The sequence below is a fragment of the Lycorma delicatula genome, chromosome 2 (assembly GCF_047948215.1).
Source record: "Lycorma delicatula isolate Av1 chromosome 2, ASM4794821v1, whole genome shotgun sequence".
Classification (NCBI taxonomy): Eukaryota; Metazoa; Arthropoda; class Insecta; order Hemiptera; family Fulgoridae; genus Lycorma; species Lycorma delicatula.
In genome coordinates, this window is record NC_134456.1 from 27957734 (window position 1) to 28068974 (window position 111241).

The 111241-nt window shown below is 28.3% G+C and overlaps 1 protein-coding gene across 1 annotated transcript; it reads left to right on the forward strand.

Moving 5' to 3' along the window:
* The first annotated feature begins 22634 nt into the window (after positions 1–22634).
* Positions 22635–91383, forward strand: LOC142320145 (uncharacterized). The gene is made up of 6 exons (XM_075357826.1): positions 22635–22660; positions 43805–43968; positions 53829–53980; positions 85888–86164; positions 89575–89789; positions 91300–91383. Exons 1-6 carry the CDS (start codon positions 22635–22637, stop codon positions 91381–91383), a joined length of 918 nt encoding a protein of 305 aa, XP_075213941.1.
* Positions 91384–111241: the final 19858 nt, after the last annotated feature.

Genomic DNA, 111241 nt, shown 5'->3' on the forward strand with positions numbered 1-111241 from the left:
TGTTTATTATTTTAACCAAACAAAAGCCTATTCTTTTCAACCACTGACCAATCAGAAGCGGGTATTGTTTAATTTATTAGCTGTTTTTTTTTTTTACTTTGATTTTAATCTGATTTAGTAGTTAGCAAGCAGAGGTTAATTTAAGAGTACATCAATAAGTAACTAAATTTTTATATCGCATTAATAGCTATCATTATTGGTTCCTTGCATAATATACTATTGTTTAACATTCATTAAGCTTCATAAAAATTTTTATAACAATGGAAAAACTTTCTTATACACAAGAAGAGGGTGAAGCCTAATTTTTTAGGCACATCATTTAATAAGTGCTTAATGGAGTAACTCTATGAAGTAAACCAAATAATTAGTTACTGATCGCGGGATTATTTAACTCCGCAATGACTATGTAGATCTATAACATTAAATATTTTTAAAGTTAAAACAAATTACACAGAGAACAAAAGTAATAAATTTGATATCTTATCTATGCAAATTACAATTTTTTTTTTAAAATTTCTCTCAATATCATTTTCTAACTTTTTCTCTAAAGAATTTTCTGCGATTAAATTACACACTTTTAAATTACACTAAGATTATTTTTTTCATTTAAAACAATAGAATTATAAATTTATAATTACGAAATTTGAAAACGTAGTCATGAAGCATACAAGTCCACTACTTTTATTTCTTTACTCTGAAAATTACTAAAACTATTTTAAATAAATTATATTTATAATACAATTTATTATGTAAACATTAAACAATAATTAATATTATTTAGTATTATTTTATAATTAATATTATAATATTGACAACCATCATAGTGAAGTGGTAACGTCTCTGCTTTTAAGACTAAGTACCAGCTTCGAGCAAAGGTCAGTTCATAGCACGTTTCACAACCTATAAAATTCGTTATCAGTAACCGTTACAGGGCTTTAGCCTGTTTATACTGTATAAATAAATATTTATTGTTAATTTTATATAATAAATTAAATATTGTTTTTATTTTTTTAAATGATAATAACATTTATTTTTTTATGAATTATACTAGTTTTTATTATTATGATTCTTATATAGTTTAATTCATTTATTATTATACATACTTCAGTTACGTTAAAAATAAATAATTAAGTAACCAATACGGAAAAACAAATAAAATTTGCACATTCAATAATAATTATTCTATTTTTCATTAATTGAACAAAAATATTGTTTAAAAGGGTGTTATTTCTAAAAACGCATACACAATCACAAAAAAAAGATATCCTAAAGTAATAACAAGAATTCTATATAATTAAAAATATATGTCCATTAAATAACGTAAAGATTTAGCCCGTCTAATTTGGATTTTGATGGAGCCTTGATTGCTATATCTTGCTCGATCCTGTTATTTATATTTTTTATGTTAAGAATATTGAAATATGAAAACAAAAGGTATTTATTGATGATAAACCAAGGGAATTTGCATAAGGTTTTAATGGTTTTGAATTAAAATTGCTCAAAAATTGCTAAACAAGAATCATTCAACGTTCGCCTGAGATGGACACCATAAAACTAAATCGATTTCATTACGAATTATTAGTAGTAACGGATAAATAGGATAGAAAAAATCTGATCAACCAATACATCTAACTTTTTTAGTGACTAATTTCTTGCGTTAGGATTGAATATAATTTTCCACTAAAAGTTTATACGCAGCTAAATAACATTTTTCCTTGTGGAATTTCTTTTTAATACAGGCTACCTACTTAGGGAGTAAAAATAAATTTTGTATAATTTTATCTAAAATACTTAAAAATGTTATAAATACAGAAATCATTAAAGAAACACAAATCGAAAATAAATATTTAAATTAATATAGCTTCAAGTTATTTTTAAATTATGTAACGATTTATTTTTAAAGTTTGCAAGGAGGTATTAAATCAGTCCTTTTTTTCCCCGCCCCACCGGAGCCGGATCCGCAACTAAACATAAACTTGGCTCCGAGGGGTGCCATAACCTCTAAGTACCTCGTCGGGAATAAAGTTCCCGTCAGAATAACCAGATAAATCAGTTCCTTTAAAACAATTTAGTTAATTAAATGTTTGTAGCCAAACTTCTTAACTTCAAACAACTTACTTTGGATTGATGTGTATTCTTTCTTATTATTAACATTATTCTACTTCTTTATCATACTAAAAATGTAATATTACTTTGTATCACTTTCTTCATAAAAATTAAATGGAACGTGGAATAGTAAATTCCATTATTTATTAAATAATGGATTTTATTCATCTATAATCTCTTTTAAAATTAATTATATGGAAAATAAAACAAATATATACTAGATGGTAGAATCAACCAACGTTGATCTTTTCTTTGAGTAAGATATAAACTTGAAATTAATGATCTTTAACATTTTACAACCCTTTTTTTAACTACCACTAAAAAAATATATTTATATATCGTTGAAATACATTATTAATATGAAACCTAAGAAGATAATGAATAAAGGTTTTTGAAATGTACGGGTGATATGATAATTATATGAAATGAAACCTCTTCTAGTTGAACCGGAAAATAAAGAAGCATTTTTACACTCTTTTAGTAAAAAAAACAAAATTTTCTAATTAAACAAGAGCATTAAAACAACAAGAATTAGATAATCTTTTATACAAAAATAAGTTTAACTATTAAAAACAGGTAGAAGACAATAAAGAGTAGAATAAAAAACATAGATAACACAACCAGAGAATGTAAAAATGTTGAAGTTAAAAAATAGCTCAGAATAGAAATAGATAAAGTTCTACAAAGTCTTCAAATTTTGTATAATGGAAGATTATTTTTTTAAATTTAAAAGCTTAGTACAGAATGGAAAGGGTAAGAGTTGTGTACCAAATAAGTAAATAATCAATTAATGGCAAAATAAACCGAACATCTTAGATTTTTTAGTTGATACTGTGTTTTGTAATAAGTTTGAAAAATTTCATATTTTTCATTTATGAAGGAAATGAATGGAGAAAAAGATCTCTAGGCTTGTTATGAGTTCCCAAAGGAACTAACTTAATCTGATGAGCTCTGCATCTTTTGCCATTTGGACGTTTTCCATTTGGTTGATAATGAGCACAGAATTTTTTCTACTGTGAGGCTTTAAATTCAAAGAAGGATTTTGCAGTGTCTGATTTTACAAATTAAAAACAAACCCCCACATAGAATGTCACGCCGGAATAGATAAACGTTTACTTGACATGTATAGAAGCACCTGTATGTGTATTTCCGCAAGGTAAATTCCATTTCTTTATTTACGAAATATAAATTTATGATTTATACGTAAAGATTGCGAATTATAACTTAGCTTGTTCAGATCAGATCTGAAGGGTGAACAAAAGTTTTTCAACGGGACGTTGTACAGAACGTACCATTCAAGTAGGTACAAGTTCCATTACCATATTAAAAGGCTGGTAGTTATTTTAATTACTCGGGTTTTTCTATTTGCAAAATTCAGGATAGACTGGGGGCAAACAATGATCCGTCAAAACCGCCAAATAGATTCATCGAACTCTGTAGCACATTTTAAACAATTTAAGTAAAACTCTGAAAAGGGGCGTGATTAAAGATAAATTTTACCTATCCTACCCTCGCTGGTAAATACTTAATAGATTTTTTTGCTAGTTCATTGAACGCTAACAATTTTCGTTAAAAGCAAAACATATTGGCGACTAAAAATTGTATTACATCTAAATTTTATTTAATTTCGATATTACAAAACAATCTATATTTTATTTTAAAACAACTTCTTCTTAGGTATACACTATATTTTTTGTATTATAATAGAAAATGACGGCGTAAAAATTTACGGTTACGAGGTGGCAACTTGGAAGTGCCGAGCACTCATATGTAACGAGTATACTTCATCAGCTCCCTTGAATCTCGTTATAACCAAGTTTTACTGTATAAAGAATCCATCCTTTTATTTAAATAAAATAAACTTTTCTCAGAAGAAAATTTGTTTCTTAGTCAATAAATTTGTTTTACTCCTGAGGTTCATTACCTTAAAACAAATTGAATTTGCATAATGTAATTCCTTATTTCCCGTTTTTGTATGGATAAACACATTAAAGAACATTTTATAAAAAATCAATACAGAATATTTAAAAATATAAGAAGCTATAATGGCATCTAAACAATAAGCACAAATATGATAATTCACTCGGTTTTGGAACATTATTTATAAGCCAAATTGGAAAATGTTTAATTAGTAGTATCTTTGAGTAAAAGAATAAATAAATAAAGATATTGAAAGAATTATATAGAATAATTTTAAAACAAAGCGATTAAAATGTATTATAATGAAGATACACAATGGGAAATACCTAGTGAAACAAGTTATTTACACACGTGTGACTTCTCTAAATTAATTTATTGGAGCTCAAGGTATGCAAAATATTAATAACGCTAATAATAATATTCGTATTATAAATTTCAGTGAAACAGTAATCAATTTCAGAATTTCATTATACTACACACATTTTTGTTAATTTATTAGCAAAATTTTAAGCTTTTAGTAAAATACAAATTCGTTAACTGTAAATAATTTAACTGTTTGTATTTTTAAGACAAATTAATCAAATGCATTTTTAAAAAGTAATAATAATCTATAAATTATTAAAATCAAGAATCTCGTTAGCTTAGATATTAGGTACCGACTTAATATCTGTATTATTAAAATAACATAACAAATATATTTTATTTATTTATTTTAATCGAACATAACAGGCTCATTAGATCCAATAACGATGTACTATATTACATTTAAAATAATTTCACGTATTTCAATAACCTAAGTTAGTACATACATCATATATTTAAATAAATATATATATATGTGAAACTATATAAAACGCGTCTTTGCCCGACCTATATAGTTAATTTCATTTCCTGTTGCGGTCAGGGGATGTTTATCCTGTCATGGTTCGCTTCGCTCGCCCTTCCTTCTAGCAAGAGAGCTCTTAGTAATCATTAAACTCATATTTGTGAGAATAATAATAATAAATAAAAATTAAAGCCTGTTCAATTTAAAAAAAAAAAAACAAAAAACTAACACTTGTAATTTCTTCAGAGCAACAGTTTGGTCAATACGGATCGACTAATTAGGTTTTAGATTTGCCGATGCGGCTAAGCTTACAAAATACAAAATCATAATTACTAACATAAATTACCGTGACAATATTACCAAATCTTATAAAGATAGATTCAGTAGCGGTAGCAAAAAATGGCGAAATATAAAAAAAATTATGGTTTTTTATCCTTTAAAATATTAAAATTCAAAAACCCGAAAATTATTTTTAAATTTACCTGATGAGTATTTACAAGTCAAAATTAAGTGAATATTTCGTTTAGATATTAGGAAAATTTGCCATTGTTCGAAATTTTTTTACCTTTCTTCACCTTTTCAAAAGGTCGAATTTCAAGAAAAATTAAAAAATTCGTCTTAGATATTCATATGAAGATTACAAACCAAAAATAAAGTGCCGCTCCCAAACCGCGATCGCGAATCATGTTTTACCACAATTGTAGTTCCATATCTCCTTTCCTTTCAAGAACCAGCAGCCATCAGCCCAGCAGCCACCAACAGCAAAGAAGAACGAAGAAAGAAGAAACCTGCACTTTCCCCCGTTCAGCCCTTCAGGGCGACGGGAACATCAAAGTTATTGGTATGTAATTTCGATTACTGCCGAGTCTCGGAAAGTGCAGGCCAAAGAAGAACGAGGAGATCATCTGAAGAAGAAGAAAAAGAAGAAAGAAGACCCACGACGCGATCCGACATCACGGACAGGAGTCCGGAAAAAGACCCCAGCAGAGAAGCAACGTAAAGGGCAGCCATTGAAGAAGTGGATGAAGATCTTCTTCTCCTTATCCATTCCTAAAAAATATCTTAATACTTACAATTAATTAAATTAAATCAGCAATTACGACTCCCTCCGGAGAAGGAGTTTTGCTCCCTCCAAAACTAGGGCCCGTTTGTGGCGTATTCCTGCTAGCCTATGAAGCGCTAGCACCGAGCGGACGGTCTGAAGGGGAATTACGTCGGGGTCACAGGTTTTAAAAGCCTAGCCTCCCGCGATCGGACCCAGAAATGGGTTTGAGAAGGCTGGTCCAAACGGATATGGAATGCTAATCATTAATCCGTCCATAAAACATAATACATTTAAAACTTAGACCCGTAATTAAAATAAACGCTTAAACACGCCCGATTACAGAATCATACAGCAGCAAGGGGCACTGTCCAGGCTCTACGATTCGAAGGGAGAATTTGTGAAACTCCCGCCACTTTTGCATTCCATTCCAAAAATAAAGTTGATATCTTCATTTGTTACAGAGAAATTACAAAGAATGAAGATATGAACTTGATTTTTAGTGTATCAGAAATAAAATTGTTTTTCTTTTTTCTAATTCCTATTGAAATTGAGTTGAACAATGATAAAACGATTATTGTAATAAATGGTTTAATTTTTTCCTTTAATTTATCTTTCCTACAGTAACAGTTGTATTAAAATATCTCACTGCTATATAAAGAGATGTATTTTTTCTTTGTTCCGATAATCGCAAAAATACTAAACCAATTTTTAACCGTTTTATTTTTAATTAACTGTTTATTTTTAATTTTTAAAAATTTTAACTGTAACTTTCTTATGAACCCCGAAACTTATACCACAATAAAAACCTCACTACCTCACTGTTATATAATCATAAATAAGAACAATCTGATATGGACACCACATGACTTCCTTGTACGCCTATTATATTACATATACACATTTTTTTAAGTACATAAAATTTTATTTCATTAATAATTTCTGATATTTTTTCATATTTTTTTTTATTGTTATTATTGAATTATTATTGTAAAAAGAAAATTTACAATCAGAGGTAATGATATATTGATTAATATATCTGATATATTGATTAATAAATCAATATATTTAAATTAAAAAAAAAAAGTTAAAAAAGAGCTTCCTCTTTAAGATTTAAATATTTCATTAATTAAAATTTTATTTTGCTATAATTCGGTAACCAATGAAAATAAGTACCATTTACGATATATCGTTGAAAAGCTGTCAATGAGGGATTATTACTACTGTTAAAAAAAGGCACAAAATCCAAGTTTTTTTATTTTTGTTCTTTTTTGGACACTTTTGGTCCAGTTGATTGAAATCAAAAGGGGAGGCGCATAACTAGATTTTACAACAGTTCTAAATCCAAACTTTCACCATCCTAATACGGCTAATAATTTTTGAGTTATGCGAGATACATACGTACGTACCTACAGACGTCACGCTGAAACTAGCCAAAATGGATTAAGGGATGGTCAAAATGGGTATTTCCGTTGAAACCTGAAAACCGTAATTTTTCGCGATCATAATACTTCCTTTACTTCGTGCAAGGAAGTAAAAAGCAAACGTATAAATAAATACCTTAAAACTTATTTTACTAGATTTAAGATCACCGTCTATACTGATAGTTTTCTATATAAATATTGATTTTTCAGACAGTTATTATGAGTTACTCAATTTAATGTACAGTTTAATCTGGCAGTGACCCGCGTGAACGTCTCACGCAAGCAACTGCATTACATAATCAGGGTGTAAACACAGTCTACATAAACTTGTTACAATCGATATACGAAAAAACAAAAGCAACCATCTGTGTCAACGAATATAAAGTAGAGAAAAATTTACAAAAAGGTATCGACAAGGCCATACTGTATTACCCATCTTCTCAGCCTGTCTCAAGGAAGTATTTAGAAAGCTAGAACAGGAAGAAGAGGCATGCGAATATATGGTGCCTATCTAAATGAACTGAGATTTGCAGATGACATAGTTCTCTTCTCACAAGAACTTTAAGAACTATAAAGACAGTAACAGGAACTGCAGGTGGCTGGTTAACCCTATGATCTAAAGATGAACCTTAAAAAATGCCCGACATGTACAACAAGTTTGCCAAGGAAAGAAAGATTTTTATCTCTGGAGAACAATTTGAACAGGTAGATCATTTTATATATATATATATACCAACGGATGTTAACAAAATGAACGACGAATTAAACTAGAATGGCAAGCATTCGGGAGTCTTAACAGCGTTTTCAAGAACAAACTCCTTATTGTCATAAAGGAAAGTTTTTGATCAGTTCATTTTGCCAGTCCTTAACTATGAAAGCAAAACTTGTACATTAACCATTCAATCATTGCAGAATCTGCGGGTACCACAAAAAAATATGGAAAAGTATATGCTTGGAATTACGAGAGAGGATAGAAAGACTTGTGAATGCATCAAATAAAAGACGAAAGTACATGACATTATTATGAAAGTTAAAGAATTAATATGATGGTGAGGAGGCCATGTAGCAAGAAGAACTGATGGCAGATGGACTAAATTAGCAGTTGTATTAGTACTTACAGACGTTAAACACCCACTAAAAAGACGAAAGGCTTGTTGGATTGATAATATTTCAAATACATTGAACCGAATTGGCAGAAGATCGCTCAAGACCGTATTAGTTGGAAACGTGCTGAAGAGGCCTTCGTGCTGCAGTAGATCAATAACGGTTTACATGATGATGATATACGTATATTTCATTTCTATTTCTCCTTGGCAGTGTATCGTTATCCCGGTCAGACATGGCATTTTTTCACACGCTATAAATCATTCAACTCATCTTCTGAAACAACACCTTACGGTGGTAACGGAGGTTAAAAAAAAGAAAAAAGAAAAGTGTATCGTTATCAATTTTTGGAACCTAATACTTTGTTTTATTTGTCTCAAGGTCACCAATCTATGTATTGTATGACTTTAGAATTTTTCTTAGTTTAGTTTTAGGTTTTTTCTCCTTTATGAATAGACGCAATACAGATTAACTGTACACTTATGAAGATCTGAAAATATCTAAACTCAAAATTGAATTACATTAATTAGCTTATTATTAACATAACCTTTGAATTCAAACATAGAAATTTCAACTTAAATAAATTTAATTCAAGAACAACCACATTAGAATTTGTTTTGTGTTGGCACTTGGATATTAATTCTGGCTAGAGATTTTAGGATAAAGTGACTGGATATGCTTTTATTTGAGTGATGGCGTAAATGAGTTAAGAATATAAAAATGTACCAATAAAAACACAAGTACATTTAGTTTAAAATGACTAGTTTAGAGAAGTTACTCTAATTCTGCAAAAAAACCTTATTCCCGTCGTTTAGTTATTCCCGTCAACTAAAAACTAATTTGGAGACTAAAATATCAGATTTTAGTCCTTTAACCTTTTTTTTTTAAAAAATGCCTATTACACCAACTAAAAATAACATTATCGTATTACAATGCGTTATCATTATTAATACGCCGTGATTTAATGGATTTTTATAATAAACGCAAAAAGTACAATTTTATTTTTTAATTCAGATTTTTTTTTTTTTTTTTGTCTTCAGTCATTTGACTGGTTTGATGCAGCTCTCCAACATTCCCTATCTAGTGCTAGTCGTTTCATTTCAGTATACCCTCTACATCCTACATCCCCAACAATTTGTTTTACATACTCCAAACGTGGCCTGCCTACACAATTTTTCCCTTCTACCTGTCCTTCCAATATTAAAGCGACTATTCCAGGATGCCTTAGTATGTGGCCTATAAGTCTGTATCTTCTTTTAACTATATTTTTCCAAATGCTTCTTTCTTCATCTATTTGCCGCAATACCTCTTCATTTGTCACTTTATCCACCCATCTGATTTTTAACATTCTCCTATAGCACCACATTTCAAAAGCTTCTAATCTTTTCTTCTCAGATACTCCGATTGTCCAAGTTTCACTTCCATATAAAGCGACACTCCAAACATACACTTTCAAAAATCTTTTCCTGAGATTTAAATTAATTTTTGATGTAAACAAATTATATTTCTTACTGAAGGCTCGTTTAGCTTGTGCTATTCGGCATTTTATATCGCTCCTGCTTCGTCCATCTTTAGTAATTTTACTTCCCAAATAACAAAATTCTTCTACCTCCATAATCTTTTCTCCTCCTATTTTCACATTCAGTGGTCCATCTTTGTTATTTCTACTACATTTCATTACTTTTGTTTTGTTCTTGTTTATTTTCATGCGATAGTTCTTGCATAGGACTTCATCTATGCCGTTCATTGTTTCTTCTAAATCCTTTTTACTCTCGGCTAGAATTACTATATCATCAGCAAATCGTAGCATCTTTATCTTTTCACCTTGTACTGTTACTCCGAATCTAAATTGTTCTTTAACATCAAAGATATTCTTTATATTTTGAATTTTTCCATTAATCTTCTTTTTCTCTATTTTAAAATTGGAGAATAAACTTCGTTGTTTGATTAGTTAAATAATAACACTGAACTATACTCTAATATTTTCTTGATTGCTTTTAACAATTAAATTAACAATTATAAATAATTCTGTTACAATACTGTAATGTATATATTTGAAGTCTTTTTTTTCTATTTTTATTAAAAATAAAATAAAAATTACTTTAATATATCTCTTTTTGAAAAATAAATTTTAAATAGCCAATAATATTCTGATAAAATGGATATGCAAGAAGGTTATACGCTGTAAGGTTCGTATACGTACATGATATAGGCACGTAGCTACAAATTTAACTTATTTAAATTTATACGCAATAGAGCTGTCTGCGTAATTTACAGAATAAACTAAGTAAACCTGGTGTTTTAACAAAAAAAATTAGATAAAACCAATCTTAATTTATGGTAATTTGGAGGAAAAAATTTACTACATTTAAAAAAAATATGTAGATTACGTGCACAGACCTTGAAGCCCAGAATTTATTATACAAACTAAGAATAGCTTTGTTTGTGTATTCCAATATATGACAACAATAGTATGTGATAATTTATTTAACTTTAATAATGTAGTTTACTTTAATATTAATAATTGAAACTTTATTTCTTAATTTAAATCATAGTCAATTTTTTAATATTCTACTTTCAAGAATATAAATAAATATATTTATTCTACATTTTGACTTGAATGAAAAATTTACAGATCTCTATTAAAAAGAACATAAGTATCTTGTCTTTGATCTTTGGTGAGAAAGGTGTCTAAAATGTAATCATCATAGAAAAATAAAAAACGAAGTTATCACACAAAGAAAAACTGAAAATATAGAACAGCAATGTATAGAGGTATAAAATCCAACTAGTTTGTAGAACGACATTATTAAAAACAAAGCATTTAAATAAAAAATGTAAGCATGGCAACTAATATTTCTTTTTTTATACAGAATCTCACATTATATAATGTATCGTATATTACTAGGTATAGAAAAAAATTATAGTAACTATCCACTACAACAAATTTTATAGGTCATCGGAATCTTCTAGTACAGTAAGTTTAGTAACTTAGACATTTCCCAGTAATTAGGAGATTACGAAAAACTAGAAATCTAGAGAAATCTTCCATAAAACTTTCTTTCATTTAAAATTTCAATTAACATAATATTTTAATTCTAATATCAAAATCGATCATAAAAGTGGCTAATCAACAAATATTTTTCCTAAATTAAAAAAAAAATTAATAAAGCTTTTACGTCATATTCCATGTCTACAGAGAGTGGCTGAACTTTCATATCATAATACCCTACGTAGTGGTTGAATAATATTTTTTGTAGTTATGTATTTAAAATTAAAAAAAAGAATTAGAATTGCATCATTCATAATTCGGGAGAGCATATTTTTGCATTCTAAAACTACGACTTCTTTCTAACCTACAATTTTTTTCACTTCTTATTGCTGCTATACCCGACGATCAACTACGCTATTCTATCAACTAAGTAAAAAAGGTTTTCCATACAATCCAAAAGATCTAGAGTTTGGAATTTCTCTTAACTGCAGTAATAAGCCCTCACTGAGATATTTTCAACGATATATAATAAGTGGTACTTATTTTCATTGGTTCCAGATTTATAGCCAAATGAAATTTTAATTAATGAAGTATTTGGATCTTATAAGGGGAAGGCACATCCATCGATTTGAAGCAGACTTATCTCCCCTTTTTTTTTTAACTTGTTTTTGTTTTATTTTAATATATTGAATTATTAATAATTACTATCTCTGATTCTAAAAAACGTTACAATAAATGATAATTCAATAATAACAATTTTAAAAAAATATGAAAAAATATCAGAAGTTATTCATGAAAAAAAAAGTAAATTTTCAGATTTTGAAAAAGGGTGAGGGAGAATTACGATATTATTTATTACAGTTTTGATTGATTCAGTTAAATAGAATACAAAACGATTAATTTTAATGATTGTGCGAATACTAGTAAAGAAAATTGATCAAAGAAATTGAATCTGAAATTTAATTTTATTTTCGTCCTTGTAAGGAATGGATACATAGTTGAATATATTTTTTAATAGCAAATAGTACTTTTAAAAATGTGTATAGGGAATTTAATAGGCGTACAAGGAAGTCATGTCCACATCAGATTTTTTTTGGTACTAAACTGAGTATAATTAGTAACTTAATTTTGAATATTATAAAATATCTTTAAAAATGTTTTACATTTCAGATTATATTTATCTGAAATTATTTTGTTTTTATATTTATCTAAAATCAATGTAAACACAACTCATTGTTATTATTGTTTTCGAAAATTTATTTTGAAAGCACAACCATCTTTTAAGAGCATTAGAAAATCATTAAATTTTTTATTAGGGTTAAATGGGAGAAAAAGAAGAAATGTCTCAAACCTTTTATATTTGATTTACCCAAATTATTTATCATTAACTATTTTTTTTTTTGCTAGGAAAGTATCACAAAAATTCCCTTTTTTTATGTATGATGAAATAATTTTTTAAATCGGTTCTTTGTTGAATATATAGATTAGGAATAAAAACTATTATTTTAATAATTTAATATATTATTCAGATAAATGAATATTCCTTATTTTAAAATAATTAATATAAAACGAAATATTGATCGTCAAAATTTCTGTGATTCAAATAAATTAAGTTAATGAATTTCATAATTAAAAATTATTTTTAAGAAATATATAAAGTACTATTAGCACGTCTGTTAAGCGCACTGAGATACAAAGAGAGTTCGTTTTACTTTGTTATACAGTAAATTAATAATTAAATGAGAAAGAAGACCCGAGGCAGAGAGCTTTCCGTTTGCAGTAGAAAGGACTAAATGTTTTACCTCCGTTTGAACGAGAGGCAAGTTAAGCCACTCCACCAGCCATTTGGGTATAGCAAAGAGAGAAGGACGAGCGAAAGAGGGGGGGGGGGGGGTTTAGAATCGCCATCAAACAATAATTTTAGAATCAAAAATGGCGCGCCCTCTCTTATATAATACCTGGAGACAAGGGAGTTCTGAACAAAGGGAGTACCAGTACAAAATCACAGGGTGTATTTGCCGGGCACTTCACACACGATGCTCGTTTGCTGGCATTCTTCTCTTGAGTACTCCATCTCCACCCCTGACCATTATTTGAGCTCCTCAATCCCCCCCTCAGATTCCCTGCTGGTTTCTGTTACTTAAAAACTCTTTCACCCATCAAAATAAAAAATAAATACTTGTATTTATGTAGTTTCATAAAATTGAAACAGTATGGTATGGTAAAAAATAAAGTCGTGAAAAATGATTTCAAGAAAACTGTATTTTTCTCACCTAAATTTGAAAAGTAATTAAACTAATAACGAATGAGTTTATTTAGCAGTTAGTGGGAACAATTGTGTAGTTGGTATTGATGTGCCTGCTTTGTTTCCATCAGATTCAACTTAAAAATTAAAAATGTAAAGAAAAGGTATTTCATTCAAATATCAGAAAATTTTGGAATTAAAAAATAATATATGTTTGCTAAAAGTATAGAAATAATGATAATAATATTTAATACCAATCTTCAATAAAAATTAAAAGAACATTCCTGATATTATTGGCAAAAAAATTATCAAAAAAATTGTCTCGGTATACACTTTTTACATTAAAAAAACTTCTTTGTACGCCTATTAAACTACATATATTTTTTTAAATATTTATATTCTTTATTACATTTTTTTTTCATAACTTTATTTGTTATTTAATTATTATTTATTATAAACGTTTTTTACAATAACAGGTTAATAATTATTAATAAATCAATAAATTTAGATTAAAAAAAAAAATGAAAATAGAATTTTTTTTATTATAATAACACTTATTATAACAAAAAGGAAATGAAGTCGAATTCTCGCTGATGTGCCTTCCCCTTAAAAGATCCAAGTATTTCATTAATTAAAATTTTATTGGGCTATAACTCTGAAACCAATGAAAATAAGTACCACTTATGACATATCGTTGAAAAGCTCTCAATGAGGGCTTATTATTGCATTTATGAAAAAAAACCAAAATACAAATTTTTGAATTTTGGGCTTTTTGGAGACTTTTTGATCCCGTAATTGCAATCAAAACGTGAAGTGCACAACTAGATGTTATAATAGTCCTAAATCCGAAATTTCAACATTCTACGGCTAATCGTTTTTGAGTTATGCAAGATACGTACGTACAAACTTTACGCCGAAACTTGTCAAAATGGAATCAGGGATGGTCAAAATGGATATTTTCGTTGAAATATGAAAACCGAAATTTTTCGCGATTATATTACTTCCTTGTAGGTACAAGGAAGTAATAAAAAGAAATTGCCGCTGTTTCTTATTACCAAACTAGAAGAATAAATTAATAAATCAAGATTTAATTAAACTTCAATATGTAACCATTTATTTGAAGGAAACGTTAGACACACTGGTTAACGTTTGTATATATCTATACAAAAATATCCACGAAAATCATTAGATTATCTGTAAAGCTAACCGAAAAATAAACAAATGGGTTAACTACGACAAACATATATTTTAGACCATTAAACCTTTCTTTAGTTTCCGGGACCACCATTATGTATTGCTTCAGATGATGAAATGAAATGGCAATTTTGTAGCGTGTGAAAATACTGCGCCTGACCGGGATTCGAACACGGGACCTTCGGATGAAATGCTGAGACGCTACCACTTGCGCTACGGAAGCCGGCTCCGAGCAGTAAACCTAAAATTTATGAAAAACATACTAAGTCATATAAGTATTTCCCTTGGAAATATATTAATAGATTTTTATTAAAAACATATCTCACCTTGGCAGTGCGAAACCTGCCAATCCTTTCATCCTACAGCTACAGAATTTACATTTTTATTCGCACTTTTCCAGCTTATTTAGTGAATTAATCATAAAACATTTTAACTTCAAAGTTTATTTAATAATAGATAAAAATAGTGTTTATATAATTGATTTTATACTATCTTATTTATAATTATTTTTTTAATGTTAGTTTTTAAGAAACACAAAAAAATATTGAACTCTGTAGTATCCCTCTATTTGACTTTCAATGAACAAGGACAAAGGAAGGGAATTTTTTAGCGTAAGAAAAATTCCTACCATGACCGGTATTCGAACCCAGAACTTTTCGAATTGAAGGCAGAGACTCTGACACGAAGGTCGACATGTGTTTAATAAATATTTGTTACTTTCCAGGAATAATGTTCATATGATTTATTATGTTTTATAAATTATAAGTTCAGTGCTCTAAAATATATGATTTTACATGATTCTTATTCATTTTTTTTATTTTTAGTTAATTAATCTATAATTATAATCTATCTATAATTACATTATAGATAATGGAATTTTATCAAACGACAGTTTTTTTTAGCTTTAAACAAAAGTTTTCGAATATGCTTTTTTTAAATTATATTTTTATATTAAAATCTAATTAAACACTGATTCATTTTAAAAATGTTAAAAATTAAGTTTAAGAATTTACTCGTGACCGTAAAGATGCATCGAAATTATTATTTTCCATATTGCATAATATTAAATAAAAAATATAATAAATCAAAAGATAAATTCATAAATACTGTAATTGAAAATGAAATAAATAATTTACAAAAATTAGTAACGAAATTATGAAGACAGCATACAATATTAGAAATTAAAATTATTACTTCTGTCAAAGGTGTTGTAATTCCATATTATTGGTTACAGTTGGAGGTAATTTAACTTGGATCTGATTTTGAAAAAGGCTGAGGGACAATTATAATATTATTTATTACAGCTTTGATTGATTCAAAGATAGAATACAAAACGATTAATTTTAATGATTGTACGAATACCAGTAAAGAAAATTGATCAAAGAAATTAAATCTGAAATTTAATTTTTATTTTCGTCCTTGTAAGGTATGGATACATAGTTGAATATATTTTTTAATAGCGAAGAATTTAAAAGTATAATTATTTTAGTGATTAATTTTTATTATAAGAACATTTTCTTTCTTTATTTTTTTTTTTAGTTTTGTTTTTATTTTTTCCCCAGTATCACAACCTCACATGCTGATATCTAATTAATTTTCTTTTATAACGTACAGTAACTTTACAATCCTTTCAGTTAAAACTGAACAATAAGTGAAGAAGCAAAATCTGGATTGAATAAAAGGCTACAAACCCAGTGGTTTGTAACTTAAATGTTAACAAAGAAATGAAATTGAGGAGGACTTGGAAAAAGCTGGTTTATAAAACCAGTTAATTGAATCAATATATCAAATCAAAGATATTGTTTCTCATTAATCTTGAAAAATCGCTGATAGCGTTATCCAATAATTTTTTTTTTCTTTATTATAACTACACAGTAACTTTACAATCTGTTCATTGAACCACAAGTAAATAAGATATATTTGAATTAACATTAAGTTGCCGCAGACCCAGGGGCTTGTGATGGAATAGAAGAGCGCTCCGTACGGCCAGACCATAAAGTTGCCTAACTGAAGCGATAAGGCAAACCAAGAATATTGTTCCTCAGCAATCATGAAAAAAAAATGTTAACTAATAAATTGACCGCCAAATAATTCGGGTAACGATCAAAACGATTTTGATATCGTAGACTGACCAGAGAGAGATTTCTTGCCGAACGGTTCACAACTTAGGTCATTGTATTTTATGCAGTGTTTTTGTTTGGAAGCGTTCAACTTTGTCAGTACTGGAGATGCACGCTGTAACCCACAATTCAAGCCCGTAAGTCCACACAGGCTTCAAAACGGATTTATAAATCAATAATTTACTTTCTGTTGAAAGCCGAGATCAATGTCCTATCAGCCATTACATGTGATGTAACTTGAGATCCAACTGTTTCCGCTTAGAAGTGATATGTTTCGCCCAAGTAAGTCATCGACCAAGATGAAAACCCAAATATTTATAGTCTTGAGATCTCGAAATCGGAACATTGAAAATAGAGACAGGACAACAGTATTCCTTACGAAGGGTAAACGTGACGTGCTTTGATTTTGTTTCGTTTATTATTTTTTCCAACATGTAATCCAATAGATTGACTCATATAATTTGCATGCTGATCCAAACGATTTCTTCCCTAACGGTTCGTAATTTAAACTCATTATATGTGAGGTTATTGCTTATAAACCAAGGTATGTTTAACATTTTTCGCAGTGTTTTTGTCTGATAACGTTCAAGTATATCAATATTGGGATCGCTTGGTGTACCCCACAACCCAAGCCCGTAAGTCCAAATTCATTTCAAGATGAATTTATAAATCAATAATTTATTTTCTACTGAGAGCCGACATCTGTGTCCCATTACCCAGTACATGTTTTTAAACTTTAGATTTAACTGCATTTGCATAGATTTTATATGTTTTACAGAAGTAAGGCGTCAGTCACGATGAAAACCTAAATATTTAATTTCTTGACAACTTGGAATATTAAAGATAGAAACAGTTGGGTAGTTTTCCTTTCGAAGGATGAATCTGACGTACTTCAACTTTGATTCTTTTTTCTTTATTTTCCAACTTGTAAGCCATTATTCGAGAAGAGTGAGATAATATTGAATATAATGAGATTCAGTAATTGGATTTTCATGGACAGCAAGAATTGCAGTATCGTCACCAAACGTTGCAACGGTTATATCTACCGTAATTCGCAAGTCGGCAGTAAACAGAACATATAAGATGGGTCCGAGAACGCTTCCTTGAGGTACCCCTGATTTTATTAGGAACAAATCGGTTAAAACTTCTTTATGTTTAACTTGAAAATATCCATATTCTAGGTAAGAATTTAGCACTACATAGAAAACATTCGGTAATACATTTTATAATTTATAAAGCAACCCCACGTGCCAAACTTTGTCAAAAGCTAGACTGTCATTGAGAAAAACCGCTGAACAGTACTTTTTGTTGTCTAGAGCATGATTTATAACGTTAAAAATTCTGTTTGCTTACTCCACAATAGCAGGTTTGTCCCTAAATCCAGATGGTGATTTGGAATTTGATAATTTACGAATTGCTTCATTCTATTAAAAAAGAGTTTTTCAAACACTTCAGAGAGTACTGGAAGCAGGTTGATAGTCCTATAATATTTAACATCTTTTGGTCTTTACCTGATTTTATTTAACAATTATTTGTGAAATTTTCCACGTACCAGGAAAATTACCAATTTGAATAACAGCATTAAAAAAATTAGAGTGACTAAACGTATCGCTTATCGAGGTAATTTCTGAAGAACCTGACCGGTGATTAATCATATCCCGGCGCCTTTAAGAATGTACTTTTTTTAATCACTGAAGAAACCTCGTGGATTGTAAAGCGTTTAATTGGTAAGGGCATTTGAAAAAGAGAAATCAAATTAATGAAAAAAGAAATCTAATAATTAAAGAAGAAATCTAATTAATGAGTAAATATAAATTATTTATGTTCACGATATACATTAATTTTTGTTATAAAATCTCGTGAAAAAATATATTGATGGGATAGGTTGTCCTGTTTATGAACATGAAATCAGATATTAAGTTTATTTGAAACCTAGTTGCCAAAAATCAGATAACGTTTTAATGGAATTAAATTAGGGTAGTTTTGGATAATGAACTAATAAATAAAAATATTAGTGGATAAATTTTTATATGTACCTAAAAATCTTATTCAATTTTTAATCAACCTAATGCGATAGGTAGGGTTAGTTAATCCTTTAAACATTAAACTTAAAATTTATAAAACATAGTACATAAATAAACAAAGTTTTGCATTTTATTTACTCATTTACGTATGTAGCTTGTAGGTGCGTGTGTGTAATATGTGTGTTTATATGAGTGTGGGATAAAGAGAGAGCTAAAATATTAAAGAGAAATAATAGTGTTTAACAAGGCAGTATGTATTTCCGGAATGAGTACAGCTTACATATTAAAATAATAACACGTGTATTTTACCTGCTTTTTCTTTCATATATAAAAATATTTTAAATTTAACTTACACCAGAACCAAACTGAACTTCAATAGTTTCAATATAAGAAAGAAGAATAGATATCTCGTTATGCATCCGACTGTTTAAGATGGAGTTACAATTTTTTCATCAAATTTCATTGAAGAAGATGAGTTTCTTACTATACAAATAACCAAGCTAAGGAATTCACCGTTACTAAACAAATTATAATGGAAACTTTTGAAATATATTACTATTAAATATAATTTTTATATATCCTTTATTTTTCCTTTAATTTTAAGAATATGTTAAGGACATATGTTACACGAAAGTAAGGCTGAAAATCATGAAGTATTCAGGATAAAGACAGTTAAATCGAATCCTATTTACAGTCAGCATAGAGTAACGAGGTGATAAATCTAGATCAACGGCTGAAGATTATTTCACGCATTTAGAGGGTTGCAGCGATCGCTAAGGATAAAGGTTTTACTGGATCATACCTTAAATTAAACATTTTAATTTAACTCGGATTAAAACCTTTAACAGTTGTATTAAATATTTAACTGGAATAATTTAATAAACATGAACGAAATCTATTAATTTAAATTACAAACTATCATTTTTTCTCATTTAAATTCATTAAAATTTCTTCTTGTTTTATGTAATGGTAATAATTAAATTAATATTTAGACTACGTGCAAGTAGACGTATAAAAAATTGTAATAACTTAATAAATTTTTAAGTTTTTTTAAGTTTTTTAAAGGGGAGTAAATAATTACGGTTGCTTTGCCTATTCATCAAACTAAAATTTGAATTTTGTCGAGAGATGGACGTGACAGACTAATACGTTGTGGTATAGGGAGAAAAGAGAAGATACTTGTTTTTAATTTCATGCTAAAGTCCCGAAGGAAACCTTGCAACAGGCTAACATTTGGTCTCGGAAGCAAATCCTGAGGGATTACCGACCGATGAAAAGAAGCAGTGAAGCGAAAGGCGAGAGTACTCCTGCATAAGAGCGCACGGAACACATGAATACATATTCTCCTCCCTATACAAATCTACTCCCCCTTATTCGGTACACCCACTCTTGAATGACGGCCGGTCGTCCAAAACAAGAATATAATGTAGATTTAGTTCAATTTCTATACTTCAACTATTACATTCAAATTCCAGTTAATTATTCGTATGTTAAAATGCAATTTATTATAATAAGTTTTTATATTTATAGATGTTCTATGTTTTAGTATTTATTCAAAAAATTGATTATACCGTATAAATAATCTCAAATTCAGAAATAATGTGTAATATATGTTCTTTCAAAAATATTCAGGTTCTATTATTTAATAACTGACATAAAATATCAAACAAATTTTCTTTTTCAAATTTTTTTCAGTTGTTAACATAAAAACAAAAAACTAATAAAATATGGTTTTTACAGGACTTTTTACTAGACGTATATTACTTTGTAGACCTACATTACATTACAATATAATTCGGGTTTTGCAGTTTCTGTAAAAAGCCAATCTCTTGATTTTTTGAAATTCTGAGTTTAAAGGGTTAAGATGGATTTTTGAAATTTTTTAAACCTGAATATTTTTTTTTAATTTCTTGCTAGAAAGCAAGATCAGCTTGGTTTTTGTTGTGCCTAATCTTCGTATTATTATCTAAAAGCCGATTCATAGATTTTTGAAAAATTCGACCTTGTAAGGGGTGAATAAAGGTAAAACGGTTTTTGAACATTCATTACAAATTTTTCCATTTCCAACAATACAAAACAGATATTCACTAGATTTGAGATTGCAAATGAATATATATATTTTGTTTAACCTCCGGGACCACCGTTAGGTATTGCTTCAGAAGATGAGATAAATGATTTGTAGCGTGTGTGAAAATGCCATGCCTGAGCGGAATTCGAACCCGAGGCCTCTGGATAAAAAGCCAAGATGCTACCACTCGCGCCACGGAAGCCGGCGCAAAAGAATATCCAAAAACCATTTTCGGTTTAATTTCAATTTTTTAAGGGGTTTGTCGGATGTGCATTCGTATAAGTGGCGGCTCAAGCAATACAACTACTGCCACTGCTACTATATGCGTGGCGCAACTGCTTACACCTACGGTTATTTGATGAAAAAACATATTAAAAAAATAAAAAGATTAAAAAGGAGAGAAACGAAGTATGATCGTCTCCTAACGGTGTTCGTCGGGTAACGCTAAGAACGAGACAAAATAAAATTTTACCCGTTCTTCATACGCGTACTACAATTTTTAAGATGCAGGCCGATTATTCCGCATACTTTATATCACTCAAAGTTTCGGGTCCTGTACTGACCAAACTGTTACTCGGAAGAAAATAAAATATACTGACTTTTTTCTTTTTTTTTTTTTTTTTAACTAATTTAACCGGCTTTATGTTTTATATATATATATAAAATCACGAAATTTTATTAATGAATTTATGAAAAAATTCTATAAATTATGTCTGAAAGATCATTTATTTTTGTAAAGTTTTATATTATTGAAATATTTTCTACATCACAAAAATTAAAATTACTGTATTTGAGTTTAAACTATTTAGAACTAATTATTTACCACTACGATTAAAATATCAACTAGTTATACTCGTATTATACCCGTATACTTGTATTATTTATTAGTAAAATACATAAATCTTTAAAAAAATAAAACTTCATTCAAAGATTTTGAAAGTAATCAAATAATATCATAGAAAATCAAAATTAGAGTTAAAATTATAATGTATATTTTCAAATAAATAATTTTATATATATTTTATTAACTAAATGAAACAAATTCCAGTAAAGTTGTATGTATCTTGAGTTATATTTTAATAACCAATTTACCAGTTTGCTGTGAAGATTAGATTTCAATTTACGATACCGTATCAGTACTGCTCGGTCTGTTGCTACTTGAGACCAACTGTCAAAACTATAATTAATCTTGCAGTTTGTTAGTAGAAATACAGTCTAATGTTAAATTATAAATAAAAATTGTAGTAATCTTATAACAATAAGAAACTTTATAATGAATGAAATTTCTTACACATGTTCTTGTTTTAAATATACAAAGTCTATTTAGAAATAAAAACTAAATTTATATTCGCTTATTATTATTATTATTATTATTATTATTATTATTATTATTATTATTATTATTATTATTATTATTATTATTATTATTATTATTATTATTATTATTAATAATAATCATACATGTATGTTAAATGCATTTTTATAACCAACAAATTGTTGAAATATAATTTAAATTTAAACATAATGAGATGTTTAACACAATAACTATATTCTGTTCATAGGTGCCGGATGTGGCCAAACAGCCTGTCTGGAGGGTAAGTGATATTATGAAATATATATTACTTATATAATTAATTTAAGTATAATTTAAAAATTTTGTAGTAATAAAAAAATGAGAAATTATATCTGTTTTGTTACGATGTGTACTTAACAATTTCTGAAATATATAAATTTCGTATTAAATGAAATGGCAAGTTTATTGTTATTTTTCAGAATTATTAGTGTAAAAACTAAGATACGTTTACAGGATTATAACTTCAGTTTTGAGTAAAATTATTATTCCAGCCAAAGAATAAATTAGAGTATAATTATTCCTTATTACTTCTATTCTGATATTTCAATTAGGCGAAGTGTTATTTTTTAACATAAGACACTAGGCCTACGAGAAATAGTAGAAATAAAGTGATAAGAATTAATGATATTCGAAGCTGATCGATTCTTTGCTTGGAATAACATTAACTACTATCACAAAAGCAACTGTTATGCAATATTATAGGTTCAAATTCAGTTAAATTTTAATTTGTACATCTCAGCTATTTTATTGCTGAAAAAATTAATGAGATTATCTTAAAAATGGTTAACTCGAGTAAACAAGAAATGTCGCGCTGAATTATATGAGACCTATAATCTGATTTGAGTATACAATTCCAAATACAACAATTTTATATTTAAAAATAGAAAACAACTGAAAATAAAAGAAATTAAAGATTTTTGTAGATAATATTTTTTTTTTTTAATTAAAAGTTAAAAATACTAAAACCAAATCAGATAATTATACTAAAAAGAAATAAGTCTTAGATACAAAATTCCAGGACTGAGTTCGAATCCCGGTCAGGCATGGCATCTTTCATACGCTACCAATGGATAAAGCTGTTGATTCCCCTTTAATCATAATATAAAAAAAATAATAAAAAATACGGCAGCCATAATTTCTGCAATTATGCTCTATTATAATGAAGTTAAATACAAATACATTTATATTGTTAATATTGAACTAATTTTGTAAATGTTACACCGGTTTTTTAAATAGTATCTCTTTTTCAAAAGATTTTTATTTAACGTAACATATCATTCCAAGTATAGAAAATTTTAAACCGCAGAGTAAAAAAAAAAAAAAACGGTTTTCCGATTTGGTTTCAATTAGGAGTTAGATATAACTTCTTTTTAGTCAATAACAATGTAAAAAATTCCCTTTCGGCACGAAACACATTATTCTCAAGTCTCTGCAGGTGTTTGACACTGTAAGCCTACCGGGCTGGTCTAGTGGTTAAAACTCCTCATCACAAATCAGCTGATTTTGAAGTTGAAAGTTCTAAGGTTCAAATCTTAGTAAAGGCAGTTGCTTTTATACGGATTTGAATACTAGATTGTGGATACCGATGTTCTTTGGTGGTTGGGTTTCAATAATCACACATCCCAGGAACGGTCGACCTGAGACTATAGAAGACTACACTTCATTTACATTTTCATACATATCATCTTTGTTCATCCTTTGAAGTAATACCTTACGTTCGTTCCGAAGGCTAAACAAAAAAAGAAGAAAAAATATGGTGTAAAGATGTTTTTCAATGAAAAACTAATGACAATAAAGAACCTGTTTCATTTCAACATTTCGTTTAATAACTAACCTGTAGTAAGTCTCTAGTAATTTTACAAGAGACTCAGTTTAGTAAGCTCTTTCCTTAGAGACCTTTAATGATTGAAAAAATGAACCCTTTCATTCATATTATTCAAATGCCATAGTTTGTTCCTAATTACTTTTTAACATGGTCAATACATTTCAGTTTTTCAGACTGTACAGCACCTTCATAAAACTTCTTTTCAGTTACAATCTGGAATTCGTTGGAGTCACCATCAACAAGATATTTAATTTAAAAAAAAAATTCCACCTTACGCCATTTATTAATATAAAATCTTTTATTAAAGAAACCTCTGAAAAACGTTTTGCTTTATTTTTTTTCAGGAAGATAATGTATCATAAAAATAAAAAATTTAATATGGACACCATATGACTTCCTTGCACGTCTTTTAAATTGCATATACACATTTTTTAAAATGAAAGGTACATAAGATTTGATTTCATTAATAACTTCTGATATTTATATATATATATATATAATTTATGTTATTATTGAATTATTATTTATCTTAAATTTATTTTTAATATCTGAGGTTAATATATTAATAAATCAATATATTTAATTTAAAAAAAAAACTTAAAAAAAGAAGATGAAGTCGGATTTGAACCGATGTGCCTTCCCCTCGTAAGATCAAATATTTCATTGATCAAACTTTTATTTGACTATAACTCCGGAACCAATGAAAATAAGTACTACTTATGATATATCGTTGAAAAGCTCACAATGCGAGCTTATTACTGCAGTTTTGTAAACATCCAAAATCTAAAATTTTTGGATTTTGGGCTTTTTTGGATACTTTTGGTCTAGTCGATTGCAATCAAAAAGGTAAGGTGCACAACTAGATATTACAACAGTACTAAATTCAAAACTTCAACATCGTACGGCTAATCGTTTTTGAGTTATGTGAGATAAATACGTACAGATGTCATGCCGAAACTAGTCAAAATGGATTCAGGGATGGTCAAAATGTATATTTCCGTTGAAATCTGAAAACGGAAATTTTTCGCGATCACAATACTTCATTTACTGCGTACAAGGAAGTAATACGAACATGTCGTATTTTCTAAAACAGAAAAGAATGGAATTTTTTCTGGATAAGAGTAAAAAAATAATTTTATTTTCTTCTAAATTTTCGCGTAAGTGTATAATGTAGTCTGTATGTCCTAATGTAGTCTGTATGTGCTTAGTAAATAGATTGTTATCCTGTCTCATATATATATATATATATATATATATATATATATATATATAAATGAATACTTACATTATTATGGTGTAAAAATCAAATATAATACATTGTAGTTAAACATATAAATAAGGATATTTAAGATGAAAACAAACGCACACTCACACAATCCACATTTTACTGCTACGTTTATAATAATAATCTTTTTATTCTACCCACTATAATTTAACACTGATGGAAGTAGTAGTACAGATATAATGGTGAGACGATATGTTTTTAATTTATTGTTATGACAGTTCAAGTGAAATACAACGATTTTATTTATACTATGTTTTGTTTTATGTTGACATATAATTTAGTAATACAATAACCTTTTAAAAAATGTAGGATTTTTCAGTAAATTTACTTCACCTTACTTGTCTGGCTTTTAAAAGGATTATAATGTTGCACAAGACCACGTGTATTGAACAACAGTAAGTTTAAGCTATTACATAAGGGTTGTCGGTTATACGTTTGTTCTTTATCATTTTATCCTAGCACATCGATTTTTAACTCCTTAATTTTATCTCTGTTTTATTAAACAATATTTATTTTAACTTTTTAAAATGCTAATCGTTCGTGAGATTGCACAAAGCGCAATGTCAAATAACTCTCTCTTTTTCCTATTTAGCCTCCGATAACTACCGTTTAGATAATTCTTCAGAGGACGAATGAGGATGATATATATGTATGAGTGTAAATGAAGTGTAGTCTTGTACATTCTCAGTTCGACCGTTCCTGAGATGTGTGGTTAATTGAAACCCAACCACCAAAGAACACCGGTATTCAATCTAGTATTTTAATCTAGATCTAGTATTCAAATCCGTGTAAAAATAACTGGCTTTACTAGGACTTGAACGCTGTAACTCTCGACTTTCCAAATCAGCTGATTTGGGAAGACACGTTAACCACTAGACCAACCCGATGGGTTAATGTCAAATACCTGCAGAGGCTTGAGAATCATGTAAACCACTTTGCAATTAATCTACTCGATAACAGCAGAAACGTCCGACGGTTGAAACGAGCCCATGTACTCGACTTAGATTCTGTAACAGTTTGGAATCTTACACCGTCAAGTTTAGTGGTGTAGTATTTAATTTCTTGTTACTTCTCTTTCTTTTTCGTTTTTATTTGTTATTAATGTTTGTTTTTTGGACTATATGGTGCTGAAATTAATGGTTTTTGATTTATGACAGCTTGAAATTTCATATTTTTTACTTTAAGTTTGTTTGCAACTATTTATTGTGTATTATTTATTTTGGGGTTTCCTTAAGGACCTTCTTATCACGTGCTTTTGTCAGGAAACTTACTTATGGCTCCGCAGGAGAGCCGATTGTGATTATAATTGTTATTGAGAAAAACAAAAATTGCTAATCGTTTTGTAAACATGCAATTTATTTTTTTCTCTAACAGAATATTTTTCTTTTTGAAAGAAAATATATAATGAACAATAGTAATGTATACAATTTTTTTACTTACAAAATTAATTTTTCCATTTATTGCTTAGTTTTTTCTTTCATATTTAGTATTTTTATAGGGATTTTTTTCTACATCTGAACGTATTTTAGTGAAATTAAAAAATATATTATTTAAGAAAATAAAATTATAGAGAAATATGTTTACCGACTCAGTTAATGGTGCAAAATTCGAATATACTATTATCAAATATTTATAAATGAATTAAATACTTACGTTAATGATGTTTTTATATCAGTGACATAAACGGAATAATTTTTTTGTAACACTAATATTTTAACTATTTTTTAAAAATTTATTTCCACAATAAAAAGTTCAGATGAAGTAAAGATCTCTGCAAACGTAGAAAAATTCTGTGCAATATGTAAAAACTTAATTATATTGAGAATTCACCTTGATAACTGTTTATTGTTTTAATTTAAGTTTTTTTTCAAATAGATTTCTATAAAAGATTAAGAATTGTATTTTCTGTTTGGTTTTTTTGAACAGATATTATCTGTTTTTAGGTGTAACAATTTTAAAATAAATTTATAAAATGATGTGATTTATTTTTATTTTTTTTTATCTTGTATTCATTTCATTATATAATTATTATTTAAGCTTCATTTGGCAGTAAGAATGAAAAAAAAAACACATTTTTTTATAGAATATTCATATTTATATGCATATATACACACACGCACACAAGTATATCAGATATATTAAATAAAAATGTAGAAAAAGATAGAGATAGAAAATAGAAATAGTGTATGATTAAAAAAAAAATAATAATAATAATAGCTATAGTGAAACCACAAGTTACTTTAAGGCACAAATGAGTAGCTTTATAAGTGGAATACCGCTGTTAACATACAGAGGATAAGGGGTTTGATTGCAGGAGTTTAAAGAGCAATCTCTTTCAAGAACCACGTGGCAAGTATATTATTAAAGTCTTAGGGGGTGGAAATACGGGGTAGCGATATTAGATACGTGCAAACATTGCACTACAGGAGGTAGTGTGTTAATATACCCTAGATTAGGCTGTACTTCAAACCATATACCCTTATAAACAAAAAAAAAGTTGCTCTTAAAGTTATAAACTATATTCCTTTCACTTGTTCGATCATATTTTATAATAAATTCGTATCGAAGATTTATATTTACTCAAGAATTTTATTTACTCAGAATGTTTAATTAAAATAGAATCATTTTTTATGTTACTGTTTCCAGTAGGATGAAAGGAGGAAATACTGATTGTGGTAATGTTAATACGTTTATGAACTTATATCAAAGAAATAGTAAATACTTTTTTAAATTGTTTTAGTCGCCTAATTAAATTTTTAAATGAAATTTACCTAATTAAATTAGGTAAATATTTGAGTAACACTGATTATATAACAAAAATTATCTAAATGTATGCTGTAATAAATTTATTAAATTATATAATTTTATTTAATTTATATATTACAGAATAGCATTAGTCAGATTAGTTCTGCATAATACACATATAGTTCCTGTAATAAAGAAAGTATTATTCATAAGCGGAAATATCACCTGCATTTCGGTGGGCCTGGCTTATCTGTAAGCAAAAGTGTATTCGGTTTAAAGAAAAAGCGTGGAATTCGTTCCTTACTTTCCCCGGGAAAATGTTTCTTCTTTTTTATCATTATCCCTTACTCCCCTGAGCCGGACGTACAATCAAATAAAGCTCAGACCAGGAGATCGTCCTTCAACTCTAAGAGGGCCTCCCCACTTACCGGCAGTATGTCCATCATGGCAGTTCAGACCCCCCGGTGGATCTTTTTTATTTCCTGCCTCTAATCTCCGAGAAGAGGTGTACCTGATCCGACTATGTCGTTCCCGGCCCCCTCCCCGGAGACCGGATCTCGGTCTACACTCTTTAATGCCTCACGCCTCTAACCGTTGAACAGGAAGAACCGGGCTTAACCAAGTTACACCCGGCCCCCAACCCAGCAGCCGGGTCTGGGTCTTTTATTTTGCCCAATCTCAGCCTAAGGACCCCGGAATCCCCGGTCGATCATCGTAATTGACACACCTCGGCATGCCGACCCTCATGACCGGGGCTATCCGCCCTTCCCTAACTCTAAAATCCACGCCGGCGCCCCTCCTCGTCTTTGTTGCGTAGCACTTTAGTGGCAAACGAATTAAAAGCTCTCCAATTTTCATCTGATGTCAAAATAAAAGGTATTAAAGTCTCTAACTTAACCCTATCCAGGCCAGCCTGCCTACGTAAAACGTACCGTTCCTCACACTCGAAGATTGTATGTTCTGCATATCCACCTTACTACAATACGTCAGCCGAACCTATGCAAATAATACTCGAAAGTCCCATGACCTGTTAACATTTGTGTCATGAAGAAATTCATTTCGCCATGACCCCTATTTAGCCAAAGATCTATTTCTGTAATTCGCCTGATCCAATTAGAACCTCCACCTGTCATCATCCATTTCATTTTCCAGGAATTTCTTGTAGGCTCCATCGCATCACGTTTCCCCGTACCTTCATATCGCTTCATTCGTTCTTTCACTTGCAGCTTCCCAGAAAACCTGGCATTGAAGATTGTTACTCATTAACGTTATGTCACTTTAATATACGTCAATATATTATACATAAAGCTTATGAAAATATATTTTTTCCTCGTAATTTTTACGTTAATAAATGGTGAAGTAAACAATTAAATTTAAAGTTAATTAATAAAATATACTTCAAGTTACTACATTGTTGTGTTACGTAATTTTACATCAAATTCAACTGCAAGATGGGTCAGAGAATTTTTATTTTGCAGCAAGATGATGCGCCTACTCTCAGGGATAACTCTGTAATGAATTAACTGAATGACCAACCTCTGGAACGGTCTCCATGGATCCGATAACAGAGCTTTTTGGGGTGGCCTACAAAATCACCCGATCAGATTCCATGCGATTTTTTTCCTTTGAGTTTAATAAAAGATCTTGTATATGTTCCTCTTCAGCTACTGTTATTCCCGATTTGAGGTTCAAGATTGAAGCCTTAAAAAAGTTCCATTACTCTAGACATGCTGGTTAAAGTATAGAACAACATTGTCATATTGGTTGGATGCGTACCGCATGACGAAAGGTGCTAATATTGAACACTTGTAGGGAACAACTCTTTCTCTACAAGTAAGAGTAACTCTTTCATTTTATTTGTGATTCATTACTATGAATCAAAGTTAAAAGATATTAAATATCTTTAAAACGCTGATTTTTTTTTATACATTCTGTATTATATACATGATTAAACCTGTTTGCTTTTTAATAGGAACTTTACATTACTTATGGTACGCATAACTCATTTCATCTGTTTTAGTTATCTGAACTACCTAAATCACTTCTTAAATAGATTAATTTTAAATAAGATTGTAGTTTAAACCAATATATGATTATTTTCTTATTAAACTTAACCCACCGGTTAATTTAGTGGTTCAACTCGTCATCGCAAAATCATCTAATTTTCGAAGTCGAGAGCGCTAAGGTTCGAGTAATTGTAAAGATTTTTATTTGGATTTGATAATTATACTGTAGAAACCGGTGTTCTTTGGTGATTGGGTTTTAATTAATCATACGTCTCAGAAGGTGTTGAATTTCTGTTCCAGACATTTTTACCAGTACACTTACATTGCAGCTATGCCAGTCCTGGCAAGACGGTACCAGTAATTGTATTTGTCTATACACACATACCCAGACCCAGCAGTTGCTGGAAAACTGGCTGGAGAAAACAAACAGTTAAATTTAAACCAGGAAAATAATTTAAAATAACTAAATGGCAATTTTGGTTGTTAAAAAAATCCTCAGTAGTTGGTACTGAGAAAATGGTAAACAAAAAAAGTTAATATAAAAAAATAAAAGCAAATACAATAATAATTAAAGAAATAATGTTTGCAAAACATTTTATTAAGAGTAATGCAATCTATGTTAAGAAAATAAAAAGTGTTAAAAAAAATGCTATAAAAATTATCAAGTATTGTTTTAGACAAATCAAATCATTTCCAACTCAAATTGCCCCGTTCAGTAGTTTAGATTGTTTCAACTGTTTTTACGCTTTCTACTAAAGTTATAAAAAATAACTTTTCATAAATTTTCATCAACAATTTTTTTTAAATTAATGTTTTGATTTATTTTTCATGCTCAGATTTTAATACTATTGTTTTATTGTTTCGTATTTTTTAACGATTTTTCAAAGAAAGGTGTTTTAATACTTTTTGACGCACTGTTAGATTGGGGGATAAAATTGAATTTTCTTTATGTTTTAACTATGAGGAGTACAAGAATACCATTCATGTATAAAATATTGCGTCTTAAAAGTCTCCAAAATGACTACATCAATTTAAATGGAATTTAGGCATGCTGTATAAAGTATCTGAAATTGTGCTTGTAAAATTTTGATGAAGATTGATTCTTCAGTTACGCTCAAGTTAAGGTTCTTTTTCCCGCCTTCTGGAGCCGGATACGCAATTAAGCATAGCACAACTCCAGGAGATGCCTTCTCCTCAAGTAATGAGGAGAAAGCAGTGACGGGCCCGGCTATGCCGTTATGGCTGCCCCCTTCCGCAACCGGGACTCGGTCTTCATCGCCAGCCTCAAGCAGGGGAAACCCCGCCGGTACTCGATCTTGCCAGCGCAGGAGATCAGGAGTCCCTGGGCTTCTTCACCACCACCCACCCGTAAAAACTACAGACAGATAGCAGGTCTACGCGAGGCTGTTCCTACCTTCTTGCTTCCTTGTTCTTCCGACGCATAATCCCCGTTAGCCTGTGATAGCGTTATAGCTCGCCTCGCTGGTAAGCTATAACGCCATCTGCATCAGTTAACCCTGTGGCCGCCGCACAAGCACGCCGATCTGCCTCCCATCGTAAACAATGGAAGACGATGTGCTTCGGCGTGTCGTGTTCTCCACAGCATTGGCAACCTGTATCGCCGATCCGCCACCGCCGAAGTAAGAAAACGCGAAAAGCTCCGTGACCGGTCAGAAACTGCGTGAGCCAAAAGTTCAGCTCACCTTACCTCCTCCCGGAACACGGCCCAATCCGTGGGATAAGACTGTGCGTCCACCTGCCATTGGTGGATGCATTCCACCGCTCCTGCCAATCCTCTTATATTCCCGCATACGCAGTCACCTTTGGTATCCCTTGATGTATAAAGGAATGGACCCTCGCCAGTTGTTGGAAAGGAGACATATCCGTTACGACCACGTCTGCCTCGGTCAATTTAAGATTGACAATGGACAACATAACCTCAATTTGAGTTTATGTTGACGTTGGTTGGTTTTTTCATTCACGCTTATGCAGTGAATCACAGTGATGACTGTTTAAACTTGATTTCTTGTGTGTAGGATCGACTCGTTATTTTTAATTATTTCATCAAATAATCGTTATAATAATTTAATTTTCTTATAAACGGAAAATATATTTTATATTAAATAAAAAAAAAACAATTATACCTCTTTTAGTTTTCTCATTTAATTTCTGTTTGTTTTGAAAAATTACGTCAACCACTTAGTGATTAATCTGCTTGATAACAGTGGGGACGTCCGAAGGTTGAAACATCTCCATGTGCTTGACTTAAGAGCTACTGAATAACAATTTGCAGTTACTATCGCCAAATTTAGTGAAGTTATTTTTGTTTACTTCTTTATATGCTTTTTGTTTGAACAAGTTGTTTTGTTCTTTGTTCGACTAACTATCGCTTGATTATATTTGTTTTTGTGTTTTCTATTGACTATGTGTTTGTTTATGTTTAATATCAGTTAATTGTTTGTTTTTATGAATTACGAATGGTTGGTAGATAGGTTGATAGTAATTCTTTATTAATGAACTTTAAGATTATTGCTTACTGATATTATGGGAGTTCCTTAAGAACCCCTTATCATGAGCATTTTATCAAACGATTTACTTATGGTTTCACTTAAGGGCCCGCTGTAAATATATTAGTTGTGTAACACAAAAAAACCAATTATATTTTGTATATTTCTGAGCAAAAATTTATAAAATAATATCACACAAAATAAAGAAACAAAAAGTCGATCTTTTTGAGCAGAACTGCTCAAGAATTCTTTTCTATTTACCTATTTATAAGAGTTACCTTAACATACCGTTTTTTCTTTTCAGTTAAGTATTATGATTTATTTTTTAATACTACTTTCTTTACAACTATTCATGATTATTTAACAATTAAAATGGTCATCTCTAGTTTTAAATTTTGATTTTTAACGTTTTCTTGTTTCAAAAATTATTTCAATTACAGTTTACTGTAACTCTTTCTTCATACTTGAGTGTTAAAAATCGGTTTTCATTACGTCTTCTAAAATGTGTTTTTTTTTTTTTAATTTAGTATCGTCATACATTTATCTTAACATTATTTTATGTATTTATATTTTAAATAATTAATATAAAATTTAATCACACCTTATTTTTTACTTTATAATTAACTGGTGATGCTAATCTGATCAAGATTTACTGATACGTTATATGGTACGTTATATTATAACGTACCGATCAGAGTAACAGATTTATTTATTTACTACTTATAGAATTGAACTGGCAAACGGATTCCAAAATTCTATTTGATTAAAGTAAATTGTACTAGAGGCAATCATCGTTGAATTAATCAACCAAGCAGTTGTCATCTTACATTAACGATTTTATAGGAATATTAAGCGACTTTGGTACTTTTTCGTTTTACGACTACCCACTTTTTTCGCATTTTTTCACATAAAAATTACATAGTACAACATGTTTTATAATAATTGAAGAATAAAACATTTGAGAAAACACAATAACATGCTGTTTTATACCAGTCTTTCTAAATATATCATATTTTACATGTTAACATATAAGTCAAGGTTAGCGAGCAAAGCGAGCGTAAGTTAATGTCAAGTGAAGCAATAACGGATTGGAAAATGTACCTGTGAGAAGTGTGTGGTGTGTGCTGATCATTTATTCAAAAACCCAATAAAGGTAGGTCGTCCAGGAATGACGGTAGAAATAGACGAGTTATCATTTTCAAAAAAAAAAGAACAATAGAGACATAATTCTTTCACATCAGTGGATATTTGGAGGTATTTGCAGAAAAAAATAATCCAACCAAACTTAATCTACGCTCGCTTTCCTAGCTAACCTTGAGTAATTAAAAGTAATGAATGATTATTTATATAATAAATTATATAAGTAATTATTGTAATTATTTATTATATAAATAATCTAAACATTACTGTTAATTGGTTAGATTTTATTTATAATTATAAACAATAATGCTTATATTTTTAATATGTAAAATATATTAATATGGAGAACGTTTATAATAACCGATTTGAAGCAGTATGTTTGTTTGTTTTCTCTAATGTATTATTGTATTATTTTTATTGAGATATAAGGTTACTAAAGTATTTCTATAATTTTTTTTCCATCAATTATTATAAAACATGCTATAATAAGGAATTTTTAAGAGAAAAAATTCCAAAAAATTTAGGGGAGGCGTAAAACGAAAAAGTACAGTGATGTTTTTTACACTATGTTTTATTTTCAAGTTAACATAAAATTGAATTATGTTCCAATAGTATATTTGAAACAATGTAAATGCTTTACTATAATAGCAAATATAGTACTTTAATTACTGTGCACTGTATACTGTTTATAAAATTTAATATATGTTTATGAAATTATTTAAAAATAAATAGAATTTCTTAAAGAACATAACTGAAATTATAAAATACATTATTTAATTTTATTTGAAACGAAAATATCAATATTTTATTGGTATACATAAAACAAGGAATATTTTTGAAGATACGTGTGTTTGTTAAAGAAAGCTACTGACGCTGCAGATCACTAGCACTAGAGCCAGTTAATCATAACTGACTAAAGGAAGAGATGATTAACTTCAGTTTGATTTAAAGAAAGATTAATTTATCTGCAATTAGGCAAGTGATAGATAACAGTTGAAAAGCAATGATAATGCTGATTATTTAGAATTTATCCAATAAAGGGCTCAAAGCTAATCAAAACGGCAGTCTTCGATTATATCTAAGTAATCAGACTCTTTGCAAGACTATGCAACTGCCGTAATCACATTAACAGTACCGCTGCAATATTGAATGAAATAACTAAATCATTTTAAAAATTTAAATTCAGTTAATAATTATTTATTGATGTGTACACATTATGATGTAGATTGTAGTATTTAAGTATTTTTATAAAAAAATAGAATAAAAATGAGTTTTTAAAAATTAGTAAAGTATGTCCTATAATTGAACTTTTATGAAATAAAATGATTCACTTATATTTCTAATGATATAACTCTCTAAAAGCGGTTAAACAATCTAGAGTAGGCAGGTATAACTTCCACCGTTTTTCGGCAATAAAAGGAACAAATAAATCGATCAAAAGTTGAATAGGCCATTTATTTATCGTTAACTTATTTATTCGTTCTATCAATCAATCAATCAATCAAATTATTATTACTTTTCCGTAAACAACAACTATGTTTGTTAGCAGTATAGACTTGCCAAGCCGCGACCGCTAGCCTGGTGGCCGCCGTTAATCTAGATTGACGGGGGCGGCTTTAGCGCAGCTGCTACCTCATACCCCACTGCCTTGATCCATCTCCCTTTTCATCATTTTATCTCTTTCTCTCTTGTAACATATCCAGCCTGTTTCTCATTTCACCCTCTAACCTCCCCAGCCGTCAACAGTTACTGTAGTTATTACCTCATACCTCAATTTTTCCCATTCATAATATATCAGATACAAATAAATCCTCATGAATAATTCTCTTTCACTCTTCTACATCATATATTCATATTTATTGAAAAATATTATTAAACAAAAATAAATTATTTGACATCAGTGTTATTGAACTTTCTAGAGTTTGCTTGGAATTTAAAATTTAGCTTTTCCGTAGCTGATAAAACTGAATATTACCGCTACTTTTACATTACTTACTTTTTTATTAAAGGGAAAATAATTTTAAAAAAGGTTAGAATGATTAAACCAATAGAAAAGTAAATTTTACTACCTTGTACGAAGTAAAGGAAATATTATAATCGCGAAAAATTACGGTTGTAGATTTCAACGGAAATATACATTTTGATCGTCCCTAAATCCATTTTGACTAGTTTCGGCATGACGTCTTTATGTACGTACGTATGTTTCTCGTATAACTCAAAAACGATTAGCCGTAGAATGTTAAAATTTTGGATTTACGACTTTTGTAACGTCTAGTTGTGCACTTCCTCTTTTGATTGCAATCTATTGGAGTAGAAATGTCAAAAAAAGCCGAAAATCTAAAAAAATTGGATTTTGGACTTTTCTTAACTGCAGTAATCAGCCCTCATCGAGAGCTTTTCAACGATATATCATAAGTAGTACTTATTTTCGTTGGTTCCAGAGTTATAGCCAAATAAAATTTTAATTAATGAAATATTTGGATCTTACAAGGGGAAGGCACATCGGTTCATTTCTTTTTTTTAACTTTTTTTTTTAAATTTAAATATATTGATTTATTAATAATTATTAACCTCTGGTTGTTAAAGAATGTGTATATGTAATTTAATAGGCGTACAAGGAAATCATGTGATGTCCACATCAATTTTTTTTTGTTATACTGTTTTATTATTACTTATTTATTTATTTTTTTTTGTTGAATTAGCTTATTTATATAAGTAAGACGTATGATAGATATGACTTGAAATAGGATCATCCTCGATTAGTATACAAAAACAATTAATATGAATAAACTCATGAAAACTAGTAAATATGAAATATCTTGCTAATATTTGATGGTGTCTGAGAATAGTTAAATATCTTCTCACTATTAATTAAGTCTGGTACTTAAATAGAACAACAATAAGTAATACAGTAACTCCCTTTAACTTTAAGATACCCATAGACGTAATAAATAAGCCTAATAATAAACGTAAGCAACCATAAATTTGAACAAACCAAAATAAAAAATAATAATTATAAGAAATTGTATTACCAACAAACCCGATAATCATAACGGTATATCAACCAGATCAAGCACATGGATCTTCAGCACGATCAAGCATTTTCAGCTTTCTAACATCCTCAGTGTTGTCAGCTAAATTCAAAGCTAGATAATTAACATTCTTCTACAATCTGAACACATATCTCGAAACTAGGCGTTTAACTTCTCAAACGTATGGAATTCCTTTCATAAAGGAACCACGGCGCTTGTTTTATGTTCTGTAGTATTTTATTCTGGAACCGTTGAACGGTCTCCAAATTGTTGTTACTGGTTGTGCCCCATAGTTCAATTCCGTAAATCAATATCGGCTTTAATCTCTTAAATGTGGTTCTGTTATATAAGGCTTTCGCCTTGTAAAACAGAACTTTATTACGTCAGTTTCCCAAATAACGAAACTACATTTCGAATTACAATGAATAAAATATAACTAACAAAGTGCAAGTAAATCAATAAAAAATGAAATAGATCAAAAACGTATAGATGGTCAACACAAGAGATAAATTGTCAATAACACAAAGAAAAGCACAATATTTACCGCACAACAGCCTCAAGTTCTTATAATACACACAACTTTTTCAATCGTGTCACATCCTCACTATTATCCAATAAATTAACAGCCAGATGGTTTTCATGATTGTTAAGTTTAAGTATATACTTTGAGCTTAACCGGTGAATTTCCTCACGAATATATTGCATCCCTAGGTAATCGTGGATTATCTCCTTGTTCTTTGAAAACCATGACGCTTCGAATATCTTCCTCAGCATTTTGTTCTGAAACCTTTGGATGATGTTGATTTTACTATTGCTTGCCGTACCCCAAAGTTGTATTCCGTAGGCCTATATTGGCTTTAAAAACCCTTATACAATAACAGTTTATTTAACTAAAACACGGACCTGCTTCTTAGTAACCAGTTCAACCGCCCAAACCTTATATTTAATTGATTTCTCTTTTCTTTCACGTGAATTTTCCACGTTAGGTACTAGTACGAATGAAGTCCTAGGTATCGTAAATTGTCCGAATAAGAGAAGTGAATTAGATCTGGGCAGATATTTGGGAAAATTCGCCTCCTCATCGCAAACGTCACATGGCTCGACCATTCACTAGAATGGCTACATAACTTTGATTGCAGTTTCTTCAAGACTGCTGGGTCAACGTTAACCACAGTAAAGATTAATAAAAGTTCTATTTTGCGCTCTATGTAAGGTAATATAATAATAGTAAAACATTGGAAATTCTCTTCTTTATTTGAATGAAAAGGATTTTATTTTTAATTTACTTTTTATCATGAAAGGTTAAAAACTATTGTCTCTCTGGTAACATATGGTAATAAAATAAAAAAGGTTCTAATCTTTGGTAGGAAAACCAAAGCTAGAAAAATTTATAAAAAAATTTTATGAAATATGTTTTATATGTTTATATAATATTCTCGGTTATGTTATTTGTAGTCGTACTTCCGGTGACAAGGCCTAAAATAGTTTATAAACTAAAAATAATGCACAATAAAACATAACATCCAACACTCTTCGGGTATAGCCCTTAGCCCGAGTTAAAAAAATAATAATAAAATTAATTTTCCTTACACATATATAACCCTAATTTTCTTTTTCTTTTTCCTATTTAGCCTCCGGTAATTACCTTTCACATAATACTTCAGAGGATGAATGAGGATGATAAGTATGACTGTAAATGAAGTGTAGTCTTGTACAGTCTCAGTTCGACCATTCCTGAGATGTGTGGTTAATTGAAACCCAACCACCAAAGAACGGTATCCACGATCTAGTATTCAAATTCATGTAAAAATAAGTGACTTTACTAGTACTTGAACCTGGAACTTTCAACTTCCAAATCATCTGATTTGGGAAGACGCGTTCACCACTAGACCAATCTGGTGGGTTATAGCCCTAATTTTAGTTATTGGTAAGTTAAACCATTTCTGAGATATAAATTCATGTATAGACCAATAAGTCTTTCATGATACATAAACTTATAAAACATTTGTAATTCTAGATTTTTGTATTTTTGATTCAGGTGGTTTCAAAAAGTCAATAAGTACAATTTTTTACTTTTTTTTTTACATTGTACCCGTTCGTATACAAACCACTACCAATACTTTTTCCCTGACATTTTATATTAGGCGATGAATTAAAACTAATGAATTATAAAATTATTTACTCTAAAAAAAAGCATTTCTAAATCCTTACCTTGATATGAATGAATTAATTTTATAAGCTATCACGATGGGACTAAACCATAATTTCAAAATGTGTAGGATTACATGCTTATTAGCAAGCGTACATAAACAACATAATTATGAATTATAAATTGACTTCAAGTTTTGTAAAAACTTGTAATTCTCTTATTGGAAACATCCACATTTTTTTCAGTCATGACTAAATTAAATCATTAAATTAAGAATCATTTTTTAGTAAATAATTATAACTAATTCCTTGTATATTCATTACAAATTAAAAGGGAAAAATATCTACCCTTTTGATCTCAATAAACTGTAGACCAAAACTATGGACAACTTTTGTAGAAAAGTGTTTTTCTTTAATATTTTCATATAATATTTTTAAGAGCTGAGAACCTTTATTTTTTTAACTCCATTCAGTACAGGTTAACTTGGTATACATTTTATTTCAAAAACAACGATTTAGCAGTATTTTTGGAATAAATATGAATAAACAGAATCAGTCTGTTTCTAAGATTTACTCAAAATCTTAGTAAACCTGATTTTGCCCAAAATCAGGTTTATCTTTAACTATATGACGTCAACAGACTAAAGAAGAAAAACTCCAGGCTTATTATTTTCATCGAATATCTAACTCCTTAAAACTCATTTCGGTCTCTAACAACTGAAAAATGCTGAATCTGAGTTTTGTAAAAGAATCTACGCTATCTAACATTATGGTGTATCTAATCTTATCTATTGTTTATCTATTACCCACATAATAGAGTCTTCTTTAATAGATTGTGCATATAAAGATTATGCAGCTATTATTAGAACCTAAAAACTTCATGCTTTGAAGCTTTAAAGAAATTTTATGCAAGACAATGCATGTTTTATGTTTTATTCTGTTATTTTTGATTTTATCATTTATCAAAACTTTTAAAAAAATAATCAATTAGCTATTATTGAATATCTATGAAAAATATGATTGTATTTATAAAAATATAAACATAACCCTTAGTACAAACGTGTTTCTGAGTTTTATTTATTTATATATATATATATATATATATATATATATATATATATAAAATAGGAATATGTAAATTTAATTTTTATCTTGTTTCTAATTTGTTTCTCTAAAAATATTATTTTTTAATATACACTGGTTAAAAATATTTTTCAGATAATAATGATTTAATATTTTGCCGTCAGATACTTTTCTGCTCAGTAAAAATCAGTTTCATTCATTTTACATTATGAATCTCCTTTAAGAATATCAGTATATAGAGAAAAAATAAAAAAAAGCAGGCATTGCCATGTTTTTGTGGGGTCTACTTAATAAAAGGCGAAGAGAGTGGTTTGAGGGAATATTATTCGTCAGTTAAGAGAGGGAGTGAAAGCAATTACTCAGATAAATCAGGCGGAAACCACCCCGATTGTAAAATCTAGAGCTTTTCTATAGTTATTTGTAGTGTATGGAAGGGTCGCAGTTCTTTTGTAAAGATAGGCCGCTGTGTCAAACATGTTCACAACAACTCTTGGACACAAGTTCATTGCTTTTCGCCGGTTGTCATCAATCAACAAAACTGTTTATTGCGCATTGAATTAGTCACGTGCAACCATTATTACAACATTTATTCACTTACATTCAATTCATTCAAAGGAATATAATATTTTAGAAACGTTTATTGATACAGAAATTAGAACATCTAAATTTAAAATTGTCAGATTTAAAGTTGAAGTCGTGTCAAATTTTTATAATCAGCTATTTGATACACCTTAGGAACACAAATAACCCATGTAGAAAACTAGGATGATTTAAAAAAAATATATAATGGTATTGTTACACATCATTCTTTTAAATAAAATTAAATTCCTTCACGTTCTGACCTTTGTTTGCCATTCGGGCTTTAAAGAATACTTCTCGATATTCCAACGAGTTATTTTCTACAGCGTTCAAAAATACAGAGTTAGCAACATAAAACCGAACCCATAACATAATCACTGCAGATTCAGTAGATTATGTTGGAATGAAATTGCGTGTATGATACGGATAAATTAAATAAGAGAAACATAGAACGTAATTTAAATGTTGCATTTATTTACCTTACTGATACAAAAGATTTTCAAGATTATCATCGTGGGCATCGATGCACTTTTGTGCTCGACTGATCATATTGAGAGTCGTCTGATGCAAAACGTTGTAGTCAATTGCATTGATTTCTCGTTGAATGTTCATCTTCAGTTCATCAATATTGTGGGGCTTAGATAGATTAGATCTCTTCTTTAAGTAGCCCCAAAGGAAATAATCGCAAGTAGACAACTCCAACTGTCCACCAGAAATGTTTTCAAGAAGCCAGTTGCAATAATCAAGTCGTTTCGGTTTGTATGTCTTCTTCAGTTGTTGCGCAGTTGTAAGGCGGTATGGTTTTTTAATTTTAATTTATGAAGAATTTTATGAAAAGATGTGTATTTAACAACAGATTGTTGGGATAACTTGCATTGTGATTTTTTTGGACTGGCAGTAACTCTCCTTTCAATATTGGCAGTAGCCTGTGAAGTCCTAACGGAAGCTTGCCCATTTCGTTTTATATTTGAAACCGAACCTGTTGTACGCCATTTTTTTAACTAAATTGTGTATTGCTGGGATACAGGCATTCGGAATTTTTCTACGAATACTTGACGTGATTTTTCAAACTATCCAGAACGAATATAGTCCTCAACTATAGCTATCCTCTCCTGGATTGAATAAGGCATTTTACACAAACACAACTGCACTCAAAACACTGTACTGCAGCAAACTGTATACTGCACTGACACAAAACCATCTGACAAACGGCAGCAATAATCAGTAGTAACATATACATGCATTAGTCGCGCTAGTTGTGTGAGAGTCTTTCATAGTGTTGGGTAGCGGTTTCATTATGGGTTTTATGTTGCTCACTCTGCATTTTTCAGATAGTAATGATTTGATATTCTACCTTCAAATACTTTATTAATCTGTAAAAATCAGTTTTTTTTAAAAAAAAAAAGAGCTTTTTACAAAATTCATTGCAAAATTCAAGAGCCTTAAATTTTCTTCTATTATTATTTATGATAGAACCTTGAGTAAGTTGTAAAATATAAAATTTATTTGTAGTTCAAATTTAAAATTAACTTAGATTAAATTTGATTTCCTTTAGATAAGGTCATTTTGTAAATTTAGTTTACAAAATGACCTTTTTGACCTTGTTTTGGTCAACAACAAAAAAAAAATATGCATATATATATATTTTACAAAATATATGCGATATATATATACCACTTATAGAGATATATATATTACAAAATATAATATATGCGATATATATATGCAAGAACAGCATATATATATATATCGTCGAAAGATAAGGTAGCAGACAAAAATCGAGATAATCGACCTTAACATTACATGAAACGTAAAGGTTATTAGAGATTTTGATTCTGAATAAGATATATAAATCATCAATGTTTTTATGACTACTTTAGACCAACTGTATTTCTCGTAGCCTTCAATGATTTAGAGTAAAAACAACGTACAAATTTGTAAATTATTATTTGATTATACTTTTAGGTACTATCTAACAAGAAGTAGAAGCTAAGCACGGTAGAGATAACTACAGCCGAGTTAAATCTTACGTTAGTTTACAAATTTTATATGATTTGAGTTTATTTCAATCTGCTGCTGTAACAGAAAAAATGTACCACTATAATAGAAACTAAAATATCCGATAATCGAACAATAATTGTGTAAATGTTATTATAATTTATTTCTATAATATTTGACACATTTTTACGTACCAAAATCTTAGATAAAGTTGTATATCTACCCTTTGGTCTTTTATGCATTGAATAAAAACATTAAATTATACTTTTAGATTTAGTTTAAAAGTTCACCGTTAAGGGAGGGCGTCAAAAATTATGAATTTACTCAAATCCATATTTTGAATATCTAAAAACGTATGAAGAGAATCAGAACGAAAAGAAGTATTCTTAAAATGCAATTTAGTAGTTATAAATAATAGAAAACATTCTTAAGATTAAACATAAATTTAATAATTTACATTGAAATAAATATAAGAAAAAAAAAATAAAGGAAAAAATTGCTTCTTTTTCTTAAGACCCATAAAAATCTTTAAGTAAAATGTTACTAAATCACACAAGTTAAATCAAAATTACAGTATACATTTAAAATTTTACATAAACATTTAGAACAGTTGATCTATCTACTACAATTTGATACAAATTGAAGAATTGCTTCTGGCTTTAGATGACACTAAAATATGATATCGGCTCTTAAGGTATAGAAATTAGACACCTTTTTATTCAGATTTCTAATCCCAAAATAAATGTCACAAAAAATAGATTCAGTTATTGATAAATTGAATAAAACAAGCTAAATGTTGGCAATTAAAAAAAATGTCAGGAAAGTTGTCCTCTAGGGATTTATCCTAAAACTTTTTTACATAATTTTTAATTTTTTGAACGTCAGTCTGTTGGTTTGCAATATCTTCTTGTACAAGTTTACCCTCATTTAAATCATTCCACAATTACTAGCGTCTTATCTAATAGTGATTTACGACTATATTTACAGTTTTTTTGTTAGCTTAACACTTTAAATAAAGATACATTTAAATATTTCAGGTGCAACCCGGATGGAGAGTTGGCATTTCCTCCGTTCAGTAGCCCCTGCGGATCAGGTGCTGGCCCCGGAATGGCATCATATCTTAAATCAGCGGCTCCTTATTCGGTCAACGGAATCGGTTTGGCAATGGATTCCTTACATTCATCGATGGGTTATCCAGCAGGTAAGTAAACTAAGCTGATATATCGATCGAAGTTATTACAGTCGTTACACGAATAATTTTAAAACAAAATTCTCTACATTAACACATATATTTTAATCACACCTGTTTAATTTAAGAAAGATTTTATATATATATATATATATATATGTGGTTTAGATGCAAATTTTTGGTTCTTGTACTAAATATATTCAATTCTTATTCTCGTTCAACAAAACTTTTTTCAGAATATTTTGAACATCAATGAATTAATTTTAAAAAATTAAATGGAAAATTAATTACTTTAGGTATTTTAATAATATAAAAGATTTACATATACAACTTCTACCACATCGTAGAAGTTATAATGTAACTTTAAAGCATTGCAGTCTATGACGAAAGGTAGCGAAAATGACGTGATATTTTTAACAGAACGTGAACGAGAATTAAAATTTGATTTTTACTGTCATAAATCATTTTTATTAATGACGATAAGACTCTGTAGTCTTTCATATCTTCACTATTTCTTTTAAATTCCTTATGTTTGCCAATCCTACATCCTTGATGATTCGCTTTTTATATTCTTACCTTTGTTTCCAATGCTTTTTTATCTAAAATACTCTTCATTTTTTAGAAAATTAATTAACCCTTGATAGATACATGTAAAATAACCCTTCATACATGGACTACCGACTCAGTTTGTCTAGTATCAATCTGCCTTAGGCTTCTCTTTTCCCTCAAAATTGTCTTTATCTATAATGTCAACTCACTCAGATTTTAGCTTTCTTTTTTAACACCATGTTTCTAAAACCTGTATCCTTTTCTTTTTGTTTCCCTACTGACCATATTTCGCAATCGTAAATTTTTACACTCATACAAATTTATTAAATAACGCCTAATGTGTTATCAGGAGATCTCTTTGCTACATACAATTTTTTCACATTTATCTTAAGTGAAAAGATAAGTTGTATTATCTTCTACTCTGTCCATCCTTTATAATTTTTCACCTTTAAAGTGAAATCTAGAATTTCTGAAGTACGTTCTTTCCCCTTAAAATTAACTCTTTATTTTGTTTCTTTCTATGATTTATTTCATTATACTTTTGTTTTTTGTTCACTTAAATTAAATTTTATCCTACCAATTTATCTATAATATTCAGTATTCCTTTCTACCCTTTTTTTACTTTCAGAAAAACCACATCTTAAAATTTTAATCTTTAATTATTACAATAGTCCCAGATTTTTCTTGTCTTGTTCGTGTGAGAATTGAAGTTTTCCTAATTCAGTTCTCCATTGTAAATACAGAAACCTATTTTTATAAAAAAAATTATAACATTTCTTTTTTTCTAAATTTAAATACTGTAATACTAAAAATCTTACAAACGTTATAAATTATCAATTTCACAATTATCGAATTCTTTTTCAAAAACCACAAATCCTATTTTGTTTTTTTCAGACTACCTTCCAAAATCAATCTGAAAGTGTTGTCTTCCTTGTACCTTGATTCTTTTTGAATCTAGTTTGGTTTTCACTCAAAAATTCTTTCTATATTTTATCTATTCGTCTACAAAGTATTTTAGTTATACCTAAACGCATGTGTTTTCGATTCAATGGCGCTGTAGATCTGTACATCTTTGCGATTGTAAAAAAAAAAAAGAAGAAAGCCTCCTGCTTTATTTTTGATGCAATACGCTCGCTATAACAGAAATCTGAGAATATTTCTTCTGATTTAAGTAATTTTACTGGTTTAAATCAATTGCTATATTCTTCTTCAAATTATTTGCATATTCTATTAATTTCTGAACATAGTGGAATATTTTATTTTATTTTTTCATTAAATTCCTTCACTTCCTCCGGTATATCATTACGTAAATTTTCCTGCCTATTGATCCTTCATCCTTAATAATTCGATAATTATTCTATCAATCTCTTGGCTATCACTTTACTTTTAACTAGTCTTTGATGATATCTTTAGGTTTTATCTCATCGATGCTCTCTTATCGTTTTGTAGATTACATCGACAAACTGATATTTTTCATGAAATTCTTTTTTACATTATAACAACTCTTCTTCTATTGATCTTTTTTCGTTGATTTACATTATGTAACTATTTTATTTCTTAAGAACTCTTAAATGTGTTTATAGTTAAAGCATCTTGTACTTTTATAACTTCTGAATTAAATGAAATATATAGATTTATATTATTATTTAATCATTAATAATATTCTTTTTATCCACCAAGATTTCCTTCCATCGCTTTCTTTTCTCCGCCTTTTCTTTTAGGTTCATCGATTCATTGTCTTCGATATCTGCTTTTAGTAATTTCCAAACTTAATTATATAGTTTGGTAAAAATTTGCGTTATATAAATATCTTTAAATCTGTTTTCTGTATTTGTAACCAGTTTCTTCTTCAAATTCATAACCTTATGGAAATGGTAATAATACCATAATAATAATATCGGTAATAAATACCATTTTTTCCGGGTATCTTGTGTACGTCATTGGTTGTCTTCAGAATTAGTGCCTAATTATTTTTTAATCTACCTAATATCGTCAGGTATCTTCTAGGTTTTTTGCCTATTTTGTGTTATCTTCTTTTTTTTGATTTTTAAAAAGGTTGATTAGTATTATTAATCTATATTTTGTAAGAATTTTAAAATAATCGTCATCCTTTTTTCCTTTCTTTGACTTAGGTTAAACTCCCTGACTACCTTCCCTTCCTTTTTTCCATACCATAGCACTCATTTTTCATTATTATTAATTTCTCAGCACCTCTTATACGGAATAATTCAACAAGAATGTAACAAACTTTCAGGATATGTTCTAATGGTAAAAATAAAGAAAGTTCATGTAAAGATAGTTTCGGAAACCCTTCCGACTGTTAGATAGCAAAATATGTCATTCTTTGATAAAGATTTATGCCCCTTTGATAAAATTAAGCCGTACCGTAACTCTTGGGAAACAAATTTAATGATTTTATATGAAATCTGACCTGAAAAATTAACAAAAAAAAAAATAGGTCCAGAACTGTAATTTTAGTCGTTTTTTTTAATCTGAGGTAAAAGGCAAATGTTAGGAGGTCGAGAAACACATTATTTTATATTGGGCGTAAAATAACTTTTTTAAATGAATAATAGACATAATTTTAAACAAAATTTATTAAAAAAATTAATTCTGAGCAAAATGATATGAATAAATTTTGCTGAAATTAACTACAAACTTAAGAATTTTGAAATTTATTAAAAACTAAATATATCAAAAAGTGGCAGATTTTAACTAAGTATTAAATGAATCAAAATTTTCAATATTAAAATACAAAAGAGTTAAATATTTTTAAAAAATCAATAAAACAAAATTGGAACAAAAAAAAATAAAACAACAGTTTATTTATCAATAAAAAAATTTATTGATAAATAAACTACACATATTAAAACTGTATTTAAACAATAATTTTATTTAAATCGGTTTTAAACATAAGTTAAAACGTATGAACTACATGAAATTTCTTCTACATTTCACCAATAGAACATGTCGTGAAAGTTTGTTACATTTTTCGTGAATCATTCAGTCTATATTAGAATATTTACACATGTTTACCTTCTCGTACACTTGTACAGGAATGTAATTATACTCGTAAATATACGTAGGTATATAAATACTCTAATTTTTCTTTAGTTTTTTTTTCATTGCAATCGATAGACGCAATTAAAGTTAAGATTGTAACCGCTTTACATTTAATAGTCTGAAGCCTATTGCAGTAGTCATAGATTTATAGGAAGGAATTTACATTAGGCAGTGTATCATTGTGTTATGTTAAAGAAGACATGTTTTTGTTGTGCTTGGCTTGATTGAACCTTTAGTTCTGTATCTTGAATATTATGAATTTTGTGTTGATGTGTTTTTACTTTTAGTTAATGTTATGGAAATGTAAACTAACCTTTAATTTATTTACGTATCTCAGTGAATGCGAGTTTGGAATGTATAAGTTTCAAATGCAATAATCGATAATATCATTTGAAAGTTGTACGGTTACAACATATTGTAATATTTGTTAGTATGGATAGTTTTCCTGATCAGTATGGTTTATAAATTTTGGTTCTAAAATTTAAAGAAATTTTAGAACCAATCTAATTTTTAAAGAAATTAGTTTGATTAGGCTCATGCATGTGTTTAAATAATGCATTGTTTTTTTAAGATCAGAAGAAGGAAGTCAAGAGTTAATTTTTAACAATATTTCTTTGCTCTTGAAATGAAAACAGAATAATAATTTACTTTCTCTGGTAATAGTTTACATCCTGTAAACAATTATAAAAGGTAAACATTTTAATTGATTGAGGAAACAATTTTTTTTATTATGTAGTCAATCATATTTAGTATAATTATTACTGATAATTGCCCGGTGACTATCTTTATAATACGATTTAGTAGATTTACTCTTTTCGCTAAAAATTTTTGATACTGAAGTCGAAATATTTACGTTAGTCATTGAGTTTTCTTAAAAAACTAAGTAATGTATGAACGTATTTTATTTAGATTTCAGTTAAAATATTTTTTTGGTCGACTACTTCCATTATTCTACCGCAAATAATTAAACTTTTTATAAAAACTCTCACACTTAAAACTTATAAGAATTATAATTAAATGTAACAATTCACTTACCACTAAAATACAAAAAAAATAATGAAATAATATACTAATCGAAACTACAAATAAAAGTCAAAAGCAGAAAAAAATAAAAACGTAAAATTAACATAATAATAATAATATACAATTATGTATTATGATATAATTAATATATATATATATATATATATATATATATATATATATATATAGGGAAATACACGTTTTATTTTGTATGATTATGACGTAATCATACAAAAATATTAATATATATTTAAAATATTAATATTAATATATTTAATATTAATATACATTATATTAATAATGCAATATATTTTTTTATTTTTTTTTTTTTTGCTCAATAATAATTATAATTACAATCGGCTCTCCTGCGGAGCCGTAAGTAAGTTTCCTAACAAAAGCACGTGATAAGAAGGTTCTTAAGAAACCCCCAAAATAAATAAAACACAATAAACAGTTGCAAGTAAACTTAAAGTCTTATATGAAATTTCAAGCTCAGTCATAAATCACAAACCAATAATTTCAGCACCATATAGTCCACAAAGCAAACATTAATAACAAATAAAAAATAAAAAGAAAGAGAAGTAACAAGAAATTAGATACGACACCACTAAACTTGACGGTGTTAAATTCCAAACTATTACGCAGACCCTAAGTCGAATACATGGATTCGTTTCAACCATCGGATGGATGTCTCTGCTGTTATCGAGTAGATTAATTGCAAAATGGTTTAAATGATTCTCAAGCCTCTGCAGGTATTTGACATTGCACTGTTGTGCAATCTCACGAACCGATGGGAGCTTCAGATAATTGTGAATCTCATCATTCCACGTGAAGCCCGGAGCTTCGGCAATTACCCTCGCTACTTTGTTCTGAAATTGTTGTATAATTTCCATATTACTAGTACTATCCGTTCCCCACAATTCCACACCGTACGTCCAGATTGGGCGCAGGATAGTCTTGTAAATTAATATCTTGTTTGATAACGTGAGGCCTGAGTTCCTACGAAGCAGCCAATGAAGTTCCCTGTACCTTGGGTTTAGCTGTTTCCTCTTCATCCTCACGTGACACTTCCAGGTCAAACGCCGATCCAGGTGAAGTCCCAGATACCTCATAGTTCCGCTTGCGGGATCAAAACACCATCGAAGTACACACCGGGGCAGTCACCTCTCCGCATGGCAAATGTGACGTGCCTCGACTTACCTTTTAAACCTTAATCCTCCACTTTTTCTGCCACACGCACACACGATCCAGCGTCATTTGTAGGGCCTGCGAGGCTAGGCCAGGGTTTTCGTTAACGACCGGGATAGCAGTGTCATCAGCGAACGTGGCGACGATGCAATCATCCAGGACCGGAATGTCCGCAGCGAATATGGAATACAACACAGGGCTCAGCACAGAACCCTGAGGGACACGCGATCCAATCTCAAAGGTCCTTGAAAACTCGTCATTACATTTCACCTGAGCTAAACGCCTCTCAAGATAATTCCGCAAGACTAGGAAGTAGGGTTGAGGAAGTTGCAGCTTTAACTTGTAGAGTAAGCGAGGTATCCATACCTATCAAAGGCCTGTTGGATGTCTAAGAACGCCGCCGAGCAGAATTTTTGCTCCTCCAGACACCCACTGATGACTCTATATGATTGTTCGATTGCGGTATGGCCACACCTGAACCCAAACTGATGGTCCGGAATTATCCCCTTACTCTCCAACACTGGCCTAAGCCTTTGCAGTAGTAGCTTCTCAAACAATTTAGATAAGACCGGTAACAGGCTAATTGGTCTGTAAGAAGAAACTCCCTGTGCAAGCTTCCCTGGCTTCAAAATCATCGCCACTAATACAATATATAAAGATATTTTTATTCTATTTCATTTTTTAATTGTTTTAATTAAAAAAAAAAAAAAGTAATTTATTATTTAATTTATCACTCGCAACCAGTAAGAAATAAAAAAAATTGTTTTTTTGTATTTATTTTTGAGTATTTGATGTACGATTCATAACTGTTGTTAGCAAATAAATTTTCTATGATTTTTTAAAAAGATTGTGTCAAAACTTTTTTACAACCAATGGCGCTCAAATTTGCCAGTAAAACTGGAAAATTTACCTGTAGAAACTGTTCTTACACAAAACTTCTTTCACAATATCTGTTCTTTAAGGTGTAAAGCCAACATTTCAAAGTTTATCTAATGAAGATTTGTTGAAAAAATATCTCCATGGACAGACACAGGACTCCAGCGATTCTCTAAACCACATAATTTGGAACCATTTGCCAAAAAAGCTTTTGTGGAAAAGAAAACACTTGAGTTTGGAGTACATGATGCAGTATCAGCATTTAATAATGGAAACATTAGCAAGTGTAAAGTTCTGTAGCATCTTCGAATCAATCCGGGTCTTAATACCGTAAAACATTTAAAATAGATCGACGAGGAACGGGTAACCGAAGCGGAAAAAACAATTTAAGAAATGCAGAAAAAGGAAATACAGACAAACAGAAATAAAAAGCTAAAACTAGAAGATCATGAAGCTAACATTGATGACCCAGATTTTGAAGCTAGGCAGTTTTTAAACAGTTACTTAAAAAAAAACGTGTTTATGTTATTTTTAAATCCCGTTTTCCAAAAATCATATTTTTCTATATTTATGACCAATTATCATAGAAACCACTGAAGATATCAACTTGAATTTTTGTCATTATTCTATATATATATATATATATATATATATATATATATATATATATACATATCTTTCAATACATTTAGATTTATGAAAATGTGTTAACAATTATCCGTTAAAAAAATAATTCCTAAAACATCGAAAAAAAATTAATATTATTAACTTATATTCCATTAGGGAAGTAGTAATAAATCTAAATGCATCTAATCTACTTAGAATACCAAGTGCCCAGAAAAAATTTATTTGACGCCTGTAGCATTAATAGTTACTGAGATAATGGGTCTTCAGTATAGATAAAATTAACATAGCAAAGGGTAGACGGTTACGAGTGCCCTTAAGCCAACGTATCTAAATATTTTCTTTTATATTTGTTTATCTTTTCTATTCTTATTTATCAATTTTTATTTTTATTTAAAATAAAAAAGGAATTTTAATTATTTAAATAATTTTTTTATGTATATATCAAGTATCTTATTCAATTTTACACAGCATTTTCAGTTAGAATACAACGTAACATACAGATAAAGAATTTGTATTTTAATTATTTGTAGTTTATCAAGGGAAATATTATTTTTAAACTAAAACCTTTTTATAAGAGACACAAAACTAAAATCACCATTATAATATGAAAAAATTATTTTATAATAATCTAAACAGTATAGAATTTTGTGTACTACATTATTAGATCAAAAATAAAATTAGAATAATTGCATTAATAGTAATTTAAACTTGACAACAATGTAGTATTGACAACTATGTATATTGCAACAAAAGTTTAATTCTACTGAGGTAAATTGTAACAATAGAAAGCAACTCAGTTTGAAATTTGATATGTAACAGTCGGATGAAGCCCCATGAGTGACAAAGAACCTGAACTTCAGGCACGCAACATATTTAAAAGAAGTCTAGCAATGTAACTAAATGCTATTTTCTACTGTTGAAGTAATAATAATAATAATGTGTGTGTGTGTATATATATATATATGAAAGATAAAGAAAGAGAGAGAATGTGATATATAAGGAGAGAAGAAAACAAAATTATACTGAACATTACTAAGAACAAAATATCGCGTTGAATTTAATTAATTATAATACTGCGTATTTGATTTTCATAGAATCCAATTCAATCTCAAACACCATAAATAGATAAAAGGAGAGGTTACTGTAATATCTCTGTTTCTTAATCCATTTTGTATCGTGTCACATGATATAAAATGATTTTGTATATTACTAATAATAGTAATAGTATTCAGTTATTTTACATCTATCTTAGATTATAATTTATTAAATTTTATATCCATTTAAACATATAAAATAAAGATTAATTTTATTTTTTTTTATTACTGAAGGGTCGAATGATTGATACAATTCTAAAAAGATACTCCTAAAATATTTTTAATTATATCTCTCAAACGTCATGAATCTGTATTGATAAATTGTAATAGTGTAATTGATGACAAAATAAATTATGAATACATATTTTTTATGAATGATAATTAACATAAAAAAAAAAAAACATATAAATATATATCAAACTTTCCCGAAGAATATAGATAGAATAGTATATTAAAGGAGAGAGTATGGTGATCTTGTCAAAACTGGGTATTGGGTTTTAGGGTCCAACTTTTCATCCAGAACAAAAAAAATATTGTACCTAGCACGCACATATATTACATATATATATATATACTCTCTCTCTCTCGCTCTCTCTCTACAAAAATACATATATATATATATATATATATATATCTACGTATGTGTGTTGCACTGCTTTTGGTCCTATATTTCAGGATTGATAAAATCGATTTTCTTCTAATTTGGCTCATATATTTCTAAATATGGGTTATTGATCATATTTTTTCTTCAAAACTCGTTAACGGAATAAGGAATATCATGAAAGAAAACAATTTCGATTTTCTTCTGATGCATTTTAGAGAAAAATTTATTAAAGCAAATTTTTTACCAAAAATGCATATACAAATAATCTAGAAAAACATTTTTTTTTTTTAAATCAATCCCCACCTCTTAAAATTGAAATATATGTTTTTTATTCTTTTGCTCTATTCCCTTCCGTTTAAATAGTTTTCAACATTTTTTGTATGTTTATGCTTTATATATAGAGCTATGAAGAAATATTTACATTTTTTTTTTAAATTGTAGACGCCAGACCTTAAATCTTTTAAGCTTAATTTTACATGAATATTTTTAGAAAAAGTTTCCTAAAATTTATCCTCTACCTCTAAAACATATATATACTCTTCTTTTTTTGGCTCTAACATTTTTAATTTTTATAATTAATAGTTAGGAAGGTCATGTAATACTTTACCAGCTTTTATAGGTATTTAAAAAAACAAATGTAATTAATATTATTAGTAATTCTATTTTCATAAGAAATAAATTAATATTACTGATACGTCAGTAAGAAAATCTTATGTTCAATTTTTTTCTATACATAAATTAGATTTTATATTAAAAAAAACTGAAAATTATCATTTGTTTTTCATTCAATTTTTTATGGTCTAAAATAACACAAAATAATTGAATTGAAGCTTACGGGCTGATTTTAGGTAATCCAAGAAAGCAAAGAAGAGAAAGAACAACATTCACCCGTGCCCAGTTGGATGTCTTGGAAGCTCTTTTTGCGAAGACAAGGTATCCGGATATCTTCATGAGAGAGGAAGTCGCACTGAAGATTAATCTTCCCGAATCAAGAGTTCAAGTGAGTAAATTTTAAAACTTAATATTACCTACGTGAAACATAATTGCTAGAATTTCTTTTAGTTATGTCGTAGATTCGAATAGCGAACCATTACCGATGCATTTTAGTATTGGGTATAGAAATCAGAATTCAGTTTTCATTTAGATTTTAATTTCTTTTAAATCTTATCATTTTACTTAAAGCTCACAATTTTTTTTTTAAGTCAATTATTCCTTAGATTAAACGAAGCATTGGGTTCATTTTAGACCACATATAAAAATTATTGCTCACAAACATTTTCTTATAATTGAAACCAGCTCACCATTAAATAAAGTATTATCTATTTCCTTTATTTAATAAAAAATTAACTCATATTTACAGTCAAGAATACAAGTTTTACAAATCAGAGCGATTGTTATTTCGTAACTCTGATATCAAGTATCTTACAATATAACTGAAATGACTAATACTTAAATGATATTTACATATTAGGAAGGATTAATAACTCCCACTTTACTTGATAACTATCTCAACTCGAAGTTGGCCTTATTTTACATCGGATAACAGAGTGTTCGAACATGTTCATAGAAAGGACAATAACATTAAACCAGACAAGTATAAAAATATTTTCTTTACAGTCTCTAATAACGCTGCGGAAGAAAGGTTCATGTATAAAGAAGGAATGGATATTGAAAAATGGATCTATATATAAAATATAAATCATGACAAAAATTCCCAATCCTACTTCAAAGGAGTACTTCATGTTTTTTTTCTGTCTAGTGAGTACTTATTCCACCCAAAATTCCTCAGGGATCAAGGAATCTTCATCAATAACGTGAACAGAAATAACTGATCAACGAATCTTGCCTTGATCGGCTCAAATATACTTTGGCAATAAATATCTTATTCTGAATAAAAAAAAATAAAGAATCATCTGAGAACTGATTTCCCTAAGGAAAGCCTTTTCCCAAATCCCTTAGAATTGTGTAGTATAGAATTATCAGCTTGTGCTTTATTGGTTTATTCAGATCTACATTGGAAAACGTAGAATATAGAACAACCAGAAAAGGATCCAATTGTTTAGCTATTATTTAAGTGAAAGACAAGCTTTCAAAGGTAAAATGGCAACTTGAAGCTGTTGTTCGTTAACATAATTTTTGATTTAGAAGACTATAAATATCCGTCTAATATCTATGTTATTAGAAATGAAAATAATTTGAATATCTTTTTACTTTACAAATAACTGCTATGTAATTTTTATTTAAAAAAATCAACCGTAATGAGTAGGCTGTTAGCCAGTTGGTAGGCGTGATTAGAACTATACTTAAATTTAAAAAATCCAAAGTTGATAATGATCAAGAAACTTACTCTACTAATTTTATATTTACATTACTAAAATTGCATTATCAATTATTGTTCTTTCATTTTCCTCTGTTTGTCCTGATTTTTTCTTTGTTTTCATCTAATTCATTCATTCTTCAAATTTTTTAAATTAATTTTCAATTGCTAATTTTAAACAATCCTGTATACTTTTATTGATGTATATATACTCGTACAATCATAATTTCAGGTTTACAGTTTTAATGATTTTATGAATTGCCTGTGGCAGAAATTACTAAATTTTACACGTAGACAGCCGTTCCTGATGTTGTTTGTGCACGTACTCACGACTTGAGAAGTCTTTGCAAGACGTGTGTGGTGTTTTATGATACTTATAATACAATTTAATACAAATACGTCATAATAAAAAATAATAGTCGTTGTCATTATATGACATAAATAAAGAAAAATTAAATTAATAAACTTTTAGTTTTTAAGAAAAATATTTTTTTAGGTTAAATTAGAAATAAATAACTTTTGTAATGGACAAGTGAACAAAAAACTCAGATATACATAATCAATCAAATTGATTATAAGTTGTAGACAGTTTAAACTAAAATTCATTTTAATTCAACTTTGATTTTGGGAGTAACCTTAGGAAAAAAATTGACTTTAAATTAGGTATTTTTATTTTGACATAGCAAAAGTAATTATAAAAAATGAAATATAATGCGCCTTAAATTCTGAATTAATAAATAGGGTTAAAAATTTCTGGATTTATAAGTACTTATTTTAAATTTACTATCGACTAATAATAATTAACTCTACAGAATATTTGAAAACGATTTACTTCATAGAAATAGGTTTTAAAAGTTACTTTCTTTTTTAAGTAATTTTATTATGCATTATCAATATGATTTTTATTTAAAATATGAATAGCCCTAAAGAAAATACTGCCCATATAAATATATTTTATGCAAGACGTACAAAGTCGGGAAACCTTCATTTAATAAAAGGAAGAAACGCGTGCAGAGAAACGGTATAAATAAATTACTGTGATTTTGACTAACGATCTCTAGAATAGGGTATACAAATTATTTATTATTAATTAATCTCAGTTATAATTCAAAGTTATCTTGAATTTTTGCTTGAAATATTTTTATACGTTACAAAAATCTTGTTCTAAAATAATATGGAGTTACCCAGGACCACAACAGGAAAAAAGACAGCCAACGATTTGAGAATCTCCTTCTTTTATTGATGTAGATTAGAAAGGATAATTAGTCCAGAAAATGGAAAGAAAACCAAAGGTGGATTTGTAGTGCTTCATTTCGTAAAAATTATACCACAATTTTATTCATCCCAATTCTTGGTAACAATTAACTCTTTTCATTTTTCTCATAAAACCTGTAGGTATAAATTTCAAAGTAAATGCGTAGAACCAACCAAGATTTTCTCGCAGCCAAAACATGAATTGTTGCTGTCAACCGTAAGAAATGAACCGGGTAGTTTCCCAGTTCATTTCTTACGTTACCTATTTTTGTATTATTTTCCATCAGGAGCATCAAATAAAAAAATAAAATGATAAATAAATAACTACTATTAATTCTTAAATTATTAATAATGTATAGTTTATTTAAAATTTTTCAACAAAATTTATTACTTTCAAAAATATAAATATCAATACAAAAGATAAAATTTTATTTTGTAAGTTTTACAGATTACATTTCAAATTGGTTTTAAAGAACAAGATCATAACTCAAATATAACATTGTCTAACGTTCAAAGAAATAAAGTAATTTCTTTCAAATAGAGAATATAAATTTAAAAGTTAAATTGATTTATTTTTAATCTCTAGATGAACCGTATCTAATAAACTTGTTAAAATTTGATCTACAGATCTTGATTTGACCAGGTGTGTTGAATCAATCAGTTGAAGAAACTGTGAAAGGAATGACAACCACCATGTTATTCTTAACATGCAAATAAAAAAAAAATGTATACACATATAATAATAATAACTGGAGAAATATGTGACGTGTCAGGATGTAGGATTTACTTCATAATTCCCAGACGGTTTGACAGCAGATGTTTACACCACCCTGAAATATCCGAATATTTTATTTAAAGCCACAAGACGATGAAGATTATAACATAAAACCTGTATGACCGGTTTGAATGTTTAGTTTGGTTTAGTTCAATCCGATAGTGATTGGCACGCGAGAATTTTTGACGTTAATTTGTCCTCATGTAGAAATAATTATATTCAAATGCTTTTTAAAATAACTTTAGGAAGAGAGGCGGTTAATAGAAATAACTTAATGATATTTATGCTTCTAATAACTGGCAGATATAATAAGCAATGTTATTATTTTAATCAATGTTGGGATGTCAATTAGCTAAAAGATGTTTCCTAAATTTTTTTCTGGTCCAAGTCAATATTCTTTTTTTATAAAATATATCTAAAGGGCATCAGCTATTTATTGCCAGTCGTATTTAGCTATATATTTACTACTTACAACAGGTTAAGGGTTGACAAACCACTATTATACATGTAAACAAATAACAAATAATCAATAGCAGTTATATGTAAAAACTATCAAAAATCTTATACGGCATGGATATCCTAGAATTTTTTTTTCAAATGTGTTTTGATTTATTTTTTAAAAATATAGACTAATTACAAAAATTAATAATTAAAAGCTGACAAAATTTTCATTGTCAAAAATTATACAATTTATAATTAAAAAAATTAAATGTGGACATGACTTCCTTGTATGCTTATTAAATACATATACACATTTTTTGCTGCACTTCATTTGAATTTTTATCATTTGAAAGTGAGATACTTCATTCTTTAATAAAGTGGACAGTTACACAATTGCATTGTGGTGGACACCACATCAGCACACTTTTTAGTGCTCGTATCAGCATTTTATATTAATTTATACGAGTATATTAATTTTATTCAAGTCGCTGAAATAGTTATCTGATGTAAGTGAGAAAAGGTCGGATCCGTAACCAAGCACACATTGTTCGAATCCGACTTCATATACACATTTTTAACTTTTTTTTTAAATTTAAATAAATTGATTTATTAATAATAATTAACATCTGTAAAAAGTTTTGAATTAAAATGAAAGTACATAAAATGTTATTTCACTAATCACTTCTGATTTTTTTCATATTTTTTTTTTTCAATCAGAGGTTAATAATTATTAATAAATCAATATATTTAAATTAAAAAAAGTTAAAATAAAATAAAGGAAATGAAGTCGGATTCGAACCGATGTGCCTTCTCCTTGTAAGATTCAAATATTTCATTAATTAAAATTTTATTTGACTATAACTCTGGAACCAATGAAGTACCACATATGATATATCGTTGAAAAGCTCTCAATGAGGGGTTATTACTGTAGTTAAGAAAAAGTCCAAAATCCAAATTTGTTTGGATTTTGGGCTTTTATTAAGCACTTTTGGTCCATTCAATTCCATTCAAAATGGGAGGTGCACAATTAGATGTTGGAACAGTCCTAAATACAAAATTTCAAGATTCTACAGCTAATCGTTTTTGAATTATGAGAGATACATGCGTACGTTCGTACATATCCTTCCTTCCTTTACTTCGTACAAGGAAGTAATTAAACAATCTAAGTTGTTTTAACAATTTAAGTTAAGATTTTGTGTAAGCTAGTTATTTATTTTTTTATTGATATTTCTCGGCTTTAAATTAGAAAAACTAGCATATTCCAAGAGAGGAATGGAATTTAAACAATTAGCCGAAAAAATATTTTACCAATGTATACTAGAATGTTACACTTTTACAAATTAATAAAATACTTGAAGCAGTTTAAAAAAATTATAAAAAGAATATGTTTTTATTCCTCATACCCAAAATTTAAAGAACTAAAATAATAAATCACAATTATGTTGAAAATAGTCAGCCAAAGTACCTTAGCTTCAAAAAAATCTGAATAAAGTTAATCCAGCGGTAATGTTTGAAAAGATGTGAGATACCAAGATAGTGGATGTCTGCAGACATATAATATAATTTCAGAAAATCTTATTTTAATCCATTAATAAGCAAAACCAAAATATGTAAATTAAGAACTGAAAACGATTAACTATCACTTTTTTACACTTTTATAAATAGCATTGTTTGCAGCCTCCTTTCATTTATCGGGTTGTTCCGATGATCTTGTGTCTGTTTTCTGAAGAGGGTGATTCGTGATGAGTGGCAAAGTGAACGGAATGCTACCAACAACAATAAACTTCGAGCAGTTAAGAACACATTCACTGTGGAGCTCTTCCTGCAGGAATAACCGTCGAGAGGAGATTATTATTTGTCGTTTGCTAACAGGGCACACATGAACATCTCATGATTCAGACCGATGCACCCACCACTTTGTGTTCGCTGCGACTGTCAACTAACGGTACACCTCATCCTTGTGGACTGTGTATATATTACGCGGAATTGTATTAGAAATTTAAATTAGGGGCTAACATCCCAAATATTTCAGAAAACAATATGACGATGTTTTAAAATGTCTTGTTATTTCATAAGGCCGTTAATCTGTATTCAAATATTTGATTATTACTGTAGTGTGTTTCATCTATTTATGCCATTTGGTGCATGTCAGATGGTAATTTTATTGTGTTACGTTAGATTTTTAATATTGTATTTCAATATCGTTTTACTTCGCCTTTAGCTTACGGCGTAGTCACGTTACATCTATACTGTACTGTAAAAGGAATATTTTTCGTTATGATTTCGTGCGTGTTAATTATTGATTTTATTACACGACTGCTTAAAAAGGAGTGCAATTTATTTAGAGTATATGTATGTATGAATGTTTGTTTGACCATAGCAGCTCCATGGCTGAACCGATTTAAATATATGACATCGCGTTGGAATTCTTCCGTTACCTTAGCCTGTATAGAAAACAACGACATGTCATATGTGGTACTTACTTATTTTCATTGGTTCCAGGGTTATAACCAAATTAAATTTTAATTAATGAAATATTTGGATCTTATAAGTGGAAGACACATCGGTTCGAATGAGACTTCATTCCCTTTTTTTAACTTTTTTTTAATTTAAATATATAATTTATTAATAATTATTAACCTTTGATTGTAAAAATATTTACAATAAATCATAATTCAATAATAACAATAAAAAAAAAATGAAAAAATATCAAAAGTTATTAATGAAATTAAATTTTATGTACTTTTCATTAAAAAAAAAAAAAAAAAAATTGTATATGTAATTTAAATGGCGTATAAGTAAGTTATATGGTGTCCACATCAGATTTGGTGAAACATCTGATTCGTTTTTGTTTTCATTCTGTTGATGGTTACATCATAATAATTTTAAAAAACACATTATTAGATAGATGTAAGACTTACATTTATTTAAAGAGTAATACAGGGACTTTTATCTATCCTAATATTTCATGTAAGATTATTGAATTAATAATTGTATAAATATTTGACGTTAATAAAAAATATAAAAAAATATCAGAAGTTATTAATGAAATAAAATTTTACGCATTTTTTATTTAAAAAAAATGTGTATGTTTAATTTAATAGACGTACAAGGAAATCCTGTGGTGTCCATCAGATTTTTAATATTTATCTCTTGTTTGTTTTACAATACTCCTATTTAATTTTTAAGTCTGGTTTTGTGTTATTAACTTAAATTATTTACTATAGTAATATTTTTATCCGGGCGCTGATAACGCACATTGTTTTAGTCCAGGAAAAAAATTTATATAAATTTAAAAAATTAAAATCCATATTAAATAGATTAAAATTTTTTCCTAATGAAATAGAAATGTCTATTTAGCAATATTTTGTCGGTATAAATCGTTTATGTGTTGCTCTGAATTTAATAGTTGTTTTTTCATAATTATTATATTTTATTTGTTGCGATTTGTTAAAAAGACCGATAAGATTCATAAGACAAATATTGAAGAAATTACTTTTTATGAAATACCAGGCAACTTGGAGTAAACTAAAGGCTAATTTACTTTTGGACTTCCCGTAACAAATATTCCTTCAATGTATTCTTGAATTAATCTTAATACTTCAACAGTTTTTCCTATCACCCAAGCCTTCCAGTGGTTCAAGTATTAAAAAAACAAAATCAGCCTTTAAAATCTGTTAAGCAGCATCAGTTGGAGCATAAAATCCTATCACCACCAACCTGTGACCTTCACTTCCAATTTGTCGGTGATCAAATGATCACCATACATGACCAGTTTTTAACAAACGTTCGATTCTTCCGATTAAACGCTTATTGTATCTTCCCTTTTGTTTTTTACCTTTATCTACACCATTGTAAAAGTGTATATACACACTTTTTATTTCATTGCTATTTCCTTCATTTTTTTCGAATAAATCTACCACATCCACATTAAATTCTTCGAAGACTTAAAAATCTAATCTTAGTTTTCTTATTGTTAATGTTTTCCTGATCCTTTGAACATTCCAGCATTCAAAAACAACATTCCTTATTTATTTTTCATTTTCGTCTTCCCTGAATCTATCCGATTTTAGAAAGCTTGCTGTTACAAATTTTTACTTGAAATAAGTTTCACCGAGGATGAATTACAGACCCTAACTTGAATCCTAGACCAGGAGTACCAGACTATTTTTTTTATTAAGGTCTCATTTACCATAATCTTTAAAGAACCAAATCTTAATTAAACGCAGCAATACTTGTTTTGGCTCATCCCGGGTATTTTATTTCCTCGGTACCAAAAATATCTGAGGAGCCTTCCCTTCCTGGGACGTTGTTGGATGAGGAGTAAAGTAAGGGAATAGAAGCGATTATGTAGAAGTGACAACTAAATGATTATGATATAAGATCGGAATATGAGGATTTAAATGGAGGTCGGGATATGGAAAATTGACACAATAGCTATAAAACACAACTATATAAATAGAATTCAATAGTTTTACTACACAGGCTTTATATTTAATTAATCACGAATTGGAAGAGTATTATTAAAACAGAAGAAAAATTTATTTTATAAGGGTAAATCACTTAAACAGAATTATTAAATAATTATGATGGATATATATTTTAAATCGGATTTATACAAAAAATTTGAGTCCTCTTTTTTATTTCTCAACCATTATTAAAGGTTTTGTACATTTGCTAATAGAATGATTTTAATTCTAGTTCATATATACATATATATATATATATATATATATATCTTTACTCTATTCCTTGGTTAGACGAATATAAAAAAACCTAAGTTAGAAAATTTTCTAATTCAATTCAAAAATAAAATATTAATATTCATGAATTGCGTTAGAAAATGTTCTATTAATTTGGATAATTTTTTTACTTATATATAAATATATATATTGTATATATAAATACATATATATATATATATACATATTTTACATATTTTTTTTTATATATATATAAATATATATACTCACATTTGTATAAAGTAATCCAATGAAGATTTAAAAAACATTGTTGTTTTTTCTCTTTATTTACTATTATATTTTTTATAATAGTAAATCTTATAAACTACAAAGAAACATAGAATAAAACTTACATCTAACATGTAATATTACTACTATCACACTTAAAAATAATTATATATTTAAACAAGCTAGTACAGCAAACTTAATTTTGTGAAAAAAGGAATTCATTAGTTGAACAGAACACTTATTGATTAGAAATTGATTAATTTAGTTATTGAAAAAATTTAATAAATTAATTTTCTGTTATTTTGTTATTGTCATACAAACAGACTTTTACTTTTGACTTTTTGCTAAAAATCAAACTCCATCAACAATTAAGCATAAATTATAAATAAAAACAACAATTAAAATTTAGCTTATATAAAGTTTAGCTTAAAATAAATTATCATACTTTAAATTATCATGTCTTATATCCAATTTCAATGCATATTCCTTTTCAGCAGCACCTTTATAATTCATCTTTCAACACCACACCAATTTATTCAGTATGATTAAATTTTAAAAGCAACATAATATTTGCAGCTTTTTTTAGCAGGAGTAAGTTTAATAAATAAACTCTTTCTAAATTTGGATTTAAACCTATTCAAAGAATTTTCCTCTAATAGCAAAATAGATTTTATTAAAAATGTAATTCCCTAACCAAGATGGAATGGATTCAAAAATAATTCATAAGATTATTCAATCTTATAACTAAATCCCAACGAATAATACAATCATTGACATCAACACCTTATTTCTGTAAATTTTAATTGATATCAGCATAACATAATAGGGGAACAGTTAAGTAAATAAATGTATGTATTAACTGATGAGATGCAAACTTCTATAGGGATAAATTTAAGCCTAATATTTACTAAAAATATATATTTAATTTTTTTTTTAATTGTGTTATTTTGTATTGAATATGTTTCTTCATATTAAAAATATAACTGAATTTAGTTGTCAGAAAAATATATGCCACATTCCCAAAAAAGTTCTCCAACTATTATAAGACTTTTTTTTAATATCAATTTCATTTAAAATCAGTTTAATATAAAACTTTTAAAAAATGTATTAGGTAAAAGATTACCTTGAAGAAGAATTTTTCAATAAAAAATTATTTATAAAATTAATTTATTATTTTTAAAAAATAAGTATGTAAAAGATAAACAATGAGAATAAGAAATAAATAATGTATACAATAATAATTAAATATAATAAATTTATATTTAAGGTATAAACACACAGAGCTTGAAAAATTCATGAGAAAATGAATTCAAAACATTTAATACAGTGAAGGGAAATATGTAAATTAATATACCTTAAAGCAGTGATTCCCAAACTGTGCACCGCGCAAAAGCGCGGTAAAGCGCTTGTAAAAGCTTCATAATTAATTGAACAAAGACATTTATAATTATTAATTTAATATTAATAAAGTAAAAGAAAAAAGTTAAATAATGAAGATACACGAGTTTTATTTATTTTTATCTCTTACTTGAGTAGTCATACTTTTACTTAGGGTAAGGTGCCATGGAAAGATTTTAATTGAAAAAGGCGCCGCGACTTGGAAAAGTTTGGGAACCACTGCCTTAAAGGAAGGTCAAACAAACTGGTTCTGTTTAACATGAACCAATCTTCACTATGAGAGATGGTTTTCCATTTTTTTTTTTGTACTGGAAAATCAAATGTAATACCCAATTTTTGAAGGTAGGAAAACACTTTTAACAAATTAAAATTTTTTTATAAATATGTGAAATAAGGATTCGTCTTCCTCTTTTTTTTCCTAATAAATCAAATAAGTAAAATAATATCTTAAAATTATTATATACAAAAATATAAAAATTCAATAATTTTATAAAAAGAATAAATAAATAAATTCCGTAACATTCTGATCGGGTTGTTTTTCTTGTTTGTTATTTATTGTTTGTTTGTTATTTAGATTTTAAGTAGCATTAGGAAGGAAAGCTGCTCAAGTTATAGAAATATTATTATTATTATTATTATTACTAATTACCTATAAAACATCTTGACAATGTAAAGTACCTAGGCATATACGCAGATTCAAGTATGCGTTGGTTCACAAAAATAAAATTAAAATTTATAATAATTACCTTAACAAGAGATTCTTATACTTTACTATGATTGAATCTATAAGGAGATATGGTATTACAGTTTACCATTTTACACAAGATATATTTTAGTTCCATTGAAATCAACGTTAGATGAAATTCATAATATATTTTTGTGGTATAGATATTAAAACATTAAATATTTTAACATCTGAAAATTTTAGACTGTATAATAATTCTTAAATATTTCTTTGAAAATAAGTTTAGAAATAGATATGAAAATAATTATAACAAAAAAATTAAACAAAAAAAAAATTTATAATACTGAAATGTTTAACTGAGATTCGTAAATCGATACCAGAAATATTTATTCCAAAACTCCTTAGCTGACTTCCATAAAGCATGAAAAGCATAAAGAAACATCTTTATAGAAAAATTAAAAGAACTCCTGTTATGAACAATAGATCATAAAGTATATACTATAATACAATACAATAGTTCATATACTATAGATAGAAGTAACCTAACAAATGACAGTTAATACATTACTGGTTAAAACGAAAAACATAAATTTTTCGTATAAATAGTAGAAGTAAAATTGAAAATTATCGATTATCGATCAAATATGTGAAAATTATTAAAATATAATATGAGAAATATTGAAATATTGAATCAAAACAGCGGTGAAAAAATGTTATCTGTATATTAAATCTAATAAAGACAATCTTCGTTTTGTGTGTGCCCTAATAACTTAAAAACTATTTGGCCGATTTCGCTGAAAATGTCACAATTTATTATTGTTTGTCCCGGGAGTGTTTACATGTTATAAGTTCCATGTTATTAGTTTACATGTTTAAATAAAAATAACGACAAAATATTAGTCACATAACTGTCTGAGGAAGTCGATATTGACATAGACAACGATCGAAATAAACGATATCTCTCGATATATACAACGACATTAAATTTTTAAAAAAAGAAGTTTTAGGTTGTTTATTTATATGCTTTTTTTATGATTTATATAGTAGGGAGTTTGGTAAGGTTTGAACTGTGGTAAACATTTCGGGGGTTATAAGAAGAAAGAAAGAAAGAAAGTAAAAAATGGTAAATAATATATTTTACTTTTTTAATTTAAAAATAACAATGCGTCCAAAACGAAAAAAAATATTGGTCGATACACAATTCCAGCCAAGAGAATGAGAGAATATAAAAGAAATTAAACAGAAGAAAAAACAGTACAACGAAATAAATTACATGTCAAATATAATACAAAATTTATTTAATTCATACACTCAAATTTAGCAATAGCGAAGCATCGCCGAGTCCTTTAGTAATAATATAAAAAATATGATACAAAATACACATGAATATTTATGAAGATTTTGTTTAAAACTTCCTCATACAAGTTAATTTTAGCTTTCGAGGGAGATGCCATCAGAATATGAATACATGAAAATTATTGTAAGAAATACAAATAAATAAATAAAATCATCATCATTATTATTACTATACTGCCGATCTCTGTGGTGGAGTGGTAACGTCTCGCCATGGAGATGGGCCTTTCATCCGGAGGTCCCGATTTTGAATCCCGGTCAGATATGGCATTTTTCACATGCTACAACATGATATGGCATTTATCATTCATCTAGTAACTAAAAGAGAGTATAAACCAGTTGTTACTCTGTAAATATATATATATAGATTATTATTTTTTTTTTTTTTAACTGAATTTTTACGGGCATCGACTACTAAGGTGCCCTCGTCACATTCTTTAAAAGAAATTATTATCTCCATCAGGATCGTCATATGTAAGGGTGTAAAGGGCCCTTACATTTTATTTAAAAACACAAACTTCACAATAAACATTAAAACATGAAAGACAAGGACGATCACAAACACTTACGGGGTGTAAAGGGCCCCAATATTAAAATTTGAGATAGGTTCTCAAAAGACCATGAACTTAAAATTAAAATTAAACTAATCAATACCATATCTTTCTTTCTTCTACGAAGTCTCATTTATAGTTTGCTTAAGCACCCTCGGGGAGACCAGAACCGCCGTTGAGCAGTATATCAGTCGTGCCAGGGTGCCGTGGCAGTTGAATCCTTCTTGTATCAGGCCATAGGCATGCACGGCGTACACCCATAGCCTCGCGCCCTCAATCCACCCTTGAGGGTCCCCCATGCCATCATCGGACACACCCCGACTCACTGCTCTTGAATGCAGGTGAGCCAAAATGGCCTAGGCAAGAGGGCTACCTCCCGTCACTATACGTGCCACGCTTCGAGACTCCCTTATATGTATATATAAAACTACCGCTTAGAGTATCTCTTACCACAGCTTTAAACTTCCATTTTATAGACTTTTAAGAAGTCCACTGGCGTGTAAAAATGCAACTATATTTTCTTCATTTCCATTATCCAGATCAGCACTAATATTATTTGTAAGACGGAACTCTTTCTGAGGTCCTCATATATGGTACACTCTTCTATTAGATGCTTGATTGTCAGTGTTTTATTACAAACACCGCACATTGGTCTCACTTCGCCGGTTAACATATATAAATTTGTTAATCGCGTGTGACCGATTCTAAGTCTGGTCACCGCTACTTGTTCACGGCGAGTCAACTTAAAGTCGCTTTTCCATTTATAAGGAGAAGTTTTAACCGAGTTTAATTTTGTATTTAAACTCCTCCATTCAGCGTTCCACTTGTTTCTTACTATGTTGGTTAGACGGTTTTTAACATCTGCCACTCTTACAGGAAATGCATCCAAGTCATCGCAGACTGTTGCCTTTCTGGCAACTTCGTCTGCGATTTCATTACCTATAATACCAGCATGCCCTGGAGTCCATACAAATACGCATCGCTGTCCTCGTTGTTTTAGTACGTATAAAATGGACAGGATGTTTGCAGTTAGGACATCCTTAATGTTCTTGTTCCGAATTGCGACGAGCTTTTTTTTTTTTTTTTTTTTTTTATATAGATTATTATTATTATTATTATTATTATTATTATTATTTATTATTACTGACAATTAAAACAAAAGTTCCTGATAAGATGTGAAATTTACAATAATACCAAAATTTCCATATTTCGATTAATTAAAACCTATCTAGTAATATTAGATGCTACAAAATGATTAAAAGTTTGTAATTAATTATTTTTTAAATAATACATGTTATACATAACAAAAAAATAAGTTGCCTTAATGTAGAGAAATACTGTCTTTTATAAAAAAATCTGACGTGGACACACATGACTTCCTTGCACGCCTATTAAATTACATATACACTTTTTTGTTACACTTCATTTAAACTTATTTCATTTGAAAGTGAAATACGTCCTCAAATTTTTTTAACAAAGCGAACAGTTACACAATTGCTAAAATATTAGTTTTTATTATCATCAAATATTGACACAATTTTTAATTCAACAATCTTATCTAAAATATTAGGTAGAGTATAAGTGTCTTTATTATTCTTTACCTAATTCTATGTTTTTTAAATTATTATGATGTAGCCATTAGCAAAATGAAAACAAAAGCAAAACACGAGAAGGTTACTAAATTTTATAGCGATATTTATTATCAAGTAGACTGAAACAAATGCATACATAAAAAAAATATCTGTTTATACAGGAAAAATGGAGAACCAAGTTCAAATCCTGACACCGATTTAAACCACCGTGTGTGTTTAGTACAATGTTTACGTGTCCATCACGAAATATACTAACACGAAATATTCAACTATACTCAAGAAAAACGGCCCCAAAAAATTTCCGTAGCATTTTATAACAGCTTATATATTAATTTTGTTTCATGTCGCTCAAGTAGAACTTGTCGGAACCATAAACATGCACACATTGGTTCGAAGTCGATTTCATATACATATATTTATTATTATTTTTTTTTTTTTAATTAAAATTTATTGATTTATTAATTATTAACCTATGATTGAAAAAATTTTTGAATTAAAATAAAAAGTACATAAAAAGCTTTTCACTAATAGCTTTTAATTCTTTTTCCATAATTTTTTGTATTTTTATTATTGAATTATTGTTTATTTCCTTTTTTTTTACAATCAGGTTGATAATTATTAACAAATCAATATATTTAAGTTAAAAAGAAATATGTATATATATATATATATATATATATATAAAGTCGGATTCGAACCGATGTGCCTCGGTAATTTCTTACAAATTTTTAAGAACCATATATTGCTTTAATTAAAATTTTATTTGGCTATAATTCTAAAACCAATCAAAATAAGTACTACTTATGATATATCGTTGAAAAGCTCTCAATGATTGCTTATTACTGCAGTTAAGACAAAGTCCAAAATCCAAATGTTTTTGGATTTTGGGCTTTTTTGGACACTTTTGGTCCAGTCGATTGCAATCAAAAGGAGAAATGCACAACTAGATCTAGATGTTACAGCAGTACTAAATTCAAAATTTCAACATCCTACGGCTAATAGACCAGGGATGGTCAAAATGGATATTTCTATGAAATGTGAAAACCGAAATTTTTCGTGAATACAATACTTCCTTTACTTTGTACAAGAATGTAAAAAAGAAAATTTTAAACTATTTTTTTCCCCGAATAGTTCATTTTGGAACACGTTAGATTTTTTATCTATTTGCTATTGTTTATTTTTTTCTCTTTTTCTATCTGTCCAATACCTCTTCATTCTTTCTGATATCTCTTTTATTCGTTCCTAAGAAAGTTTAGTTCTGTTGTTTTTGCGTTTTGGCGCTTCTTGGAACCTTTTATGTTTTAATGTGTTCTTTAAAATTTCTCTTTCTCTCATCATTTCTTCAGTTATCTTCAGTTCTTTTAGGTCTTCTTGGATTTGTGTGAACCGTTTGCCTTTAATTTTTTTTACTTTGGAAGAAATCATAATTTGTTTAGTCGGCCTACATTCTAAACAAACGGGGGAATAAAATGCAATTCGTCTTTTCCTTATCGGTCTGGCAATTTTTCAATTTTGGTATAAAGTTTGTTATTTGGAGTAACTTTTATCTGATTATTTTTAAATTTAATTCAAATTAATTTGAATTAAAATTTTTCTTAAAATTTTCATTTCTTTTATTCTAGATTTTCTAGTAGACCTTTGTTGCACAGTCTTGGGATTTCTACCGCATAGGTGCTTCCGGCTTTTTCGCAGTTTTAGTGTTGAAGTTTTGAGTTCCGTGATAAAGACTGCTTGTTATATGTGTCTTTCGTTAACTGGAAATTTAATTGCATTTTATTAGCTCTAACTGTTAATTTATCTAAATAAATCCAATTGATCCATTCTCCGAGATATTTGAAATTATCTAGTTTCTCTATTTTTTTATTATTTATACTAAAAAAAGTTAGGCAGTTTTTATCATTAGTCAAAATTTTCGTTTTCTCAAACGCGATTTTTAGTCCGATTTTAGCAGCTTGTTTTTCTATTTTTTTAATTTGTCGTTCAGCTTCTTTTCAGTTTTTAGCTAATAATGCCAAATCATCAACGTAATCTAAACAGTTAAGCTTTAGTCCTTTGGTTCCCAGTCTTATTCTACTATTTTTGTCTAAATTTTTGTTTCATTCTCTAACTACTTTTCAAGAGCACTAAACTATTTTATTAACCGAATATTATAAATAAGCAAAACGATATTATTTATAATATCATAAAATAGTTCTTACAGCTTTTTAAGCAAACGCGTTTGTTTTGTTTGTTAATATACAGAGCTCTATATTCATCTAAGTTATATAAATAAGATATTAGAGATATATGTAGGAAATACACATTTTATTTCATATATAAAAAATTAAAAGGTTGACATATGATACAATGGCAAAAGGACGTTACGTTAACTTAACCCTCATTTGTAACAAAGAAAAGATTAAAAGTAAAGAATAGGATGAACTGAATATATACAGTAGCAGATTTTAAAGGGAATAAGAGATGGGGTTAGATTTGTTGTTGACAGAGCTTTTGTTCGATAACTAGTAACTAGGTACAAGTAGAAAAAGAGAAAAACTGTATTTCAGTTTCATCTAATTTTGATATCGAGATAGTAATAAATATATCGTGTAAAATTTTATGAAAACCCTAAGTGTGAGTTATTCCTGGTTTAGGAAACTTTTCTGTTTTTTATGTTTAAATCTAAATGTTTTTATGTGTGTTCTATCAACAGATCCTGTAAAGTTTTTTAGTATTAATATTAAAATTGATTGTTGATGGGTTCAATTAAAAGAATGCTTTTTATAAAATAATAATATAAATAAAATTATTTTTTTTATTATTGTATTTTTAATTAATATTTTGTGTCAGTTGAGTGATTTATTATGCAATAAATAGTCAAAACACTGTAAAATAGACTTTTTTTATTCACAGTGTCACAGTGTTTAATATACAATCGGTTCCAATTTACCGAAACTATAACTAAAATAGACTTAAACAAAATAAAAAATGTTTTTTTAAGAAGATTGTTTAAAATTTAGTTCTGATAAATATTTCGTACTTTTTATTTTATTCATTTTTATGCCTTCGTGTGAACTATTATGCACTTGTCTGCATATCGAATCCTTTTCATAAAGTAGGGCAGGCAGACTCGATAAATTTAATTGAAATATTTTGTAAATTGCGAATTGTGAAAGTGGAAGATAAAATTAATATTTAATATTTAAAATTTAAATATTTTAAATGTTATAGAAAATAATAAATTAATGTAATGTCGTATATGTTTACATACGTATAAAATACACAAAGAAATTAGGTTAACCTATAATGAATAAAAGAAAAAAATTAATGATAGGAAATAACCAGTTACTGAAATATGTACGTTATTTGTTTATCTTTCTGTTACGTAACATAACCGTAATAGTTATAGAAAAGCTGATATAAGAAATAAATAACGTTTTCGCATATTATAATCGCAGGTAAGAACAATAAGCAGTTTTTGTTATTTAATACTTTGTACTTTTTATTTATTCCCTTTAACCAGCTATGTAAGTAACATCAGAATTATTAATTCACATCTACAAATCAAGTTATTTGAAAAAGAAATAATTCGCTAATCTTATGTGTCTTTGAGTACATCCTTTAAAAAATTGGAATTTCCATAAAGCTGATCTTATTGCCATCAACTTAACGGGATTGTGTTTCGTACTTTAGAAAGAAATATGATCATTTTGTTGGTGAAGAAAAATGATTGTAGGATTAACCAATTTATTCGAAAACAAATTAGTTTTTTTTTTAATTTATTTATTTTATGATTAAATAGAAAATGAAAAATAAGCTCGTTGATGATTTTATCGAAGAATTATTTTAGCGTGACCTGTGACAGGCATTTCAATTTTTTTCGTTCTTTGCTTTTAATTAACTGATAAAAAAACTACTTTGTTATAGTTTCAAGCCTACATTACTTTAATTAATTAATTAATTAATTTTTTTATCTATTATTGGGTTTTTATTTTAATTTACCTTTATTTATATCCAAATGAAAAATATATATCTTTCTGAAGATTAGATTTTGTATTTATATATATATATATATATATATATATATATATATATATATATACAAAATATATATATTTTTTTAAATTTGTCAGGTAGGTTATACATTTAGTTTTACACAATTGTTTTAATGTATAGCAAGACATAGCATAAATTTTTTAATTATTACTCAAAGGAAACTTTTTTACAGTGATTCAGAGTAACTGCTTGTTAAAGACAAAATAAGTTAAATTTTGTTAAGTGATTGTAAATTTATAGTAATTTGTTTATTTATTCTTCAGTTATTATCTGTTTGAAATATGTTGTCGTTCTAGTCAACCTTGGCTTGTTTTTATTAACTTTATTTCTGTTTATTTATTAATGTTTTTTAGAGATTAAATTGTATTACCACCAATATATAATTTACTTTTTAAAGTAAATGGATATTAAAATTTAATTATCTATTTTTAGATTATTTTTATTTTTGTATTATCTAAATTTATGTTAAATGTTGTAATGTTATAATATAAATGTTGTAAAATTTATTAAATGTCCATATAGCATATAAATATATATTTAGTGGTTTCTGTGAGTCTTTCACGCAAAAATTACTCGACTGATTGAGCTTAATTTTTTTCAAGAATATGGTTTTTATACCTGGACACATCGGGTTGGTCTAGTTGTGAACGCGTCTACCCAAATCAACTGATTTGGAAGTCGAGAGTTCCAGCGTTCAAGTCCTAGTAAAGTCAATTATTTTTACACGGATTTGAAAACTAGATCGCGGATACCGGTGTTCTTTGATGGTTAGGTTTCAATTAACCACACACCTCAAGAATGATCGAACTGAGACTATACATGACTACACTTCATTTACACTAATCCTCTGAAGTAATACCTTAACGGTAATTCCGGGAGGCTAAACAAGACAAAAAGAAAGAAGCACATCATACTTACATGTATAATCCAGTATTATTTTAAGAAATTTTCAGTTAAGTATTGTAATAAAACTTATGTTAAAATTATTTTGAAAATCCTTCTCTGTGAGAATTCTTCAGATCAACTCTATGACAAAAATGTCTATTTCAGAATTGTTCCTAAATGAAACTCAGTATCATAAAATCTTATGAAATCGACATATCATCAAAATTGATTAAGGTATTTATGAGACAATGTCGTGGAAAAATATGATTGTACTTTCTGAGTATATTTGACGTAATACTCTTATTTTAGTATATTATATTTTTACATTAGACTACATTGTATATAATTTAGCCTAATCAGTTATAAATTATTGAGATACTTATTTACGGGATTAATATTATAAATTTTATTAATTTAACATTTAAATGTTTGATAATTGAATAAATAAACAGTTAATTATATTCAGAACTATGTTGCCTAGAAGAGAGAGTTGTTATTGTTTCCATTATTTATAAACCTAGCCCGTTACTAATAATACTACATACTTCATACTTTCTCTGTTCGGCTGCTCAAATGTTAAGAAATCAAGGTTTAATTTTTATTTAATATTTTCTGAATTTATAATACTTCAATCAATTTTTAGTTAATCATTGAAATAAAAAAAAATTAATATAGTAAAAATTATATGTTACTTTTACCGTTCTCCGTGGTGGAATGGTAGCATTTCAGCTTATCATCCGGAGCTTCCGCGTCCGAATTCTGGTCATACATGGAATTTATTTTTGCGTTAGTTAATGTACAGAAAGATGTTATAAGAAAGTTTAAATTAATCAATTTTTTTTTGTTCAAATGATGTTGAACAAATTAATAAAATGTTGGCGTTTGACTGTGTTTTAATAAATAAGGTATTTTATTTAAAATATTCGTTAGTATGTTTGGGTGTAGATTGACATGTTTTGCACGAATTAAGCGATTAAGCGATGCAATATATAAGGCTACATTTGGCTTTTTCAGATAAAAAATGATATGCGTGATTTTTTCTGGTAAATAAATGGATGGCTCTTTTAGTTTATACTTCATTTATAAAACTATTTCAATTAATGATGAAATACTTTATTTTTGTTTAAATATTCCTCTTTTGATTTGTAAATGGATGTTAATTTTCGTTTTTTAAATGCATTTAACAATCGTTCCGAGTTTATAGAAACCATAAAAGGTTATTAAAAATCAGGAAAGGAGCATTTCCGAATAATTATAAGATTCATTCCATCACAAAAATATGTTTTCTTAATTTTCCTTGAAAATAATTCATAAATAAGATATATTTTGAAAAAATATATAAAAATTTTAATATAAAAAGAATCTGTCAGTTTATAATACTCTTAAATAATCAAGCAGTACGGTTTGAAAGAAAAAAATACAGTTGAAATAAAACCTGCATTATTTAATTTGCTTAATGTGTTTGTATACTACCCGTTAATGGATGACGTATGTTACAGTAGCAGCGGTCTGGGAAATGATACAGTTAACCAAGCAGGGATGAAAGAAGAGGGTGACGTGTGTGTATGTGTATGTGTATGTGTGGAGGGTGGAAAAGAGAAAGGGAAATAGGAATGAGAACATAGCCTTGTCGTTGTGGTATTGTTCTGTAGCGTAGAAGAGACTGTTCAATTTGTCAAAAGGCACCTTAGGCGCAGCAGAGTATAAATTGAAACAGTCATAAAGTATATATAGGGTGGGTGGTGTATGCACAGTCACGTACTGTATTGCTACAATATCCACCCCATACCAAAGCGGTCGCTCTGCCCCACCCACCCGGGCTACACTTAGGAATAAACATGATCATGACTTGTTACAACAGTTTTCATTCACCCAATCACGATCGTAATAAAACATTTTTATACTTCCTCTTAACACGCTAGTAATTCGATTTAGATTCAAAATTAATTATAACCGAAAACCATTAATCTTTGGTAGTATAATAACTAAAATAATAATAATAAAAATAATAATAAAGTTCTTTTTATTTATTTAAAAGTTCATTTATTTATTATTTTCTTAAATATAGTTTAAATAGTAGTTTTGATACAGCATATACTATAACGAAAAAATATTTTTTTTTTACTAGTCAACAAAAACAAAGAGAGAAAAAAGGTTTGATAGTGATTTGGCTTCTTATGACCCTTTAATAAAATATTGCGTAGAAGATACATAAAAATAAGATACATCCAATTTTTATATCCCCGTTCCCCCTTTAAAATTATATTGAATAAAGCCGGTTTTTTTTTTTGTTTAAAATGTTTTTAATTACGAAGAGGAAATCTGTAAAGTGGTAATCAGTGTAAGAGGAAATCATTATCTTTGGTAGAAAAATCTATGATATTGTATGAAAATAAAATTTGTGTGCACATCACTATTACACTGGATGATTCATTCCAAGAGTTTTTGATTTTTTATGAGTGAAATATCAAAAGTACAAACTGAAAAGATCTTTTAAAAGAGTCTTTTTAATATCAGTTAAGATTTTTTTCGAACACGTGTGTAAATGACATGTAAATATCATTTCGTTCCTTCTATTCTGATTTTCCCCTCTTTCTCCTTCAGAATTCTTTCATTATTTCACTACTGTGTGTATTTCGTTCTTCGAGTCCAGTACATGCGCTCTCTCTTCTTTTTTGCATTTACAAGAACCTCTATTCTGCGAATTTTTTTCTTTAAATTTTTTTCCATCTTGTAAATATTTTATTACTTTATTTATTTTATTTAGGTCTTCTTGTTTTATGTATGGGAACGGAGCTTTATATTCTAAAAATTGTCAGAAGTTTTTTGTTCAATCTTTCTGAATCCATTCGAATCATATGCCCCATAAAATTCAGTATTTTTTCGGATTGGTTTCTTCAGAAGTTTTATTTTTTCGTTAAGTTTCTAAATTTCTTTATTAAACTTCATTTTGTATCCGTCTTTCGTTTTATTGAGTCATGGATCGTTCATAAAATGTTCCTTTCGATTTTTTAAAGTGATTTTGGATTTGTTATATTGGAAGTTTCTGTTTCATAGAAGATTACTCGTTTCAGTACTGTACTATAACCTCTCAATTTTGCAGTTATGAATCATTTTTTCTTGTACATATTTTTGGTTAAAAATTATACTTTCAAAAGTTATTCTTCTTTCAAACGCTGTCTTATCCGAACCATTTGACTTATTTATTTCACCAAGATATTTAAATTTACTGTGTATTTAATTTTTCCAAATCTGGTTTCTATAAATTTCTTATTTTATTTAGAATTTTTCGGTTTTCTGTTTTATAAAAGGAGACTTGTAAACCAACTTTATCGTCAATTATTTTCAAATCCTTAACTTGTGAAATTGACTCTTTTCCTGAATTCGCAGTAAAGTCAAATCATCTGCGAAAACTAAACAATTTACTTTTATTTTTCGTTATTAAATTTTTCCTTAAGATTTATTTTATATTAAAGTTTTTATGTTTTTTTCGTCTAAAATATGAATTTTTAATATAAAAAAGAACTTCTTACGGAAATAGAAAGTTTGCAATAGAATGCAAAAATAAGAAATATGAATATGGAAAAAATAAGAATGGAATTCCAGATAAACAACTTAAAGAGGTTAACGAATATGAGCTAAGGTTTCTTTCTTTATATATATGTATATATACATATATATCTATTTTTTAAGTCTCACGTTTTATAGCTTATTATTATGGAATGAGGACAAACATGTAAAAATTATCATCAAATATTCTATTTTAACTTAGAAAGGATTTTTTGTTAAAAACTTTTCCGTTTAATTTTATACTTATACAAGACAATAGGAACTTCCACCGTAGTATAAAAAATGTCTATGAAAATCGTAGCAATTTGTTGTAATATGGAATTTAGAAAAAGGTAAGAGTTGATTTTACAAAATGCAAATGAATCGAAATAAGAATATCTTTTTTAGTTGAAATTGGTTAAAATTTAAATATCCTGATGAACGTCATAAAATATACCTCTACGTACTTTCATATTTAATTTTTCAAATATTTATTAAAAAAAAGACTTTAAAAGAAATACTAATATTAATATGTAATATATTTCTAGAGAAAAGCAAAAAATAAAGATTCAGTTTTTTAGCGACTAGAATACAAGAATAATAGCTGACAACAAAACTATTTCAGATCATCCATTTCTAAAAACTAACAGTGAACATTTTTAGAATAGGTATAAATTCTGCTGCACAAAGGTGTCGCTCTCTTTTTCTGCCTACATTGAAAGTGCAAGCTGTCAAGCTGTGTAGACTATGCTATACAGGCGTCACGCACACGCCTTTGTGATGGCCACCCCTGGGGGCAAAGGCAGGTGAAGATTGCCTGTATGTATCCCTTTTATACTGTCATAGAGATGCCAATTAGGACCTAGATCGTCGTCACCCCTCTCTTTTGTCACTTCTCTTTTTAAACTACACTGCTTGTAATTTTATAATAAGATTTAAATAGCATCTAAATAAAAAAAAATAATCCTTCAGGATTTTATACATTAATAGGAAAAATAAAATTTTAAGAAAAGTTAGGTTAAAAAAAAAATACTCCACAAAAAATTAGATTACTGTATAATTTGTTTTTTTAGATAAACTGATTGGAGAAGTACAAAGATAAAAAATAATATTTATAACCTGGCAAAGAAAAGCGCATACATTGCGTTCTATTTCTTAAACAATTTATCTAAGCTTATCTGGAAAAATACTCTTTGTTCGGTTCCAAATGTACCTTATTTAAAAGATACTTAGGTTAAAAGCTGTTTATTATATGCCGATAATAGTTCTTTTAACATCATATAACATTAAACTTGTTTTATTATAAAAAAAGATTCATGGTTTTTAATTGATTTTTATGTAACCTAATTATCAATAAACTGATAACTCATCCTCTACAACAAATTATTATATTAGGTAAAAATATAGTGTGAAATTAAAAAAAAAAGCTCGAAGGAAAGGAAGTAACTTCTATCGATTTTTCAGGGAATTTATTAAAAGAAATTAATTAATTAGCATTAGGTTTTGGAAAAAAATAGAACATTTCACTTTGGAAAACATTTGAGGTTATGTTGTGTTTGTTTGGTGTTATTTTTCATACGCGCTTTTGGCAGAGTCCACATTGGTGAGCGACTTTAAACGTGATGCTTGTGTGCAAGGTCTACTCGTTATTTTTAATTATATTGTCAAATTACGGGTAAAATAATTTAATTTTCTTATAAACAGAAAATATATTTTAATATTAAATAATATAAAAAAAATTATACCTATTTTAGTTTTCTCATTTAATTTATGTTTTGAATATTTCTTGCCGAAAAAGAATTATACAAAATAAAATAACGAAAAATCGTTCTTCTTGCGGAGAACTGCGGAAGAATTTTTTACTTATTTTCTTATATATAATATTTCTTATATATAATTTTTCCCCAGTTATATTGATGAAGATTTTTTAACCATCGAAATGGTCATCTGATTGTAAATTTTATGTAAAACTTTTGTGAACAGTATTGTTTTTTTTTTAATGTATTTAGTTTTCGAACCTATTTTAATAACTACATAACATATCTTTTTATATTTATTGATTTATTAAATAAAAAAAAACGACTTTAGATTTATAGATTTATTATATAATTATTCTAAGCTTATACCCTATGTAAATAATTACATCTTTTGATGTAATAAAATCTACAGAATTTTCATTTCATATTCTTCCGCACAAATTTAGTATATTGGATTAATTAATCATTTACCAAAAAGAAAAAATATTCGATATTTAAAAAACTTACATAACAGAATAGCATTATCATATAATTCCCTTTCACACAGTAATTAACACAAGAGTAGGAAGAAATATCAAATTCGCTTACTAGTTTTTAAATATTTTTAAAAAGTGACTGGTAGATTTTTTAAGTTACTGTTTCAAATTTGAACAGTATATATTTTTTTTATGAAAAAGCAAGGATCAAAAATTCCCAGTGAAAACTGATAGCATTAGAAAAAATTTCACGTCTGACCGGGTTTTAAACCCGGGAGCTCCGCACGAAATGCCAAGATGCTATCTACCAAACCACGGAGGTCGGCACTATAATTTTAAAATTAAAAAAAAATTGTAACTTGAAATACATCGATAAGTTATTGCCGATTATATTTAAGAAATCTTTACAAGAAAAGGATATTCGCCAAATTAGATTCTAAATAAATATGAGCAACAAGTAGGAGTATAGTGACCAGAATAATAATCAAACAAAAGTTACCTGTGAAGATTCCACATAATCTAAATTAAAGCTAATGATGATTTGCATAAACGATGAAAAACATCAAAAAAATATGACTAGCGCATTATTGGATATTATTCATTAAAAAATATGCTTAATAAAAATGACAGTTAATAAAGGTGCTCGTTTACTGTGGCGAGGAAAAGAGAATCTATTGCGGCTCAGGTTATGAGAGTACGTGATTCATTCTCTATTTCCAAATGTTAAAAGTTAATCAGTAGTACCCAGCAATGTATGAGGAATGGAGAAAGTAAAAAATCCTTTAGCTCTTTGCTTAAAAAGAAAAAAAAATTATATTCGTTGAAATCCACTAAGAAGAACACCTTTCATAAATTCAAACTTGTCAAACAACATGACAAAACATGATGAGTAAAAATGATTCTTTAAAAATTAAAATTGCTGAATTCTTTATCCTAAAGGATCTAGCCAATTAACTGAACTTTCATCTTTATTAGTAACTCATTCGTCTGAAGAGGGTGATGTTAATTAGCTCCAAAATATCCTATGAAGTAAAAAGGTTTATATTTTGTTGAAAGTAACTAATTTGGGATTAAGTAGCTTTAAAATTAAAACAATTATTTTGAATACTTCCATGTACACCATTGAAGTAAACATTGCTCCAACAACAAAGAAATTGATTAACGGAAAATAAAAAGCCAGTGTTTAAATAATCGGATTTTCTCGTTTAAATACCACTTAACTGATGTAATAATTTAACCTATAACATATACTATAAACAAGAAAATTAAGTATTTTATTATAGCTATCGAGCTTTAACAAGGATTATGTTTTATATAATTCATATATATATATATATAAATTTGATTTAATAGTACTCTATACATTTTTAACAGTTAAAGGTACGTTGCCCTTAATATCAAATATCCTTAAATTTTATTTTCACAATGTTGCAAAACGAAGAGTTATTACCATGAATAAAACAGTTATAAGAGGACTATGTTTTTAATTGTTTAAACAATAATTATTTTCTATTTTTTTCCTCTAACCATTAAATTTATTCTGTAATTTATCAGGATAAAAACAAACAAAAAAAAGTAGATAACTTCTAAAATTTATTAAAGATGATAAATAGTAGTGTTTTTACAAATTTAGTGAAAAACGTGAAAATTAAAAACAAACTGGCATGCCTTTAATGTTTAAACCCTTATTCTTAGTTAAAGAAAATAATAAAAAAGATCAGAACGAGTCGAAACCTTAGAATAGAGAACAATACAGTGGAAATCAATATTATTAGGGGCACTTTTGACGCTTCATTCTGTCTGTGGGTATGTTTTATACATATGTAATGCAGTATGAATAAACGTATCTTTTTGTAAACTTAAATCAAAATTTTAGATGATTTGATAGTGTATGATATAATTATATACATGTACAATTCATTTATATACTTACAAGTAGATACAGGACTCATGCGCGCTAATATAAAAACGAAGGGTTCAAGTAACCAACAGTAGATTACAGTAAGGATTTTTTACTTCTGTTGATTTGACAGTACTGCATAAAAATGATCAACATAGTATAAATCTAAAATATTTTTATCTGACTTCTAAAAAGAAGGGATTCCTAATTCAAAGTATAGGAGGTCTGTATATAAAGTAATGAGACTGGTTCAGAAAAACATTTTATTTACAATCCAATTATTCATGGACTCTTATCACCTTCGAAACAGTTCCCTTGGGAAGCCACACAACGCTTCAAATGGTTTTCCCAATCTTCATAGCAGTGTTGGAACTCAGAAATCAGAATATTCTTCAGATGGTCGGTTACATTTTATTTATGTTTTCTACTGTTCCAAAATGTTGTCCTTTGAGGTGTGTTTTTAAACTCGGGAACAGGAAAAAGTTGCAGGGACTCAAGTCAGGTTAATAAGGTGGTTGAGGAACTACAGGAATGTTTTTCTTTGCCAAAAACTCATTAATTGAGAGTTGTAGTGTGGCAAGAGTATTGTCATGATGCAGCATCCAGTTGTCTTTGAGGGCTGGTCTCACGCGAGTCTTTTCCGCAGTCTTTCAAGAATTTCTCGGTAAACATATAATTTTGCAGTCTGTCCTGTAGGCAAAAACTCCTTATGGACAATGCCATTACTATCGAAGAAACAAATTAGCATGGTTTTGATTTACTCATTTTTGCTTTTTTGGGACGTGGTGAGTTTGAAGTGTGCCACTCCTTGCTCTGGTGTTTTATTTCTGGGTCGTACTCAAACATCCAAGATTCATCACCAATAATAACATTTTTTAGAAAATCAGAATTGGTTTCAATTCACCGTAGTTGATCGCGACACACTTCCACCCTGTTGTTTTTCTGTTCAACAGTGAGGTTATTGGGACCAATTTTGCACAAACTTTTTTTATATCCAATTTGTTTGTCAACATTTTTTTGGACTGTGGTGCGGTTCAAATTTAATTGTTCTGCAATCATTCTGACAGTTAATCGCCGGTCGTACCGTATCAAGTATCTGATTCGCTCAACATTGTCGTCACGTTTTGACGTTAACGGTCTTCCAGAGCGTGGATCGTCCGCAGCTAATTCCCGGTCATCTGAAAACGCTATAAGCCACCTAAAAACTTGAGCTCACGACAGAACATCATCTTCATACGCCCTTTTCAATTTAATACTAACATAAAATAAACATTAATACTAACATAAATCAGCTGTTCATATAACCACATATTTACTAGTAACTTTACAGTGTTGCCACTTTGGCTGCCAAAAAACTAGTCTCATTACTTTATTTACAGACCTCAAATATACACAAATATTTCATTTGGACAACGGTCATTGTAGCAACACATAGTAAATTTCTTCTTACTTAAGCTGATGAATTAGTATTAGTATTTTAGTTCAGTATTAGCTTTAGTATTTTAGCTCTTCAATACTCCTTCATTCTTTCACTCTGCCGCTTCCTTCTTTCTTCCGAACACTTTAGGTCAGTGTATTCTTTCTTCTCCTTCTAGATCCCTTTGAACTCTAAGATATTTTTCTTAACCACCCTTCTGTTTTTTAAAACCATCTTGTTTATATTTGCTACCCTTAGGTTCTCTTTAACTTGATTGAACCGTTTAACATTCGTCTTGTCACCATTACACTAGTCTAAAGTTCTCTTCGTAAGCCTGTTTGAATCCATTCTTGTCAGATGTCCGTAGAATGCCAATCTTCACGTACGTATTGCTTCCGTGATTCTATCTAACTACCAGTAAAGTTCCTCCTCATTCTTCCTTAATTTTCAACCATCGTTAGTTTTTCTGAGCCCTAGAATTTTCCTTAGTATCCGTCTTTGGCAACCCAGTTTATCTGTTTCCCCTTGGTTCAGAGCTACACATTCTGCCACGTGTAAAACACCAGGATTGGCAATCAATCCTTAAGATCCGTTTCTTATTGTACACGTCCTTTATTAGGCTACAGTATTTTGAATCTTATTGATTATTTTAGAATCTTAAAGCATATATACATATATATATATATATATATATATATATTTTATCATGCCGATTTCGGCCAGGTTGTTTTCATTTAGTAGAGGATATTCCTCTGGTGGTCTCGTAGTAATTTTTCCATAATAAATTAATGATGGATTTTTAAACGAAAAATTTAATTTCTACAAACACTTCTTGAAGAGAAGTGCCAGTCTGTTATTTAAACTATTTTTGAGCAAAGATTCAAGAAAATTTAGATAAAGGTGTTATGATACGAGCAATGCATACTTCCTCACCTATATCCTCATGGCAAATGGTCAGTATAGTAGGGAAGATACTTGTATACCAGAAAGAATAGGGTAAGACCCATATGCATATCTTCATATGATAGGGAGTACCTTCATCCTTCCTACCATCAGCTTTAGTTCACACTTCATAACAATATAGATTGCTACAAAGTTATTTATCTTTAGTAATATCTTATTTTTATCAAGACACTGGTTTCTCACCTCCTTTATATTTCTTAAAAATTAGTTTTATCATTTGGACAATATTTCTTGAAGTCATCTCGGTAATTTAAATAAAAATTTAACTAAAAATATAAGATAAGATAAACTTTAATAAACCACACGGGAAGACAAACAAAATTTAATAATGCACTTTTAATTTTTTTTTTAATTTATTTTTTTTGAAGTCAGCATCAAAGTTAGAGTTGATTTTAATTGTTTCTGACTTGTAAAGATGAAATTTAAAAGTAGTTAAGGAGATATATTTTTTTAATTCTTAGTTAATTTTTTTATTATTTATTTTAGCTTAAGTTTATCTGACTGCAGCTCACAAATAAAAAAACGCTAGAGAGCACCAATTTCATGCACTTTATCAAATAACCTGGCGTATGACCTTTTGAAAATTCTACTCTCAATCTATTTTTTAAATTTTATTTGTATATCAATTACCATTAATAATATATAGAAAATATTTTCTCAATGACACTGTTACAAAAATCAAATTGGGAAATGTGATGTCGATCTCTCACTTACTACATGCATTAGCAATGATATTACTTCACTGAACGTAATAGACTGTTGACTCTAAACAGAAAAAAAGAGTGTGATTTGACTTCATTAGAGAGTGTATTTGAGTGTGATACTGGATAGAAGCTTGATTAGGTATAAATACACAAAGAATAATTTTCCTTAAAATCTAACGGTTTTAAGCATAGATGATTTTCAGTTCCTATTAGTCTGTGGAACTAAATAAACCACTTTATTTGTAATAATTAGTTTATAGTGGAAGTTTCATTTTCCTTGAAAATTATGTACCATATATTTTAATTCACTGAACTGTAATTCAATCCATAAACTGACAAAATTAAAGGAGGTACTAATTAGTTAACATAATGATTTGAATTTAAAAAATTCCCAAAACCAAAATTTTATAATCATAAAAATATAATTTTTAAATTTACATCTTGCTTTTTCATTTAATTTTACAGATTTTTTTGTCATAATTTAGTTGACAGGTTTATACTATTTTCCATTTCTTTTTACTCTGTCCCAATAGTTTAATCTTAAGATATTTAGCAAATCTTACTTTCTCAGTAACATCTGTTTTACATATTCTAATTTTTATCATTATCTAGAGTTTTTACTTTCTGTATATCCCTCTTTTAACAAATTAATTAAATCTGGATGTTTTAATATATGAACCAACAACCTAATTCATTTTTACAAAATTTTCCCTTAGATGTCTTTTTCTCTCCTATTCATCCAAGGATTCATTTAAAATTTTATCAACCCATCTAACTTTCAACATCCTTCTATGACATATTAATTCAAGGGACTCTTCTTTATGAGTTTTTCTCTCTGTTTCCCCTATTATCAGTGTTTTGCAACCATAAAGCATAACTCTGCAAACAAATATTTTGAAGATATTCTTTTTAATTTTGATACTAAGAGACTCCTTTTTGCATGAAAGCTTTCCTTGCTTTTACCAGTTTAATTTATTTTGTTTTGCTTTTTAATATTAGTACACTCAAACCTCCCTAAACCAAACCTCCTTAATTTGAATAACTCCCTAAATCAAGTATTTAATTTGTCCCCTCAAAAAATTCTCTTAAAATTGAATTAAATCACCTCCTTTATTCAAGAATTTTGAGGACTTGATATATATATTATTTCTTTGATGAAAATGTTTTTTAAACATTTTAATTAGCAGTAAATTCACTTTAATAGTCCATTGTTAGTGTGGACTGTGAACTTTATACGGTACTGTTTGCCTAATAAATAGCCTTCGAACATTCTTCAAAAGTTCTAGTGAAATAGAAGGTGTGTTTAGTGCATTAGTGAAGATTGAAAATGCCCTTCACTTTCAAATCTGCCAGAAGAAAACTCAAAAAAATTACAGATTTTTTCCTATAAATAATTATTTATTTTTTTAAAGAAATAATTATTTTTTTTTAATCTTTACATAATACTATATATATAAATAAAATACTGTACATAAAAAAAAAAATACTATATACATTTTGTCTTTCTAACATAATTTAGAACTGTATTACATTATTGCAGATTAACATAAATTTTATTAAATTATGAAATTTTTCTATACGAATTCATTATTTTACCTTAAATTGAAAACTTCCTAAATAAAAAAAAAAATATATTAGTCCTTGAGATTCAAATTAGAGAGGTATGACTGTACCTGAATATCAAATTTCTATAATTTCCTGGGGGTATTGTGTTTCCTAATCTTATTATTTAATTCTAGCATCATTCTCCTTCCTGTCACTATTTGCTATCTATTTTTTAATTTTATTTATATTCACACTGAATTTCTCTATTAAAAATAAATACATGCCAATGAATAATAAAATAATAAATATTATTATGTATCATAAATAAAAACTGTTTCAGGTCTGGTTTAAAAATCGTCGAGCTAAATGCAGACAACAAGTAAAACAACACCAACAGCAACAGCAACAACAACAACAGCAGCAACAACAGCAACAAAATGGTACTGAAAAAAGTAATCGAAGTGTGGGTAGTAAAAGTAGTAAACCGCCAGTAGCGCCAATCAAGACACCTCCAGCACCAACTGCTGCTGCATCTCCTGCACCATCAACTCGTGATTCTCCTTATAAGCCGCTGCTCACTGCTACACCCCCTGTGCCAACAGTTTATTCTTCCTCAGGTAAATGATAAACTACTTAAAAAATCTAATACAATATCTAAAATAGATTACTAAACTAGCAAAAATTTAAGAGAAATTTGAAATAAGAATCTTTACGTGTTATTTATGACCATTATTACCATTTAATAATAATAATTTTTTTCAAAAGATAAAACATACTCTATAGGTTTTAACTTTCTCTTGATATTGATAACAAAATCAACAACAAATATTGTGGAAAAATAATAATAATTGTTATTATTATTATTACATTTTTTTTACAATTACTAAAATCTAAAACATTAAAATCAATTTTTTAAAAATGCTTTCTGGTAACAGTAAAAACACATACTAACAATTATATATATATTTTTTTTAAGCACACACTAGTATAACCTTTTTTGCATCTAGCAAGTTATATTAATAAAAGTGCCCTTAATCATTAAATTTTTAACCTAGCTTTATTGTTTTCAATTTTCCTTGAAATGTTCAAGAAGTTAGAGAACCGAGTAGTTTTAAGAAATGCAGTTAATTTTTTTTGTGAATATTCATTGGTACTTATAATAATAATAACAATAATAAGCAATTAGTATCATTCCTTCTTTCTTCTTCCTAAATTTTCATAATAAATATTTCATTTAGTATTTCAATAAATGTGTTAAAATAATTTAATGGAAGTAGTTTGCTACATATATTTTTCTATTCCTGAGTATTTTAACACTAAACTTTAAGGTAAAATATTTCATCTGATTGTTTTCCTCGTCCAATTTAGAATAACTACGTACTATTTACTTTAGACAAAGACAAACCTTTGACACGCTGAGTAAAGTTAAAATATTAAATGATCTAGAGAGTTACGGTATTCCCCCAAAACTGGTGAAGTTGGTGAGAATGACCCTGTCAATAGCATTGGTGTGGTATAGAGTGATGGAAGAATGAGTAGCAACATAGCTAAGGAAGTCAGACCAGGGGATGTACTCTTGGCTATGCTTTTTAACCTGGTGCTTCAAAAGGCAGTGGAGAACATTGATATGAGAGGATATATTACAAACAGAATGTTACAAGAACAGGCATATGCAGATGATGTACTGGTAGCAAAATTTCAAGGAGATATTTGTACAAACAGAGATGTAGACAAAAATGTTTGAACTTGAAATAAACAAAGGAAAAACCAAATATGTGAAGGTGAACAGTGCAAAAGCAGGAGGACTGGGAAATGAAATGAAAATTTGGGTATACACCTTCAAAAACGTCAGAAATTTCACATACCTGGGAACTGAAATTAGTAGTGTCAATATAGTGCCCATGGAAATTAAAAGAAGAATTATGCTTGGCAACTGTGCATACTTCTCCAGTGCTGAGTTAATAAAATTTTAAATAATCACAAAAAGCACTAAAATGAAAATTTGTAAAACATTAATTCGATCAATTGTGACCTATGGATGCAAAGCATGGACCTTAAACAAATGAGATATTAAGGTTTTGAAGGTGTATGGAAAATAATAAGGAGGACCTGTTTTTGAAGAAGGAACATATAAGATAAGAAACAATGAGGAAATAGAGGAAATACTGCAAGGACAAAATATAGTAAGAATAGTGAATAGTAAGTCACAAAGAATTGGTTGGCTGGGTCTCATGGATAGAATGACAGAACAGAAATTACAACAAGGGAGATTGCATTAAAATAGACAAGACTAGGAGAAGAGGCCGGCCAAGAATGCACTGGCTCTGGGATGTAACAAAGAATTTAATAGCAGTGGGGTGAGAAGATGGATAGAAGCAGCGAGAGACAGTGAAGATTGCAAGCGAACCGTAGGAGGCCAAAGCCCACACTGGGTTGTAGCGCAGGATAAGAGAAAGAAGAATTTAGAACAACTAACAATCATCTTACCTGAATAATGTAAATTTTTTTATTAAAATAGATTTTAGTCAGCCGATATGCCTTAGTTGATAGTGAAAATGTCTGGCATAACTAGATTATTGCTTTAAACCTAATTGTTATGTAACAATTTTTTATCTAACTTCTTAATAATCTTTCAATATTCTAACCTATTAGGTTAGAATAGGATTTTCTCAGTTTTTAACTTCTACAAAATTAGGACATATTCTTCAACATATTAAAATAGAAAAGTTATTTTTAAGTTGCCAATCTATGTGGTGATCTCCTTTCATCCGGAGATCCTGGGGTTTGAATCCTGTTCAGGCGTGGCATTTTTTATATGCTAAAAAATTTCATTACCATATCCCACGCACAAACTTTAATCTTATGTGGTGATATCATCAAGTAAAAAAAAAAAAATTATAAAATATTTCAAATATTTTAAAATAATTTGAACTTCAATAAAACCAGAAGACTAGGACTGTCTTTACAGCTGATTTTCAATCCTGATTAATGGAGCTAGTCCATAGGTATTTAACAAGAATAACAATGAAACACACCTGTTCCAAAGAGAAAGCTTTTCTCTGCCAAAGAGAAAGCTTTGGTTTTGAAAAAAGAATTAAAAAAAAATGTAATTGCAGATTTTCATGGAAACAACTTAATTTTAGTATGTACAATAAAAGTAATTGCATTCATCCGTGTGTCTTTAATCCTGTGGTTGAACCTTTCTAAGAAATAACTGAAGAAATTTTTATAAAATCTGGTACACTTCATTGAGTCACTGACCCAGGAATAGCCAGTTATTTTTTAATTTAATTCGAATTTGACGGGACTTGAGGCTTTTAGTCCCTTTAAACATTTTCAAGTTTGGAACTTTTTAAAAAAACTTTGATAGCAGGCACCCAGTATATTAAATTTCAGCCTTTTAGATGAACACACTCTCTCTCTGAAAGTGAACATAAGTGCACATATGTGAAATCAACTCATGTGCACGTATGTAATTTTTTATGATGTTATGTTTCATATATTTGAGAAGTGGTTCTTAGTTGCAACATGGGTTCTCTGTTTTAAGCCCAGCAAGGATTTATTCTAAACCCTAACAGATGTATAGTTTTAAGATTTCTCTTCAAAAACCTGAAAAAAATAATACAATATTAAAAACTTCTCAAAATTGGAGATTATTTACAAAATCCATTTATTTAGAAAAATATAACTTAAAACTTTAATTATCTTCATTCAATATTTTCTAATGAAAAGAAAAATAATATAAAAATTTTGACATTTTATTTTGTGTGCATAAATAGTGCACTTCTTTTTGTTTTTATGACATCTTCGAATACACTTTAGATGAATTTTCTTTAAAAATGAAAATAAAAACATCAGTTACAAAATAAATCCTAAATTTAATACAATTTTATTAATTTGATTTAAGTAGCAGACAGAATATTCAGAAAAATTATTTAAAAAGTTATGTAAATATGATTATTATGCAAATTGTATACATGAATTGTATCATGCAGTAGAAACTTACTACAAATATTTCTGATTATAGGTTCAAACACATCGATATGGAGTCCAGCAGTTATAGACTCATGTTTAGAGAGTCAGAGAGGGACTAGTGGATCAGGTTATGTTGGTAGCAGCAGTGCTACTACTACAACTACAAACTGTTATCCTCCACCACACCACCAAAATTACAGTCCTTATTACAGTAACATGGATTATTTAGGACCTACCTCTGCAATCACCCATTCGCAGCTCAATCCAGTAAGTAAACACAATATCATTAATAATCATGAGTAGTATACATACCAAACACTACAATTACATAATCCTACTAAAACAAATAGAATAGAATAACAGAGTACTTGTTCATAGAAAAGCATATTATCTTTACTTGCTACAGGTTTTAGTAAATCACAGACATATAAGCATGAGTATTAGGTATGCAATAAATTTATATGTGTGTATCTTGTGCCATAACCAACAAGGTTTTAGGTGACTTAATATGAGTCAAAAATTACTCTTGAAAATGTTACTTGTTACTCTTGAAGACTAACAAGTATCCCACACCAGACTTGCCAGGGAGAGTAAGGAATGAAGTGGTTTCTGTTGCCTTTTTCACTGATCTGAATATGCTGTTACATATATACACTTGCCCAGCTCACTGAAATGCAGGCAATACTTAGCCCTATATACCCATTACCATAGGTATTTGCTGTACAGTGAATATGACTATCAGAGAAAACAACTCTATTATTGCTTGATAATCTGATTTATTTTATCTCAGATACTTTACATGTGTCACAACTATAAAAAAGACTGGGAAGATGTAGTAAAGCAATAAATTAATGTACCGCTTTCTATTAGGAAATATTATCTTATATACAGTTATTCAATTGAGCAGAGAGCAATAAATTTACATCATTCAAATATTGTTAAGTTTATAAACTTTCTTCTAGAACAAATCACAAAAATCTAACCTTTGAAAGTAAAATTTTTTAAGTGTTATCAAAGAGTGCTTAGGACTAAGTTGGGTCCCCTGCAAAGATTTCATTTTCAGAAGTCTAGGTAATTCGAAAAATTCAGGGATGAGTGAGTAGTATTTTACATTTGAATAGTACTCTGACAGCTGTTATTAGAATTAAATCATGTATAAAATTCATACACATGTCTCTGTAACATTAAAATGTTAAATATATCTACATAAAAAGAGAATTTATACGTGCAATTTTTTGAACAATTCAAAGTTAATATCTACTACAAGTAATTCATTATCAATATTGTTACTAATAAATGAACCACCTAACAAAGTAATGAAATATCATCAATGTGCCCTTAGACCCTGATTCTAATTTTCAACCCTGATTCAAATTAAAACTCTAATAAATTAAATAAAGTTGAAATCGTTTATAAAGAAATAATTTATAATGTAAAAACGGAAGAAAGAAAAAAAAGGAAAAGTGTACAACATACAAAATCCAGGATCACTCCTGCATTTTATATATTTTATACTTTTCCTTTTTTTTTTTAAGGATGGTTCAAATACCCAAAAGCTGATCACCAGTGAATTCATTTTTATTATTCTAAAAGGTAATGAAAGTTTATACAAATTAGCATTTGTATAAAATATTACAAATGTATGAATTAACTTTATTAAGTATATACACTAATAATATTCAAGATATGGGTATAATTTAATCAAAATTATTGTTTTCTTAAAAAAAAATAAATGCAAAGATTAAATTTTATTAACATTAATAATATGTTTTTAAAGGAAAATGGTTTGGATAGTTCATGGGTAAAGAGAGAGGATTCATCTTCTTGGTTTTACAACTCGACCGGCTGGGACCGAAAATGAAACACAATATATTATATAAGAAAAAATTAATTGCTGGCTACAAGATTAGCCATTCAGGTAATTATTATAATTCAAAATTTATTAATAATTTATAAACCAAAAAATAAAGCAAGCATTGTTAAGTAAATATGAGAAGTGAATTTCAAACAATAATAAAAGAAGGATCAGTATTTAGCTTTGGGTCTGCCTTCTAGTGATAGATGACTATTTCACCAAGAATAATTAGGTAATTTTAATTCAGGATAGAAGTAGTACAGCCAGTCCATCCTCGATGAGACAGTTATTTAATCAGGTTTTCTCTTTATCTAACTTCTTTGCCTTTATATCTTACATCTTTTTTATTTCTATAACAATATAACTGTTATTCTATTTATATATTATTTTCCATTTAATGTTACTTAAACAAACTAATTTATATTTTTAAGAACATATACTCGTACTCATACTAGACAATATTTAGAAGCACACTGGAGTCAAATCTAAGAAAAGTTGAACACTTCATAAAACAGCTGTGACGTGAGGTTAAGGTTGCATGTGAATTTATCCAAAGAATTATCCTCAATACTACTGTTGAAACTAAATGATATTAAACAATTGATATGGTTTTGGTACCATAGTTTTTACTAATTTCTTAAAATTTCTTAGTCAGAATGCCGTTAATTGCTAACAATTACATCTTAACTCCCCAGATTAGTGACTTACCAGAACAGAAACACCATAGATACAGAAGCAACCAAGAGAAATACTCAAGAAATAAACCTGGACTAAATTTTAACTTAATCCTAATACCTTGAAAGGTAGGTAATATAAACTGTAGATAACATAAACCATAAAATATAGATAGGTTGTAATCAATATTATCAAAAGAATGAAAGTAATAATACAGAAAGAGTGCATCCATTTTCCAGAGGTCTCTTGTACCTGAGTGAGTTTCTGAGTTACCCACCATCATGTGTTCTTACCTAGCTATATGTAATTTGTAGTTTTTTCTATGTACATATGGAACATTAATACACATGTATACCAGTTCAGATAGTAAAATAAGTTCTGTATCCAAAATGTTTATATACACTCTTAATTTGTTGTCCATCCTCAGTTTATGAATCTTAAACACATGTTTTCATGAAGAGGGTGTCAGAGATATATTATGGAACAACAAATGCTGGCTGATTTAAAATCTAGAGTTCTAAGGTTTAAATCCTAGTAAAGGACTGTCTTTACATAAAAGTAAATGTACTTTTATACAGATTTGAATACTAGATTGTAGTTACCAATGTTCTTTGGTGGTTAGGTTTCAATTAACCACAGACCTCTGGAACAATTAACCTGAGGCTGTACAAGACTAGATTTCATTTACATTCATACATATCATACTCATTCATCCTATGAAGTAATACCTTACAGTGGTTCTGGAAGCTAAATAGAAAAATGGAAAGAGGGTACTACAAATGCAAGAAGGATTTTTAAATATTTTCCCTCAAATATTTTTGCTAAATTCTTTTTGGGCTAGTAGATTGTAAAAGTATTATTTTATAATTGGGTAATAGAACTCTTCCGTGATTTCAAGTAATATTTCTACAGAATTTTACAGTATATATACTTGAAAATTAACAACAGATTAGCCAAAACAACTTAAAATTCTGTATTTAATATTTTAAGAAGTTTCTAAAAGAAATTCCTACTCCCTTTTCTGACATCCTTGAAATTACTACTGATGCCAAAAGAAGCTTCTCAATCCACTCTTAATGAAAAATCCTAAATTAGTTTAAATTACTTTAACTGCACACAATATAGTTACAATATAAACAGATGTAATTATATTTTAACATTGGATTTTCTAGGTAGCTATCACAATTTTCTCTTGCTTAGAAGTTCATATAATAAAAGTGTAGAGAATTAATAAAGGTCGTAAATTAGATTTTATTATACACTAATGAAAATTCAAAGAATTAATAAAATCATTTTTAATTTAATTAAGCAAGTAATATTGCTGACAATGTAGCCTCAATCCTTAGAAGATCATAAATATCCATATTTATGATCTGTATTAAAACAGGAAACAAAGTTACTGCATTTATTTTTTGGTATATTACATAAGTTACAGGTAATTCATATTTTTATGAACAAATACCATATGTATTTCCGTACCTAAAGTCTAACAATAACATAGGTAGGTGACTTCGGTACAAGAGTTTGGAAAATAATCCAGCTTAGATTGTGGCATTTTTTGTCATTTTCCTGTGCAGTAAAGCATGGACTTTTTTTTATATTTAAATAAAGATAGTCTTTTTTTATTTTTTGGTGAAATACCCTACTTATGTATAAAAAGCAGTCAAGGAAAATAGTAATGTATTTAGAGTTTTCTTTTGTGCATATTTGATATCAGTACTCTTGAGAACATGTCATCTCTACACTAATCCTAAGTCAATATACTCAGATTAAAGGTATGTTAAAGTTTTATTATAGAATGTTAACACTATTAATATTTAATTCATAATAGAATCAAATATATAAATATATAGCTACTCAATTATCTATTTATCTAATACAATAATTTATTATAATCAGTTTTTGCCTTTTTCTTTTTTTTACAGATGATGCCTAGAAACAAACAAGTATATGAACAAAAACAGGTAGATAATGCAATGAGAACAAATTTCAAACAAGGACTGATGAGTGGATCTGTTACCATGGATTGGGGCTGTACAGAATACACAAATAGGCCTAAATAAAAAAGGGTTATTATTACAATAAATATTATTATTTATAATAAATCAATTAATCTAATTGATAAATTAATTACATTAATTTATTATATTGCAAAATATATGATATTTATTTTTTTAGAAATCAAATTAATAATTATTTAATGACATCTAAAAATGAATAAAATGTAAGATGTTAAAAATTAACAGAATATCTGACTACGGAAAACCTTATGAGTCAATCCTAATCAAATATCAAATTATTTTGATTAAATGATACATTTTTAAAAACATTTTATTCATTATACAAGATTAATATTGTTACAGAACTGCATAAATTAAAATATATTTAAATTCCTTTTTTAACATATATTTATTATATATTTTACTTTGATGAGTTGCAAATAGATTTGTTTTTATGAAAACAGCTTTTGAAATTTGCCATTAATTTTTTTCAAATCTTTTTACATTAAGCAGATTTATGTATTAGTGATAAATCATCTGATGAAACTATTTAATAAAAATTATGGTACAGTTGTTCTAGAAATATAGGGGCACAAACAAGGTACCACCTAAATATATTACTCTCCTCTTGTCATAGTTGGGAAAAAACAATCCTTCAATTAAAAAAAAAAATATGTTTTCTTGTAACAACTTGAATTGTAAATTATTTTAAGAAATTAGATACTGAAATAAATTTTTATACAAGACATATATGAAAGAAAGTACAAAAAAAAGTCTTTACACATTTGTTTCCATTTTTTAATTAAAAACACAATTGTAATAGTAAATTTATGTATATTAAATTTATTTACTAAGAAAGATTTTGTATAGAACATTATTGATTTATTATTATTATGATTATTATTATTATAATTATATTGTTATTACTACTCTTATCCTATTTTAATTATATTGTATAATTAATAATAATATATTATAGAAATTAGATAATACTGATTAAATATAATTAAAAATTCTTGTACTGAATATTGCAAAAGAATTTTTAAAGAATTTAACCCATGAAAAGCATATATCAAGTTTTGTATAAGTGTGTGTTAGTTATTTTATCTTTGTAGCCAGTGATTACCTGCAGGGATCAATTAAGGTCATTATAGCTTCTACTGAAGGAATAACAACAGTTTCTGTGCTTTTGTATAAACCTTTGCGTTACCAAGCATTTCTCATTTTACATGATAAAAAAAAAACTTTAATTTTTAATTAGAATAAATTTTTTGTTTTCAAAATTATTTCTGTTGATTATACTTGTGATTCTGTTAGACAAAGCCATGGTATACAAAACACATTATTTTTTAGTATCTTCACTAGCTGCTCATAAAATCTTGGCCTCATTTAGCTCCAACTTTCTCATCTAAAAGCTTATCTAAATATTATTTTGTATTTTATTTGAGAAGGTAAAATTTAATTGTTAAAGCTAATAATAGACTTTTGATTAGGTTATAATTAAACTGCAATCAGATATGTGGTACACGACTGTGTCATTATTAATTATAATTTATATATTTTTATATTATATATACCAATGGGCCATGCAAAATAAAATTATTATTAGAATTGTCTATTATTTTGTCGTCAATCAACATTTTATTTTTATTTATAATGGCATCATTAGTGATTAACAGTATCAAGAATATCCTGTATTTATTACAATACCATGAAAAATCTGTTAATTTATTGTAATAAATACTTAAAAATGTAATAGCACAATTTAAAAAAAATGGTACACGACTGAATTCATGGTGCTACTTTGCTGATCACTTGCATGCAAGTAAATAATGACTGCTATTCTTTCGACATGGAGATTTAGCTGAGACAAAGGTGCTTATTCTAAAACTTCTGTGATGATGCAACAGAAATTTGTTTGCTTTTTTATAAATTAAAGTTGTTGTTTTGTAACTAATATAATTTAAAACAATGAATAACTTACTATAAAAGGAGTTTTTTCCAGTGATATATTACGATCGTCCAGCAATCTATAGAAGCTGAATTTCTTTTGTTTTACTTTTAATAAATTAAAAGTAGCTTTAGCTATTACCATTTATTACGTCTTTAAATTTCTAGGATGATGCCTCCTGACCTGAAACATTTCAACAATTAAGGAATTGTCAGGTAGTAAGGTTAGTCCATTTTATGAACTTGACCCTCAGCAGTGATTATTTGTTTAATTGGTAAATACAATTTCACTTAAGAGACCTAGTAAGAGTAAAAACAGCAGTCAATCAAACCTTGGAAACACAAACCTCTTTAAATCAAAATATTAGTTAAAAAGTTTTTTTTTTTATTTCCCTTCCATTTTAAATGTGATTTCCTGAAATTTCAGTAAATAAATTTATTCATTTAGTATTATTTTAACTTTTATAGCCAATTATGTTAATATCATATAGATTATCAATAGAGATAATAAAACAGATTTTTTATAAGATACATCAGACTGTATTTGAAAACGACAATAGTTTCCATGACGATGAAGACATCATTGTTGTCAACAATGATTTACCAATAATCGTTGTTAAATAAAATATATAATTTATTTCAGACAAAAGACAATCCAACTTTTTGAAGTTAATGAACTTAAAAATATATTGGTTCAACAACAAAAATAAAACAGCAACAAAATTAAAAGTTGTTGATAAACAACTTGACATAATAAATAGGAGCTGCAAAATACAATTTTATTTTTTGCAATTTTTCTGTTTAATTACATACAGTGCATGGTAAAATGCTGAGTCTTAAATTACAGTATTAAAATTTGTTTTCTTCTTTTTTGGTATTGTTAGAAAAGTATTAAATAGTGTTTCAGTTTGTTTACATTAAATTACAATTTTATATACCGCAATCCATGTTACAGACAAAACATATTAAAAGATAATATAATAAAGAGTTCTTACTCATTCAAAAAGTTTTCAATTTTACTCAATATTAACTTTCCTCAGCAAGTCACTGATATACCTACTGCATTCAACAGAACACTGTAGCCTCAGTAGCGCTATGCTATTACATACTTCCCAGGTACATTTTGGATTGTGTAGTGCCTGACCATAACTGAGAATGTTTTTATATACAATGCAACTAAGTTAACACTGCATGCGAGAAAAAATGTGATCTAAAAATTTAAAACTGAAAATTATCTCAACAGTCATAGGGTTACAAGTAGAAACAAGTTGCAAATGCTTATTAGAGCTGTTCATGTATATTAGTATTGTTTTTTTTTTTATTGTTATTAAAAAATACAACAAACTTTTATATTATTACTATTTGAATTTAGTATATGTATTAATATTTAGTTTTACATTGGTTTTTTATGAAATTATCTGTTAGCATTAAATTTAGTCTACTAGTTCTTTTGTTGTTTTATTGTCTATCTCATTGTTTTTACTGTTTATTTTCCAACAGCTAAGACTGTAGATAAGGACAAATATGAGAAAACCTTATTTTTATAGTGAAGGTAGAAATATTATCAATGATGTTGATAATAAATATGTTTTTTTTTAGGAAAAAACTAGATAAATTAGTTTATCTACTTCAATTGAAAATTATTAGATCATATTTTCCTGCAGTGAAGTTAAATTGATTGTGCTGTAGATTAGTGTTGACCAAATTTCTGTGCCAATCAAATCCAGATGCAATGTTAAACTGGTCATCAACTATTTAAAAATAAAACCGTAATTTTTTAATATCGGTTTGGATCATTTTGAAAATGACAATAGTTTTAACATGATAGTTTTAAGACTGATTTAAAATTAATGTAGTAAAAAATGTAATATGCTTCTCTGGTCATTAGTTGTAGAGGCTTCAGAACAAGGCATTATCACAAATAATTTTTTTAAATTGATTTTAATGTCTAAAGCAATGCTGATTGTGAAAGATGTCACAAAGTAGCAAAAAACACTTCAGTCATGTACCACTTAAATTATACAGATATTTAACAAGATTAGCAATTAGTGCCCATTACATCATTGCAAACTAGACTGTTGCTTTAAGAAACCAAAACTGGAATAAGTTTTTTTTAATAGTTAAAATTTTAATTTTAATAATGGAAATAGTTTTTATAGTACAGTAATATTTCATTTGTACATACAAAAATCAGTTATGTGCTGTATATTTTAATCAATCAGAATGTCAATACCAAAATAATGCCTTTGGATTTTTCTCTTTCAGCCAGTTAATTAATCTCTTTATTGCATGTACTCCAAAATGTAAATATGGCCTTAAATTTTGTAGTTTGGATTGCAAGCTGACTGGAATGAATTAACCATAAATGAAGTATGCCTGTAATTAAAACAGACAGCTTGGTAACAAGAGAGTTAATAATACAAATAGAAAAATGTATTTATCATTTATATATAATTGAATTCATAGCAAAACTGATTGGCCTTGAATGATCCAAATAGGGAAAAAGAAGTTAACAGTCATTCAACCACACAGTTTATATCTCAGTATGAATACTATATCTTAAATAATTAAACAGATTCTAAGAAAAAGAAACAAACTATCAAACAAATCTGTGGTTATGATACAATACTGATATTTATACATACTGGCCTAAATGTGAATTGAACAATACAGTTTTTATTAAAATAAATACCAAATACTTGTGATTTTTGAGTGAAACTAGTCAAATTTAAATAAAATTATCAACAGAATCTATTTTTTTGAATTGATACTTAAAAGAGAAAGAAAATTAATGTACAAATATTAGAGTGTAAATTTATAATATTTCTTTATGTTGAACTGAAGCTCTTTACAACGAACAACTGATGTTAACAATTATTTGTAACCGATACATAAAATAAACTTAATTTACCAGTTTCAACAGTGTAGTATTATATATGAAGTAAAATATACTAATATTAAGTAATTTTAATGGCATAATATCTTTAAATTATGTATTTAATTATAGTAGCACAGCCAGATTTATTTTTAAAACTTTATAAGTAAAATAAGCTTAAAGAGATCATAAGATAAGAATGGCTTTTATTTGAAAATAAAATATTTAAAAATACCTATATAAACCTCTATAAAAATCAAGAATTGAAATAATTTGTTTATTGTTTTTAGTTTAAGTTATATTTTTTTCTTAAAGATCTTTTCTGTCTTAATAAAACATATCAAAATGATGGATTAACCTAATCGTTATCTTCATTTGTTCTCTTTATGCAGTTGTTACTAAATTGCTCTGTAGTTCAAAGATATCCACTAAACTCTCCTATCCATTACTCTTTCTTGAAAACTTTCTCTAGCTCTGTTCTCTTTTCTTGGTCTTCCAAATAACTAATCTTTGAGAATCAACTTTTTCTAGGTCTTTCTCTTGGTCTTCTTCCAGTTATAATTAAACATTTATGTTTGCATTTGTCATTCTCTGTAACTGCCCAGGCAGCTTATTCTGCCCTGTTTAATTCTCTCTGCAGGGCTTCAAATCCTAGATCTTTTTTACCACAGCATATCTTTTGTCTTTTATACCATGCTTCTTTAAATGTTCATCTCTTTGGCCTGTGTTTTGTTATCTTCTATTCTCTTACACATTTAAGACTGTATTTATGTCTGTTTGTATTTGATGGGTTACTGCTTATCCTGTATGCATGTTCTAATCCTATCATAAAAGTCTCTTACCATTCAAAATCTACTACTAATTTTCTAATCAATCTTCCAATTCTCAGATATTTCTCACCCTAAATATTAATAATATAAAGTAACTAATGTAAATAATTATTTACATTAATAATATTAATTACATGGAATTATATCTGGTGACCAAAGTGGGCAAGCAATTGATTCATCACATCTAGTCCAGCGATTTGGGAATGTGTTGTTGAGGGATTTACATACTAATAAACCCCAGTGTGGTGGTGCTTCATTTTGTTGGAATATGATTTCAGATTATAACTCTTCAAGCTGAGGATAAGCAAACCCTTCTAACAAGACCAGATAGATATTAACATTAACTGTTGTTTTTGCAAAGAAAAAAGGTCCAGTCACAAGATCATGTAGCTATTCACACCAAACATTAATTTTTGGGCTATCTCTAATGCAGTCAAGTATAACATGTGGGTTCTCTGATCCCCATATTTTAATGTTCTGAGTTTCACTTTTCCAGACACATGAAATTTAGCCTTGTCTAAAAACATAACTTTTTTAAGGATACAATCATTATTTTCAATTTTTTCAATCATTTCAGCAAATTTCTTTCTAGAAGTGTGATCTTGTGGTGGAACGTGCTGCAATATTTGTAATTTATAAGGACGCAATTTTAGACGCAATAGTTTCTTCAAAACATCATACATGGTAGATTGCAGAAGATTTACCTCATGCACTGCACTCCGAGTTGACTTCCCAAGGCTGTGAATAAAAGACTGACGAATGATCTCCATTTTCTCATCTGATGTTCTAGTAGGCCTGCCTGCACCCTTCTTATGTTCAACACTGCCAGTTTTCTTTAAATTTATCATACCATGAATGAATACATATTCTAGAGGATGGCTCTAAGTTATACCGAGTTCTAAAACTGCATCGGACGTGTATAGCTGATTTTGTTTCAATAAACCACTCTACGCATTGTGCTTTCATCTACGGATTCATGGCAACTGACCTGTCACAAATGACCTGTAGTATTTACCGAATGAAACTTTATGAGTTAGCTGTTAGAGAGTCCAATCACTCATTAATAGGACTATCATTTTTTTTTCTAATAAGACATCAAAGTTGTTCAGATAAATATATATCATAATAATTCTTATCCAACAACATTATTCAAAATTCAGTCATTTTATTCTTAAATAACTTTATAAACAAGGCATAAAACTTTAATGTATACCAACAATTTTTTTTGTTTTTTACTTGTGTCTCATAAAGCAGTTCATTTAAACTGAAACATTCTCATCTGTAAGCATGATAAAACATGATTTGATTTTTTTTTTAATAAAATTTAAAGCATTTAAAAAGTAAACTGCTTTAATTTCTTTTGAAACTTTAGTATCAATGCATAACTAATTTATTAAAAAAGAAATTTAAAAAAAACCAATACGCTGTTGAAAAGATAAAAATCTGTACAAAAGTACATGTTTACTTTTAATAAAATAATACAAAAATAATGAATATGAATGAAAAATCATTTCATAAAAACTCTTACCTTATAGAGATATACAAAACACAAACATATTAACCATTAAAAGCTATTACTAAGGTGTTTCCTGATTATTTAGTGATGGACAACATTACCTGCAAGATGGATCACGAAGAAACCATACATTAATGATGAAAAATCTTTATGAAGCACATTTACAAATGAGATATTTTTTAAATATGTAAATCTTTTATTAACAATTTTAACCATGTTTAGTCTTAATGATCAATGAATTTAATAAAATTAAATTAGTTCTTACCACACTACATGTACTTGGTCTATAAATTTCTGAAAATCTTAATCTGGCTGAGCTGCTATTTATTTATGTGCTTTATATTAAAGAATAGTAAATTTTATTTTTATGGTCTAAACTTGTAATAAAGTAAGATACGTATAGGTACTCATAAGAGAATAAAATAGGTGTAAACAAAGTGTAATGCTAAAAAATGTCAGGTTTACCTAATCAGTTTTATTTAAATTATATACTATCAGAGTGTCATAACCATACCAATGTATTTTAAAGTTAATAATTATTTTCACTGAATACCACTGTTCTGTAAAAAAAAAAAAAAAAATAAGTAAAGTCAAGATTATTGATTTAGTAAATCAGCAATCAGTAATTTTAATATTCAGTAAGGTATTGAACTGAATGTTACCTGCGCATAGTTTTTGTCAGTCTTCTATTTCACACTTCATAAAACTAAATCAATTTATTCTAAAAATATATACTAAATCTCAAAAGCAAAATTGGTTACATAAACTAACTCATGATTGTGCAATTAAATACTTTTGATACTGTATCCATTGCTGAAAGTATACTATGTTTACATAATAAATATTATCACTCTTCTAGTAATCTTGATGAAATATATATTATTTATCAAAGTTTAGAAAGTGCAAAATACATAGATTTGCAGAAGTTCTTCTTGAGGTGTCTTAACCATTAGGCTTCCTAATGTAAAGTGGAAGAATAGTGTTGTCACAGCTGTCAGTTGCCAATCTAGCAATGCATATCATCTGAGCTTTCTAAACTTTGATGGTTAATAACATGTGGCTTTTACGGCTGGGACTGTAGCAGATGCCGGTTATAAAACAATGTAATAGATGCCAGATGACAATTGTCATTTTTTCAGTGTAACTAGAGTTAGGTTAAAAATGTATATTAAATTTATGATAACCAGTAAGGAAGTTAGTCAATTGTTTACATCTATTTTAACTCCTGGTGGATTCTATGTTCAATTAATGATTTAAATGTTATCATTTAGCTAATCATTAAATTTATTATTTTTATAACTCAAAATTTAATTAAGTTCATTATATATTTTAAAAACTAAACTTTTAATTAAAGTATTTTTATTCTTTGCTGCTGATAATTTAAAAAAATAAAAAACCAATAGTTTATTTTTTAACAAAATTGTTTTATTTCTCATTATTATTATTCTTAAACTTGCTTAAAACAAACATTTAAAAACAACCTGACAGATTTGTACTTAACTGACAATTTTCAGACTATTTTTCAGTTAAGTGCTCCAGATTTACTATATCTCATTTATCTTATGTTTAGAAGTAATGTAAAAAAAACTATTCCATTGTAAAATTAAATAGGTAAATCCATGATTATCATGGGAGACATTTCTAAATATCATCTCTGTACAACCAATCAGCAGCAGAAATAAAAATAAAAATTAATAATTTATAAATAAACAATATTGTATTTAATGTTTGAATTTCAAAATATTAATATATTATTTAATTTAATAACATGTTGGATGTGCCATGCTATACATTTCCTTGAGTGAAGACACAGTCCATTAATAAAAAGTAGAATATCTGATTTTATCGATTTTATACGCTGAATGAACTTTGTAGTTATCATAATGTATGGTTTAGCTCAGAAAAGTACAAAATTTTATGTTCATGTCTTGTTTTATTGAAGGTAAAATTTATTGGTTTATTAGATGTAGTTTAATATTAGAATGTGTCCTTTATCAGGTATATTTATCTGCAGGATATACTATAAAGCTGTTTGAGTTAATCTCTATTTTAAACATTCATAATTAAATATATTTAAATACTACTTATCGAAGATAATTATAATCAAACTTATAAATCAACAAGGAACATAACGTTTAATAATGGGTCCATGCAATATTTTTTCTCTTTCTTTAACCCTGATCATAATCATATTAATTTAATTAAGCACAGAAAAAAATGTTTTATGTATACATACAAATCTTCAAAGGAAAATAATATCATAATAGAGAGTAATGACAAACATTTTATGACTGGCATTATTTATTGCATGCCAAGTGTCAGTTTTATAAGGATTTTTTTCCTGATCTCAATTTCAAATTATTTTCTGTTGTTTTGTTTTTTTATAAAATTTAAGTAATATTAACTACTACACAAGCATTAGATAACAGTAAATGCCAACAGCATTCAGTGAAATTATATCCAAAATTGTTTAACTTCAATGATCTATGGAAAGATTAGTTTATTAAAAATAGCTTTGACACTAGCATTTTCCTTACTTCAGACCCTTCAATTTCCAGGGTACTTTGTGAGACATTGAAGATGTGGAACTATCACTTTAAAAGGAATGGATTTTACTATCTTATCCAGAACTCTGATTTCTTATTATCTGAGGAATGTGATCAATATATAAAGTACTAATAAAATCATCAAATTAATTATTAAAATGTCCTCTTTATACTAATACAATAACTTTTTTTAAATATTTTATTTTTGAATAATCATTTCATAAAATAATTGATTTTACTAACATTTTTAGAAGATTTCAAAAAAATTCAGCTATCATGTTTTATAAAAAAAATCAAACAATTCTGACATTTTGTTATGTTTTTTCCATGTCATGAACAACTAAAAACTTTTAAAATGACAATCTAAATTAAATACAATGAATAAGTTTTAACATTTTGTTCATTTTATAAGTATACAGTTTAAAATAATCATTCCTGTAATATTTTTTTTTTAGAAAATCACTTAAACTTTTATGGATATACTAGTTCTTTTATCAAAATTTTTGGGTGAAACTGGAGTAATGCATTACTCCATTACATTACATGCATGCATTACATTACATGCTCCATTGGCATGTGTTAAATGGATTAATTTAATTATATAAATTTTCATTGACTTCTTTTATTAACAAGGATGTATACATAAATCTTACATGTTGTGAAGAGTTAAGAATTTTGTGAAATCAGAAAAAAGCTATAAAAATTAAATAAATTAATCCAGTAGTAAATGAAGATGAATAAAATAAATTAATATTTTAATAAAAATAGTTTTATAAATCAGTGCACTATTTAATAAAATAAACAATCAATAAATTGATCCAATGTTTGGTATGTGTAGGATGAAAATTAATTATTAAAACAACTTGTAAACCTCAGTTTTGAATATTATAAAAAATTAAATTGGTAGCAAAAAGCCAATATCTAACTCTGTTAAATTCCACTAATAAACAGTTATGTGAACTTCATTAAAAATATTTTTTATTCTGATTGAACAAATCCATAGGCCTATTATGTAAAATTAAAGAATAGTTACTTTTTTGAAGAAAAAAAAAATCTATTGTGTGCATTAAAATATGACTGTAAATTGGTGAAATGTTTTGTCAGAGATGAATGTATTTAATTAGTTTGGATATGCTGTGCTGATATGAAATGTGTTAGTATGTAAATAATAAAAAAAAAATGTGATGTATATTTATGAATAATGTTTATGTTGATAAAAGTAATAAATAACAAATCCATATTGTCAAAATAATGCAGTTTTTCTACAACAATTATTATAACTTACAGAATGTGAAACCTTCTTACCAGTGCCACAAGTATACAACAAAATCTACATTTCAAATACTGTTACTTTTAAGGTATGTTAAAAATTTTATCTCTGTCATTGCCTTACAGTAAAACTGGTTGATGTTGGACAGTATGATCCTCATGTATAATTATATTCATTTACATAAAAATGGTACGAGCAGATCAAACACGATTTATCTATTGTGAACCATGACTGTTCAATGAGAAAACAGTTATATTTCACGAGTGCATTCTAATATTTAAAAATATGTTGCCCTCCAATAATGACAGCCCCAGAAACACAATAAAGTAAAAAAAAACCCATTAAATTATTTTCATAGCAGAAATGTGAGGAAGGTCTTCTGGCACATCCATAACTGTAAAACAAACATTTTCAAACCTATCTTTAAAAAACGGTTTTTCTTTATTTTGACATGTAGAATATTTACTAAAGTATATCAGTTTCTGTGAGATACCAATATAAATATATTTCTTGGGACACAAATTATGGCACAAGATTAGAGATTATAAAAGCTTTTTATAACAAAAAAAAAATAAAAAAACCTTCAGTAGTTAAAAATGAAATTGTCATAAAGCCCAAAAAAGTGAACTTGAAAATCAGACTTTTTGAGAGTTAGCATAAATTTATTTTATTAAATAAAATAAATCCTGGGTTCGAATTCCGATCAAACACAGCATTTTTCATATACTACATTTCGATATCCCATACACAAGTTTCAAGCTTATGTGGCGATATCATCAAGCAAAAAAAAAATATCATTGTCAATAAACAAAATTTATAACAAAATTTTGTAAAACGTTTAGTTTTGAGAGAATTACTGTAAATAAAATTAACTAAAGGCCACACAAATAAAGCTAATCTTGACTTTTACTTAAAAACATGCTAGAAATTTTTTAATTTTAAACCAAGCCAAAAATCTTTTTGATATTGAGGAAAATAAGTAAAAACAAATTGAACTACTCGAAATTAAAAAGGTTTTACATTATATAATTACATAAATTATTTGAAATATTCTCCTTCACTATTTCCACAATATTCCTTCAATCTAAAATTCCTTCAGTGCCTCTATATTATACACAGATCATTTCATAGAATTTCAGCAATCATATAAATTCTCATTACTAACTTTCCTCCTATAACTTTATGTCCATAGGTCTGTATACTAAAGTTTTCAAATAACCTCATAGGTAGCAGACCAATAGTTTTAGGTCAGGTGACCTTAGAAGAAAACCAATTAGTTTGCTACGCACAATTACATTGTTTAATGTTCAAGTATTTCCTAGCTTCTTCACAAAAATGTGAAGTCATCCCTATATGTTGGTATGTCACTTGCTGTTTGGTTAGCAGAAAAATGTCCTCTAAAAAATGTAGTAAGTTTTTTTGCAAGAAATTTATTATATATTTCCCATAAAGCATTCATAAAAAGTGAATGATCCAATAACCTTTTTGCCAATAATATCAACCAAGGATTGACATGAAACTTATCTTAGAAATTAGTTTCTACTGCACACATGGATTTTCAAAGCACATTGATGATTATCTTATAAATTATTAACTTCATATCATGAAAAACTGTCTCATTAGTAACTACTACTGTAGACTTGATAGCACTGATATCACTTTTAATTGTGTATCCAACCATCTGTTTTACACACATACTTAAACAATTTACCAAATTGCAGGAAAAATTCTTCCACACTATCTATTTCAACGGTCAATAAACATTAACCATCAGTAAAAGTTGAGTTGTAACCAGTATAAACGTTCTTCTTGAAAATAAAAATAAATTATTCTTCTCTAAACTTGCCAGGATATACATTCTACCTACAATATGAAATAAACCTCAAAACTTGGACCATAAAAAAAAATCAAAAAAACATTAAGTACATTTCAGTGCCTATGAAACAAATTACCTTAAAGTAAAGGTTAATAAAATCAATTTACAGACCAAAACTAAAACATAGTTACTCAGATTCTAAATGTTGCAATAAAATGAATTAAGATTACCAGTTCAAGAAGAAGTGTATATATAAAAGTAGGTTTTCTTTTCTAATGTTCTGAGAAAGATCCCTTGTAACTTAAATGGTGTTTAGTTATCCCATCTATTTTTTTATTTTTTTAGAAATCATGTTAGGAGAATCCTAACATGAGAAGTTTATCCCATCCACATTATTTTATTAGAAGTATCCCATCCACAACAGCATCTCATAAACCCACAGACAGAAACATCATTCAGTAAAGCTCAACAAAGAAAGCAGCTAATCTACTAGCTGGTATGAGGATAATTATTATCCACAATGTAGTTATAAATTTTATTGGAATTCAAATAGGAGACTTACATATACATCATTTTTCAACATAGCCCCCTTGCATTTCAACGCACTTGGTCCATCGTTGCACAAACTTCCTGATGCCCTCATAAAAGAAGATTTTTGGTTGAGCTGCGAGCCAGGAATTCACCGCTTCTTTCACTGTTTCATCTGAGGTAAATTAACGGCCCCTTAATGCCTCTTTGAGTGGACCAAACAAGTGGTAGTCAGAAGGGGCAAGATCAGGACTATACAGAGGATGAGCCAGTACTTCAAAGTTGAGTTGCTGGAGCGTTTCAGCAGTGTGGGCAGCAGTATGTGGACGGGCATTGTTGTGCAACAATACAACACCTTTCGACAGCAGTCCTCAGTGTTTGCTTTGAATTGCAGGCTTCAGCATGGCAGTAAGCATCTCACTGTAACACGCACTGTTTATTGTCATGCCAGTACTGGGCCTTGTGAGTCCCAAAAAACTGTAAGCATCAGTTTTCCTGCGGATGGTTGGGTCTTGAACTTTTTTTTGTATGGTGAATTTGGATGTTTCCATTCCACACTCTGCTGTTTACTCTCCAGCTCGTAATGATGGATGCATGTTTCGTCACCAGTGATGATTCTGTCTAAGAAGATGTCCTGTTCATTACCATAGCAATCCAAATGTTTTTGGCAGATGTCCAAGCGTGTTTGTTTATGTAACTATGTGACTTGTTTTGGAACCCATCTTGCACAGACTTTATGAAACCCAAGTCTGTTGTAGACGATTTTGTAGGCAGAACCGTGACTAATTTGCAGACGATGTGCCACTTTATCAATAGTTATTCATCTGTCTAAGAAAACCATGAGACGTGCACACTCAATGTTTTCGTCATCTGTGGCGGTAAACAGTCATCTGGCTCCTTCGTCATGCATAACACTTATGCGACCATTTTTTAATTTTTCAATCTATTCGTAAACACTCCGTTGCGGCAACACACTGTTCCCGTACTGTACTGAAAGTCTTCGATGAATTTCGGCCCCTGATACACCTTCCGACTAAAAAAAACGGATCACTGAACATTGCTCTTCTTTGGTGCAAACAGAAAGCGGAGCAGCCATGGTTAACAGCAGGGCAGTGATAATGTGATAATGGAACTAACCTAGTAGCATCAAACCTGCACAGACGTAACAACAATTAAACCACGCGTGCGTCATCTACGCAAAACGACAGTACTACCAACATAAACAAAAATATAACTAAATTACGGATAATAATTGACTTACCCTTGTATCTCGGTAGTCATTTAGACAAAGCAAGAGCAAACAACCAATTCTCGTATACCTATCTTGGAACTAAGCGATAAAATGATCAAGTTCAGATTAATATTTATAGTTATTAAATTCACCAGTTAAATTAGATTCACCACGTCTATGTATAAGTAGCCATAACTAAGTAGTTGTAGGTAACTTGACATTAGATACAGTTACTTAAAAAAGTCCTTAATCAATTTCATGAAAAACAAGCATTACATGTTAGGGTCATTATGGAAAATGAAGTGTTTTTCTGATGTCTTCATCACAGAGATAAGTAAACTACTTCACCATGACATAAATCACCTAAAACACTAGTGATATTCAATCCAGTAACTGACAACTTTACTCTGTTCACAATAGAAACACTGTATGGAGAACATAATTACTTTTAAAAAAAACTTTAACCAACGTTACTAGATCTTAGATACTTTACACAGAAAAACTGTGTAAAGTAACATATTATACTCCTCTCTGTTGTGAAAGAACTCATTTTGCAATGATATATATATATATACTGCCACAACAGAAGAATTTGGTATCTATTAAATGTAGAAGCAAGACTAACAGATATAAAAACTATTCCAAAATTGATTTCTGATGTGGAATTGTAAATAAATTAATTGTCATACTAATACAGTGCATGTACAATAGCCACCAACCAACAATCTAATTTTGTTACATCCCATCTGCTATTAATTCTGTTTAATTTTGGTAAAACAGTTGATAAAATATGCAACCTGTTTCAGTTACTATTGCCAATTTGTGAGGTGTATATGATGCATTTTTTTTTAACAAAAAATACAGTGAGGCTGAAATGCATAAATGGTTATATCATATTTATAGTAACAATGTTACGAGAGACGTACTATAAGAATAGAGCCAGAAAATCAGAGAAAGGGAAGCCGTAAAATTTCAAGCAGCAGTATCAAATTAAAAAATGATCATGTAACAATTTTCTAACTTTGGATGGCAACTTTATGGAGAAGTAATGAAGAGTATATGTGGATAATGTATGTATAGATTCCACTGTTTTGCAGATTTATCATCGGGTGATTTTTATCTTTAGGGCTAGCCGACAGGTAAGAACTGCAAAAACGACCCATGTAATCTTGTGATGCCAGCATCAAGTGAGAAGATGCTTCTGAATGTAATACATTATTCAGAATTTTCAGTCTTTGCAGAGGAAATCATTTCCAATACATTCTTTAATATTAATGAAGTATGTTAAATTCATTAATAAGACTTTATTTTACTCCATGTGCATTGTCCTTGTTACATTGTTTCACTTCTATTTGAACTTACCATTATTTTAAATACAATAATTTTTTATATTTGTTATTGGTTTGACAATTCAAGCTGGAATTGCAAACTATGGATATATAGAACAAATTATAAACAGCTACCAAGTTGAATATAACATTATCTTCGGGTAGTATTAAATATGCCACTCTGTTGAAATGTAAATAGTAAAAATGTTTTTTCAATTTTTTTTCTCTTACCAATTCGTTTTTGGTCTTCTAAAATAGCATTTGTGATTAATAATTACAACATAGAAATGAGGGTGAGAATACAGAAAAAAATATAAATATTTATTATATATATATATGTTTATTGATAAATATTTTATTTATAAGCATCCAAGTAATATAAAAATAAAATTTATGAATAATAAATTTAAATTATCTACCTTAAAATACTGCTTATTATTTTATGTATTAAATTGACACAAGCACTTTTTCAATGTGGCCACAAACTCAATGGCTGAGAGAATAACAACTTTAAAAATTGTTAATACTAACTTCCTTTTTAATCTCTTATATTTTATTTAACAAACAACTGAAGAAGCCATAGCCACAGTAAAAGTGCATATATATATATAATTTCAGTCAAGTTAAAGGTAATTCTTCAGTTTTAGTTAAATTTGGTCAGAGTACCTATATGATATCTGAATGAACAGATAGAAACTGAAACATTGAGTTTTAGTTTTTTATATATTTACAAAATAAAATATACAATGAAATAATATATATATAAATGAATGTTTGTTTGTTTGTCCTTCATGCCTTCCTATATCATTCATCCGATTGCGATGAAACTTTGGTGAGTTGTGCGCACGTTCGCGAAGGATTCTGAATTGGTTTGAACCCACTATGTGATACTGGACACTGAGGGTCAGGATATTTCGAAAAATTATATTGATGGTCCGATTTGGCTCATATTCATATTCAGAATATATGTTGCTTACATGGAAACAAATATCTCTGCAAAAAATGGACCCACTAGATGGTGCGATTGAGATATTTGGAGAAATTGCATTTATGGTTCGATTTGGCTCATATTTAGGATATATATTAGTTACATGAAAAGAAAAGTTTTTGCAAAAACTATACCCGCTAGGTGGCACTGGTGTTGAGATATTTACTAAACAAAAGACTTTCTTTTTCAAAAAGAAAAGGAAAGAAAAGGGAAATGGTGAAGGGCGGAAAAGGGGGAAAGGTAAAAAGTGAAAGGTTAAATTTTGTGAAGTTCAGTTTTTTAATGTTTTATCAAACTTTCAATTGTGTTCA

What these genes read in the sequence shown, in the direction of transcription:
- LOC142320145 (XM_075357826.1), top strand. Translation starts at nt 22,635, where the DNA reads ATGTGGCCAAACAGCCTGTCTGGAGG. An exon ending in TTCCCGAATCAAGAGTTCAA is followed by an intron (nt 53,981 to 85,887) that starts GTGAGTAAATTT and finishes AAACTGTTTCAG; the next exon opens with GTCTGGTTTAAAAATCGTCG. An exon ending in CCCATTCGCAGCTCAATCCA is followed by an intron (nt 89,790 to 91,299) that starts GTAAGTAAACAC and finishes ATGTTTTTAAAG; the next exon opens with GAAAATGGTTTGGATAGTTC.